Genomic DNA, 144,179 nt, shown 5'->3' with positions numbered 1-144,179 from the left:
TCCAAGTCAAGAGTAAACCAAAGTATAGTCTTCACTATGTATGCTCACAAACCAGTTGAGGAAACATACACACACACACACACACACACACACACACACACACACACATTGAATTCAGTCAAACAATCATTTTTTTTGAAAACTACAGCTGAAACCAACTGGCTTGGTTATTAAATTATCTTTTAAGGATATAAGCAATTATTTGACTAGATTAAAATGAGTTTGTTTTTATTAATAAATACTAGAAACAATCAATAAGACTAGAAAAAAGATCATAGTCCAATGCTTCGTTGTGGTGTGGATGATCCGCAGATTCTTGAAAGTTATAACAGTAAAGCCCAAGCTCTGGAAGTTTCTATCAAACTGGAAAGGCTTTAAAACACATATAGGCCCAGAGATGTCCAAGGCCCAGCCTTGCTAAGTGCAGAAATCAGTACCGGGTTGACCTCAGGGTGACAAATATACTACCACAGCTTTCATAGTTCATCTACTAATTTATAGAGATGTTTCAATGTGTATCATTGGAGGAAATCCCAAAGAAATGGAATTACAGGTCCCTAAAGGATTGAAATATTATCAGCAATAACATTCTTGTTAGATCTATTTGATGTTAAGTAATTCCTCCACAAAACTGAATGCAACTCTTCTATATCTTCTCTTTCTGTATGATTCTTAAGACTTAAGAACTCTGATGAATTCCACAACTTAACTATGACTTAATTTGACCAATAATGTATCATGTTTTTCAACTCTTGATGAAGAGGTGACATACTAGAGGTCTAGAATTAGAAATATTTTCAGACATGGCCAACGAGTGGATTCCTTTTACTTGTCCATGCTTATTAATTAGGAGGTTGGAGTTTTGGGGGGAGAACAGGAGAATTGGCAGAAGAAGAAGACTAATGACACTGATACAAAAGAAAAATAAAGAATGATAAGAGTATAGGTGAAGTATTTTTAATGCAGATAAGGAAGAGAAAGGAGTTCAGATGAAGCACAAAAAAAATCAGGACATCTTTAGAACTAAAACTAAAATATGTTCAATTTATTATACTTTTAAAAAACAACTTAATGGAGATTCATGATTTCACAATCTTTTTCTATTCTTATATATAGAATTCTCATTTTTGGGGTGTGTTCTCAAATTCAGAATAACAAAAAAGAAGGAAAAATTAAACCTTAAAGCACTATATACCTGAGAGCTATTTTTTATATTAGGAGAAGTTTTCAAATTGTAGCTCTCCCCTTTAGTGATAGGTATAGTAAAAGGGATCAATACTGTATTGGAGTCAGAAGATCAGGTTTCAAATCTTGACTCCAGCATTTACTTGCTTGTGTGATCTTAGGCAAATGATTCATCTTCTCTCAATCTCACTTTTCACATTTATAATTATAATAAATAACACTTTTACTACCTACCTCATAATGTGGATCAATTAAGTCATTTAGTTTAACAATGTACAATTCACTGTACTAGTCTCTGGGAGACAGATGAATGCTGAAAGGTTGGAAAGGATCTTAGAAATCATCTAAAGAATCTCTTTATTTACAGAAGAGAAATCAAAGTATAACCCCTTGAAATTCTAGGAATGTAGCACTAGTGGACACATCAGGATCAGTAGGAAACCTGGCACTATACCTAAAAAGTACTTAACCGTGCATACCCTCTGATCCAACAATTCTGCTACTAGGTCTATACCCCAAAGAGGTCAAAGAAAGAGGGAAAGGATGCATATGTACAAAAATATTTATGGCAGCTCTTTTGCAAGAAAGAATTAGAAACTGAGGGGACCCCCATCAATTGGGGAATGGCTAAACAAGTTATGTTATATAAATGTGATGGAATACTATTGTGCTATAAAAAGTGATGAAGAAGATGGTTTCATAAAAAATCTGGGAAGACTTTATGAACTGATACAAAGTGAAATGAGCAGAACCAGGAAAATAATTTATACAATAACATCAATAATGTAAAGATAAACAAGATTGAAAACTTAGTAACTAATCAACACAATGTTCCAAAGGACTTATGATGAACATGCTGTCTACCTCCAGGTGGAGGTGATGGACTGAGGATGAAGACTGAAAATTATTTTCTTCTCCTTTTGGGGGGACATGTCTAATACAGGTGTGGTGAGCCCTATGTGTAGTGAGACTTGGTTCCCTATATGTAGGATGAAGTATCATTGCGTGGTTCAAAGAGAGGCAGAATAAACATCTCTAGCCTTACCCCTCACCCCAGGAGACTATAATCCCTGCTAGGAGGGGAAGCATAAAATTGGGGCCAGAGGCCAAGGCTCTGCTCTCCTCAGAGGTGAGGGTAGCAGGGTAGAATTGTATCTGTCTCCTCCCTTAAATATTGTTAGTCTAGGGGGTATAATCAGGTTCAAGCTAACTTTTAATTGTTATTTTATTATTGGGAGAAAGAGAGCTCCAAGCTCTTTATCAAAGGCTTGACTCCTTTTCTCCCCCAAATACCATTTCCAGGATGAGCAAACATATCACTTAGCCAAGAAAACCCCGAATTTATCCAAATCAGTATCAAAACAGAAATCAAAGAATGTATATATAGGAAAATATGTGCCAGACAATATAGAGTGAAGAAGCTCTCCTACTGGGCTTAAGGTAACTCAATTCAACCAAGAAGGTGTGTCCTGGATGTCACCCAATAGGAAGTTCCTTGAAGTCCCTAGTATAGCAAGTTGAAGATAGGGACATGGTAGAGACTGCTGGCTTGTCTCATACATTCCCAGAGTCTGTTCCCTAAGCAACTTGAAGAGGGATTGGTCTCTTGATGTTCCCTCTCAAAACTAGAAGCCAGAAGTGTCCAAAGTGACTCGAAGCTTGAAGAGAACTCAAAGACTATCTGAAAAAGAACTCACAACACTGAAGAGCTCTCCTCTCTCTCATCAACTCTATCTCTCACACAGGCATATAGCATTGATCTCCACCAATCAAAAAGAATCCCATGCCAACAGGCTTGAGGATTGAGGGCTATACAGGAATTGACTTTATATGATTATACATATTTTCAATGGACTTTGTTTTTCCTTCCTTGGGGGGAGAGGTAAAGGAAGCAAGAGAATTCAGAACTAATGAGGCAGGGGGGAGGGAGAGGGAGACACACACACACACAGACACACACACACAGGGGGAGAGAGACAAAGAGTGAGAGAAAGAGAGAGAGAGAGAGAGAGAGAGAGAGAGAGAGAGAGGAGAGAGAACAAATGACTTAGTCACATAACTTCAAATGTCACTGCTAGTAAGTGCCAGAGATAGGATTTAAAACCAGATCTTCATGATTCAAAGGTCAGCATTCCATTCTATATACCACAACTACCTCTTTCCAAACAAAACAAAACAATCTTGTCAACAATTAACCAAAAAGACAATCATTGTAAATGAAATACTTTTGCCAAGGCAGAGGAACAAATGAGGTCCATAGGAAAGTTTCTTGTTAGTTCTAGGGAATGGCTTACAGTAAGTAGTACTTACACAAACCACCATTTCTCCCATCCCCATCTTCTTTTGGGTGATATCTCCGTTCTCACAGAGGAGGACATACCCAAAGGCCCTTGTAAAGACTTTCAGTCATTCCCTATCTTGAAGTGACAGGAGAAAGGAGAATTCATTCCACGGTGTTCCTTTCTCCTACTGTTTCATAGCCAGTAATGATCATTGCTTTCTCTCCTGGAGGCCAGCAAAGTGACAATTATAGTTTGATACTTTAGCTGCAATTCCCCAGAGCTAGGGTTCTACCAGGCCACTCAAGCCATCAGATACTTCCTCCAAGTACATGGAAAAGAGCTGAAAACCAGAGAGCTAGACAGGCAACTCCTCAAGCCATTGCCCACTAGCACCTTAGCAGAGATTCTTTGCAGTTGTCATACAAATCTTTTTATTGATAAATCTGATAATATCTCTCAGATTTCTGCTCAAAACTCTTAAATATTTCCCTATCCTTTATGGAGGGGGCAGCTAGGTGGTGCAGTGGATAAAGTGCTGGGCATGGAGTCAGAAAGACTCATCTTCCTGAGTTCAAATCTGGCCTCAGACACTCACTAGCTGTGTGATCCTGGGCAAGTCACTTAATCCTTTTTGACTCAGTTTCCTATCTACAAAATTATCTGGAAAAGGAAATGTTAAACCACTCCAGCATTTTTGCCAAGAAAACCCCAGATGGGGTCATAAAGAATCAGACACAACTCAACAACATAATCCTTTATGGAGTAAAGTTCAAAGTTCTCAACCTAGCATACAAGAACCTCTATTCTCTGGTACAATTTTATCTTTCCAACTTTATAACATGCTAATATTACATTTCTTTTCTCCACATACTCTGTAAACTAGGCTTCTTGATGTCCCATAAACACACTCTTTACTTTCCTATCTCTATCTCCATGCCTTACCTGCTTCCTCTTCCTGAAATCCTGCTTGTCAGCCTCTGAAGAGTTTGTTCTAAGAAAAGACAAAGGGAATTAGGTTGTGTCTACAGGTTTTAATTTCTCTCAAGCTGGTGACGCACATGCATTGCATAGGTTACAATCTAGAACTGAGTTTCTCTGAGGGAGCCAATCTAGAACTGGCTTGATTTGGGGGTTGCCCAATTTATATGCCTTTTCAACAGGGGCTGATATCAGCCTATTATTGTTTTACCTCCCAACAGAGGAAATACGTGTTCTATCAGACCATTCCCCAACCATATCAGACCACTCCACACAATGGAGCTTCCAAACCTTTGATTAAAAAATTAAGGTGGGGTGGAGCCAAGATGGCAGCTGGAGAGCAGGACTTGCTTAAGCTCTCCCCCAGGTCCCTCCAAACACCAGTAAAAATGTCTCTGAACAAATTCTAGAGCTGCAGAACCCACAAAATAGCAGAGGGAAGCAGGGCTCCAGCCCAGGAGAGCCTGGATGGTTGCTGGAAAGGGTCTATCGCATGGAGCTGGGAGTACAGCAGAGCACAGCTCAGCGTGGGCCATGCCAGGAACAACCAGACAGAGCCCAGTGGAATAGGCCCTAGAGCCCTGAATCAGTGAGCTGTGGCAGTTACCAGACTTCTCAACCCACAAACCCAAAGACAACAGAGAAGGTTAGCGGGTAGAACAGCTAGAATGGAGTGAAAGGAGTGAGTGGTCGGCCCCAGCCCCAAGGGCATGGAAGTGGTGCAGCTCTGGGGCTGCTTCCAGCTGCAGTTACTTCTGGCTCCAGGACCACCAGGTGGGAGGAATCAAGCAGCAAATCAGAGCGGGAGTGCAGAGCCTGCTTGGATCTGTATTGTAGTGCTGGTTGGCGGTTCTTGGAGAAGGAGCATTGTGTGGCAGAGCTTGCTGTAGAAGTAGCTCTAAAACAGCAGCACAAGGCCCCTAAAGCTTGGGACAAAGTACTCTCTACTCTACAAGCAGTCATACCCTGACAAAAAACTCAAGGGTCAAGTAGTTGGCTGGGAACATGGCCAGGCAGAGAAAATGGACCCAGATTCAGACTCAGACTTTGGAATCTTTCTTTGGTGAAAAAGAAGACCAAACATATAGCCAGAAGAAGTCAACAAAGTCAAAGAGCCTACACCAAAAGCCTCCAAGAAAAATAGGAATTGGTCTCAGGCCAAGCAGACTCACTAGCAGGATACTGCAATACTTTAGCCATGAGGTGATGAGGATCTATACCAGGGCAGTGTCAGAGACAGAGCAGAGAAGGGGAACTATAACAAGGTGAATTTACAGCTATTAGCAACTCATTGGATATGAAGTGTGAAAGAGAGTGAGGAGGAGTCTAGCATGACACCTAGGTTAGGAGCCTGGGGGTGGGGCGTAGGGGGGTGGGCATGGTGGTACTTTGGAAAGTACAATAACAACAACAACATTTGTATAGGGCTCTAAGGTTGACAAAGTGCTAAAGCACTTTTAGTAAAGTGTGTTATTTCATTTGATCTCATGTGTTCATAAACCCTAAAGCCCTATAGAAATGTAAGTTGTTATTATTACACAAAACCCCCTGGGGAGCAGCAATATGTTTGCAGCTCTAGAGACCAGTGAGAGGAAATCTTTTTTTCTTTCTCCTGCTGAGTTGTAGCAAACAGCCTTCCCTAACTATACTCACTACTAAATGCCGGTGGTTCTGTTAAGGCTTAGGGGTGCTGGGACCCCGAAATAACAACATGCGGATCTTGCCTCAAATGAACTTGACCCAAGTCTTCTTTCAGGGAAAGACAAGGTTTATTAGAACCCATGGTCAGGGTGGGCATGATTCTAAAAATCCACAACATCGCCAGACTGAATCTGAACATTGGCTATGTTGAGGTTTAGGGGTGCTGGGACCCTGAAACAGGGACGCGTGGAGTGTCCGTTTGACCTAGCCTTCTTTCAGTCAAAGAAAAACAAGGTTCATTAAAGATCCGCCACACTGTCCGGACTCTTAAGGAATCTGAATATTTGGGTCACTGATGCAAGCGGGCCAGATTGAGTCTGAGCCCTTTCATGGAAACAAATGGATCTGACATACAGAAAGACTGTGGGAGGGTCTAAGGGTCTAGGGAGGACCTTGATGGGAATGGGGTCTAGATACGATCAAGGGTGGGAAGTAGCCAGAGGCATCTGGAGATAACAGAGGAGGGCGGGTGGGCAGTGGGGGGCGGGGTGGAGGGGCTCGTAGACAAATGAGACCCAGATTCTTTTGGGGTAAGGGGCAAAGGTCTCGATTTGGGCCCATACCCCATCAGCTAGACTCTTAAGAATCTGAGCGCTTTAATGGAGGCGAGAGGGATCTTTTATACAGAAGACTGTGGGAACAGAAAAGGGGTCTACATGGAATCAAGAAGTAGTGGTCTAGGGTGGGGCCAAAGGCAGTTAATTAACTGGGAAAGGCCGATTGCCCCAGGTGAACACTGGGGACCTGGGCCATGTCGGAAAGTCCAGGGCTTTTCCTTTTTGGGGTCTAGATCCCAGAGACGTGGTCTTTTCCTTTTGGGTTTCAGATCCCATCCCTGTAAGTTCTCCGAGGGTATGACTCAAGTTCCCCTTTGTGTACCCACATTGTACGGAATTTACACCTGTGATTGCATGCAAAATATAAATTTCCCACCACTCCCAAATTGTGCCAAAGTTCATCACGTAAGGGATGAATCATAGGAAACATAATTTGTGAAACCTAAGGAGTCATACTTATGTGTAATGTAAGAGATAAACTGATTGTAGTACAGGGTGTCCCTGAAGTCTGGACACACAGGAAAACTGACAGCAATGTGGAGTTATTGTATCGAGCTCATGTGAATCTTGCAAAGGGCAACCTTTGTGATGCAACCTTTGCATCACAAGTGATAGGAATCACATTGAAGATGCTATTTGTTAATATTCCAATTAAATAAAATGTTGTCGAAAATTTCATTCATTTCATTTCTTGAAAATATGCATTTTTGCCTATGTGTCCAGACTTTTAGGAACACCCTGTAAACAGCAGTGGGGGATGTAGCCGAGGGGTTAAGAGCAGACGCTCTTTTGTTCTCTGAGAAGGCCTTTTTCCTGTATCAAAACCTGCCAGGCCAGGTGAAGCTCACTAAGGATGAGGCCCATTAACCCAGACTGTCTTAGGTAAAAGAACTCTTCTTATGAATGTCCTGGGTTAAATCTTCAACTAACATTTTTGTCAACTCTTTTAGGAATTGAGGAATTCCTTTCTCATGCTATGGAAATCATAAAATCTGAGTGATGCAGATATCTGAGAATAAGACTAAAAGTATTTGTGGCTTGTTATTTCTTTACTAAGTAAGTATAAAGAGAATGAGGATGAAAGGAGGGGAGGGAATTGAAATGTGGAAATGAGATGTGTAAGCAGGAATAGAGATCCCTGTCCCAGCCAATGGGACACAGAGGAGGAAAACGCAAATGGGATAGGAAATAGAAGGCTTTGTAATTGCCTGAAAGGGTGTGACTTTCCTACGTGTCACCCTTCTAAAGTGACATGAAATAAAATCTTTTTTTCTAAATTCACTAATGGCCAGGTGGAGTTCTTGTTAAGATTATTATTTCTCACAATCACAGCACAGAATAATACTGTGCTGTGAACAGCAGCAACAACAAAAAAGAATTGAGAATCACTGCCACTTACAAAGACAATGAGAAATAAGAGGCTACAGAAGAATTCTGAGGCCCAGAATGTCTATGTGACTTGCCTAAGTTCTGTGAAAAATAATTTTTAGTAATCATTATCTTGGAGATTCAAGACTTTTCCCAGCACCCTTCTTCCAAAGTTCAGTTTCTTTTTCGGAAGGACATTTCTGATAATGAGATTGCATTGAGTCTCCTTATCCTGGTCAACCCCCAACTCAAGCTCAGAAGCAATTTAACCTAAGGTAGGGAGGCCTGTTGTGTTCTTCTCTGGCTTAAGTGGAGATAGATTCTTACCAAGCTTTTTCTCCTTTTCTGCTTCCTAATCCAGAAACCGATCCGTGTGGGAAATCTTTCTTAAAGACTTACCCAGGCCAAAATCTAATCAGACAGTAAAAGAATGGCTAATGGTTGTATTCCTGCTCATCATGTTTAATTTGGCAGGGCTGGGGGAAATGTTGATTCTCCCTGTTGTCAAGATAGGTGATATGGAAATTGATGTCTCTTTGACCAAGATTTAGGTGTCCTAAGTCTCATACCCCAGGACCCTCATTTTAATATAGCCCACCTCCCAGTGTGTCAACCAGGGTTGATTGGCACCCCTTGGTATTACCTACTCTTCGAAGGGCGTATAAACTGTATGCCTCAACCCCCAAAGTGAGCTCTCAGCTGCAGACTGTTAGCTCCCAAGCAATGCATGACTGCCCTCTTTGAAGGAATAAAATATGGACTCTGACAACATAACTCTGTCTTTCTTAGACCAAACTCTTGGAGGTTGACAAGTCATACAACTGGAACAATTAAGGAATCCAATTCAACAAACTTTAATTAAACATTTACTATGTCTAAGATAAGACACTGTATTATATGGTGGTGTAGTAGCTAGAGAACACGTCTTGAAGCCTAGGATGAAGTCCAGTTTCTGGACAGTCATACTGGCTGTATGACCATGGACTAGTCACTGAACATTACAGAGAAGGAAAGAGAGAGAGAGAGACAGAGAGAGAGGACAGAGACACAGAGACACACGCAGAGAGAGAGAGAGAGAGAAGAGAAGGAGAAGGAATCATTATAGAAAAGTAGGACAACTTTGAAAATTACATGAAGAATTTATAATGAGGAAACTGAGGTCCAGAAATATTGTGACTTGCCAAAGTAACATAGGCAGTAAGTGGTGGACCTGGAATTTAAACCTAATTCTTCTGATTCTAGATTCTGTTCTCTTTCCCTTGCACCACCTTGCAGGCAGAGATGAATAACAGTATCTCAGATGTGGGGTTAGGATTTGGGATTCCTAAAAAGTGATAACTGTGAAGGCAGCTAGGAATAAGGGGTCTTCTAAAGAGGAAGCGAACATCTCTCTCTACCTAAGGTGCAGATTTCTTCTACTGCTAAGTTGTGCACCACTGACCTATTGCTGGTGTTTTAAAATCAAGCTGCTAGTCAACACACACTTTTGGATAAATAGAAGGGGAGAGCAGCTTCAATTTAAAAAATTAATAATAATGTGTCTTTCCATACCTCACCACTGTGGCTGGCAGAGTTATTTGGCAAAAGTTTTATTTAGAAAAAGATTTTTGTCTAAACTCCCAGGAGTCAAGTTTGAGAAATCCAAGATGGAAACTTTTAGTATTCAGCTTAATTTTACTTATAAAAGGGAACTGGGTAAATCCTTCTTTAACCAGAACCTTACTAACTGAAAGCAAGGCTAGTGTTTGCAAATATTCATCTGTTCCTTTCTATCTCCCTTTCTCTTTTGGTACTACTCCTCTTCCCCCTTTCAGCCTTACTCACTGCAAGCAACTAGTCACCTGTCTCTGGCCTCCAGCTGCCCACAACACTCCCCTGAAGAACCACACACTATTTTCAAAACTTTCTGGTTATGAGCCCCACATTTTCTGTAATTTGTTTGACTTGTGAGTGGATGACAATTCTATGTAATTATATGAGGACTAAATGTAGAGTCATTCCACAAACATGTATTATGCTCCTACTATGTACTAGGTACTGTGTTAGGCAATAGTTAGACTGTAAGTTTTTTGTATCCCCATTTATCTATGAAAGGGCTTGGGCATACAGTGTGTTGTTGTCCAGTCATGTCTGACTCTTTGCGACCCCATTTGGGGTTTTCTTGGCAAAGATACTGAAGTGGTTTGCCATTTCCTTCTGCAGCTCATTTTACAGATGAGGAAACCAAGGCAAACAGGGTTAAGTGACTTGCCCAGGGTCTCACAGTACACAATTGTCTATGATAATTAATAAGCATCTGAGGCCAGATTTGAACTCAGGAAGATGAGTCTTCCTGACTCCAGGCTTGGTACTCTATTGACTGCACCATTTAGCTTCCCTAGATAAGAAGTGGTGATGGCCTAAACCAGGGTAGTGTCAGGGTAAATGGAGAGAAGTAGATGTGAGAGATACTGTGGAAGTAGAATAAACAAAGAATTACAACTAACTGGATATTGTGGGTGAGAGAATAAAAGGCAAGGTTGACTCCAATTAATCCTGAATGATGGAAAGGATGGTATTGACCTCAGAAGAAAAAGGAAGTTTGGAAGAAGAGAGGGTTGGGAGTGGGGAGAGGGGAAATGATGTTAAATTCTATTTTGCATATGTTGAATTTGGAATGCCTGTGAAACATCTGCTTATAATACTCCATAAACAGTTGGGATGAAGCTCTGGAGAGAGATTAGTGTTGGATACATAAATCTGGAAATCATCTATGTAGAGATGATAGTTGATTCCAGAGCAGGGGGCCCAATGGATAGAGTACAGGGCCTGGAGTCAGGAAGACCTGATTTCAAATTCAGCCTCAAATACTTATTAGCTGGGTCTCTGGGCACTTAACCTCTGCTTGCCTCAGTTTCCCTAACTATACAGTGGAGATAGTAAGCACTCACCTCCCAAATTGTTATGAAGATCCAATGAGATAACACTTGTAAAGCACTTAGCACTGTGGCTCCTGGCACATAGTAGGCACTTAATAAATGCTTATTCCCTCCCTCCCCTGATGACATCACCAAGAAACGTAGAGCAAGAAAAGAAGTAGGTCCAGATTCAGAGCTCTGGGGGACTTTCATACACAGAGGACTGAGTATATATTGTAAAAATTTAAAATAGTCAACCTAGTAATATTTAATATAATGGCACACATAGTGTACATACATAATGACATGCATAAGGAGCCAGCCTTGGGTAGTGCAAAGGAAAGTAGGAAACCGTGGAGGGAATTCCGGCTCAGAGATTTAGTAGTAATGTGACCTTGGGCAAATTTGTGTTTCCTCATTTGTAAAAGGAGGGTGTTGGGCTAGATGGGGGTTCTTAGATCTCAGGGAGGTCCATGAATTTAGAAAGAAAAAGATTACATCTTTATTTTCACCAGCCTCTAATTGAAATTTAAAAATCTAGAAATAATAGTTGACATTTATCTAGCACTTTAGTGTCTGCCAGGCACTGGGCTAAGTGCTTTACAAGTATTACCTCACTGATCCCATTTCTATGTTCATTTGATACCGTTGATTTAATGGACGTAAAGAAGCATGTATATATTGCTATATCACAATTAAAAATATCTTGATAATTGAATTTCAATATTGTTGGTTTCCTTTGTAATCCTAACAAATTTTATATCATACATTGAAGAACATTGTTCTGAGGAGGGTTCCATAGGCTTCACCAGAATGCCAGCGGGGTCCATGACCTCCCCTTACCACCACCCCCCCAAAAAAAGGTCGATAAGGTCCCTTCCAGATCTCAAGCCTAAAAAAAATAAATAAATAAAAAACAAATAAAGCATTGGTTTTATATTACAAAAGTGCACCATTAGTACAGCTGACTTAAATGATTGTAATTAGCATTACTTTCTACATAGTCACTCCTTTCTGGTGTCATTCAGAATTAAAAAGAGAACAGTTGGGTGGTACAGGATATTGCTCTGATTTTCACTGAGATAGCAAAATCATGGAGATTCACAGGATCAAGAGTTACAAGGGACTTAGAGATACCTATCTAGTCTAGTCTGACCTTTTCACTTTACAGCAGGCCTGCCCAACATACAGCCGCTTGAGGCCCACCAAAGGATTTTGGGCAGCCTCGAAAAACGAAGAGGATGTGAAAGAAAGTAAAGATGTAAGGAGTGCTTTGTCCATGCCCGACTTAACCTTTCCACTAGTCACTGTTGCGTCCCTCATGTAACTTGGCCAGTTGTTTGCCACTGTACACTTTCTCCTATTTGTCACATGACCCAAAGCAACCAACCATTGTCAATCTGTCTCTATTCTGAGAGGAGAGAGTTGTATCTTTTTGTTGTGTTTTCAGTTGTTACTGGTGTTGAACAGGGACAAAGTGAGTGCAGACACAAATCAATGCAGCCGATGCCCGTTACGTGATAAGCCCTCTATGCGATGAGTGGCAGCAGTGTGAGGGCTTCTTCCCCTCCCTCGCTGCACAGCCGCCCTCCAAGTTACATGAGTATCTGGCGCTCTCTCTGAGGTCAGACACTCAGTTCAGTATTTCTTTGTATGTGAGTAGTTGCTGTGGAGATTTTTTAGTTTTAACATTAAAAGTTTTGGGGGTGACTTTGTAAAACGGACGATAAAAAGAAACAGAAGATCTAATCAGAACACAGAGTGTTTAATCTGGAATGGACAAGTAGATGTTTGTTTACTTACATGAGAGACAAAATATTGCCTTGTTTGCCGAGAAGTAATAACTGTTCTGAAGGAATACAATCCTTGTCGCCATTTCAAATCAAAACATCCTGACTTAAGCAAATTGGACACCAAAGAAAAACAAATGAAAATGTCCAAATTGTTGAAAAATCTCAGTGGAGACCAACGGCTTTTCAAGAAAATAAACTCAGAAAATGAGGCAGCTACTAAGGTTAGTTTTCAGATTTCTAAATAAATTGCTGCTGCTGGGAAGTTTTACTGAAGGTGACTTCATAAAGAAGTGTTTGCTGATTGAAGTTTCTGGATTTTGTCCTTCTTAGCAAAGTAATTTTTTTTAACATTAATGTTTTTTTTGATAAACAAAATCTTAAACAATGAGTAATTGATTGATATTAATTGAAATTTCTCTTTTTAAAATGTGGTTTATTTGCCAAATAGTTTAAACATTAATTATGCCTGTACTTGGAAAGTGAGCCACTAAAAACCTATCTGAAGCCTGAAGAAATTTAGCCTATTTTAATTTTGGTCCCTACCTACCGCCGAGCTGTGAAGGTCTGTTCTACGGATTAGGGAACTGAGGCAAGAGAGTGGAAGAGATTTGCTTATAACTCCTGGATCAGTAATCCTTGCCAATCCAGGCCTCTAAATTCCCTAGGGTGCAGGGGCCAGCTCTAGAGCTACAAATTTCTTACCTTTTGCCCCAGCTTGGGCAGACCTTATTGGAGAGCAAAGGACTATAACCTCTGCTATTCCCACTGAGCTCGTGTATATTTGTGAGAAGGTGCACCCCGCCTGGGAAGATGTTTTGCTATTGTTCTATCTACGTAATTTCAGTAAATGCCTTTACTTCGAGTTAATTGTTTTCCCTACCTTGGCTACTGAAAACTGACCATATGGGGGCGGGGGGCGGGTTGGCTATAGCGAATGACTTTCCTGATAAAGGAGAATCAGCATGACAGTGTGGGACTTTGCATCAGGCAGCCCAAGTTTGAACTTGGCATGAGACATGGAGTAGCTGTGCGATCTTAGGCAAATTATTTAACTTCTTTGAGTTTCTCTTTCCATGAAATGAGGGTATTAATAGCATCCACCTCACAGAGTTATTATGAGGATCAAATGAGGTAATGTGTGTAAAATGCTTTGCAAACATTAAAGGGCTATAAAAGGTCTATGGTTATAAAGACTAATTACTACTCCTCACTCCCAAACCTTTAACACTACCCAGGCTGTTCGCTTGTTAAGGCCAAATGAATCTGATGGGTAGAATTTGGGCAGAATAAGGTTGGTATTTGGGTAGTTAATTAAAGCTGACCTAGACTCAAGGAGAATGGCAGCCTGCCTACACCACTCTTTCTTAATCACCTTAGCTGGAACAACATCTGTAAATCTGGATGTACTCCAAGGCTCTGTCCTGGCTCTCTTCTCTATATACAAGGTGTCCCAAAAATCTTAGTTCCATTTAAGCCACTGCAGGTATGGCCTCATCATTAGGATCATCTCTATGCAAATGACTCCCAACTCTACTTTTTCAATTCTCATCTCTTTCCTGAGCTTTAGTCCTACCTACTAGACATTTCCCAATGGACTCCACAGGCATCTCATCTCAACATGTCCGAAAGAGAAGTCATCATCTTTCCCTCCAAAGCTACTCCTCTTCCAAAAATCCCTATTATGTCAAAAGCATTGCAGTCCTTCTGGTCTCCCAGATTTAAAATTCAGAATCATCTTCTTCTCACTTGGTTGCTAGATCTTGTTCTATTCTACCTCCACATCTCTTTCTTTTCTTTAGTCCCATAATGGCCACAACCACTGCCTTATTGATCGCCCTGTCTCATCTCTTCCCTTTACAATCCATTTATAATCCTTTACAATCCACAAGGATGCCAAAGGAATTTTCCTAAAGCACAAGCCAGACTAGTCAGTCCCCCCCCCCCTCTGCTTAGCAAATTCTGTGGTTCCCCATTACCTTTAGGATCAAATACAAACTCCTGTTTGGTATTTAAAATCCTTCACATACTGACTTCAATCTACATTTCCAGCCTGGCTTGTTTGTTACTTCCTGCACACACACTTCAGTTTAGCCAGACTGGCCTTCTGGATATTTCTCACAGGTGAGTCACATCTCTCATCTCTGTACTTTTTTCATAGCTATACCCCATGCCTGTAATGCACTCCCTCCTCCCCTCCAGCCCCCCAAAACCTTGGTTTCCTTCAAAACTCATCTCCAAAACCATCTTCTATCCAAGACCTCTCCTGATCTACTCAGCTGCTAATGCCTCCTCCACAAAATGAATTATGTTATTTTGTATACAGATTGTATATGCTTATTTTGGGTATACATATGTGCAGATGTAGTCTTCTATAGAAGGTCCCCCTGTATGAAAGCAGAGACTGCTTCTTTTTGTCAATACCTAGCACAATGTTTGGGGAGAGGAGACAGGCACTTAGTAAATGCTTGTCGGTTGTTTAATAAGTGCTTGTTGGTATTTAATAAGATCTTGTTGGTTGTTTAATAGACAGCATTTTGAAATAAAATTTGTCTTTTATATCTTCCTACCTCTCTTCTACCCCTCTTCCTCAAGGGTACCACCAACCTCCCAGTCATCCACACCAACAACCTCAGTGTCATCCTCAATTTCTCACTGTTATCCATCCTGCACATCCAATCTATGCTAAATCTTATTGTTTTTATGTTCACAAGATACCTTATATTTGTCCACTTCTCTGCATTCATATAGTCACTGCCCCAGTTGGGGACCTGATGGCTTCTCTCGTAGATGCTTTCCAATAGAGCTCCTTGCCTCAGTCTCTCCCCACTTCAAAGAATCCTCCATTTCAAATGCCAAAGTGATTTTTCCAAAGCATAAGTCTGATCATATTACCTCCCTACTCAATAAACACTAGTGGCTCCCTATTACCTCCAGGATCAAATATAGACTCCTCTGGTTGGCATTTAAGCTCATCATAACCTACACCCCTCCTACCTTTCCAAACTTCTTATACTTTACTCCTTTCCATGAACCCTATAACAGCTATACTGTCTGATTTCCACTCTGCCTCTCATCTCTGTATCTTTCAGTAAATGAGTATCATGACCATAGTTTCTACTCTTCTTTTTCCACTTTCCATTCTTTCTTTCTTCCTCTCCTTCTCCTGTCAAATGGAAGATACGCCTCAATTAGGGAAAATTGACTTTTACATATTAAAGCTTTCATGCTAGTCCAGTTATTTTAACTAGGTTTAACAAATCAGCTACCACCAGAATTCTAGGCAAAATTTCAAAGTTACCAAAACTTGCCTTTGCATCCTCCTTATCTATAGCCCTCTCTTGCTTATTCCTAAAATATCCACTGTCCTTGTTCTGTTTTCTGATTGTTCAAAGTATCCCATCTCATTTAAGTTTGGTTTTCTACTCTAAAATTTTTCCTTCTTCCTGGTCCCTGTCAAAATTTGCATTCTCTGAAAGCTTGACTCTCACAGTGAAGAAACTCACACTAAAGTATGAGTGAGGCTCAGTATTACAAGAGGTGAGGCATTTGCACTTTAAAAAGGAATTGGTTAACTCAAACTAATTTATAATTGGTTGAATTCATTGTAATTAAACAAACATTGATGAAGGTGTGCTAAGGAGAAGGCATTCTGCTAGGTTCTAGGGGAGATAGAAATGTAACCTGCCTTTAGCTACATCCAAAGGTGAATGAGAGACTTAGGGGAAAAAGATTGACTTACTGGATTTACATTACGCAAATTCCAACACTTGGCCTCCTCCATCTTTGGTAAAATGGGTTTTGGCTAGAGGAACCAGGAAGCCAAGTAAGCAGGAGGAGGAAGCCAATTTGCAAGCAACAGACCCAAGTATAGGCCATGAACAGCAGATGGCTTGGTCTAACTATCATGAGCAACTGAGATTAGTCTGGTGCTGTCCAGAAGATAGATTAGTGACACATTCTTTCCTAGCTTCCTCCCTCCTCTCCAGGGAAGAAGTGGAATGTCCCTGTGGACTATTTACTCACTTTAACTTCCTGGTTTCCTCTGGAAACTCCGGTCTTTGTTCTAAATGCACACTTTGGTTTCTAAGCTTTTAAGTCATAATAAAATATTGGCTAACATAAAACCCGGTGGCTCATGAATCTAGATGAGAGAGAGAGAGAGATAGAGAGAGAGAGAGAGAGAGAGAGAGAGAGAGAAGAGAGAAAGGCAACAGAAACAGAGGGAAAAGGAGAAAGAGAACAGAAAGAGCAGAGGGAGAAGGAAAGAGAGAGGGGAGGAAGGGAGACAGAGGGAGAGAGAAAAAGACAGAGAGAATGAGAGAGAGAGAGAATTTCTTATTTAAGAGAAATGAAAATTTTGTCCAGAAATGGCTAGGTCTTGTGGGGCAGAGCTATTAGGGCCAAGAGAGACTAGTATGAAACTGATACATGTCGGCAAAGAATCCAAAATCAGGATGCTCTTAGTTTATTTTTTTAAATGAGATAATAAAAACCCTTAGTCTGGGAGCAAGCCCAGGTAGACATTTTCATTTCCCTTGGAAGCAGCCATTTGGTTGCCAGGGCTTAAAAGAAAGTCATATCACTGTGAAGGGAGGGGGAATACATTGCTTGCAAAAGAACTACTTCTGAAGGGGAGTGAGTTGCTTCAAGGGAGGTGGAGAAATAAATTCTCAGGGCATACTGAGATCATCTGACTTAGGGGAGGTTTGACAGCTCAGCATGCCTTGCTCAAAAATAAAATCCCTAACCCTAAATCTTTAAAATTTAGAAAAAGGAGAGCAGGAATACACAAATAATTTAAAATAGGAGATGATTATAATAGGACTAAAAAGTATTCTGAGAGTAAAGAGGAGGGAGAGATCACTTTTTAAAGGAAGGGAATCAGGGATGGCTTCATGGAGGACGTGCTATTTAATTTGAGGGATGGGTATGATTTTACAAGTGGAGATAGGGTGATGGCATTGTAGGAATAAAGAACAATGTATGAAGATAGGTACACAGGTCATAAAGCAAGAGATGCACCTGAGGGAATGAACAACATATAGTCCAGTTGGACTAGGACATAAGGTTGGGGGAGGAGGGCCAGTAACACGATATAAGGCCAAATTTGCCGGGCCAGGGAGTTGTGTGTTTTAGTGGAAAGACCTAAAATCAGATAACCTAGGTTCAAATCTCACCTCTGATACTATCTCTGTAGCTTTAGGCAAGTTACTTAATCTCCATGAGTCTCAGTTTCTTCATCTGTAAAATGAAGGCGTTGAACCAGATGGCCTCTGAGGTCCCTTTCCATTCGAGATCTATGATCCTATGATCCTTAAGTGTCAGACTAAGCAAGAAGCTTGGACTTTATTCAACAAACAGAGGGGGGCCCCTGAGGGATCTTGAGTAAATAGCATTAACAACAATTTAAGCCATCCCATTAGGTAGATTAATCAGACATCTGAGTGCAGGATGGAGAGACTAGGGACAGGGAAATCAGTTAGGAAGCTATTGAATAGCCCAGAAAGAGGGAATAACAGTCTAAAGTAAGATAATGATATTGGAAATAGAAAAGATTGTGACAGAAAGGAGCTATTATAGAGGTATAATCAACAGGAGCAGAAACAGAGAAGTTAAGAAGGAAAGACGAGTCTGGTGTGAAAGTCACGACTCCAAAATATCTTTCAGACTTATTTCACATTACACTCTCTCAAAAGTCTTCTTTCCATTTCTGTCCTCCAAACCTTTGTGATCCCCATGCTTGGAATGTTCCCCTCTTCCCTTTAGGGATCTTGGAATCTCTAGCTCCCTTAAAGGATCAGCTTAAATGCCACCTACACAAAGCTTTCCTTATTTCCCTGGTCGTTATCTCTTCTTACCCCAAATTACTATGTTTACTTCATACGAATTTTTCTATTTTCTTATCTGTGCACAAAATATAATACAAAATGGAATGTAAGCTCTTTGAAGGCAGGAACCATTGCCATTTTTGGCTTTTTATTTCTTGAGCCTAAAAGAGTGCCTGGACTTGGGAGATATTTAATAAATGCTTGTTGAATTGAGTACAGTTATTCATTGGAAGAGGTTGTTAGTTAATTGACCCAGTTAGAACTGGAAATATCTTAGTGGTGCATCCATTCCAAGCCCCTCTTTTTAGAGATGAGGAAACCGAAGATCATGAGTTTAGTTTTGATAATAAGGAGGGCAATACCCTCTAGGGCCTCTTGACGTTCCTCCCACCCCCACATGTACACAATACAGACTTTATTTAACTTGCCAGGAAGTAAAATAGAGTATATAGAATCAGCTTTGCAGTTCTCACCTTTGCAAGAGGAACCCAAAGACCTCAATGTAAACAAAGACTCGCTAGATAGAAACAGGGTTTAAAATAAGAAGCTTATCTAGGCAGACAGCTAGGTGGTCCAGTGGATTGGGCACTGAAAGTCTAGAAACCTCGAGTTCAAATTCCATACAATCAAGTCACTTAAACTCTGTCTGAATTTTCATCAACCGTAAAATAAGGATGATTATATCACCTATTTCACAGAGTTATTAGAAGGACTGATATTAGTGAAACGCTATGTAAATATTAGCTATTACTATTTTTATCACAGGTTTAGAACTAGAAAGTACTTCAAAGGTGATTTGTTTGAGCCCTCTCAGTTCACAGCTGGGGAGACTAAGACCCGGGAAGGCTATAAGTGATTTGGCCAAGATCATTCATCTACTAAGTGTCAGAAGCTGAATTTGAACCCCAAACCCTTTATCCAATGGCATTGCTTTTTTCCACTGAACTATCCCATACCCTAATCAGCTATAGAATATGTCTAGGAGGGACAGGAAAGGATAATGTAATCAAAGTGAATTAGTTCCACACTTTGAGGGCCTCTGATCAGTTGAGGTGACCATAAACAGAAATGTATTATATATTATGTAAGTGATCATAATGACCAAATGACCATTATGACCATAAACAGAAATGTATGTATTATGTAAGTGGACAATCCCAGAGATGCAAACATCATTTCAGAGCAAGACTTATGTCCCATTCCAAGTCACTAACTGATCAAATAAACTAATTGATTAATAATAATAATCTCTTTCACCTAATAATCTTTCTTCCAAATTCCTAACGCACTCCTTTGACATATATTTGTTGTCTGATATTGATGAGAAACCTGTCATCTTCTCAACTAGACTGTAAACTCCTTGAAGGCGGAGACCATGTCTTCTACTTCTTTCTATATCTACAGACTAAAGCAAACAAACAAAAAAAACCAATTAAGGGCAATTAAATGAAAAAAGAAGTGTGGTATTGACTCTAAGTAGGGTAGGCTTTTTGTACTTATCTGCTATAGGCAACAACAGGTAAATTATATCTACCATATACTCCATGATTATCACCCACATTCTACTTCTGGGGTGCGCTTGTAACATTCAACATTCCTTTAGAACATGGGAAAAATTCCTCTCATAGCACTTGTCACTCCTCTGTTACTGGTTTTTGTTTTGTTTTGTTTTTTTTGGCCTACTACCAAGAGTTCAGTCAGCTAGCTCACCTGCATAGCCCTAACAAAGATATTGTACAAGGGTAGGTTGAATTGTGTTAACAAATGGGTAAACCACAGTGTTGGAAAGGAACAACTGGGTGTTGCCCTGCTCTCCTGGAAAATGATAAAACTTTTGTCTCCAGCCCTCAAGGGATCAGTGCCTTTCCTTGAAGCTGAAACCATGCAAAACTAGCTGAACCTCCAGAAAAAGGTGAATGGAATATTATTGTGCAGTAAGAGCATTTCAGTCCATTTTACTCACTGCTGCCAGAGTGATTCTCTTTAATCACAAATCTAACCATGTTTCTTCCCCTCAACCTACATTTCCAGCCTCACTCTCTTATACACACTCTAATCCAGCCAGTTTGGCTAAATTGCTGTTCCTCACATGACACTCTATTTTCTGTCTGTGCTCCTTTACGTTGGCTGTTTCCATACCAAGATTTCCCTCCCTCTTCATCTCTACTTAACAGAATCTCTCTGATTTTTAGACACAGCTCAAGCAACACCTTCTACAGAAGCTTTTCTGATCTCCTCAAATGTACGTGCCCCCTCAAAGTTCTTTGCATTTATTTGTTCTCTTTATATTTATTCTGTATATACTTATATTTGTATATAGATATATCCTTATTGTCCTCCTATTAGAACACCATCTTCTTGAGGATGGGGATTGTTTCATTTATTATATTTGTCTACCCAGCACCTAACAGAGTACCTGGCACATAATGGGTTTTGCTAAATGCTTGTTGATTGGGTGACTACTGTTCCCTTTCAGGGTTGCCATCAATTTTCATTTTATTCTTATTTTATTTTACCAGCAAAACAAAACAGGTTTAGGGAGAGTCACATAGTATAATTTATCCTAATTTCATACCTCCTCTGGAGAAATCTAGACCAGTACCCTCAAAGTCTTCCTTGTAACGGAAAGGAGGCACGCTCATAGAGACAAAATTGAAATCATTCTTAAAGAATAACAATCCTCTCAATAGTAATGATTAATATTTAATGCGAGTGTAGTCAGGTTGTTAGCTTGTAATGGAATGAGATACTGAAGGGGATTGTAGATTTTTTTAAAGTTATAGAAAGGCAGATTTAAGCTTAATATGAAAAAGAATTGCCTAAACATTAGAGCTAAAATGGAATTAGAGAACATTAGAGTCCAAAAATGGAATGGGAATTGGATACCTGTGGAGGTAATGAGTTCCTTTTCATGGGAGGTGTTTAAGCAGAGGAAAATTAGTTTTGTTGCTCATCCTTCATGCTGGAAGAGGACCAATGACATCAGGAGGGTGATGTCTTGACTTGCTCATACATTGGATTTAAATGAGGGAAGGCTGTGCAAAGTCATCAGCTCACTCTCTCTTCCAGTCACAGGATTCTAGTGGATGGCCCCAAGCAGAGGAAAATAACTATTTGTTGGATATGTTATAGAAAAAAATTCATGCATAATATAGGGAGTTGTCCTGGGCCAGTGTTTCCCAATGAAACTATATACTGCATGCTGGTAAAATATCTACATTTTCTTTTCCCTCTACAGTTTAAATGGAGCAAAAGCTCTTTAAAGCTCAGAGAGCTGGGACCTGGGGGAAGGAAAAAAAAGAATCCAAGGGACAGAAGAGTAGGGAAAAGGATGAAGAGGAAAATGAGCCAGGTTTTTAAGTTTTTTTTAGTTTATAGGTTGTAAGAAGTAAGAACTTTGGTAGAAAAAGTTTGTGGATTAATAAAAGCATAGATGGGTGGGAAATTGGCAAACATTGAACAAGATGGTCTCTGAGGCCCTTCCAATTCTAATATTCTTTGGTTCTATGATTGTATAAATTTCACACATGTGTTCGTTAAGGAATATATTATCATTCAACAATAATTTATTAATGCCTTATTATGTACAACAGCACTTTGCTAGGCATTGTGGACACAAAAATGGAAGACAATCCTCAAGTAATTTACATTCTTAAAAATAAATTTACTGATGTCCTTGTGTTATTATGTCACTCATTTCTGAATATACCTCCCCTTCTTCAGTAGAACTCTCCCTTGAAACAAAGATAAGCAGTTAAACAAAAACAGCTCATGAAGTGACACAGTCTTTAGACTGTGAATTCCTTGAGGGCAGGATGTCATTCTTTGTACTCTCGGCACTTAGCCCAATGCCTGACACATAGTTTTGTTGTTCAGTCTTTTCAGTCATGTCCAACATTTTGTGACCCCATTTGGAGTTTTCTTGGCAAAGATAACAAAGTGGTTTGCCATTTCCTTCTCCAGCTCATTTTACAGTTGAGGAAACTGAGGCAGATAAAGGTTAAGTGACTTGTCCAGGGTCCCACAGCTAGTGTCTGAGGCCAGATTTGAACACAGGTCTTTCCAGTCCAGTGCTCCATCCATTGTTCCACCTAGGTGCCCCAACACATAGAACATTCACAGAGAAGTGGGAGAACATTCCTAATATGTGGAAATATTTTGGCAGTAGGAACAAATAGAGTGTCATTTAGATCAGAAACATGAGGGAAATCTGATATAAGGCATGAAGGGGTTGACTTTTGCTCCAAGTCCGTGAAAAGTACTATATATATACTTTATCTTACCAGTAACACTGCCTTTTCTCTTAAAACCCTAGACATTTTGTTTGGTCTTCTCTTTTGGCTGTATGACAGCCTTGATTTTAGGAAAATTATTTCTCATGAATATTGAAAATTCAGACAAATATGAGAGGGAAAACAAAAGACTGAAGGGGAAAGTTGTGCTTCCTGGAGTAGGCTAGTCTGGATTTTTGGAGTGTGTAAATCTCCTCTGGCTATAAAGAACTCATTAATTTGTCACACTTTATACCTTTGTAGAATAGAAAATCACATTCCTCCCATTATTTATGGCTCATCAATAATACATTAGCTTCGTGCTAATAAAGCTAACAGTCTTCTGTTTGATTTATTTGGCACCTGAAGATAAAGTTAATTTAATCTGTTTAGCATTTGGCTGAAAGGTTTAAGCTCAAATCAGTCCCAGTTACAAACCCCACCTTGTACACTCCACCCCGATTCAATTCTGTTTAGCTCAGTATCACCCCCTCATTTTGCAAATTAGTAGATTGTGCCAAGGATGTGTCTCATCTAGATTTTGTATCTTCCTTAACACTTGGCAAAGTCCTATGCACACAGTAGATGCTTAACATATCCTTGTTAAATTGAATTAAATGAAGAAACAAAAGCCCAGAGACTCAACACTGTTCCTAGTTGGCAGAATAATCTAGGGCTCTGATTTCTGGTTTGATTATTTATCTACACAATGCTTGTTGGTTCCCTGGGTGTCCTGGGCCTCCTAAAACTGTGAAAGTGAATAAAATGAGATTATTGAAGTAATTTTTCTTTGGTTTGCTTTGAAAAAGAAAGCTGTACCATGGGTATGTAATACAGATTGGAATTGGGCAATATGACCCTATATCCTGGGTTTTCATTTCCTGTCTGGACAATTTATTCCCTAAAATATGCTTCACAGACACATTTTTATTTTTCACTGAATCTGCTAGGCTCTGCTCCCTTCCTTCAGACCTTCCTCTTTCTTCTGTCTCCCTTTCACTCCTGCCTTCCCTTTTTTCTCCTCCCACTTTTCCTTTCCATTTTCTCTCTCCTCTTTCCAAGGTCTTTATCCCTGTCTTATAGCTCTCTTTCCTTCCCCTTCAATACCACCCCTACCCCCATCCCGCCCCATCTCTTAAGGCACTGGACTTGAAGTTAGAAGACTTGAGCAAGTCATTCAGCCTCTGTGGGCCTCAGTTTCCTTATATGTAAAATGAAGGGGTTGAATAAACTAATTTCTATGGTCCTTTCCTGCTCTGACATTCCATGTTTGGATGAGTTCTTGTCCCTGTCCCTCTTCCTCCGCTGTCTCTTCTTTTTCTTCTTTTTTCCTCTTCTCTCTGCTTTTTTCTTTTTCTCTCCTTACCCTAAGAGGTAGGTAAGGAGTAGTTATCCCTATGAGTGACAACGGATGGAAACTGAGGTGCAGACAATGAGCTGATTTGCCTAAAAATAACAAGAGGAGGGACAGAGATATAGCTGGAAGTGGCTGCCCAGTTCTCCAGACTCCCTTTTCAGATATCAGTAGTTTTGGGGGGCATCCAACTGGGGAAAACGAAAAGGAGAAAGGAGGGTCTTCATAAGAGGCCACATACGCTGTAATGGGAAAAAAAAAAGGACTAGGTTCAAATCCCAGCTCTGTTACTTATTACCTCTGTGAAGTCACTTCGCTTCCGCGTGTCTCAGTTTCCTCTCCTGTACAATGAAAAGTTTCACACTAGATTGAGCTCCAAGATTTCTTCTGGCTCTAAATCTTACGCACTGTATCTCCTTCGAGACTTGGAAGGATATAGGCTGGGACAGCCTGTGCCTCCGACAGCTCCATTCCCCAGGGAGATTGATTGTCCCGCAGGAAAGGGCCCCATCACTTGGCCCCCGGCGCTCCCACCCTCCTAGGCTCTCGGCAGTCATTACTTGTTGATAGGTTGAGCTCGCTGCGGTGACTGGCCTCTGACGTCTCTTGGCGGCGTTCCTCATCAATGGGCCAGGAGTAACTGAACGGCGTATCCGCAGAGTCCCAGAGTCCCAGCGCTGTAGCTGGGAGCCTCCTGGGGCTGAGACAGGCGCAGCTGGTAGCCCAGGCATGCCGCCTAGCACGGAGTTGACCTCTCTCAGCCGGAGAACAAGGTGGGGAAAGTGAACTCATGTGAACAGCTGGGGGGTCAGGTAACAGCTGTCGGTGACCTCCTCCCGGGGATGAGACTGGATGTGTGTGAAAGTCTGTGGTCACCACCATGCAGACCTGCAGCCTGTGGGTGATTCTCTTCTCGTGGACTGCGCTGACCGTGAGTATCTTCATCTCTTTTCTCAAAGATGACACCCTCCCTCACCACTCCCAGACACACACCTTAACATAGGGCCTGTGGAGACTACGTCGTTAATCGACCCAAACTTCTATTAGGCAAATTTCGGCACTGAGGACTGGACGGGAAGCACCCGGCTGGTAAAGCTGGGAAACTGATTTGGGAAACTTTCGCACTCAGAGTAGTTTTGAATTTGAATGGAAAAAAAACAAAGCTTTCTAGAGCTTAGTGGTTTGAATCTAGTGCTATTTGACAGAAGGCTACAAGACTACGTTCCATGTCATGTCCCTATTTACTCCCTCCACCTCCATTTCTCCCTTTTTTCTTCCCTTTGTCCTTTCTTTCTCCCCATCTCTTTCCTTCTTCCTCTGCTTTACCCCCTCCTTCCTAATTCCCTTCCTTCTATTGTTATCTCTCCCTTTTTCCTGTTTCTCTTTTTCTCTCTCTCCCCTCCTCTTTGCTTCTCTCTTCCTCCCCTCATTTTCACTAAATCCTTCTGTCAGACCGACTTGCACCCTGATGAACGTTCAGGGCAACATTCAGCCTCCACAAATCTGGTCCAAGAAGCAGCCAGGAAGGACGAAAAAGCCCGGGTACAGTGGATGGATGTTTGTTTCTTTTTTCAGAGATGAGTTTGCCTGCTTTCCCGTGTGGATTTTGCCAGCCAAAGTGATTGATCAATGCCAATGAAGGCTAACCAATAGTTCTCCATTCACTGGCTCCCAGCTTGGAGACCTGTCCCTGCTCACTCTGGATAGTGCTGAAATCCAAATCATTTCCAGGACGAAGATTGCTTTCTATTCAGAAAAGTCCCTAAAGTAGAAGAATCCATGTCTTAGTAGCTTAGAACCCTGACACCCAGGAAAGTTTTTCTTGGTGTTTCACTGATAGTCCTCTTGCTGTAAATTATGACCTTGCCTAGTCTATGGATGAGTATGAGAGAACCCCCACAGGACCAACTCAATCAATAACTTCAATGTCAATTTCTATGCCAGGAAAGCTTTGGTTTGTTTTTTTTAAGCTGGCGTGTCTGTGACATTCTTGCAGAAGTTAGTCATGCAAAGCTGTCCTGGTTAATGTTTTCAGTTCACCTGCAGCCTTGATTAAGCTTACCGCCAAATGCACACTGTCTCTCATCCCCACCCTTCAATGAAAATGGAAGGAGGTCACCACAACATTTCTACACACACACACACACACACACACACACACTCAGAAGCACAAATAAACAAGCAAACAACAACAACCACAAAACAACCACCAATGACAAAATGCTACCATGGATGATTCGGAGTGATTCAAAACAGCAAAACCCAATTTGGAAATTAAAACTGAACAATGCTTTGTCCAAATTAGTGTGACATTTGGTAAGGAAGCATCTTTAATCTTGTGCTTCCACATCTCCTTCTTGACTTTTTGTAGCAGGCTTCCTATCATTGGAGAGCAGTTAGTTATCTCTAAGCAATCAGGTTTAGAAATTCAGGATTAGAGGGATTTATGAATGTGAAAAATTCAAAGAAATAAGGGAAAACATCTGAAGTGATAACACTGAAGAAAGCAGAACTAGATCCAGACACTACTGCTAGATAAACAAAGGCCATTTTAAACAGAAACAAAGCTCAGCTAAATTAAAAACACACACACACACAAACAAACATCAGATGACATGAGTAATAATTTAGAAAGTGGGCACCCTTCCTTTTTAACAAACATTAAATTATTAAGGTGTAGGTCTGTATTCTCTATTACGATTCCTCTTTGAGAATGTTTTGGGCAATTGTATGTTATGAGAGATGTTATTGAAAGCACATGGGGGATTGTATCAATAAAAAGGAACAACAATCAAACCTTTTCTTTCAATACAGAGGAGATGAATAAGATATGAGACTGAGGCACAATTTTAGTTTTATCTCAGAGTAGAAAAACAAATTTTCTGCATTATGTCAGGAATAACCTCCAGACCAAATTATAAGATGATGCCTTTTTCTTTATAGGAAATCAGAGCTGGAAAGGACATTCAAAATCATCTAAACACCCACCTACCAACATTTTGTATATGAAAAAACTGAGACCCAGGAAGCTGAAGTGCTCAGCCACTAATTGTGATCTTGGGCAAATGCCCAAATACTATTTAATTCCTTTGGACTTCTATTTTCATGTCTATAAAATGAGAGTGCTTACATCAAATTATCCCCAAGCATCCTTCTAGCCGGGATTAGCACCCAGATCTTCCACTCCCAGTCCAGTGCTTATTCCACTACGCCACATATTTTATTATAGCAGCTTATCGAATCCTGTGGGGGAAATTTATTGTTTTATTGTGATTTAACGCTTTCATGTGTATTAAATTATTTCCCCAACTGGGTTTCTGACACTGCAGGGAAAGTGCTTTATACTTATTTCCCACATTGCCTAGCATAGAGATCATACTTAATAAAGAATGGCTGAACTGAATGGAAAATTCCTTTGTTGTTTGCTGTTGAGTTGTTTCAGAGTCTCTGTGACCCCATTTGGGGTTTACTTAGCAAAGGTACTGGAGTAGTTTGTCATTTCCTTCTCCAGATCATTTTACAGATGAGGAACCTGAGGCAAACAGGGTTAAATGACTTGCCCAGGGTGGCACAGCTAGTATGTGTCTGAGACTGGATTTGAACTCAGGTCTTCTGACTCCAGGGCTCTCTATTGTCTGAACCACTTAGCTGCCCCAGAAAATTTCTTAGCCTTTGCCATTGTACAGTGGTTTAGGGAGTTCCTATATCCTACTATTTCCTTACTTTTTTTTCTTTCCTCTGTGGGGGAATAGGGCAGCTAGGTGGCATAGTAGATACAGCACTGGGCTTGGAATCAGGAAGACTCATCTTCATGAGTTCAAATCCAGCCTCAGACATTTACAAGCTGACCCTGGGCAAGTCACTTATCTGTGCTTGCCTCAGTCTGTTCATGATGAGCTGGAGAAGGAAATGGCAAACCACTCCAGCATCCCTGCCCCAAAATCCCCAAAATGGGGTCACAAAGAGTCTGAAATGATGGAACAAAACAAAATGGGGGAATATGGTTTTTTTTAAACCAAAGTGAATTCAAATAAGGAGAATTTTTAGAATACTTTGAGAATTGGGGATCCACGTGGAGTCATTGCTCACTTCCCTCCACCCCCAACAACAAACCAGGGCTGAAAATCCTTTCCAACAGGGCACCAGAGTCAAAGTTTCCTTGGTCAAACTCGATATCTGTTTTTCAGAAGAGACAGTTATAGTAATTCACTTCCCAAGGAAGAAGGGAAGGGCAAAATGAAGTAAGAATGTAATGTAGCTATCCAGGATGAGAATAGCTTAAAATGTCCTCCATATTTGGTTTGGGTAGGTATTGGACTAGAGGACTGTTAAGGTCCTATCCAATTCTAAAATTCTATAATTTTGTTATTTCCAAGCTGCTACTGTTCATCTGGTAAAAAAGATAATAAGAGTTGTTTGGGGTTTTTTTAGGGGTGGGAGTGGGAATAGCCAGTGCTTATCAAGTTATGAAGAAACACATAGAAGTAATTAATACAGGAAAACCACTTATAAACACTGATATAAAGACTAATTGCTGCCAATGGGTGGTTAAGTCCAAGAACCTTGGGAACAGCAGCAGCTTCCCTGCCCCACTCTCCCCTATAAGATCCCTGGCCTTGCTTCTAGTCTATTCCCTGCATTTGTCAACCAGGGAAAGAACCTTTGTAGCAACTGGATCTAGCTACTTCCACCAGATGTAGCAGCCAGAGACTCCCCGGCTACCACCACTACTAAAGATATGGAAAACAAAGTTCTCTCCAATCAAAATTCTTAGAATTGTCAAATGACTCAATGTCAGAAACCCAACATGGCTTTATTAATGGAAATGATACTAAAAAAGATGCATCACCAGATGCTTTACTGCTGCATCCCAAGGACCACGAAGCCTTTCTATATGATTTGAAACCTTCTATATGTGTTACCTCTCCTATTACAATAGAGTCTCTGGAGAGCAAGGACTAGCTCTGCTTTTCTGTTTGTGTGCCCAGAGTTTTGCACATAATAAATGTGCATCCTTCCTTCTTCCCTTCCTCCCTCACTCCCTTCCTTTCTTCCTCCCTTCCTTCCTTCTTTCCTTCCTTCTTCTCTTCCTCCTTCTCTACCTCTCTTCTTCCCTCCCTTCCTTTCTACATTCCTTCCTCCCTCCCTTCTTCCCCTCCTTTTTTCTTTTTTCCCTTCCTTCTTCCCTTCTTCCCATGTTTCCTCCTTTCCTTCTTCCCTCTCTTCCTTTTCTCCTTCCTCCCTTTCCCTTTTTCTTCTTTCCTTCCTCTCATCTTCTCTCTCCCCCTCCTCCTGTCCTCTTCTTCCTTCCTCCCTCCCTCCCTTCTTTTCTCCCTTCCTCCTTTTTTCTTTCTTTCATCTCTTCCTTCCTCTCTCCCTCCTTTCCTTCCTTCTCTCCCTGTTTCCTTCTTCCATCATAGGCCTAGCACCTGCTTCAAATTGGGTTTTGGTGGGCTTATCTTGTATGCATTCATTTGATATGTGACATGTCTTTGTAATAACAATCCTGTGTTTTTACAGGATCCTACTGTAATATCGATAATGTGATTTTGGGAGAACACGAAAGACTTTAGTGTTTGCTGTTTGGGGAACAAATAACAAAATAGCTCATGATAATTTAATTGTTGTAAGCTTTCCAGCACGTTTGCCTCACAACAACCCTGTGAAGCAGATATTAAAGAAACCAGCTTAGCTATTTTTATTTTTAAATTGTCTTTTTCCTACTTCTTGAAGCAAGCATGTATTTCAGTACTCTTGCTCTTCCCCACCCCACCCCCCTTTTCCCACAAAGTATATATTCCTGTGCCCTGGAAGATATTGTCCAGCTGTTAGAATCTGCCTACTCTAAGTGACACTGATGTAACCTTTAAGTTCATGTCCTTGTCCAAGTAACTGCTTATGTTTTAAAGCCAGATGCCTAGACACCATGGAAAAAATCTGGATCTAGTCGATATCCCGAGCTCTCTTCCGCATAATACATTCCCTTCCTGTTTGCAGGTGTACATAAGATGCTTTGATTCATTAAGTTTTTAAAAAATGCCTGGCATCAATGAATGAATAAGCAACTGTTTAGTTTTTACTAAGTACAAAAAGTGATGGTAATTAAAATAGAATATGAAGACAGTCTCTGCTCATAAGTAGCTCATATTCTAATGGTGGTGGTGCTGGTGGGGAACAACATAATGTTTGATTTGCAAGTCAAATGGAAAGATCCCATGGTTTTTAGGGTGCAGCAGCAAAGCAGATGGTAATGCATCTTTCCTAATGTAATTTCCACTGATAAAATCATATCAGGGTGGTTTTTTAAAAAAATACGTTGAACCACTTGATACTGCCAAAGCAAAAAACTTTCTTTTCAGGGTGTTGAGTAACTGTGGCCATGGCCACAGAAGCAGTTGACAGGTTGCATATCGTAACACCAATGCTGCTGCTGTGGCTGTACAAGGCCAATAACACCAGCACATAGGAAGGCTGCTAGCACAGGTTCTTTGATCTGCTTTTCTAAGGAAAGGCAACTTTAAGGGGTTTACAATCTCACTTTAATTAAACATCTATCTATCTATCTATCTATATATATATATATATGCATATATATATATATATATATATATAAAATTTCCTTAGTTCAGGGGAAAAAGTCAGCACCCTGAACTTCAGAGAAAACACAAACAGAAATTACAAGCAGAAATTATATAAACAGAGCAAATAACACAAATCAGCTGAAAGGGTTTCTAACTCTCTGTCTGTAGCAATACACAGATAGTTACCAGAGAGAGAGAAGTACCAACATCTGGGTTTTCAAAGCTGGAAGGCTCCTTAATGGCTACCCAGAGTCTCATCTGGCCAAATCATATGAACACTCTTCCAATGAGTGAACCCCCAAGCAAAATGCTAACCTCAGAGTATATATACACTTCTTCAAGGTCAGCCCACAGAGGACCTTTAGAGAAAGGGAGAGTGGTAACATGGTGTAAAAACAACCTGGCTACAATTATCATCTCATTTCATCCTCACAGCAACCCTGCGAGGAAGGTACTATGATCATCCTAATTTTACAGATGAGGAAAATGAGGCTGACAGGGGTAAAATGACTTACCCAGGATCATATAATAAGTGTCTGAGGTCAGGTTTGAAGTTATACCTTCCTACCTCTAGACCTAGAGCTCAAACCGGACAGCAAAACATGGATTCCGACTCTACCTCGGATACATATCATCTGTGTAACTGTGGCTGGGGCAGCTGGGTGGTGCAGTAGAAAGAGCACTAGGCTTGGAGTCAGAAAGATCTGAGTTCAAATGTAGCCTCAGACACTTATTAGCTGTGTGAACTTGAGCAAATTACTTAACCCTTATTTACCTCAGCTCCTCATCTGTAAAATGGGGATACACCGAAAAAGGAAATTGCAAACCACTCTAGTATCTTTGCCAAAAGAAAAATCTCCTGGACAAGTTCATGGGATCACCCAGAGTGGGACATGGCTGAATGATTGAACAACCACAAGTGTGACCCTGGGCAAGTCCCTTGGCCTCTCAGTGCTCTAAATTAGTGATGTCAAACTCAAATAGAAATAGGGGCCACCAGACCATACATAAGGATCCTTGTGGGCCCCATATTGACTTAGAAAAACCACATGATTATATATATTAAAAATATGTGTATGTATATATACATATATATATATATGTTTATTAACACATCAACACGTTAGATTCTGCTAGGAACCTATGATTTCAAGGCATTCCAGTGAAAGTGCCAATGCACATTGACTGAGAAAATTTCATCTGGGGGCCCTGTGTTAAAATTGTATCTTGTTCTGGTCCCCCTGACCACCGCTGCCCTTCTAGCCAGTACAGTAAGTAAGTTTATAAGTAGCTAGTATAAAAGGGTGATTGAAGGAAGTCAGATCACACAGGGCAACCTGGAAGTCACATACTAATTGTCCCAAAGATCAAAGGAGCATAATTTACCAATTGTATCATAAATTTACCAAAATTCACATCCCAGTAATATGTGTACTAAATTAGCAGAAGCCATCGAGGCATGGCTGGCAGGGCCTTCCGGCTCTGTCTTATGTAAATCCCAGACAAATTCCAGACCTTCACAGTGACGACCAGCAGATCACCAAATGGTATAGGTAATTTTGAGGTGTTGTGAGCATGTTAACTTGAAAGTTTTATTGACAATTTTGAAATGATTTGGATATGTTAATGAACTAACCGCAAGGTGGCACAGATAGGAGTTAGTTTATTCTCCCAAAAGACCCTGTAAAAATCAAGCTCCCACCTCTGAGCATTCTTCTATGTCCATCAGGTCCATGCTACACTAGTTGTCTCAACTCCAATCTAGGGTTACATGAGTGAGAGTCTCTGCCTCTCCCTCTCCCCCTCCTTATCCCCATGCCACCTGTGCCACCTTCCTTTGTCCCCCTTTTGCCACTTGTCTCTGTACCCTCTGTAACTTATTAAAGTGCAATTGCAGCCCCATTTCCCACTGCCGTCATGGGCTTTGCTGGCAAGTATCCAAAGAACCAGGCATGCCTGCCCCCATTTCATAAATTAATTATCAATTCAAGCTCCCTGAAATCATGGATTTGGTCCCTATATATATGCCTGTCTATCAATCAATATATCAATTTATCTTTAATTTTTCTTGCCTTTGAAAACTCTACTGCCTTTGTGTTCTGAGGGGGCTTTGTGGATTTTCATTTTATCCCTCTTTTTACAGTTTAACAACAGCATGCCTTTTCAAACAACCAATTGTCTATGATAATTAACAATCATAACAATAATAATAGCTATCATTTACATAGTACTTTAAGGTTTTTAAAGCACTTTCTCAGTTAATGTCCACAACAATCCCGAAAGGTAGGAAAACTGAGTCGGGGTGAGATCACATGACTTGCCCAAGGTCTTACAAATTTTGTCTGAGTCAGGAATTGAATACAGGTCTTTCTGACTCTAAGGCCAGTACTCTGTTCACTATGCCCTCAAGCTGCCTAAGGGTTTGATTTTAGTCTATGTGAAATCATAGAAAAGCTCTAGTTATTTCATGGGTTGTGCAAAAAAAAAAATTCCTCTACGCCTTTTCCCCATCCAAATTTATTTTAAATATCTGAAGACCTGCTCTCATACCTAATCATTGGATGGAGGTTACCTTGGCTTCTCACAGATTTTACCATTAGAATTCAAGGTTTGGCGGGCCCCATCAAGACAGTTTCTAGTACAAGGTTGGGGACAGTTGTATGTCTGTCATCCTGGGACCAACAGGGTTAAGTTTCTAGACGCTCATTAGCAGAAGACTGGCCACCAGATGATGCATTGATGAATACATCTTTTGGCCACTGAAGTTAATGTGGAACTAATCTGTTAAGTTTTGAGGAGAAGGAAAGAGATGGGATGGAAATTTTCATCCAGATTAGTGTAGAGTGTGCCTCTACCACTTAAATCAAGGTCATTTGTAGCAAGGAAACACTAAGTGGCTTAATTAGAAGAAATAAATATGACAAATAATATTACCAGGGAGGGGAGAGAGGAAGGGTCATTTTTACCAAACCAAACAAAGGTACCAAAATTACCCATATTTAAAACAATCACTGCTCTAGAAAATTCCTAGTTTCTAATATCATTTATTGGCATTTCCACAGGGATAGAGCCTCCAAGGACAAGATAATCAAAATTCCATTCTCTGCCCCAGTGGATGGTTCATTTCCTATTGTCATCTCACAGATGACCCTGCCAAAAAAAAAAAAAAAAAACAACAAATCAAGTGTTCTGGATCAGAACCATTTTCTCTTCCCCTTCCCCTCCCTATCACCTAATTTAAATGCTTGTTACCATACTTTAACAGTTTAAGATTATGTTCCACTGACCTTCACTCAAGCTCACCTGGAGAAGCACATAACCCACGGAAAAACCCATAATGATTAGATCCCATCAGTCTGATGATTACATGACAAACAAAAGGCTGGCTGTGACCAAGACCATAAGAACATCAAATTACTCTTCGAGGTCATACCTACAGCCCATCTAGTCCAAGTTCTTGTCTCACAAGGCATACTAGGAAATATTTTATTCTCTTCATTCCGTCACTAATTGTTAACTTACTTAATAATTAAATATGAGAAGTTAATAAGGGCATATTTCAAACATCTCTACTTTCACTAAATTGTTTCAGTGTTTGTGTATTTGGCTAAGTTCTAGAATCTTTTTTACCTTTTTAACTACTAAAACTTTATAGAACAAGTTCTACAAATTCATTTTATGTTGTACAAATTAGTATTATCTTTTAATTTGTCATAAAACCACCATGTTTTAAATGTCAAGGGAAGCCCCAACATTTTAGTATTTTAAGATCTGGTAAATCAAATCTGGTTCACTACTTTTCATGATTTTTCAGACTTCAACCATCTCCTTCCTAATCCTTCAACTTTAAAGAAACTTCCTTTTCGAAATAATTAATGAATTTAAATCTCAGTGATAAAGGAGATAAAATTCACTCAAAAAAAGAAAAGAAAGGGGCAGCTAGGTGGCGCAGTGAGTAGAGCACTGGCTCTGGAGTCAGGAGGACCTGAGTTCAAATCTGACCTCAGACACTTGACACTGTTACTGGCTGTGTTACCTTGGGCAAGTCACTTAACCTCAATTGCCCTGCTCTCCCCCTCCAAAAAAAAGAACAGAAAAGAAAAACAGCAATACCTTCCTGAGTAGATCAGTTCATTGAGAATTAATATAATGAATTTTTCAAAAATGCTTTGCTTAGAATCAGAAGAGATCTGAGTGTGAATTCTGCCTGTGATACTTAGTAGTTGGGTTACCTTTGGAAAGTAACTCCATTTGAGCCTCATTTGCTCATGTAAAATCGGAATAACAACTCCTCTAATACTCAATGGATTGCTGTGAGGTTCAAATGAGATAATGTATGTAAAGTGCTCTTAAACAGAAAGTGCTATATAAAAGCCAGCTGTTATTAGTGTAGATGGAGGAAATTATCTGGGGGTAGTGTGTAATAAGAGCAACTTCTAAGGAAAGGCATGTAAAAGTTAGCCAGTCATAGATTTAGAGCTAGAAGGAATTTAGAGTTATCTGATCATCTAGACAAAACTCCCAAAATATTTCTTAAACACTCATGTTCAGTCATAGATGAAGAACAACTGTAAGTGAAAATGAATCAATTGTTAAAACATACCAAGCTCTGTTTAGGTTGGCACTAAACTGAATTCTCAAATAGAGATCGTGATAGCATATTGCCCACATCTACTAAAGGATTTTACCTGGATTTTCATCAACTCAAGAAGTATTGCATTTGGCTATATTCTGAACATGGTACTAAGTACCATGAAAGCCAAAAAGAAGGTAAAGACAAAGTTCCTGCCCAGAAGGAATATAAAATTTTGTTGAGGAGGCAAAACTATGATGTATTACAATGCAAGATGATACATTATTGAATGCAGAGATGACGCTGCAGACAGTAGGTACTATGGGGAGTACAGAGAAGAAAAAGATCAGTGTGGTATGTGTAGGCAGAGAAGGCTTAAGGGAGAAGGTGAAGAAGAGGTAGAATCAACAGAAGGAGAAGGGCTCTCAAAAGCAGTAGTGCTGAGGACCATTCAAGGTCTATAAAGGGCCTTCACCAGTAAGACCAATATTGTAACAAAAATTCGCTGTAAGACTTAGCTACTTTGATCAATAAAATGATGTAAGACTCATGATGAATGGACTCATGATGAGAAAATGCTATCCACCTCCAGAAGAAGCCTCTGAGTGCATACTGAAGCATATTTTTGACTATTTTTTTTGTTTTTAATATATTTTATTTTATTAAATATTTCCCAATTACATATTTAGAAATTTTAACATTCATTTTTTAAAATTTCGAGTTCCAAATTCTCTCTCTCTCTCTCCTCCCTCCTTGAGAAGGCAAGCAATTTGGGGAGCAAAGCCAAGATAGCAGCTGGAAAGCAGGGACTTGCCTAGGGTTCTCCCCCAGGACCCTCCAAACACCGATAAAAAATGGCTCTGAACAAATTTTAGAACTTCAGAACCCATGAAATAGCAGAGGGAAGCAGGGTTCCAGCCCAGGACAGCCTGGATGGTCTCAGGGTAAGCTCTATCACGCACAGAGCTGGGAGCGGAGGGGAGCAGAGCCCAGCGTGGGCTGCGCCTGGACCAAGACCTGGGTGGAACAGGCCCTAGCGCCCTGAATCATTGAGCTGTGGCATTTACCAGACTTCTCAACCCACAAACACCAAAGACAACAGAAGGTTAGTTGGAAAAGCTGCAGGGGGTAGAGTAAAAGGAGTTCTTGGTTCAGCCACTATCCCTGGGGCAGCGGGGGTGGTGCAGCTACAGAACTACAGCTGCAGTTGCTTCCAGCCCCAGGCCCACCTGGTGGGAGGAATTAAGCAGGGGATTAGAGCAGGAGTGCAAAGCCTGCTTTGCCCTGCCTGGATCTGGGCCACAATCCTGGTTGATGGTTCTTGGGGGAGAAGGCACACTGGTGTGGCAGAACTTGCTGTATAGAAATAGCTCTGAAAACAACAGCTCATCCCCTCAAGCTTGGAACAAAGTACTCTCTACTCTACAAGCAGTAATACCCTGATGAAAAACTCAAGGGTCAAGTAGTTGGCTGGGAACATGGCCAGGCAGTGAAAACTCAGACTTTGGAATCTTTCTTTGGTGACAAAGAAGATTAAAACATACAGCCAGAAGAAGTCAACAAAGTCAAAGATCCTACATCAAAAGCCTCCAAGAAAAACATGAACTGGTCTCAGGCCATAGAAGAGTTCAAAAAGGATTTGGAAAAGCAAATTAGAGAAGTAGAACAAAAACTGGGAAGAGAAATGAGAATGATGTGAGAAAACCATGAAAAACAAGTCAATGACATGCTAAAGGAGACCCAAAAAAATACTGAAGAAAAATACTGAAGAAATACTGAAGAGAAGCCAAGCAATTTGATATCAATTATACATGTAAAGTAAAGCAAAGCATTTCATATTAGCCATGTTGCAAAAGAAAACACAACCCCCCAAAAAAACTAAAAAAATTTTTAAAGGGATGCTTTGATCTGCATTCAGACTATGTCAGTTCTTTCATCATAAGTCCTTTGGGATGGTCTTGAATGATTGTATTGCTGAGAAAGCAAAGTCACTCACACTTGATTATCATACAGTATTGACTGCTATTAATGTGTACAATGTTTCCCTGGTTCTGCTCACTTCATTTTGCATCAGTTCATATAAATCTTGCCAGGCTTTTCTGAAACCATCCCCTATATCATTTCTTATAGCACAGTAGTATTCTATTACAATCACATACCAAGATATTGACACTCGATGAAGGTAATAGATCTCTCACCTATCACATGGCCTACTCCCTCACAACCACTCCTACCACTACCACCATGGTAACCAAAGGCTGGGCAGGAATTCTTTTCCCTGAAACTACATATAAAAAAGAATCAGGCCTAAAGAAGAAGCATTAATGTTATTCTAGAGCCTACCCCTTAGGGGCATATGAGAAATACACCGATAGAGAAAAAGTCAGCGTGGATGGTCTTGGGAGATGGGGAATGTGGAGAATTAAGACTAAGAGTCAAAAAGCCCTAGGTTCAAATACATATACAAATACCCTTCCCCTCTTCCCTGCCCCCCCATTCCCAGTCTCTTGCAGAACTCCCTCCCAAAGCTTAATCTAGGTAGGATATATCCAATTTTCTCTCAGATTGTCCTGGAACAGGGGAAGTGGTTAAGTGTTTAAGTTCCCTAGAGCTTGTGTGCATACAGAGTAAACAAAGGAAGTTGAGATATCAACAAAACTGAAATGGAAAAGACTAAGTGCTAAAAGTTAGTATTGAGTGTCTGTAGAGATGGCGACCAAACAAGTACTTAATTGGAGTAGGTGCCACCGACCCACTTAAAAATAAGATTTTCTCTGGACAGGTCTTCTTACACCTTATTTTCCTCTGGGCACTCTGCCATCCCATGACAATGGACTCCATGCTGTTTATTGCACAAGACATTCCATCTTCTAATTCCTGAGCATTTTCACTGGCTTCCTTCATGTCCCACCTAAAATCCCACCTTCTTCAAGTAGCCTTTCTTGATCCCTGCTCATGTTAATGCCTTCCCTCTATTCATTGTCTTCAATTTATCCTATATCTAGGATGTCTTATTTGTACGTATTTCCATGTTGTCTCTCCCATTAGACTCTAAGCTCCTTGAGGGCAGGGGTTATTTTTTGTCTTTCTTTGTATCCTTGGTGTGCTTACCACAGGGGCTGACACATTTTTGCTTTTGTTGTTCTGTCATATCCCAACTCTTTGTGATTCCATTTGGGGTTTTCTTAGCAAAGATGCTGTAATGGTTTGCCATTTCCTTCTCTAGCTTATTTTATGAGGAAACTAAGGCAAAGTGACTTGCCCAGGGTCACACAACTAGTAAGTGTCTGAGGCCAGATTTGAATTCAGGTCTTCCTGACTCCAGGCCTGGTACTCTATTGACTGCCCTCTAGCTGCCCCCATACTAAGGCACATACTAAGCCCTTAATAATACCTGTTTTACAAACCTCAATTTGGATAATGGAATCCTTCCCAGGGTCGTTGACTACATAATGGGGAATAGTAAACTGTTTGTGTGATATAAAGGTAGTGATCAGTGTATTTGGCTTTGGAAATTACAGGTTGGTGCTCCCGCTCCTGTCTGTGATGTGCTCCGAGAGCTGTGGAGGGCCAAAGACCAATGCCTTGAGGAACTGAAAAAAGAAGAGAGGAACAACTCTGAAAATGAGCAGCCCATATCAGGTACAGGGCAAACCATTGTCACATTATTCTTTTGCATTTAGCTAATTCATTGGCTCCATGCAGATAGTTTACCCAAAAGGAGATCCTTCTGATCAAGTAATTTACCTTGTCGCCTTAAAGGTTGCATTGAATAACATATGCCAAATACTCTGTTCAGATAGCCTATGTAGAAGCAGCCTCGGTTTTTCTCACAATACAGTTTCTGTGAAAGTATTCCCATTAAGTTGATGATTTCACAAAAGAAAAAAGAGAAAGGCGATAGAGCTTCCACCTACCATACTTACTTCCCTGTCACACACCATTGCCATTCTAGTCAGAGTCTGGACAGAGATGCTTTTCTCTGAGGCTACATATAAAAAGAACCAGGTCTAAAAATAAAAGGTCTTAATGTCTTCCCCCACTAAAATGTATGTGAAATATATTGATAGAGAAAGAGTCAGCTTGGATAGTCATGGGGGACAGAGGTGGTATGGAGAATTGGATAGAGTTCTAGACTCATAGTCAGGAAGTTCCAGATTCAAATCTCACTTCTGATACTAGTTGTGTGATCGTGGGCAAGCCATTTAATTTCTCTGACCATCAGTTTCTTCATCTGTAAAGTGGGAGGAATAATTACCTCAGAGTGTTGTTGTGAGGCTCAAATAGAATCTATGTAAGGTACCTTATAAACTTGAAACTGCTAGTGTCTCCCACCCCTGTTACTTTATACTTATTATTTATTTATTTATGAATAGGTTGTTTCCCTTACAAAATGTAAGCTCTTCTAGTCCAGGTACTTTCTTATTTGTCTTTGCCTCCCTAGAACCTTTCACAGAGCCTAGTATGTAGTGGGTACTTAATAAATATCACAAATGTCAGCTACTGTTATTACTTCTACTAACAGTGATATATTGAAGTCTACCGATAATTCAAGGATAATCCTGCCTTTGATACTTACTAGCTGAGTGACAATGGGTAAGCCACTTCATCACTTTGAGTATCATTTTTCTCATCTGTAAAATGAAGCCAAGAATATCTGTCCCTACTTTATAAAGATGTCACAAAGCTCAAATGAGTTAATGTATATAAAGTGCTTTGGAAATTTTAAAGCACTTTAAAAGTGTTGGTTAGTATTAATTTGGAAGATCTGGCATGTGAGTTTGGGGAAGGGTACATCCTCTCACCGGGCAGGAAGAAGGTATGCAATGACTGCCATTCTAGCCCTATTCTGCTCACTACCAGACTCAGTTGCCACATCCTTAAAAGATTTCCAATTTTATGAAACCTGAGTCCCAGACCTTCCCAGAAAAAAAAAACCTGAGGGGACAGAGACAAAGATAAAAATTCAGTTGTTTTTCTTGCTCTTCAGATGTGACATGGCAAGAGAGCACTGTCTGAGGTGAGTGTCCACCGTCACCCAAAGCAGTTGGCAGCTTGAGTTTCCTTCTGTAGGTGCAGAATAAATTACTAAACTGCTCAGAACTAGGCCATTTGGAGAGGGGAGATGAGGGAATGAGGGATGCTATTGGGAAGGATTGAGGGTGGCCGGTTAATGTTTGAACTCCAGAAAAGTCACAGGAAGTCCTAATTGTGGAGCTGTCACTGAGCCCAGGCACACTTATCACGTATAAAAGATTAACTCCTCTCCTATTCCAGGTTGTTTAGTTTTGCCCAAGGCCTTTCTCGTTTGTTTTGTGTGTGTGTGTGTGTGTGTGTGTGTGTGTGTGTGTGTGAACTTCTCAGGGTCACCCTAATAATTACTTGGCTGGCTATGCTGGGCAATTTATAACTGTCCCAGAGCACACACAGCAAGCCCCCTCATTTCTTCTACCCCCTTCGGTGCAGGATGTCATAATTCAACCCAGTTCAAGTCAGCAGACGCCTTTTGTGTGCATAGTGATGCACTGTCCTAGGTGCTGGGAACACAAAAATAGAAGACCATGTAGTTCCTACCTTCCAGAATCTTATAGTAGCTAACACTGATATCCTAAAAAGCAGCTGGGTGGCCCCGTGGATAGAGTACTGTACTTGAAGTAAGGCAAGCCCACCTCAGACCCTCACTAGCTGTTTCATGGTGGGCAACTCACTTAAACTTGCTCAGGTTCAGTTTCCCCATCTGTAAAATGGGAATAGGAATAGCATCTACCTCCCAAAGCTGTTGTAATATGAGATAACACATGTAAAGCACTTTGCAAACCTTAAAGCACTATATAAAAGCTAGCTATTTATAGTAATATAATTATAATTATTATTGTTATTACTATTAGAGATCGCACACATTAACTCACTTGTGCCTCCCCAATAGCCTTGTGAAGAAGGTACAATATAGGGACTCTTATCCCTATTTTACAGATGAGGGAACTAAGGCTGAAGGAAGTTAAGACATTTGTTTCTGGTCACATGCTAAGTGTTGCTAAGGGATGGAGATAGGATTTGAACCCATGCCTCTCCTGATCCCAAGCCCAACAGTGTTAGCTTGCACCTAACAGGGGAGATGAGAAGCGTACAAAAACATACAAACACAAATTGGAGTACAATCAGCACACTGAAGAAGTCCAAACAGAGTGATATACAACATTGGAGCTGGGCTTTGAAAGAAGGGGAGGATTTTGTTGAAACAAGTTAAAGGTTAAAGGTTAGTTGTAGAGATTAGTTGGCCCCAGGCATTAGGGGATTAGCAAAAATAGAGGTATAGAGTCAGGAGAAGACAGGATGGGAAGGGGGAATGGAAAAATAATACTCTTTGACAAGAAAGTAAAGTCTGTAAAGGGCCATAGAATGAGATGAAGGACAGGTAAGTTGGAGACAGACTATGGAGACCCTTCAATGTCAGGCTAATGTCATGGTAGGCAATGGGGAGCCATCGAAGGTTTTTGATAATATGTGCAATGGAAGATGACTCCAGTATTTGTATGCTGGATGGAATGGGAAGAGGTAGAATGGAATCAGGGAGGCCAATCAGGAAGCTAAGATACTAATCCAAATCAGGCAGTCAACTAGCATTTATTAGGTACCTACTATGTGCCAAGAATTGTACTAAGTTCTGAGGATACAAAGAGAGGCAAAAAAGAAAGAAAATTTCTGCACTGAAGGAGCTCACAGTTTTTTTTTCCTTTTTTTTTTTGGAGGGGGGAATGCAGGGCCAATTGGGGTTAAGTGACTTGCCCAAGGTCACACAGCTAGTAAGAGTGTCAAGTGTCTGAGGTTGGATCTGAACTCGGGGGTCCTCCTGACTCCATGACTGGTGCTCTACTCACTGTGCCACCTAGCTGCCCCAGAGCTCACAGTTTAATGGAAGAGATATATACAGAGTAAATTGGAGGTAATCTCAGAAAAAAGCATGAGTATTATGGGGGACCAAGAAAGGCTTCTTGAAGAAGGTGGGTGTTTAAATGGGACTTGAAGAAAAATGAGGATGGAAAGCTTTCCAGGCATGGAGGACAGCCAACAAAAAAGCCTAGAGTTGGGCTTGGGCAATGGAGCATTCTATTAGAGGAAAAGCAAAGAGACCAGTGTCACTGGAGCGAAGAATGGGTGGAGACAAGTAAAATTTAAGACTGGAAAGGTAGGAAGGGGTATGGTTATGAAGACCTTTTAGTGCCAAATAGAGAATTTTATATTTGCTTCTGAAGAGTAATAGGGAGCCACTGGAATTTATTGAATGGGGGAGGAAGGGAAAGTATAATACGGTCAGGCTTGTATTTTTGGAAAATTAAAATGAGAAATAATGGGTGAGTGATTGACAAGGGAGTAGAGAGGAGATGGTACAATGGTAGAAATAGGTAGAAATTAGTAAATTATTGGACAGAGAAAGTGAAGAAAAGAAGGATTTTTTGAAGGTACTTGCAGTAGGGGTTACTGGGAAAATGATAGTATCATGAATGAAAATATGGAAGTCAGGAGGGAGTAAATTTCTTGGGGGAAAAGTAATTATTCTAGTTTTATAATTTAGAATTATATATACATAATTTCCATATATATTTTTTTAATTTTATTTATTTTATTTTTAATTTATGAAATAAAACAAGCATTTCCCTAACATAGTAGAATAAAAAAAGATGATTCCACATGAAACTGCAAATGTATTATGTGCAACTTGCTATTCCTTTTAAATATATAATAAAGTTATTATGTAAATTTGTTTTCTTCTTTTTTTTCTTCCTTTCCCCCACCCTAGAGATAGGTATTTTAAATTTTTTCCATATATATTTACACATGTATATATGTGTGGGTCTATACAAACACACATATGTGTATATATGTGTATACATACATATATACATACACATATACATACATATATATACACACATATGTCTATATATATCTGTCTCTTTCTCTATCTATATCTATATAGATAGATAAATAGATAGATAGATAGATATAGATAGGTAGAGATAGATAGATAGATAGATAGATAGATAGATAGATAGATAGATAGACAGATAGATATGGAGAGAGAGAATCCAGGTGGAGATATCTAGCAGGCGAGTGAAAATGCGAGACTGTGGTTCAGTTTGGCTGACAGGGTTACAGATGCAGATTTGGGAGTCATCAATATAGAGGGTCATCATACTGGGAAGATCAATAAGGGAGCTAGTATAAAGAGCAAAGAGAGGAAAAAGAAGCCAAAGAACAAAACCTTGGGAGACATCCCCGCTTATGTGTGTGAGGAAGGGGAGAGTCAGTAAAGGAGACTGGAGCAGGACAGTCAGAAGAGTAAGAGAAGAATCAGCAAAGTCAAACGTCACAAGAATGAAAGAGAGGAGCTTTAAACAGAAAAGACTGGTCAACAGCGTCCAATACATCAGAAAGTCCAAAGAGGATGATGAAGGAGTCCATGGTGAGAAAGTTGATGCAGTGACTCTAGAATACTTTTTTTTTTAAAGAATGTTGGCAATGAAAGGGAAGAAAAATATTGGATGATACCCTTGAGGAGGTAAAAAAGTCAAAGGGAAACTTTTTTTAAAGGATGGAATACCTTTGTAGGTAAAGTGGAAGAAACTAGAAGAGGGAAAAATCAAACACGCAGGAAGAGAAAGGAATGATGAATGGAACAAGGAGAAGACAGGAAGGGATAGGATCAAAGGCAGAGATGAATAAGTTAGTTTTGGCAAGAAAGAGGGCCAGCCTTATCCCTCTGAGACCTTGAGAAAGAGGAGAGAATGGGAAAAGACATTTATAGGGTTCAAAGTGTGGAAAAATGGAGTTAAGGGAGCTCATATCAGATGGCCTTCATCTTTTTAAAAAAGTGGGAGGATGAGAGCCTTCTGCACAGAGTAAGATGGTAGAGGTTATCTAGGCTTAGGGATTCACAGGACAGAAAGCCTAAGGAAGAAAAAGGAAAGAATTCCAGAGATGCTAAAGTAGCTGCTCATTAATTCAAGTTTTGGTAGGGAAGAAAACAAAGCCAGAAAAGGGATGACAGATGGGCTGGGAAAATATGGGATGATCAAGAGACTTGAGATCATAGTGAGGAGGAAGAGCAGGTTCTAGAGGAATGGGGAATTGGCAGAGGTAGGACAGGCAAACTACCTGCCTTTGGATTTCTTTTTGGAAGAGAATGTCTTCCCTTCCCTCTAATCTGGAGTTGTTTTTGCTGTGGAAGGGCAGGACTCTCTCAGAGATACAGCTAGAAACTGGCAAAATTGGGAATCTTTTCTTTATTGTGCTTTTATTGCAGCTCTTTCGAACCTTTTCATCTCTTCTCAAGCCTCCCCTAGCTCCCCCACCCCTATCTTTTCAGTTGATATACTCGCCCCATATTTTAGAAGGAAAAAAACAACTAGGCAATTTGCTGTGAGTTCCCTCTTTTTCCCTCCTCCTCACCTCATATCACTCAAATACCTTCTGCCACTATCTCCCTTCATCTCTGACTCATACGAAGAGGTGACCTTACTCCTTATCTTTGCCTGTACAAACTATCCCATTCTATCCTGTCTCCAATAACAGATCAGCCTTCTTTCTATCATCTCCACTCTATCACTTCAATTTCTTGTTGTCTACTGACTCCCTCCCTACTACCTACAAACATGCCCATATCTCCCACATCCTCAAAAAAAAAAAACTTAACTTGATCCTTCCACCCTCAATACCTCTTTATCGCTTCCTCTTTTTGTGGCTGAATGACTTGAGAAGCAGACTACAACGGTTGCCATCACTTACTTCATCTCCTCTCACTTTCTTAACCCCCTAAAATCCTGCTTCTATCATCATTCCATGGAAACTGCATTCTCCAAAATTACCAAAGATATCCTAATTGCCAAATCCAATGGTCTTTTCTCAGTCCTCATTCTTCTTGACCTGCCTGCAGCCTTTGACACTGTGGATCACCCTCTTTTCCTTGATAGTGGCTTCTCTCTAGGTTTTTGGAACACCACTCTCTTCCTGCTTCTCCTCCTATCTATCTGTACACTCCCCAGTCTCCTTCTCTGGATCTAGGTCATGCCCTCTAACTATAGATTTCTCATGGGGTCTGTCCTAGGCCGTCTTCTCTTCTTCCTTTACAATACCTCACTTGGTGATCTCATCAGCTCCTGTGGATTTAATTACCATCTGTCTGCTAATGATTCTTAGATCCATTTATTCTGTCCTAACCTCTCTGCTGACCTACAGTTTTGTATCTCCAACTGCCTTTCAGATATCCCTAACTGGATGTTTAATAGACATCTTACACTCAATATCTTTAAAACAGACCTCCCCCAAACACTCCCCTGCCTCTAATGTCCCCATTACTGTTGAGGGAAGAAAACTGACCCTCAGTGAGAATAAGTGACTTGACCTAGGTTAGGTTACTGATAAATAGCTGAGCCTGTACTTGAACCTTTGTCTTCAGCATCGTGTTAGCCCTTATGGGTAAGGCTGATGGACCTTGCTGGGCAGGACCTATCCTAGATTGTCTTTTCCCAGGAGAGGGAGGATGAGCCAAAGTAGCCCCACCCAGAGAATCTGCCTTTTGTGGCCAGGGTGGCTCCTGGGTATAAGACCTGCCAGGTCAGGTGAGGGTGTCTGATTTGTGGCAAACGAGGCAAGTAAACAGGTTGCCATGAAGCAAAGGAAGGATCCGAAGATCATAGATTTAGAGCTCTCCAGGGCCTTAGGGGCCATCTAGTACAATCCCTTTTATAGATGAGAAGACTGAGGCCCAAGAGGTTGAGGCTTGTTCAAGGTCACACAGGTTCTAAGTAAGAGAGCCAGGATTCAACCCTGAATCTTCTCACTCTAGGTCCTGAAGCCTGGGTCCCTCTGTGAGTTGTGGGAGAGCCTTGCTAGCTGCAACAACACCCTTGAGGTGGGGGGTGGGGAGCAGCACTCCTTCCTCAAGAGTGGAAGGACAGGGAATGTTGCTGTAGAGTTTTTGTTTTTGGTGGCCTGGCAGGAAGCTCACTATTCCCCCCAAGCAGGGGAGAAAAGAGTTAATGCTTACAAAGAGCTGGATGGCTGATAAGCAAGGTGTGGGGTGGGGGAAGATAAAGCAAACTGGAACCTTTCCCTCTGGGTGTCCATGGGAAGATAAGGCAGGCACTGCGCACCCTGGTAGAGATTAGGGCAGAGGGTGATTTATCATGTTGGTGTAACCTTCCAGGACGGCTCATGCTTCACCCTTTCCTGCTCCAGATGTCACTTAGGCTTGATATATTTCTCCACAAATATTCCAGGTCTTGCACCCAGTGATCCTTGATTTCATTTTATAAAATAACAAAGAAGACGGAAGTTGAATTTAGGGCCAAATTGGATAATAGGACACTCTATGGCCCTTCTCCTTCCTTTCATTACTCCTCACATTCAACAAGTTTGATTCGATTCAATCTAATTAGCAATTACAAAGCACCTAGTATGGCTAGAGCTTGGGATGAAAAGATGACTAATACTACTAATAATAATAAATGGCACTTATATAGAGCCTTAAGGCTTGCCAAATGATTCTCCTGTGTTATTTCATCTGATCCTCACAATAAAAACTGAAAAACATTCTCTGCCCTCAAGAAGGTCATATTCTATTGGAGGTAGAGGGGTGGGGCATAAGAATGTGGCATAAAATGTGCATAGATGAGTAAATACAAAGCATATACTAATTGTTGCTCTGGAGGAGGACCGATGACCTCAGAAGGGTGATGTCTTAACTTGCCTTTGAATTGGATTTAAGTGAGGCAGAGCTTTGAAAAGTCATCAGCCTCACTCCCTCCTCCAGAATCATCGAAGTTCAGGGGCAAGACATAGATAGGTCAAGGCAACTGATGATGACCAGATGCGATGGATGGCCTTTCTAAATTAAGGTCTTTCCCAGGCCTCAGTGTGTCTGAGGCAGTGCCCACTGATCTCAAGAAAGAATCATGGGCTCATAGATTTAGAGGTGGAAGGGATTTTGGAGGTCAACTACCCCATCCTTTTTATTTTATTGAGTTATTTTATTGATGAGATCAGTGAGGCCCAAAGAGGTTGACTAAGATCACACAGTCAGGAAGTTTAGGAATCAGGATGTGAATTCAGGGCTTTGACCCTAAAACTAGTACTCAACTGAGGGGATCAGGAACGGTTTCATGAAGGATGTGGTATCTGAGCCGAACCTGGAAGAAAGCTAGGGATTCTAAGGAGCAGAGATGAGGAGGGAATGCATTCCAGGCATGGGGGACACCTATGCAAAAGCGTGGAGACAAGATGTCTTATAGAGGAAACAACGAGGAGATTTTTAGAGGGAACTAGGTGGTACAATGGATAGAGTACTGGGCTCGGAGTCAGGAAGACTTGAATTCAAATTCAGCTTCAGACACTTATTAGTTGTGTGACCTTGGGTAAGTCTGCCTGCCTCAGTTTCCTCAACTGTAAAATGGAGATAATAACAGTCCCTATCTACCAGAGTTGTTATGTTGATCAAATGAGATAATATTTGTAAAATGCCTAGCACAAAATAGGCGCTTAATGAATGCTTATTGAGTCATTTTGCTCCTGGGTCATTTTGACTAGACCCTAGACTATGTGAAGGAGAATAACGTGCATGAAATGTGGGAAGGGAGATAGGTGCTAGATTGTGAAGAGTTTTAAATGCCAAGCAGGAATTTATATTTTATCCTAAAAACAAAATCAAACTGCCAGACTTTCCTGAGCAGGGAAACGGTATTATCAGACCTGTGATTTAGGAACATCGTTTTAGTAGCTGAGTGGAATATGGACTGCAAATAGGACAGAATGGAGAGAGAGACAGAGACGGAGACAGACAGATGGAGACAGAGACAAAGAGACAGAGAGGGAGACCAACAAAGAGGCTGCTTCATTAGTTCAGGCAAGAAACGATGAGGGCCTGAACTAGAGCAGCCCCTGTATGTATGCAGAGAAGGGACAGATTTGAGAGATGTCCTGGAGGTTAAAATCAACAAGACTTGGCAAATGATTGGATGGGACCTGTGTGTGTGTGTGTGTGTGTGTGTGTGTGTGTGTGTAGGAGAATTGTGACTGTAAGTAACTGGAAGGATGGTGGTACCACCAACAGAATTAGGAAAGGGACCACCAACTGAATTAGGTAGGAGAAGAAGGGCTAAGGGGAAAATAATGGTTTTGTTTTGAACATTGTGATGTAAGAAAAGTTTGAGAGACATAGTTTCTGAGTATTTCATAATTAGTTTTATTAGCTGTGGCTAGCAGATAATAAAATGATGGTCATTTGGCTTTTTCTCATAAACCAAAGACCCTCCCCATGCCCCCCCCCATCCAGAATATTGAATGCTTAAATAGATTTGAAAAGGGGAGTGTTCCTGACAGTGGAAATCAACTCCGATTGGTTAACAATCAATGAAGGGGTGGACGTATTAATGAGGAGGTGGTCAAAAAGTCTTCGGCTCCTTCTGATGGGAAGTGACCCAATCATGAGACTCAGCCACATCCAGAAATCTGGACAAAATCCGTATTTACCCAAACCACACTAGCTGATTTTCCTCTTCATAATCTGGGTCACCCTAAATTCTAATGGAAGACTGCAAGGACAAGGGCTTATTTCCTAAGGGCAAGATTTCACTTAGACTGGATTCTGTTTGTAAAGTTTTCTGGTTAGATGGGGTCCCACCCAAGATCAAAAAGCATGCACCTCAAGGATCTGGGCAATGCCTTTCAGAGACTAGCTGAATAGGAGCTTGTTTCTGCATGAGAAAAGAGAAAGGGAAAACCTTAATCTCAATTAGTAATTGGTTATTAATATAAAAGAAAAATAATCATTTCTCTTAACACGTTGAGCTTGAGATACCAATGGGACATCCAAGTGGATATGTCCTGTAGGACTGGAGTTTAGCATAGAAATAGGGACTGAATATGTAGATTTGGGAATCATCTGATTAGGGAATCTGGGAATCATCTGACAGTTGAATTTATGGGAGCTGCTCATCTGGTATATATAGAAAGAGAAGATGGCCCATGACAGAGTCCATGACTGTGGGGAGGGACATGGATGATGATCTGTCAAAGGAGACTGAGAAGGATTTATCAGATAGGTAGGAGGATAGTCAGGAGAGAGCAGTGTCACCAAAACCAAAGAAAGAGTATCCAGGAGGGGGTTAATAGTCTCAGAAGCAACCAAAAGGTCAAGAAGATTGATGAATAAGAAGACCCCATCCATCTCAAGTCTGCTTCCACACCATTTCCTACAATGCTTGCTCCACACTCTCATTGCTCTAGGCTTGGCCACTCAAACCTAGCAGGATGCAACTGGGAATCCTGCTACCTGGACGCTCTCTCCGTCCTCCTTATTTACTTCCCCTATTTCCTGGAAACTCCGTCGTCTGGTATCTTGTCCTCTCATAGCCGAGTGTTCTGTGCCTTCCAAGAGATCAACTGTGCTGATGAGATAAAAAGAGAAATGTCTCCCAAACCCAGCCTTTTCCCCTAGAAGTAAACTTTGTTAACACTTTCGTGTGAACTTCTGGGGACAATACTCCTGCCTTTGTTGTTTTTACCACTATCTGACAAGGAGCTCTCTCCCAGGCAGTGATTGATTATCTGCCATTAAACTAGGAGCTCCATGAGGATAAGAACTGTGTTTTCTCCATCCAATTGAAGACGGCACAGTGACTGGAGTGCTGGGCTTGGAGTCAGGAAGACCTGAATTCAAACACAGCTGCAGATACTTATTAGCTGTGTGACCCTGGGCAAGTCACTTCACCCTGTTTGCCTCAGTTTCCTCATTTATAAAATAGTCTGGAGAAGGAAATGGGCAACCACTCCAGTGTCTTTGCCAAGAAAATCCCAAATAGGATCATGAAGAGTCAGACTCTACTGAAACCACTGAACAACAACAACAAAGGTCTAGAGGAAAACTCCTTCCTATCCCCAAACACACCTGTCTCTGGCAAAGCTCCGCCTACAAGGCCTGTTGTTACCTGCTTAATTAAATTCCTTTTCTTCTCTGCCCTGCACCCCCCATCAGAGGCAGGTCAAGATCTGTCACCAGTGTGGGGGTTTCTACCTGCAGTCTGTGAAGTTAAAAAAAATTAATAATATACACATATAAAAATGTATATATTAATATAAATGTAAAATAGTTGTATATAATAGTGTCATATGTAAATATTTATATATAATATGAATATATTATGTAATTATTAATATGTTATAAGGTATCTGCTACCTCTTGTTGTTCAGTTGTGTCCGATTCTTTGTGATCCCATTTCGGGTTTTCTTGGCAAAGATACTGGAGTGGTTTGCCATTTCTTTCTCCAGTTCATTTTACAGATGAAGACACTGGGGCAAAGCAGGTTAAGGGACTTGCCCACGGTCACACCACTAGTAAGTGTCTGAGGCCCCAGATTTGAACTCAGGAAGATGAGTCTTCCTGACTCCAGGTCTGGCACTCTACCCACTACCACCTAGCTGCCAAATGGGGATTTGCTGCCTATATGTCAACATAATTGGTTTTCTTTGTCATCCTGTGTATTTTCTTTTACGAACTTAAAAATAGTATTCTCAGAAGGGGTGTATTGCTTCAGTAGACTAACAAAGAGGTTTGTGAAATAAAGAAGGTTAAGAACCCCTAGTCTAGGAAGAGGAAGTAATTAAAGGAGGGAAATCTGGCTGGAAATCTTTTTAGAGCAGAGTCATAGATTCACCAGTGGGATGGGGAATAGGGAGAAGGGAAGGGGGAGAATGCAGAATCTGAACTCAGTTTACCTGTTTGTGGGAGAACTAATGGCAGCCTAAGAAGTATAGACACATTCTCTCAGACCAATCAAGTCATTGGGCTGACCTAGGAGTGAAGCGTATATCTTCTGAGGGTCCATGGGTATATCTTCTGAGGGTCAATCTGCTGGGCTGTGATCCCTGAGAGGGGACCACAGTTATGTCTTTCCCAATTGAAAAAGGATTGATATTGAAGCCCCTCCTCCTCTCCAGCCCACAAGCCTCAGGCTAGTCTCACTATCTGAATTAGGTGACCAGCTCTGTGATGTAGCTTAAGAAACACAGTGTAGGGCACTGGAAAGAAGGCAGGATTTAGTCAAAGATCCTGGGTTCGAATTCTGACTTTGTCATTACTACTCGTGTGATCTTCAGCAATCACTTCATCTCTCTGGGCCTGTGTTTCCTGACCTGTAAAACTACAGAAGGGCTAATGATAGTAAGTAGTGATGACCAAAAAAAAAAGTGGAAAAGAGCATGATTGAAGCATTTAAACATGCACAGGTGAGAATGAAGTTCAAAGGAGACAAATAGGACAACTTTGAAAAGGATGTGTTGAATTTATTATGAACTTTGAAAAATGCATGTAATAGAAACATACAGTTATATATACAACATATTTATGTTTTATACACATAAATGCATAAAATGCATGTAAATGTTCATCTTCGTTGAGGTCAAAATAACAAAATAAAAAAAAACCATGGAGGAGTTGGATTAAATTCCTTCCGAGGACTAAATTTATGATCCCAAGATTCATCTTCCCTTTTCTCCCAACAGAAAGCAAAACATGACTCCTTTGACCTATCATTAGTACTTGGAATTCCACCAGTAAATAAATATTCATTTCTTTGAGTCTTGAAGGCTTTTTATTCTTCCAGAATACCTTTTAAAGTGAAAATGCCCCTAAGAGATATTTGGGTTTTCAAAGGAAATGCTTCAGTAAGTCTTACCAAGTTAAAAGGTGTGCAGTGTGGCCACTGTGAGGACCAGCCTAGCCTCTAAATCTGAAGAGGTTTTTTGACAGCAGGTTGACAAGTAAGTGGAGCATCTTTTTAGCTGTAAGGCCTGGCAACTCAGTAAGATGGGGAGAGGCTGCCACCTGCAGGTAGAATAAGGACCCACAGGGACTCATGGAATCCACACAGAAGGATCCCAGATAGAAATATTGAAGTAAAAGGGGGAGAGTGGGGAGTTGTCTTTAGTGGCTAAGACCTATAGAATTAGTTTAGGTACCTCAAAATCACAGAGTAAGAGAAGGAGAGACAAGGGTCTAAGGGAGGTAGGAGGGTGTTAAAGACAACTTTCCTTGGAAACCTATTTGTTGTTGCTCAGTTGTATCTAACTCTTCATGACCCTTTTGGGGTTTCCTTGGCAAAGATACTGAAGTGGCTTGACATTTCCTTTTCCAGTTTGTTTTCCAGATTAGGAAACTGAGACAAACAGGGTTAAGTGACTTGCTCAGGGTCACACAGCTATTAAGTGTCTGAAGTCAGATTTGAACTCAGGAAGATGAGTCTTCCTGACTCTAGGCCTGGCGCCATATCTACTGCACAACCTAGCTGCCCAAAGAAACCCATTAGATTCAGGGACTGTCAGAGCTAAAAGGAAGATGAAGTCATAGGTCCACTCCTTTCTTTTTCTTTTGTTACCAAATTGGTAATTTCATTGGAATAGGGAATTCCTCATGAAACCACCAAAGAAGATGGGTATTTCCTTTGCAGCTCACTCAATCAGAGACTTGCCTAGGGCACTGAGAGGTTAGTAACTTGCTCAGAATCATAGAGGGAGAAAAAAGAAAAGAAAAAAAGGAAAGGAATAAAGCTAAGAAAAAAAGAAAGAAAGGGAAAGGAAAGAAGCTTTTATTAAGCACTTACTATGTGCCAATTCTGTGCTAAGCTCTGAGGATACAAATAAAAAAGCAAAAGTAGTCTTTCCCCTCAAGGAGCTTAGATTCTAATAGATAGAAACAACATTCGTGGGGGCGGGGGGTGATGGCACACTTTGGTCCCGAACGTAACAGGGGTAGTGACTGGTGCTATATTTAATGGTAGTTCCACAACTGGAACCACAGAACTGGAGGGGATACACTGGTGGCAAGATTGTTGACAAGTAGAGGTCCAAGATGTGGGAATTGGGTCTATGCAATTGGGTCACCAATCAGGACAGCTTGGCCCCAGGGTACAAGTTCTAGAGAAGAAAGGGAGAAAACCTCCAGGGTATGATCTCTGGTCCTGGTGAGTAGGCATCTGGCATGGCTGTCAAGATAAAGGTCATGGAAAATACCAGAGACCAGACTTGAACCCAAGTCTTTTCCATCCCAAGGCCGGCTATCCTTCCACTATGCTAGGCTTCCTCTTTGACTCTTTTTATAGATTAAAAAAATGAGGCTTGGAGAAGTCATAGAACTTGCTCAAATTTGTAAGAGCCAAGACTCTCTTTGGCCCTTCCACAACTTGAATGAAGGCCATTCTAAACAGCCATGCTGTGGACATCCCAGATAATGTTGACATTTTTCTTAAGGGTTGGACAGTTATTGTGAAGGGCCCCAGAGGAATCCTCTAAAGGGATTTCAACCATATCACTACTGAGCTCAGTATCCTTGGAAAGAAGAAAAAAAAAGGCTCTGGATGGACAAGTGGTAGGAAAATTGAAAAGAACTTGAGACCATATGCATAATTTGTGGTTATGTCCAAAACATGATTAAAGGTGTTACTCTGGGGTTTATGCTCACTTTTTCATCAATGTTGTTATTCACGAGAACTCACTTGTCAAAATCAGAAATTTCTTGGGGGAAAAGTATTTCTGAAGAGTGTGCATAGGTTAAATGTTACTTATGCTGTTTCTCAAGCCCAAAAACTTGAGTTAATTCTTGAAGGAAATAATATTGAACTTGTGTCAAACTCAGCTGCCCTGATCCAATGGGCTGCCACAGTAAAAAAAACAAACAAACAAACAAAAACAAAAAAAAACGCTATCAGAAAATTTTTGGATGTCATCTATGTTTCTGAGAAAGGCACAGTGCAACAAGCTGATGCATAAAGTTGGAAATGATGCCAAGGTGTCCTGAGGAGTCAGCACTTATTCAGATGTCAAAATAAATAAATAATATAAATAAATAAAATAAAATAAAATAAAATATATTTTTAGAAAAAAGCGTGGACTGTGTACATCCTTTTCAGGCTGAAAATGTCCATGGGACAGCCATAATTCAATTCCCACGAAACTTGTCAGTAGTTGCAACTAGAACCTAGGTCTCTTGACTCCCCAGTTCAGGGTCCTTTTTGCTAACCATTATTTCATATCTTGAAAGGATGCAACAGTGATTTTGTTGGCAGCAAGTGACTTCATATTTTCAAGTCTGGATGACTCTGTGACTAATACACAAAGCATATCCATGATTATTTATCTACAAAGTGTCCCTCTTCTGCTTCTCACCCCACTGCTTCCACAACAACCTAGCAGTATGTCAGTAATCTTGTTTGGAGCCTGGCCCAATGGCAAAGCAGTCTGGGATTCTGCTTGGCTGCTGGAGGATGTTGTCTCATAGTTGGGTGGCCTCAGCCCCTGAACTCCAGCATTATAATAATCATACTCAAACTCTATGCAGGTTACACAGGGTCTTCTCATTTTCTCATGAGCAGGAGTATTTCTTTCTTAGTTTTCTTTCAAGGTCCAGAAATGTCTGAGAAACCCAGCCCAGGATCTATTCCAGGCTGAAATGTAAGCTGATTATAAATAAAACTTCCTACTGACACGCAAAGCCCTATGTTTAAGGGAAGAGGAAATGGAGGTTGGTATTATCATTCGGTGATCTCAGACATGGGAGCAATTCCATCCCCAAACAAGTCTCCCTATAAATGGGGATTATCTCAAAGCAAAGAGATACTGTTGCAAACAGCCCCTGAGCCAGCTGAAGAAATTGACTTAGACCTTGGTCATCTTGCCAGGGACAAAATAGCTTTAAGGGAGAATAGTTCAGACCAACAAAAGAGCGTTCATCATCTTTCATCCTCTGTAGGGTATATATAAATGATGACCACAGTCACACCGTGTGTGTGTGTGTGTGTGTGTGTGTGTGTGTATGAGGGAATTGGGACAAGTGGGGGAGTGTGCAAAAGAAATAGAGGATGTGATCTCTGGCCTTAAGGAATTCATAGGAAAGAAGCATCAATATAGTAAAAGAAAAATGATAGGCTAGTAATGAAGAGACGTTGGTTTTTGTACTAGCTCTGCTACTGACTCACTGTGTCATCTTAAAACTTAGTCAACAATTCACTTGGTGGCCCAGCGGATAGTTCTAATGAGTAGGACTAACATTTCCTTGATCTGAACATTCTATTTCTGTCTCCACAGTCTCTGGTCACATTTGCCTTTTCTTTTTCCCTAGCGATTACATCATACTATAATTTCCCATTGGGCTTGTATGTAAGCTCCCAAAGTTGTTTTCACGTGAAATTCCATCATGCTGAATCCTTCTCTTTCTGTAGGTTAGCAAGTCAGTAACAGTCATTTATTAAATGTCTGCTGTTCGCTAAGGAACAGCACCATGCTATGTAGTGGGGATATAAAGATGGAAAAACAACACAGTATATGCTGTCAAGGAGCCATCAACCTAGTTGATACCCTCAACCCTCTCCTGGACTATTGCAATAGCTCCCTACTTCCCTCTCCAATTTACCCTCCATAGAACTTTGTTGTTCAGTCATTTTCCAGTTGTGTCTGACTCTTCATGACTGCATGGGGTTTTCTTGGCAAAGTTACTGGAGTAGTTTGCCATTTTTTTCTCCAGTTCATTTTACAGATGAGGAAACTAAGGCAAACAGGATTAAGTGACTCCAGTCTATTCTCCATATAACTGCCAGATTGATATTCTAAAGCAGGGCTATCCCACTTTAGGTATTCCTAGGGGTACATTAAAACAAAATAATTATTTGAGGGCCACACCCAGAATAAAAAATACAGTACACTAATAGAAAGTGGGGGAACGCAATCAATATGACAGGCAAAAGCACGAAGAGTGAAAGCAAACACAAAACAACAAAGCAACAACACAACAGTATAAAGGTAAGTGCATACTGGCTAGCCTGCATCGTACAGAGGGAATGCATCCCACAGATCGATTGAAAATTCCATGAGATATGTTCCGTCTATAATACTGCTTCAAAACACCAAAGAAAATTAACATCAACCAGATTATTTATTAGTGATGGAATTAAAAAATCTAATATGCATTCCACGCAAATTATTATTTTATTTTTTCGCTCGTGAAAATTAAAAGCCACAGGCAGGCTGCATAAAATCACACTGTGGGCAGCACGAAGCCCATGGGCTGGATTTTGGACAGCCCTATTCTAAAGCACAGATCTGACTGTCATTTCACCACTCAGGAAGCTTCAGTGAGTCTCTCTTACCTATAGAATAAAATACAGATTCCTTTGACATTTAAAGCCCTTCACAATCTGGATCCAGCCTGTCTTTTCAGTCTTAATTCACACACTTGAAATTCCAGTTAAACTGACTACTTGTCATTCTCTTTACATGAAATTCCATCTCCCCAGGGGATGGAGCCAAGATGGTGACTGGAAAGCAGGGACTTGCATGAGCTCCCCCCCAGGTCCCACCAAACACCTATAAAAATAGCTCTGAACAAATTCTAGAGCTGCAGAACCCACAAAATAGCGGAAGGAAGCAGGGATCCAGCCCAGGAAAGCCTAGATGGTCGCTGGGTAAGATATGTTGCACACAGAGCTGGGAGGGAAGCAGAGCACAGCCCAGTGTGAGCTGCACCAGGACCAACCAGACCGAGAGCCAGGCAGAACAGGCAGTAGGGCCCTGAATCATTGAGCTGTGGCAGTTACCAGACTTCTCAACTCACAAACACCAAAGACGACAGAGAAGGTTAGTGGGTAGAACAGCTAGAATGGAGTGGTGGTGGGCCCCAGCCCCGAGGGCACGGAAGTGGTACAGCTCTGGGGCTGCATCCAGCTGCAGTTATTTCCAGTCTCAGGCCCACCAGGTGGGAGGAATCAAGCAGCAGATCAGAGTGGGAGTGCAGAGCCTACTTGGATCTGAGTTGTGGTCCAGGTTGGTGGTTCTTGGGGGAGGAGGAGCGCTGGTGTAGCAGAGCTTGCTGTGTAGAAGTAGCTCTGAAAACAGCAGTGCTTGGACCCTAAAGCTTGGGACAAAGTACTCTCTACTCTACAAGCAGTCATACCTTTATAAAAAGCTCAGGGATCAAGTAGTTGGCTGGGAACATGGCCAGGCAGTGAAAACGGACCCAGATTCAGACTCAGACTTTGGAATCTTTTTTTTGGTGACAAAGAAGACCAAAACATACAGCCAGAAGAAGTCAACAAAGTCAAAGAGCCTACATCAAAAGCCTCCAAGAAAAATAGGAACTGGTCTCAGGCCATGGAAGAGCTCAAAAAGGATTTGGAAAAGCAAGTTAGAGAAGTAGAGGAAAAATTGGGAAGAGAAATGAGAAGGATGCAAGAAAACCATGAAAAACAAGTCAATGACTTGCTAAAAGAGACCCAGAAAAATACTGAAGAAAATAACACCTTAAAAATAGACTAACTCAAATGGCACAAGAGCTCCAAAAAGCCAATGAGGAGAAGAATGCTTTGAGAGGCAGAATTAGCCAAATGGAAAAGGAGGTCCAAAAGACCACTGAAGAAAATACTACCTTAAAAATTAGATTGGAGCAAGTGGAAGCTAAAACAGAACCAAAGGAATGAGAAAATGGAAGACAATGTGAAATATCTCATTGGAAAAACCACTGACCTGGAAAATAGATCCAGGAAAGGGAATTTTAAAATTATTGGACTACCTGAAAGCCATGATGAAAAAAGAGCCTAGATATCATCTTTCAAGATATTATCAAGGAGAACTGCCCTGATATTCTAGAACCAGAGGGTAAAATAGAAATTGAAAGAATCCACCGATTGCCTCCTGAAAAAGATCCCAAAAAGAAAACTCCTAGGAATATTGTCATCAAATTCTGGAGCTCCCAGATGAAGGAGAAAATCCTGCAAGCAGCCAGAAAGAAACAATTCGAGTATTGTGGAAACACAATCAGGATAACACTTCAACATTAAGGGATCGAAGGTCTTGGAATATGATATTCCAGAGGTCAGTGGAGCTAGGATTAAAACCAAGAATCACCTACCCAGCAAAACTGAGTATAATGCTCCAAGGCAAAATATGGATTTTCAATAAAACAGAGGACTTTCAAACTTTCTCAGTGAAAAGACCAGAGCTAAATAGAAAATTTGACTTTCAGATACAAGAATCAAGAGAAGCATGAAAAGGTAAACAAGAAAGAGAAATCAAAGGGACTTGCTAAAGTTGAACTGTTTTGTTTACATTCCTACATGGAAAGATGAAGTGTGTAATTTGTGAGACCTCAGTATTAGGGTAGCTGAAAGGAATATACATATATATGTGTGTGTGTGTGTGTGTATATATGTATATGTATATGTATGTACATATATATGACAGAGGGCACAAGGTGAGTTGAATATAAAGGGATGATATCTAAAAAAATAAAATCCAATTAAGGGATGAGAGAGGAATAAATTGAGAAAGGGAGAAAGGGAGAGATAGAATGGGGTAAATTATCTCACACAAAAGAGGCAAGAAAAAGCAGTTCTGTTGGAAGGGAAGAGGGGGCAGGTGAGGGCAAATGAGTGAATCTTGTTCTCATCGGATTTGACTTGAGGAGGGAATACCATACTCTCTCAACTGGGTATATTACCCCACATGAAAGTAGGGGGAAGGGGATAAAAAAGGAGGACAATAGAAGGGAGGGCAGATAGGGGGAAGAAGTAATCAAAAGCAAACACTTTTGAAAAGGGACAGGATCAAGGGAGAAAACTGAATAAAGGGTGACAGGCTAGGAGGGAGGGAAATAAAGTCTTTCACAACATGACTATTTATGGGAGTGTTTTGCGTAATGATACATGTGTGGCCTGTGTTGAATTGCTTGCCTTCTTAGGGAGAGTGGGTGGGGAAGGAGGAGGGGAGAGAATTTGGAACTCAAAGTTTTAAAAGCAGATGCTCAAAAAAAAAAAGGTTGTTTTTGCATGCAATGGGAAAATAAGATATACAGGCAATGGGGCATAGAAATCTATCTTGCCCTACAAGAAAGAAAGGGGAAAAGGGATAGGGGGGAGGGGAAGGGGGGCGATAGAAGAGAGGGCTGACTGGGGAATGGGGCAATCAGAATATATGCCATCTTGGAGTAGGGGGAGGGTAGAAATGCAGAGAACATTTGTAACTCAAAATCTTGTGGAAATCAATGCTGAAAACTAAAAAATATCAAATAAAGAAAATGATCACCAAAAAAAAAAAAAGGAAAGAAATTTCGTCTCCCATTTACTTGCCGTTTTATGGCTGTGATTTTCTTTAAAAAAATTTTTTTTAATTGATAGCTTTTTGTTATATCACTGCTCCAATCAATAAACCACAGTGACTTCTTATCAACTCCAGGGTAAAATGCAAAACATTCCTTTTGGCATTCATAATCTGTTCCCCACTCCTGGCTTTCTGGCCTTATTACGCCTTACAGCCCTTCATATACTAATTTATACTTCCAGCAACAGTGGCCTCCTTGCTGTTCCCCAAACAAGACACTCCATCTCTCAGGTCCAGGCATTGGCACTGTTCCTTCATGCTGAGAAGACTCTCCCTCTTCACCACCACCTCCTGGCGTCCCTGGCTTCCTTCAAGTCCCACTTAAAATCCTGCCTTCTACAGGAATCCTTTTCCCATCCCTATTCATTCTGCCTTCCTTCTGTTAAGTACTTTTTATTGATCCTGTATACATCTTGTTTGTATATGGTGATTTGCATGTTGTCTTCCCTATAAGATTGTGAACTCCTTGAGGGCAGGGACTATCTTATACCTTCCTTTGTATCCTCAGAGTTTAGCACAGTGATTGACTGACCGACCGACTGACCGACCAACTGACCTTTATTTCCCCTCCAAGAGAGAAATCCCTTATAATGAAGAATTGAAGAGAAGAAAAAATCAGCTCAGCAAAATCAACAAACATATAGAAAAAAAGACTGACATTATATGTAGTATTCCATATCCATAGTCCCCCACCTTTGCAAAGAAGCAGGGAGAAATGCCTTCTTATGTCTCCTCTTTGGGGCCAAGCTTGTTCATTATGATTTCATATCCATTGCCTTGTCTTTTAATGGGCTATTCCACATGCCTAGAATGCTCATCCTCCTCACATTTCCCTCTTAGAATCCCCGGCTCCCTTCAAAGTCCAGTTCTCATGCCATCTCCTACAAGAAGCCTTTCCTGACTGCCCCAGTTGTTGCTTTTCTTCCACCACGAAAATGTGCACATATTTATTTATGTATCCTCCAGTGGAATGTAAGGGATTATGTCATTTTTGCATCTCTAGTACCTATCACAACGGCTTCCATGGAGTAGGCAGGGAAGTAAATACTTTTTTAATTGAATTACAGTATAGTAAGGGAGATGAAATTTGCACACAAATAATAATAGAGCTAATGATTAAATTTGAGCTATTCTCAGCAATACAATGATCCAAGACAATTCTGTAGGACATATTATGAAAGGTGCTGTCCATCTCTAGAGAAAGAATTGGTAGAGCTGAATGCAGTTCAAAGATACTTTTTCTTTATTTTTCTTGGGTTTTTCGGTCTGTGTTTTCTTTCACAGAATAACTTACACGGAAATGTGTTTTGCATTACTACACTTGTATAACCTATGACAAATTGTTTGCCTTCTCAATGGGGGTGGAGAGGAGGGGAATAAGGAGAGAGAGAATTTGGAACTCAAAATAAAAAAAAAACTAAAATTGTTTTTGCATGTGATTGGGGAAAAAGTAAAGAATTAAATAAGATTTTAAAAAGTAAAATATTAAAAACATTTTGTAGGAGAGGATAAACACATAGTAGGCCATTAGAGGTTTGGAGAAGTGGAGTAGGATGGAAGGGGAGAATCAGGAGAGGTTTTGAGAGGCTGCATCTTGAAGAAGCAGAAGAAGTCCAGGTAATTGTGATAACCCAGGTGAGAGGCAGTCAACCGTACTAGGGGCAGTACAAATAGAAAAGAGGGGAGATGTTATAGAGGCATCATTGAATGCAGAGGATTAGGGTGGGGGAAAAATCAAGGATTTTATCAGAGATTTTGCAGAGGGGATACTTGTTCAGGTATGGGTTGGACTAGATGGCCTTTGAGGTCCCTTCCAGCTTTGACATTCTGTAACTCCATGGTTTCAAAGCCTAGATGATGGATCAATGTCAGTACAAGCAACAAAAATTGGGAAGCTGAGAAAAGAAGCAGGTTTTGGAAGGAAGATGGACGCAGTTTTGGAAATGGAGAGATGGAAGTGTCATTGAACTATCCATGTTGAACTGTTCAGCAGGCAGCTGGAGATAAAGGACCGGATCTCTATTTTGGAAATCAAAATGCATTGCATCACATTACATTATGTTACATCGTATCTTCAGTTTTGTAATTTGTGTTTGAATCTTGGCTCTGCTGCTCTCTTGCTGTACCTTGGGAAAGGAAGTCACTTTATTTCTTTGGTCCCATAAAATAAAGCATCTAGACTGGATGATCTCTCAAGGTGTCCACCTGCTCTAACATTGGATGATTCTGAATCACAAATTCCTACCCTGAGCAGGCTAACTTGCTAATATACATGACTATTAGCAATTCACTTAACCACTCAGAGCCTCAGTGACCTCATCCGGAAATAGGGATCACAATAATTGTACTACATAGTTCAATGGGTTATAAGGAAAGCACTCACCAACCTTAAATGTTACAGAAATGCCAACTTTTTATTCCTGAGATGATAGAATGCATGTAAACCTGAAGATGCCTAACAACATTTTTGTTGTTGTTGCTTTTTGTTTTTTTAAAAAAGAAAATCACGAAACAGAGCAAATTAGTGGAATAAACTCTCTGGTCCTTTTGTGAGGCTAAGACTACTCCCACTAGCCTACCCTACAACCACAGAAGGGGAGCTTGGAGATTTCCCAGGATATCCACTTGGCCACCCACAATCTCTTGCATGACCATGCTTGAGACAGATAATGCATGTTTTTTAGATGACTAGTTAAGGTCTCAGGGGACAGTTTATGATTGTAGATCAGAGTTTTTATTTTTTTCCTGTGTGGTACTAACTGGCATGTACAAGAATAGAAACTGTCTCCTTGGCCTTCCTGGCACCATGCTGTGTTCAAAGAGATAACTGGCACAGAAACAAATGACCAGGGCAAACAGAGTATCAGGACTGAAAGGAGAAAGAATAGAGGAGTAAATAGACGTGGGTGGGAGCAATGAAGCAACCCCATCTGGAGGAGAAACCCCCAACTCTTTGCCTTTCTCACACTAAACCTACTCTTTGCCTGTATCAAAAAGTGACCTTTTAGGACCTTGCTCCTATACTCACTCTTTTTTTCTTTTTTAAAGTAAATTTGTATTCATGTCGTTTGTTTTTGTCACCTCTGTTTTCCAATATGGACCTCCCCACCCCTTCTCAGAATAACTACTCTGACGATAGACTTCCCTGGCTTCCTTTAAATCTTATCTAAAATCTTCCCTCTTACAGGAAGCCTTCCCTCAAGCCTTCTTACTTCTAGTGTCTTCCTTCTGTTAATTATTTCCTACTTATCCTATATATATAGCTTGCTTTGCATATATATTTTTTAATGTTGTTTTCTGCATTAGATTGTAAGCTTCTTGAGGGCAGTGACTGTTTTTTGCCTCTTTTTGAATGCCCAGCTCTTAGTCCAATGTCTGGCACATAGGAGGCATTTAATAAATGTTTATCGAATTGAATCAAATGACATCCCTTAAAATGAAGAATAAAAAGGTGGAGGAGGGTGGAGGGGAGTTCAGTTAAACCAGGCCTGCACAACCTTCCACCCACCAAAGGATTTCAGGCAGCCCAGAAAAAAATGTAGAGGAAAACATCCTCTACATCTTTTGTGGGCCATCCAAAATCCTTTGGCATGCCAGCAGGCCTAAGTGGCCATGGGCTGCAGGTTGTGCAGGCCTGAGTGAAACCAACCAATACATCAAAATAATCTAATATTATATGCAGTGTTCCACACTCATAGTCACTCATCTTGGCAAAGAAGGGAGGGAGGAGTTTCTTCCTATCTCTTTCTTGAGGTCAAGTTTGGGTCTGTGTTTTCGTTGCTTTTCTTTCCATTTAAATTGTTGTAATCATTATAATTTTCGTGAGTCCACTTGCTTCACTTTACATCAGTTCATATGCTTTTCCATTTTTTCTTTATTCATCATGTTCGTAATTTCTTACAGCGCAGTAACATTCTATTATATTAATATACCACAATTTTTTCCATTTCCCAGATAATGGACCTCTAGTTTATTTCCAGTTCTTTGCTACTAGAAATTACTGCTGTAAGTAGCAAATAAGAACAGCTGACATTTGCATAGTGTTTTAAGGTTTTGCAAAGCACTTTATACTAATTCATTAACTCATTTGATCCTCACAACTCTGTAAGGTAGGTGCTATTATCATCCCCATTTTGCAGGTGATTTTATTCACTTTCTTTGCATAATTCCAAGTTGCTTCCCAGAATGGTTGGACCAATCCATAGTCACACCAACATTGCATTAGTGTGCCCACCTTTCCACAACCACCATTGACTGTTCCCATCCTTTGTCACTTTTTCCAACTTGTTGAAAGTGGCGTAGTAATTCAGAGTTGTTTCAATTTGCATATTTTTTTTTATTTTTAGCGATCTGGAGCGTTCTTCTGTATTGCTAATAGTTTGCAATTCTTCTTTTGACAATTGTTCATAATATTTGACCTTTGAAGAATGGCTCTTGCTATTATATATTCTAGTTACTTTATATCCTGACTATCAGACCCTTGTCAGAGATATTTTATACAAAGATTTTCCCTCATCATCTCTTCTTCATGCATTCTTTAAATATTTCATTTATATTATTTTTATATCCTCAGTTTCTGAATGTATCATTCCCGCTTCCCCTATGGATTGTACCACTATTTGTAATGAAAAATGAAAAAAAGGAGAGAAGCATTTCATCAAAACTAAATGCAATATTCTACCATTATTCCCCGTGTCTACAAAGAAAGCAGCCAGGTGCATTTTCTTAACTCTTCTCCAAGGTGATGGTGGGCATTCTAATTTGACATTGTGGAAATAAATTTTATAAATCACTTTCTGGTTTTTCTTAGTTCATTTTGCATCGGTTCATGTTTAGTCTTCCCATCTTTTTAGATCTCTCCCTCAACATTGGGTCCATCTCACTTGCCTACAAACAAGTTTTGCTATTCAGTTGTTTTTTGTCATGCCTGACCCCCATTTGGGGTTTTCTTAGCAAAAGTACTGGAATGGTTTGCCATTTCCTTCTCCAGCTCATTTTACAGATGAAGAAACTGAGGCCAACAGGATTGAGTGACTTGCCCAGGGTCACACAGTTAGTAAGTGTCTGAGGCCACATTTGAACTCAGGAAGAGGAGTCTTCCTGACTCTAGGCCCAGTGCTCTATCCATCGGGCCACTTAGCTGCCCCACAAACATGCTTAGATCTTTCCAATTCTGAAAAAGACTTCCTTTATCTTTTCATCCCATCCAGTAACCATTCCCCCCCTCTCCTCCTATTCACTACTAAGCTTCTTGAAAATATTGTCTCTATCCAGTTTCTCTATTTCCTCAATACCCATTTTTTCCTAAACTCATTATAATAGCGCTTTTCAGTACTCTATTTAATTATGCTAAGGTGAGCAATGGTCCTTAATTGCTAAGTCCAATGACATTTTCTAGGCCTTAACTTCTTCAGCCTCTCTGCAGATTTTGACATTTAACTATACCTAGTGAATATTCTCTTCTCCCTAGGCTTCAGAGACATAACACCTGTCCGGTTCCTCTCCTACTTCTAAGTCCTTTTTCGGCTTTTCCTGACCTCGACTCCTTTTTGTCTTGACTACATATACCCAACTCTTTGACATTCTCATTCACTCCAACCACTTTAACTATAATTTTGCCACCGATGACTCCAAAATTTATATCTTAAGTGTTGACCTCTTTTCTGAGCTCCTAATCTGTGTCTTCAATGACTACAGGACATCCCTAGGTGAATTTTCCACTGTCACTTAAAATTCAACATGTCCAAAACCCAGTTGGTTGTCTTTCTCCCTCAATCCTTTCCTACTTCTGACTTTAATATTTCTCTCTATGGTACCTCTAGTTACCTGGACTCTCATACTTAATACTCTTGAGATATCAAAAAATTATTTCTTCCCCCTCACCTTGCATATGTAGTCAGTTACCGTAGGATTATAGAACTAAATCTGAAGGGGAGCTCAGAGGCTGTCTAGTCCAGGCTCTCAATTTTACAGATGAGAAAATTGAGGCCCAGTGAGGCTAAGTGAATTGCCTAATGTAATGTAGCTAGTGAGCATCAGAAGTGGGATTTGAACTCAGGTCTTCAGACTCCAGAGCTAAGGCTTTTCCCACTGTACCAAGCTATTAATCTCTCTTCTGTATACCTCTTACATGTATCTCCTTTCCTATAATTCCATTGCCACAACTCCAGTAGAGGCCTTTACTACCACTTAGAAGAATCATAGTGATAGCCTTTGTGTAGATCTTCTCAACTCAGCTCTCTCCTTTTCCCATTCTGTGCTTCTTTCATACCCCTCTTACATAAAGAACTGGTTATATTAGTCCTCCACTCAAAAAACTTTATGGGTTCCTTATTACTTTCCATGTAAAGTTCTTATATAAAACTAAAAGTCATCAAAGGACATTTATTTTAAAATATTCCATAATTCATACTTATCAATAGCTTAGACTAGTTATGAATGAATGAAAAAATATTTGTAAAGTGCTTACTATGAGCAAAACCCTGTGCTAACCATTAGAGATACTGTTTCAACAATCTGGCTAGCAGCTGTTGTGGGGATGTAAGACCGACACAACCCCAACAATAAGCATGCCGCAAAAGCACAGGTTCTTTTGATCTGCTTAACTAAGGAAAGCTACGTGAAGGGGTTTGACAAGCTTACTTTAATTCAGCATACAAATATCATTCACTTGGTTGAGGGAAAAAAGCCAGCACACTGAACTTCAGAACAAATACAAACAAAGTACAAACATCAACAGACAGACCTTGTCTGATTCAAATCCCAATACATAGTTACCAGAGTTTAACAAAGTCTCAGCATCTGGGTTTATGAGCTGGAGGGCTCCTAGCTACAGCTACCCGGAGTCTCCCCATCAACACCATTGAGAAGGAGAGCCCTGCGCAAATAGCTCTGTCCTCTCTTCTTATAGGGCTTCCGCCGTCATCAAACGTCATCTGAATGACCAGAACTTAGGCTGCTCTGATTGGCTCTTGAGTTAGCCCCTCCCCTTAGGACCCTGGGAGGTTCACATCCACATAGATTAGGTTAACACCTAATAGGGGTTAGAGCCTGGGGCTTAGCACTTAGTAAGACTCAAGAGCATGGCTCTGGAGTTAGCACCTCCCCTTAGCCAGCCCCACCTTGGGCCCCACCCCAGTCACCAAACCACACCCACATAGGTTCCACACCTAACAGGGGTTAGAGCCTGGGGCTTAACACTTAGTAAGACTCAATGAAATATACTGAATTACTCAAAGGAGACAAAGGCCAACTATTCAAGGGCACTTGGTTGAACTAAGTGCTAAGGAGCCCATTTTGCTTACCAACACAGATACATAAACAAAAATAAGACAGACCCTGCTCTCAAGACACTCACTGTCTAATGGGGGACACAACACAGAGGAGGTTTCAGCTGCAAGTAGATGGAATGGTCTCCTGGAGCTTAGGGTGTAGTGTAGTGGCAAAGCAGGTAGTTATGCATCTTTTTAAATGTCATTTTTACTAATAAAATCATATCACTTTCTGATATCCAACCATTTGACAGTGCCAAGGACTTTGGCAGTAAACCTTTTATTTTTTTTAAAGCAACTGTGGAAGAAGTTGTAAGACTGCATATTCATAAGGGTCACTTCTGTGGATGATGGCTGAAGGGAGGGAGAGGGCTGGGCTGATAGTAGGACCAGAGGTCGGTGGTGGAGAGAGGGGCAGAGGAAATGGTATTGCCATTTCTAGGACCCTTGTCCATATCTGCCAGTGGTGGTATTGGTGGGGAGGTAGGTAGATGACTTAACTATAGTGATCATTCACTTCAGTGATAGTTGAAGCTGCTGGGCTGGAAGCAGAACCAGAGGCTTTGGGTGCACTGTTATTCCCAAGGCTCTTGGATTCAGGGTCCAGAGCTAGTTCTACTTGGGTCTGAGGGGAGGCAGTAGTAATGGTTTGACTTGTGCGGTACCCATTGCCTCCTGTCTCCCTCAGGGCTCCTTACTGTTTCAGGAAGGCTGACTTGCCTTACCTGTAGGTGGCAATTGGCCAGTAGTTGGTGGGAATGACTGGCCCCTTTTTCACAGGAGTTACTTCCCCAGATTCTGGCTTCAGGGACAACATCAGCTATTTCAAGTTTCCTTCTCAGATCACAAGGATGCAGGGTTTTTTTTTTCCCCTCTGTGTTCTAGCGGTCATTTCTGAGATAGTCAAAAATACAATGTGAACATGTAGAGATTATTATTTACTCAAAATTTATTTTTTGAGCACCTACAAAGTGATCAGCCCTGGGCTGGTGGGGATTACAAGGGAAGGAGAATAGACATTATACTCTGCTTAGTACAGTGCCTAACACTTACTCTCAGATGCTAGTTTAGCCAGAGGAATCAGGGGCCATTTCTTCTCATCACCGGCCACCCTCATCCAGTTGACCAGCTCAGACCAGCCCCTTGACTCCTTCCTGTCAACAGTAGCCAGATCCCTTGAAAGACCCCCCAGAAGTGATGGAGCCATCTCACTAAATCAGATGACTCACGGGCTCATAGATTTAGCTAGAAGGTCATCTAGTCCAAGCCTCTCCTTTTGCAGATGAGGGCACATACTCAAGCACAAGGTTAGAGTGGGACTGACTAGACACTTCAGAGATGGAGTTCTTCAAGGTACTTGGTCTGACCCAAGCTCCCTGGGCTGGAACAGGCTCAGTGGCGTTCATTAGCATCAGAAGGTCACTGGTTCTGGTTTACATAACATCAACCTCCCTGAATCTGGGCAAGTTCAGTGACTGATCCGTAGGAATGGTCCCAGTTGTGCCAAAAGGGAGGTTATTTACAACCTTGCCATGTCTGCAGGCAGCTATCAGCTGTTAAGACTCCAAACTAAGAAGACATTTTGAAGGGAGAGATGAAAAGTTTTGCTGATAGATTGGACGTAGGGAAGGAAGGAAAGAGAGGAGTCAAAGATGACTTATGCCTGGCTAACTAGGAAAATGGTAGCGCCATTGATGGGAAATTAAAATATGCAGATAAACCCTACAGCTAAAAACAATGCTGGCACTTCCTGAGACCCAGCCTGGCCCACCACCAAGAACTTGGAGGACTGAAAATAGAAGCTGTAAGGATCTGGCCTGAATTTAGAATTATCAGCAAGACTTTCAGTAGAATGAATGCTGGACATATTATATTCAGAGGACCTGGATTCAAATCCTCCTATCCTGCTTACTTACCTGTATGATCTTAGGCCAGTGTTTGACACTCCTATGTCTCCATTTCCTCAAATATAAACTTGGAGGAAGAGGGGCTAGATAACCTCTAAGGTCCCTTCCCACTCTGAATCTACAGCCCTATGACTCTTAACAATTATGGACTCTGGAACAGACTAGTAAACTTGGAAACACAAAGGAATGGTATCCCAAATCTATATTGGCCAAATCTCCATGCCCAGGACTCACTTGGGCCTAGAGGTAGACAAAGTACTCTAAGAGACAATATGCAGTGGAGTATTAAAAATAACATGCCCTGAGAATATCACACAGTTGCACTAGAATAAGTCTCTTCTGATGCAATGTTAGAAATTACATCATCCTAGTATCTCAGAGCATTAAAATTCATTTTGCTCTCCCTTGCACCTTTCAGATTAAATCTGTAGTCTGGTTTGTTATGTTTAAAGTGGGAAAATAAGTGCTTCACTAAAATATTTCATTAAAATTTTAACTGTAAGCATACTTCAGCTAGCACTATTAATCATAAAAATGCCTCCAGCCAGTTTGTATGCATGCCATTTTGTAAAGGAGAATGTAGCAAAGGGGCAAAGCTGCTTTCAACAATGTCAGGTTTTTTTTTTTAATATCTTGTACAAAGGGCTATAAATGCTTCTTGCTACTTGCATGGGGTCGATAACTTATTTTCATGGAGTGTCACATCATTACACTACTTGGACTGAAGTATATATGTTACAGATCCCCTAAAATTACCCTTGCATATTTTGATGTGTGTGAAATAAATACAATTGTTAGTGAAAGTTATTTACTAAAATGGAAAAAAGCAATATTACTGCATCATAGCACTATAGTTAATAAATATTGTAACTCGTTTGCCTATATTCACCTTCTGCATGCATCTGTCCATAAAGCTAAATTTTCTTTTTTTTAAGTTTTTATTTAGTATTTTATTTTCCCCCAGTTACATCTAAAAGCAATTTTTAACATTTGTTTTTAAAACTTTTGAGTTCTAAATTCTCTTCCTTCTTTCCCCCTCTCCCCCCATTGAGAAGGCAAACAATTCCATATAGGCTATACATGTGTAATCATGCAAAACATATTCATAATAGTCATCTTGTGACAGAAAACTGACCATTAAAATAAAGTAAAAATAAAATATGTTTCAGTCTGTATTCAGGCACCAACATTCCTTTCTCTGGGGATGGATAGCATTTTTCACCAGAAGTCCTTCAGAGTTGTCTTGGGTCGTTGTATTGCCGAGAATAGCTAAGTCAATCATCTTACAATATTGCTGTTACTTTGTACACAGTACATTTCACTCTGCATCAGCTCATGCAAGTCTTTCCAGGTTTTTCTGAGAGCATCCTGCTTCTCATTTCTTATACTACAATAGAATCCCATCATAATCACATACCACAACTTGTTCAGCCATTCCCCAACTGATGGGCATCCCCTCAATTTCTAATTCTTTACCCCTAGAAAAGAGCTGCTCTAAATATTTTTGTACATATAGGTCCTTTTCCTTTTTTTTTAATCTCTTTTGGGAAACAGACTAGTAGTGGTATTGCTAGGTCCAAGGTTATGCACGGTTTTATAGCCCTTTGGGCATAGTTCCAAATTGCTCTGCAGAATGGTTGAATCAGTTCACAACTCTGCCAACCGTACAATAATGTCTCATTTTTCCCACATCCCCTCCAACATTAAAGCTAAATTTTTATGAGTGTATCTTTATTGTGTTGTAAATCCTTAATCAACCTGTCTTGTTGGGTTGCATAAGATTTTCACTTTTAACTCAATATCTGACATCAATCTTGTGATTGTTATGTAATCGGCAAGGTTCCTGAAAGACATGCTGCTTTTTAAATTTAATACAGCGCACACAGAGGTGAAATGTATCTCGTTAAAAACAACAACAAAGTAGGCACTTGAGCAGCTAGGTGGCGCTGTGAATAGAGTGCCGCACTTGGAGTCAGGAAGACTCATCTCCATGAGTTCAAATCTGGTGGTCTCAGACACTCACTAGCTGTGTGAACCTGAGCAAATCACTTAACGCTGGTTGCCTCAGTTTCCTCATTTGTTACGTGAGCTGGAGAAAGAAATGGCAAACCACTCCAGTATGCTTGCCAAGAAAACTCCAAATGGGGTTACAAAGAGTCGGACGTGCCTGAAACGACTCAAAAACAACAGGCCCTTAAGAAATGCTTGTTTCTTTCCTTCCTTCCTTCAGCGCCATCCCTGGCCTGTGCTCTAATGACTTGTTAGGAGATGCACCAATCTAGAAATTCTGTCTAATCCCCTGACATCCTGAGAATTCACAGAAATTACTCCATCTTTAAATGTTCAAGTATGGATGGACAAAAAAATAAAGTTCGCCCTTCACTTTGGTTGCAATCATCCTCTTATCTCTTAAATTCCTCCACAAAAACCAGGGAGCTGGTATCTTCCCTTCTGTAGAATCATGACTGTCTACGACTGAAGAGCTGGCTACAACAAGCAATCCCTGCTGGGAAGGGAAGAGGAAAAATTTTGTTTCTCCCCGTTTGTTTGTTTATATTTTGCATCTTCTCCCTTTTTATTGCACATTGATGCATCCAGCACAGGATGGGGCACATAATACATATCTACCAAATATATATTACTCTGTTGTCATCCAAAATACCATCCGTGAGAAATGTTGATCAACAACTCACTTCATGCATACAGAATCTTAAACAGCATTGGGTGGAATTTGTTCAGCAAAGTTGAACCTAGCTGCACTTGGACACTTTTTAAATTTTTTTTTTATTTATTTTTAGTTTACAACACTCAGTTTCACAAGTTCTTGAGTTCCAAAATTTTCACCCCTCCCTTTCCTCTTCCCTCCCCACTCCCAAAATGGCAGGTAATCCGATATAGGTTCTACATAAACCTTCGCATTAAACTTATTTTCACAATAGTCATGTTGTAAAGGAGAATTATGACCAATGGAATGAACCATGAGAAAGAAGAAACAAATCCAAAAAAAAGAAAAAAAAATAATAAAAATTTTAAAAAGAGAGTAAACAGTTCACCTCAATCTACATTCAGACTCTGGAATCCTTTTTTTGTTTTGTTTTTTGTCAGGGGAATTGGGGTTAAGTGACTTCCCCAAGGTCACACAGCTAGTACATGTGTCAAGTGTCTGAGGCCAGATTTGAACTCAGGTCCTCCTGACTCCAGGGCCGGTGCTCTACTCACTGTGCCACCTACCTGCCCTAGAATCTGTAATTCTTTCTCTGGATGTGGATAGCTTTTTCCATCATGAATCTTTTTTCTCCCCGTTTATTTTAATTATGCCCTTTCGTGGAAAGAATTTGATTTATAAGTCAGGAGATCTGGGATCTGGGGCCAGCTCTGTTAACTTACCGTATGATCTTAAGCAAGTCACTTATTTCTGATCTTTAGATTCCCCATATGGAAAATACAAGGGCTGGACTAATCACGGGCCAGCAGACCCCACAAAATTGTCCTGCTGACCAAAACTACCACTACCATTTTTTGTACTGCCTCTGAGATAAGAATGGTTTTTACATTTTAAAATGAAATTTTATTGTAATTTAAAATGCAAGAACTATTCTTAGCTTACCAGTTGGTACCAAAACAGGTGACAGGCTGGGCCCTCAGGCCTTAGTTTGCTAACCCCCAGGACTAGATTTTTTTTTCTAAAGCCTTTTTGTGGTTGTTGTTTAATTTTTCAGTTGTATCTAACTCTTATTGATCCCTTTGGGGCTTTTCTTAGCAAAGATACTGGAGTGGTTTGCCATTTTCTTCTTGAGCTCATTTTACAGATAAGGAAACTGAGATAAGCAGGGTTAAGTGACTTGCCCAGGGTGGCACAGTTAGTAAGTTTCTGTGGCTGAATTCGAACTCAGGTCTTTCCGACTCCAGGCCCAATGCTCTGTAGACTGTGACACCTACCTGCCCCTCTAAAGCCTTTTCCAAATCCTAAATGAATGATCCCAAGCTATTAGCAGATGTCTTCTGTTGTTCTTACTGTTTGTTCTCTTCCAGGCTGCCCAGCACTATGGGACAACATGATTTGCTGGCCCTCCTCTTCCACTGGACAGACAGTGAAGGCTGAATGCCCGAAATTCCTCCAAATGGTCACTGGCAAAAATGGTAACTACAGAACTCATTCCTAACTAGGTGACTTCTCTGGGACTGGGAGGGTAAGTATCAGGGTTGTCAGGAAGGAAGCACTTTGAACCTATCCCTAGCAGATAAACTTCCCCAACCTGGATCCCAGGCCCTGATTTGGTATACTTATTCCAGCTAAGGTTCTAACAACTTCTCTTCAGTCTTTTCCTCCTCACCCCACCCCCCACCTCCACCCTCTTCCCCTTAGCGTATTTACATTTGACCTGGGCCTTCTCAATTACCCAGAGGAGAGATGGAAAAAGGTGAGGAAGATCTCTAAAGACTGACAGATACAACTTAAACTCTGTGTTAAAAGCCTAGACCTTAGTAAAGACAGTTGTTTACATTTGGTTTCTATGCAAACTGCCTTCTCCACCCAAGACCACCTGTTGCAACAATCCAGCTAGCAGCTGCTGTGGCGGTGAAAGACCAACACAAGCCCAACAACAAGAATGCTGCCAGCACAGATTCTTTGATCTGCTTTACTAAGGAAAGGAAAGTTAAGGGGTTAACAATCTTACTTTAATCCAACATATACATACATCATTCACTTACTTCAGGGGGGAAAAGCAAGGTAATCTCTTCAACCAATCAGGGAAATAAAACATATCATTCAGTATCGTCCCCAAAATACTTGTTTACAACTTAATTGTATAACAACTAATATTACGCCACATCTTTCTAGTATCCCCTCTCCTCCCCTCCCCTCCCTTCTCCTCCCTTTCCTCAGGTACACTTGACATCAGTGGAGTACCAAATGCTAAAATATGACTTATTAGCCTGATGCTTAAAGTCACTTCTTTGTTGTTCAGTTGTGTCCCACTCTTTGAGACCTTTCAAAGCTCTGTCCATACCTTGGCAAAGGTACTGGAGTGGTTTGCCATTTCCTTCTCCAATGGCAAACAGAGGTTAAGTGACTTGCCCAAAGTCACACAACTAGGAAGTGTCTGAGGCGGCATTTGAACTCAAGTCTTTTTGATTCCAAGCCCAGTACCCTATCCACTGTGCCGCCTAGCTGCCTGAGGTCACTTCTGCATCCAATATTTTATGGTTCTATTGGAGTAGTTATAATGGAAGGCATACTGAATTTGGAGTCAGAGGGCCTGGGTTCAAATCCCAGCTCTTCTGCTTGCATATCATGTAATCTCTCTGGGCCTCAGAACCTCATTTTTTTTTATCTATAAAATAGGGGGAAGGGAAAATTGACTAGATAATCTGTCCTTTCCAGATCTAATCCTAATTCTCAAAGCATAAGTAAGGGCAATCTCAACAGGAAGTTTGTTTTCTAAGAATCCTGAGGCAGGTAGCTTAGGATAGAGCACTGGGCTTGGAGTCAGGAAGATGTGAGTTCAGATCTGACTTCAGATACTGTATGAATTTGAGCAAGTCACTGAAACTCTGTTTGCCTCAGTTTCCTCAACACTAATGAGGGTAGTAATAGCACCTATCTTCCAAGGCTGTTGTGAGAATCAAATAAGAAAGTATTTGTAAAGTAGCACAATACCTGGTCCATAGTAGGTACTAAATCAATTCTCTCTGCCATTTCCCTCGATGGCAAATAATTCCAGGATTTGGGGCTACACAGTCTTCCTCATTGTTCTGCTAAGTTTGCTACTCTGCTTTTTTTTTTTGGTCCTATTACTAGGATCAAGGTTCCCACAATCCCTTATATATTTCTCCCAGTCTTAGATGGATGAATACAGAATCTATTCTTGCCTCTTCTTCTGTATTGGTCTCTTCTACCTTACTATTTCTATTGTCTCTAGGCTGTTGAGGTAGGAGGAAGGAAAGAAGGAGAATAAAGGAGGAGTGGTCCAGTGGAAGGAGCCTGAGGTGGAGAGTTTGGAAGCCCTCAAACCTGGGTCCTACTTGTTGCCTTTACCATGAACTCTAACCTTGTGATCTTAGGAAGCATGGCTTCCAGTTCAGTGTCTATTATTCCTTATCACGAGGGTCAAATGATTTAACTGAAATGACAGTCCTTTGCAGAGTAAAGAAGTTCTCTACACATATAAGACATTATAAAGATAACAAGAGCAGTGCTACAGCTCTGCACATCTGGAATCATTGAGCTGGGAGGGACATTAGAGAAGGCATTGCTAAGGATGATGAAGTCCTGGAAAACTGATGACCTTATGGGCAAAGAAAGTATTTTCATCTTTGATGAAGGTAAAGGTTTCATTAGTAAACTCACTGAGAGTAAGGGTTTCATCTAGTAAAGGTTTCATCAGTAAAAGATGAATTTGTAAAGTAAACAGCTGGTTGAGAAGCTGCTGTCTGACGCTAGGGTTGAGATTTTCAGACCATGGCTTAATATAAGAAAGAAGGGTTCTTAGTCAAGGATAGAGTTTGTCTTATAAGAACAAAACCTTACCACATCAAACAAGTGCAACAGTCATTTTACCAAAGAGGTTAGCCTCAAGAGTTAGAAGTTAAGAAAAGATGGTATCTGTGGACTATGGTTTAAGATACAGGAATGATGACTCAATCAAGGTTGAAAGATAACCAATGATGGTTGGTAAAAATATGTGAATCTGATAAAAAAAAACAATAACTTTAAATTGAATATGAAAAAGGAGGAAGAATGCTCTCAACATCTATCCACCAAACCAAATACTACAGAGAGTAGCAACTATGCCATAGGAAGGAGTGGAGAGGACCCGTAGTGATTTATTTATTTGTTTTTATTTAGAATTTTATTTTTCCCCAAGTATATGTAAAAACAAATTTTAAAATTCTTTTTAAAAATTTTGAGTTCCAAATTCTCTTTCTCCCTTCCTTCCCCTCCCCTTCATCCTTTGGGAAGGCAAGCAATTTGAAATGGGTAATACATGTGTAGCCATGCAAATCGTATTTCCATATTATTTGTGTTGTGAAAGGAAACACAGCCAAAAGAAAACCCCAAGAAAAATAAAGTAAGTTTGAAAAAAAAAAGTATGCTTTGATCTACATTTAGACTCCATCAGTTCTTTCTCTGGGGATGGATAGCATTTTTCATCATAAGTCCTTCAGCGTTGTCTTGGATCATTGTACTGCTGAGAATAGCTAGTCATTCACAGTTGATCATCACAAAATTTTGCTGTTACTGTGTACAATGTTCTCCTGGTTCTGCTCAATTTACTTTGCATCAGTTCACATAAGTCTTTCCAGGTTTTTCTGAGAGCATCTGACCAGTAGTAATTGAGGAGAAGAGCAGTAAAATGAACTATCTAAAGAGATAGATATGAATACAGAGGACACTGATGAACCAACTTAAAACTTTAAAACACATGTACAGAAGCAAGGACGGATAACTAGGATTGAGTAAAAAAGTGTAAAATGATCCTCTAAAACTAGGAATCAGAGTTTTGGAGTTCAAAATGAGCTGAGCTTAGTCATAAATGTAAAAGATAATAAACAGCACTGTTGCAACTATGTTGGGGGGAGGGTGCATGGAAAGGAAGATCTAAGAAAGGAGAAACTCAGTATGGATGAGATGATGATAATGGGTGGAGATAAGGCACAAATACTCAACTGTGATTTTGCTTCTATTTTCTCCTCCAAAGAAAGTGTCAACCAGATAGAACAAGCCTCTAACCTGTGGAGGCTGGAGCTAGACACAGCAGGCTACAGGCAAGCGAGTCAGGAATCAAACAGTAGTTTAATTTCAAAGTAAGGGAAATGTCTTGCAAGCAAGGATACATGTGCAAGAGACCCACTCCTAGTCGTGGGGACCCAAGGCAGCATGGGGAGATCTCAATACTTAGGGCTACACAGTGAGCTGTACCCCTGACAATTAGGGGTAACAGCAACAACATGACAAGTTTGACTCATAGAAGGGCTTCATGACCAGAACAAGGATACATCAGGTTCTTGTCAGAGCTCAGGGAATACCTGGTGCTGGTCAAAGCAATACAATAATTATATGAAACAATTCTGGGATTTTGCTGTGGCTGAGACCACCCAGAGAGTGCAAAGGATTGTTGTTATGCCAAGCTCAGGGCACAGCCTGCTTGCTAGGCCTTAGATCTGGAATACAGGGTATCTCCTAATATCTTAACAAAAGCAATCTTGAGACAGGAAAGAATCAGCCAGTCAGTTAACAAATATGTGCCAGGTGCTGGAAATCCATAATAGATTCAGGAAATACAAATATAAAAATGGTACTATCCCTGCCATCCAGGAACTAACATGATTTGCTAATATAAACAAGCAAATATAGGATATATACAAAATAAATATTGAGTGACTGAGAGGAGAGGTGTCACCAATGACCAGAGGAATCAAGACAGATTTACCAATAGCTAACTGCTGGGCCTAAGTGAGGGGATTTTTTTGCCAGTAAGGGATCTTTTCACTCTGGGGTCACACAGGTACCATGTACAGTCCTGGGAGACCCTGGCCTCTAAAGAGAGGGCTCAGGCTATAACCCAGAATCATGAGGAAAAAATTTCAAGCTTATGTTTGGCTCATGTCTAAGATCTTTCCAATAGGGAATTTAAAGGAACTTAATATATAAAGTAGTTTAGGTAGAAGATGGCTATTAATTTCCTCTACACAAAAGAAGTGCTTAAAACACAAGAGACTTAAATAAAACATGAAACAGCAGCCCACAAATCCTATTACACTCTCCCAGGAGATCATTTTTTAAAACATTGAAACATGAAACTATTTACTGGACTGCTGAAAAGCCATTCTGCCTTCACTTCAGATCTGCATTGTCCAAACAACTCCCTCAAGGTCTATGACTTCCTGCAAGCCTTGCTATGATTTGGGGTCATCCTCATCTCCAAGAAGAGTGTAGGTTCAAAAAGAAAGCCTCCTGTTGACCGTGTATGCCATCTGGTGCCTCCTGAGCTCAAGATATTGTTTCAAAGGCTGGAGTCTCAGGTACCTCCTGAACTTAGGACATTGTCTTGAAGGTTGGAAACATGTATCTCGGGATCCCTATTGGATTATCTCTGATCAGAGAATAAGATATAAGGCAAAAAAAAAGGCAGCCAGGAACTTGGGATCCAGTCTCAGTTTCATCTAACCAGCAAATGTAGTCCATGCTATACCATATGTACAAAGCTGCCGCTGCTGCCAAGGTGGAGAGGTGGCACCCTTCTTCCCAGCTCTGAGCAGTCCCAGAGAGACCTTGAAGAGCTTTACATAGAAGAGGTTCTTTGTGACCACAGAAGGCACAGTACCTGGCATTTAACAGGCACTTAATGAATGCTTGTTCCCCCTTTCCCTTAATAAGATAAGCTGAAGAGAGGAAGATTTCAGCTCGATATAATTAATTATTAATAAGTTCAGCCCTCCCTCACTTAAATCGAAGTCACCTGCAAGGCATGTCATCATTTCCCTGATGTCATGGTCCTCCTTGAGAGTGAAAAACAAACACAACACAATTAATAAGTAGTAGTATTTATATAGCATTTTGAGGTTTGCAAGGTCCTTTATGTATGTTATCTCAAGGGTTCCTCACAACACCCCTAGGAGGTAGCTGCCATTGTCACCCCTGTTTTACAGATGAGGAAACAGGCAAACAGAGGTTAAGTGAGTTCTCCAGGTTCACACAGCTAACAAGTGGGGCAGGATTTGGGCCCGGCTGTTCCTGACTCCAAGTCCCATGTCCCATGCTCTGTCCTCCTAGCTGTGTAGGCCTAAGGAGATACTTATACACAACGAGAGCTATCTCACAGGGAAATGAGTTGTTTCTTCTCGGTGTCTTCCCATCCCTGGAGGTCTTCAAAGTAAATGACTAGTTGTTGGCGGTGTGGAGAAAATAGAAGAGATGCTCTCTAAGATCCCTTCCAGCTTCAGTCAGATTCCTGCTCCTTCAATCCAGGAGCAGGAAACCAGGACTCAGAGAGGGGGACTGATCTGCTCAGATTTATATAGAGTTTGGGGCCAAGCTAGAATTGAACCCAGATTTCTACCAACATTCTGTCTACCCATCTGCCCACTTCCCTTCTGGCCTTCCTCGCCCAAACTTTCTATAATCTCATCCCCTGGAAATTCTTCTGGCCCACACATTCTCTCATCTCTTAGAGGGCTGAGCCTGAGGTGTTCTGTAACCAATAGACACTTTAAACATATTATATTAAAACAAGTTTGATGAATTGGAAGAGATGCCATTTATCAAGCGGGACAAACAAATCATCTCCCTGGGACTCACCCTATGGATATGGATAGGTAAAGGAGACAGCTGTGCAGGCAGAGAAGCACCTGGCAGGGAGCCCCTGGTCAAAATTATTCCTTCCCTCTGGAGTCCCTACCTGAAATCTCCTCTTTGGAGATATGTTCCTTTGGCTTATGAAAACCTTTTGCTCTCCAGGGGTCCTTTAGGAAATCCAAATACTGTTGGGAAGGAGGAATGTGTCATACTCTAAGTTTACCCAAGTTTATTATAAATCTTAGTGAGATTAAAGGGCAGTGAGGGGGAAGAACGAGGAAAGAGAAGGGGTCTTCCAGGAGGTGGAGAGGGTCCTGAGAGGGGACGAGGGAGAATTGGAAAGACAAACTTCATCTTCTTTGCAATTTTGCCAAGAGCCCATCCTACCTTAAACCCACATCCTGTTTATTGAAACTGGGTCATTTCAGTCTCATGACTTGCTCATTAGAAGGAGCTTCTCATTAGAAGAAAGAACTGGGTTTCTGGCCCACATCACAAGTCCAGTCAATCTTCCTGAATCCTGCCAGGTCAAAGCAGGAAACTGTGTTGGACAATCGTCGGGTCGGAAGAATTGATCCCCAGACTGAAAAAAATCCTCTTTTGATCCACTGGCTGATTTCCTTTAGCCTCCAGGCACACAAGCAGATGATTATATAAATGTACTTGCTCTAACTCTTTTCCATCACTGCCTCCTAATTTTGGCCTCTGTTTTTTTCAGTCTTTTATCCTATCATCAAAAAGACTAGTGGAAATGTGTGGATCTCCCAGACCTTTTCTAACACTGCCTCCAGAACTCTTTGCCCCCAAAGCTTATTTTCCCACTCATCTTGGAACTACTAGTGCCATTCAGTAGTCCAAATTTTGTTCTGGTGCCTTGTCAGGGATAGAGTCCCAGACTCTGCCATGCCCAGAGCAAGGCAAAAACTCCTGAGAGCAGTCTGAGCCAGATTAAAATGTAATCGGGAAATGTGTAACAAAACAAACAAAAATATAACAAAACCTAAAAAATGTTAATTTAGGGTTTTCTAAATTAATATGTGGCCTGCAGGGATCTATTTCTATTTGAGGTTCTCACCACTGGCCTAGAGCATCTCCCTACAACAGTAGCAGCCCCAGATCACCTCTCCAAGAGAGAGGAGCCCAGACCATAGAAGCAGGGATACCCTGGCATCTGCCTAAGCCAGAAGTCAGATGGGGCTGAAAGTGCCATGGAAAACATCACGTGGCACCCCTAAGCCCTCAGTGCAGAGTAGATACAAGACAACTGATGGCAATCTATTTGGCCCTAGGTCCCAGAAACACTTCTTTCCAGCCTCCTAGAGGCCAACCAAGGAAGGAGCTTCTGTTTTCTGGCAACAGAAGCAACAATTGATATGACAAGAGATAAAAGACCCTTTGGGCAGCAAGTAGGAATCCAAAGGGGAGCCAAGTAGGGTTTCGATCCAGATGGTTTCCTTATCAGATTGTGTCACGGTCTCCAAACTTCTTTCCTGCCAAGCCCCCTTGGGGGTGGAAATCCAGTTGAAGGGTTAGTATAGTAACATCATAGGCCCATTAGAGAGCATGAGCAATTCTGGTGGGGTAAGATTTGTAAGACGATTATGTTTCTTTTTTTCTATTTAACTTTAAATTTCTTAAGCAACCATTTCCATATGCACAACAAAACACAAAAAAAATTATGTAGGAAACTAAAAATCTCCATTTCAAACCACATGTGTTTTCTTTCTCTTCCTTCCTTTCTTCCTTCCTTCTTTCCTTCCTTCCTTCCTTTTCTTTCTTTTTCTTTCTTTCTTTCTTCTTTCTTTTCTTTCTTTCTCCTCTCTCTTTCATACACATATGCACAAATACACATTCACAAATGTTTCATATGTTTCTTTCAAAACTGTCCAGCTTGCTTGTGCTTTCTTTTGAACATTTTCTCTGGTTTTTTCTGCCTATTTAAAAAATGTTGGCGTTTGTTGGTATCACTATTGCTAGTCCCCCTCCCCAGTGAAAACAGAGGGGGAAAAAAATCTCCTCACAAATAAGTCTAGTCAAGCAAAATGAATCCACACCCTGGCCATGTCTAAAAATATGTGTCTCTCTCTGCACCTTAAATCCATCAGCTCTCTGTCAGGAGGTATGTACATGTATAACGTGCTTCATCCTAAGTCATCCAGAGACATCAAAGGAGTTGGTCACTGCATTGATCAAAGTTCTTGACTCTTTCAAAGTTGTTTTTCCTTACAAAGTTGTTTTCCTTGTATAATTTTTCTCCCAGTTATGCTCCCTTCACTCTGTACTAATTCATACTTGCTAAGATTCTCTGAAAGCATCTCTTATCTAGGGGTTGGGAACCTGCAGCCTCAAGGCCACATGTGGTCCTTTAGGTCCTCAAGTGCAGCCCTTTGACTGAATGCAAACTTCATTGAACAAATCCCCATAATAAAAAGATTTGTTCTGTAAAACTTGGACTCAGTCAAAAGGCTATACCCAAGGACCTAGGAGGCCGCAGGTTCCCCACCCCTGCTTATCATTTTTTGTGGCATCCATAACATAATAATTAACTTTGTAATATTCCATTTCACTTCTATACCATAATTTGTTCAACCATTCCCCCACCTTATAGACTTTATTTTTCTTCAGTTTCTATTTATTTTATTTTTAACTTATGGAATAAAACAAGCATTTCCATAACAGTACAATAAAAAAAGATGATTGCATATGAAACTGCAAATCTACTATGTACAATTTGCTATTCTTTTCAAATATCCTACAAAATTATCTTGCAACTTTATTTTTTTCCCTTTTTTTCTTTTCTCCCCCCTCTCACCCTAGAGATGGCTTCCATTAGACACAAATAGGTGTGTGTGTGTGTGTGTGTGTGTGTGTGTGTGTACATGTATGTAAAATTATTCCATACATACTTCCATTTGTCAGTTCTTTCTCTGGATGAAGATACACTCTTCATTTGTTCTTTATAGTTAATCTGGATATTTATAATAGGCAAAATAATTTGTTCACTCAAAGTCATTCTTTTTTATTTTTGGAGGGGGAGAGGCAGGGCAATTGGGGTTAAGTGACTTCCCCAAGGTCACACAGCTAGTAGGTGTCAATGTCTAAGGCCACATTTGAACTCAGGTCCCCCTGACTCCAGGGCCAGTATTCTATCCACTGCATCACCTAGCTGCCTCCCCATTCTTAAAACAATATTGCTGTTACTGTATACAATGTTCTCTTGGTTCTGCTCATTTCACTCTTCGTTATTTTGTGCAAATCTTTCCATGTTTTTCTAAGATCATTGAGCTCACACTTTCTTATAGCACAGCAGTATTCCATCATAATCACATACCACAACTTGTTCAGCCATTTCCCAACTGATGGACATCCCTGCAATTTCCAGTTCTTTGCCACCACAAAGAGAGTGACTATCAACATTTTAAAACGTACAGGTTCTTTTCCTTTTTCCTTTATCATCTTTGGAAATAGACCAACTAGTGGTATTTCTGGGTTAAAGGATATAGGTAGTTTAATAACTCTTTGGGCATAATCCCACAGTGCTCTCTGAAATAGTTGGATCAGTTCACAATTCCACCAGTGATGAACTGTTGAACCTACCAATGCACCCACCATTTTTTCCTTCTATCATTTTAGCCAATCTGGTTGGTGTAAATTGGTATCTCAAGGTTGTTTTAATCTACATTTATTTAATCAATAATGATTTAGAACATTTTCCATGCCTGTTCATATCCTTTGACCATTTATCAATTAGGAAATAACTTGTATTCTTATAGATTTGACAAAGTTCTTTATATATTTTAGATATGAGGCCTTTATCTGATAAACTGTCTATAAATTTTTCCCCCAATTTTCTGCTTTCCTTCTGATCTTTGTTACATTTGTTTTACTTGTACAAAAACCTTCAGAGACTTTAGTTCTTTTGTTCTCTTTTAATTCCCTCCTTCAGGATCTGTAAGTATGTTCTTCTTATGACGATTCCCTCCTTAATATTATCCCCTCCCTATGCGCCCTCCCATTCCCTATTGTTTCTCTGTTGAATTTGATGTATTTCTACTCCAAATTATTTTTCCCCACTTAATAGTATTTTATTTTTTTCATTTACATGTAAAGATAGTTTCCAATGATAGAAGCAAAGTGCACCAGTGCTCACCGTAAGATGATTGTTTAAGGGGAAACCCAGGAGTTGCAACTCCTAACTTCCCACCCCCATGGGGTATTTTGTACCTGCAGGTTCTGTATTTCGAAACTGTACTCAAGATGGCTGGTCTGAAACCTTCCTCAGAACGGATACTGCCTGTGGGTATGATGTGAATGACACCACCAATGATGAGCGGGTAAGTGAGGCACCATGGACTTAGGATCTGCTGTACAGCATAAGGCCAGTAATGGGACTCTCAGGGCTGGGGACAGGCAGAGCAGGAGGATGGAGCTAACAGTGGGATAGAAATCAGAATCCCTGGATCCCAGTTCCACGTCCTCCACTAACTAGTTGTGGGTAAGTTCCTTGAGGGGAGGAATTGTTTTATTTTTGTCTTTGTATCTCACAGTTCCTGGAACTGTGAGCTATCTCTCTATATAATTAAATACATGTTGGTTAACTAATTGATTGACTCACTTAACTACTCTGGCTTCAATTTCCCCACATGTAAAGATGAGAATAACAATATTAAACTTACCTATCTCTCATCCTAGGGTTATTCTCAGGACTAGATAACATAATAGATGTAAAAGTAACTGTTGAAAACAAGACATAGCTCATAAGTGAGGAAAGGAATATGTCCATGCAAGGATCTTCTCAGAGGCCTACCACAATCATAGAAGACTATATGAGTATAGTGTGGGATGTTTCTGGGAGGTTTTTTTCTTTTTTTCCTTCCTTCCTTCCTTCCTTTCTTCCTTCCTGCCTGCCTTCTTCTCTCCTTCCTTCCCTCCCCCATACTCCACTTCTCTTTCTTTCTCTCTCTTTCTCATTCTATCTCTCTCTGTTTCTCTGTCTCTGTCTCTCTCTTTACCACCATTTGGTGGCAAAGGATTAGGCTAATGAGTATAAGCTAAGGTCTACCTTCCCCATTGAGAGAAATCAGGAAGGCATCTTTAGACTAGAGATATTTGAGGGTTAGCTGGCAGATAGACTTCTAGTCCAATACAACTTTTGGAGACTGGTAAGGAGATCACTACCTTAAGTGGTCTTTGACCTTTCCTGCCCCTACTCCTAGCCAGGCTGCTAGTGGTATTGGTATAACTCTTCTCTGGGAAGAAGTTTCAAAGAATACTATGAGGAAACAGGAAGAGAAAAATAGCATGATTCACTGTTTCCCTTCAAAATTTCTTGGACTTTGAGATTTCCCCTGAAGAAGCAGCATTGATGTACTTTAGGGAGGTTTCACAGATCCTGGTAATGCTCATCTTGGGACTCAATGAGATCATGCTCTTAAAATCCTGGATGACTGCACCCATCTATCTGCATGGGAGTGGTGGCAGCAGAGTCAGTCCTAATATTTATCTCAGAGTCTTAGTGGAAACCAACATCGGGAATGCAGACATTGACAAACAACTCTTTTGGGGTTTATTTGTGGCAACTCCTTCTACACCCACCCCAGTTCCCACAGATTGTCAGTGGCTTTAGAAGAGCCACCAGACCAGAGACTCATAGCCTTGGTCACCTAAAAGACTAGTAGTTGGATCATGGGAGTCATGGGACTCATGGGAGGTGATTGCCTTTGATGAACTTGGTGCCATTTGTCACTTGCTACTTCTTGGTCCCCAGTGCTTTCTTTTCCAAGAAAGTTGTTCTTGTTCTCACTACAATCTGAGATCATGTGATCAATACTTACTGCTTCATAAAGGAAACACTGGTAGGGGCTCAAAACTGTTGGTTCTAAGTGGCTGCTTACCCTAGCATGAATCTAGAGCAGCTTTCAGGGGGCTCACAGTTGAGGGGTTCCAAGGGCTACCTAATTGGGGGCTTTTCTATTTAGGAGAGGTACCCTTGCATTCCTAGGACCCAGGGAAGATTCTCCTTTCTTACTTAAATTCTTTCCTAGGCTGTAATTGGACAGCAGGATTTTCCAGTTTAACTTCAACAGATCAACTAGTCGATTTAATTATTGATACCATTGGTATCAAAGTTTCACTAAACAAAGCATCAAAGTTTCACTAAAATTTGCTTATTTATTGGTGGTGTGGCATTGTAAAAATGCTGTTTATTCATATTTAAATTTTTGCCTGGGTAAGTGTTCACATTCGTTAGAGAACTGGCACTCTATGGTAGAGATTGATTCTCATCTAAGACTGATGGTTTTGGGGGTCCCACCCAGTGGAGATAATGAAGATGGTATTAGAAATGCTTTACATGGCACTGTGTGTCCTTTTGATGGTTATGAAATTACAGCCTATACAAATCTGATGAGGATGTTGATTGTATTGTGTTAGTCATTAGAAACAGTGCTACATCGCAGCAACCTCTCATTTGGTGGGTGTTAATGAAGTTGTTCAGACACTAGTTATTAAACCTACTGCTGCCTAGGATCATGGGAAAGTTCAGATCCTTCCTTGTTAAAGAAAATATTACTGGAGATGAGACAAGAGGCCTGCTTCCAAGCATACCCTCATCCTCAGTACTCAATGATGGAGGAGCCACCTCATCCTCAGCAGCTTAATCCTGCAAGGGAGATATCATAGAAAGGTCTTTTTCCGTTCAACATTTTATCAGTGACTTAGATGAAGAGGTAGAAGGAGTGCTTACCAAATGTACAGTTGATATACCTTGGAGAAATTTTTTTTTTTTTCAGATGGGCTAAAACCACCAATGGCAGCTAGGTGGTGCAGTGGATAGAACCCTGGGTTTGGAATTGGAAAGACTCATCTTCTTGAGTTCAAATCTGGCCTCAGATGCTTATTAGCTGCATGACCCTAGGCAAGTCACTTAACCCTGTTTGCCTCAGTTTCCTCATTTGTAAAATTACTGGAAAAGGAAATTTCAAACCACTCCAGTATCTTTGCCAAGAAAACTCCAAAATGGAGTCATGAAGAGTCAGACATGACTGAAATGACTGAACAATAAACAATAGACTGGACTTCTTTGTGGAGCCATGCACTCCCCATCACTGGAAATATTCAAGCTGAGGATGGATCCCATCTGTCAGAGATATTGTAGTGGGCCGGGGTGGGGGGGGGGGGAGGGAAGCGCTGATTATGTGAGAGACTAGATGCGTTGCCTTCTCAAGGCCCTTCTAAGAATTCTGTGGTTCTGTTACTTGGAGTCTAGGAAGGGCAAAGAGTGGTTAGGGAGGGCTGGGCTGGAACAGCAAGACGTCCTGGAAAAGACGAGTTTTGAAAGAGTAGAATGAGTATGCATTGGAAAAACACGCAGGAAGGGGTTGTTTCATGTAATAGGAATGGGGCTCACTTCTGTGTGTTTCTCCTTTCAGCATTCCTCCTTTTTGAAGCTGAAAGTCGTGTACACTGTGGGCTACAGCACCTCCTTGGTGATGCTCCTGATTGCTCTGGGCATTCTCATTGCCTTCCGGTGAGGAGAAGCTGCCAGTCTTCAATTTCTGGCAGCCTTCAGTGGGCAGTGACCTTGGGCTGATTAAAAAAAATACCTTTCTTGGTGCCTTTTTCCTTTCATATCACAGATATATCCCAATATCCCTCCTACTATTACCACATAGAACCCTCCTTTGTCACAAAGGAAAGCAAGATCTGTTGATATAGTGGAACAGAGTTCTGGGTTTAGGGTCAGAGGACATGGCAAATCCTGGCTCTACTGCTTACTATTTTTGTGACCTTAGCAAAATCACTTAACCTTCCCTGGCCTCAGTTTCCCCATTTGTAAAATGAGGGGGTTGGGCTAGATGATTTCTAAGGTCCTTTCTAAAACTATGAAAAACAACCAAAACATTGATTTCATTCAACAGAGGTAATTCCTCCACCTCTCTATTGAGAGGAGGGAAGTATGTCTCATCACCTATCCTATGCAATCACTGTTAATTATTACCCTTAATCTGAGTTTAGTTACCTTCGTGTTAGTTTTCATTTCTATTAGTATAATTTCTGTTTACATTGTTTTCCTGGTTCCGCTTACCTCACACCGTCTCCTCATGTTGCACTGAATTCCTCAAAGATTGTTTCTTATGGCTCAGTAGTACTCCATTACATTTGCTTTAATTTGTTCAGACATTCCCTGACTGATGAGTACTCACCTTAGTTCCGAGTTTTTTGCTGCTACAAAAAGTGCTGCTGTAAATATTTTGGTATCAGATCTTTCTGTCTTTTTTCCCCTTTTTTATTAGTTAATTTATTTATTTTTAGTTTTCAACATTTGCTTCCATAAGTTTTAAATTTTCTCCCCCTCCCTCCCTCTCCAAGATAGCCTGTAATCTGACATTGGCTCTACATATACATTGCTATTAAACGTATTTTCATATTAGTCATGTCAGACCTTTCTGTCTTGAACATTAGCGATACATGCTCCCCTCAACAGGATTGCCAAATCAAAGGATAAGAATGGTTTATAACTTTCCTCATGTAATTCTAAATTGTTTTCTGGAGTGGGTGGGCTCATTCTTGGCTCCATCAACAACGCATTAGTGTGTCTCTCTTGTGAAGCTGATTTAAGAGGTTGGGGGAGAAGAAGAGAAGAGGGAGGAGACAGAGAAAGAAAGAGAGAGAGAGAGAGAGAGAGAGAGAGAGAGAGAGAGAGAGAGAGAGAGAGAGAGACTGGTTGGGCTGCACAGTTGTCTCTTAATTGCCCATATGGACCTTTGTGGGATATCTTTAACAAATGTTTAATTACAAATTGGTTTCTCCCTGCCATTCAAATCCCTTCCAGCCATCAACTCACTTGAATGTTGAAGGAAGCTAACTTAAATCAGGAAAGAAAATCTGCTTTATCTTTAACAATTATTTGATGGCCTCTGTCTAAATCTGAATAGAATTTTCCTTCTGTTTTATATTAGTCATATTATGGCTGCCCTCTTCCCCTCCTTATTTTGTAATGGTAATCAGCAAATGGAAGAATCAGAATAAATTGATTTTGGTTGTGAGAGATCTCTAGAGCTCAGAAGGCCTTTCTTTTAAGGAACATTCAGCGAGAGGACCCCCCCCCACCCTCACCCTTGATCAATCTAGGAAATGGTTCCTTTCTTCAGTTACCTTGCAAGCCTCTTTTCTATAGTCTGGCTAGACTGGGGGTTGAATGGAGATCTTGGGATTTCTGAAGGGCCTCAGAGTCATATATAGTCACATACTTCATCATATCAATTCCTAGGAACACCACCTTTCTCCTTGAGGTTCTCTTTCCTTCTTATTTCTTCCCTGTCTCCAGATTCAGACCAGAGGGATTTGGTGTCAGAACCTTAGCCTTGGGAAACAGGATACTTGGGTTTTAGCTCCAGCTCCAAGTGATTCATTGTGTGACCTTGAAAGGTCATTTGCTCTCCTTGGGCCGCAGTTTTACCACCTGTCAAATTGGGAAAATAATCTCTGTCCCTTCCCAACTAGGCAGAAGATAAGGGATGTCAGAGCACTTTAGCCTTTTAAGGAAGAGAAATGATATATAAATCAGGAGTTATAGCACTGTTGGAATAAGCCAGGCTTTGCTAGATGAATCTTACTAGCACCTTTTTTATGGGAGCAGCATGGAGATAGAGGAAAGAGCACAGTACTGGGAGTTGGGTGTCTTTGGTTCTTCTACTAAGTAGCTCCTCGATCTTAGACAAGTCATTTACCCTTTTTGGGTCTCATTTTCCTCCTCTGTCAAATGAGAAGGTTGGACTTGGTAGCCTCTATGTTTCCTTCTAGCTCTAAGAGATGATTTCCTCTATCACAGGAAACTCCACTGTACCCGGAACTACATCCACATGCACCTGTTTGTATCCTTCATCCTGAGGGCCTTGTCCAACCTCATCAAAGATGTGGTGCTGTTCTCCTCCAATGATGTTGCCCACTGTGATGACCATACGGTAACCCAATGGAACTCTGGTTTATGTATGAAGGAAGGGCTGAACTGTTTTCACAATGATGGCCCCTGAAAGGGACAGATGCCTACATCAATGGTGTCAAACTCAGATAGAAATGGGGGCTACTAAGCCACATGTAAGGATCCCTGAAGGCCGTGCATTGACTTAGAAAACTACATATTAGTATTATCTATGTTTTATTGTATTTTTACTTATTTTGTTAAATATTTTCTGGTAATATTTTAATCTAGTTTGGGCTGCACTCAGGAGTGTTGAATGTGGCCTAAGAATGGTATGTTTGACACTTCTGGCCTACAAGACGAAAATATGGAATAGAAGCAAACATAATTTCATCAGCTGCTAATCCCTCTTCCTCAGATCAACCCTTGTCTTTCTGGACCCTAATTTTTTTTTTTTTTTGAAATCTTACTGTATCAAAATGGCTATGTTGCCATATTCCCAAATTCTGTATTTTACTATTCAAATCTACTTACTAAGGAATATTCTGCTTCCTTCCTCACTAAACCAAGCAGTTGCCTGGGGCACGTGGAATAACTATTAGTCCTCTGTCTTTCAAATCTACTGACCCAAGTTCAAGTCCATGAGACCCAATCCTCCTTTCTTTCCATTTCGTGGCAGATTTTCTTGGTTTTTTGCTTATTTTCCTTTATAAAATGAGATAATATCTATGAAGCACTTTGCAAACTTTTAAGTGGTACTTAAATATAAATAATGATTACAATCTTTATTATTCTCAGATTTACAAGGACAAATCTAGAGGTTTTAACCCCAATACAGACATTCCAAAGTTTATTATTAACATAATTTTCTGAGAAAAGATGAAAGAAAATACTGATCTGCCTCAAGGTTTTTGTTTGTTTTTGAGAAATTGTTCAAAACACACCCATGCTCCCGCCCCTCACTCTTTTCCCCACCAACATCTGCCACATAGTTTATTGTATAAAGCACCTAACAGATACAGGAATCTGCACTGATCTCTATTTTTCTCACATATTGTCGTCCTTTTCATGTGTGCTTGTCCTGAGGCTTCTATGAGACTAGAAGCTCCTTGGGGACAAGAATTGGCCTCTCTTATCAGCTGGAGACTCCCTTAGGGTCAAGACTGTATTGTCCCTGCCAGTTAGACAGTTCCCTGAACAAAAGCCCCTCAGAACAGCAGAGGAAAAAGAACTGAACTGGTCTGTGTTCCAGACCTAGCCCTGCCCTTACCTGTAAAACGGTCGGAGGTGGGGAACCTGCAGCCTTGAGGCCACATGTGGCCTTCTAGGTCCTTGGGTGTGACCTTTTGACTGAGTCCAAGTTTTACAGAACAAATCCTTTTATTAAGGGAATTTGTACTGTGAAGTTTGGATTCAGTTAAAGGGCCGCACTTGAGGACCTAGAGGGCCACATGTCACCTTGAGGCATCACTTTCCCTCCTCAGGGGAACCTTGAATTTTCCTGTTATCTGCAAAGTGACTAAGTTGGAGTTGATCATCTCTAACCAGATCAATATTTCCTTTAATCTCTCTCAGATTTCCCTTCTAGATCTCTCATTCTATGCTTCTTTATCTCCCTCTGTAGCTAATGGGCTCCTACATACAGTTCTTAGTCTGACAGTGAGGTTATTGGGTTTATTGGAGTCTTGAATTTTGTTTCTGAGGGAAGTCTGCACTCCAGAATTCTTTTCTACCCTGGTCTTTCCAACAATGGGAATTTGACAAAAGAGTAGATACAGTACAGAAGAGAGCCAGCCTCCATCTCGAGCTGCGCCCCAGACCATTCCCATCCACCCCATCTCTGTACCAGCCTCTCCTCCATGACTTCCTTCACTTGGCAGTGGCTCAGCTTCCTTTTTTATCTCCTCAGGTTGGCTGTAAAACCCTCATGGTCTTCTTCCAGTATTGCATCTTGACCAACTACAGCTGGCTGCTAGTAGAAGGCCTCTATCTGCATACTCTTCTGGTCATCTCCTTCTTCTCAGAAAAGAAGGTTCTCCAATACTTTATCATCTTCGGATGGGGTATGTTTGCCTACAACAATAAAATGTTAGCTAGGAGGTTGAATGAAAACAGCACTGGACTAGAACTCAGGAGATCCTGGTTCCAGTCTCAGCTCTGCCACTAACTACCAATGTGACCTTGGAAGTCAATTAATGTCTGTGAGCCTCAGTTTCCCTATCTGTAATAGGAGGGGATCTCAAAGGCCTAAACTAGCTCAGAGATTCTCTAATTCTTTCTCCTGACATTCAAAGCCAGTTCCAACTGACCTCCTCAACCATGTTTTTACTGTTCTTCCATGTAAAATTCTCATCTGAATTCTAATGAAATTATAAATTCAGTGAATGTTTATTAACATCTGTGTGCAAAATACTTTACTAGATCTAGGAAAGACACAAAGCTTAGCTAGGACATGGTCACTTCCTTCATGGAATTATACTCTAGGAGGGAAATAGACGCACTCACAAATAACTACAATACAAAATAATGCATGATAAATGAATAAGGGAGGGACAAAGTGCTCTATGAGGTTTGCTGTAGGGATGGTCATTACTGACTTGGAAGGGTCAGGGGAGGCTTCTTGGAAGAGGTGGCATTTGAATTGAACTTTAAAGGAGAATCCCAGGAGGAATTCAACATCCAAAGCGTGGAGGAAGCATTCCAAGAAGTATGAAATCATGCAAACAAAGATTTACAGGCAGAAAAATGTGAGACGTGTATGAGGATGGCAAGGAATCTGGTTTGTTTGGAGTGTGGAGTATGGGGAGGAACAATATAATGATATAATCAGGTAACCAACAAGCATTTAGGTGCCTACTATGTGCCAGGCACTATGCCTAGCATTGGGGATACAAAGAAAAGCATGAGACAGTCTCTGTCCTCAGGGAGCTCAAAGTCTTATTGGGAGAGACAGCACGCAAAAAATTGAGGCCCTACTTTCCTCACATTGTTGTTAGAGGAGCATATGAAATTATTGGCAGCTAGGTGGTGCAGTGGATAGAGTGCTAGGCCTGGAGGTAGGTGCACTCATTTTCCTGAGTTAAATCTGACCTCAGGCACTTACTAGCTGTGTGACCCTGGGCAAGTCACTTAACCTAGTTTGACTCAGTTTCCTCATCTGTAAAATGAGCTGAAGAAGGAAATGGCAAACCTCTAGTATCTTTGCCAAGAAAACCCCAAATGGGGTCACAGGGTCAGACATGACTGAACAACAATAAAATTATGTGCATGAAATACAAATATACTTCAAAAACTATAAAGTGCCATGCTAATCCAAGGGATGAATATTGGTGTGATAAATTCAATCCAATTAAATAAACAGTTATTAAGCACCTATTATGTGCCAGGCACTGTGGTAAACCCTGAGGGTACAAATAAGGAATAAAAAAAGACAGTCCCTGCCCTCAAGAAGCAAATGATCTAATGAGGGAAGACAAAATATAATAGGAAGCTAAAAAGGGGGTGAGGTAGAGAAGTTTACCTGCTTGGGCAAGGTGGAGAAGTAAATCAGGGAAGTCCCAAAGCAGCACAGCCAATGACCTCATCACTCATAGTTATTAGTTCTGATATTCAGTTGTTTTTTATGCATGAAGAAGAAGTTGTGCCAAACCATGCAGTTATCTCTCCCTAAATCCTTGGATTCCTATTCAGAATAGCTCTCCAGGACTGGTGGTGGGAATCTATGAGGGTAAGAGGAGGGATATGGAGAGCATAATTCAACTGCGACCACAGAAAAGCAGCCTGTTGCAGTGGGAAGAGCCAGCTCTGGAGTCAGAGGCCTTTGATTTAAATGCCATCTTTGAGGCTTATTACTGTGGTGAACTGGGGCCAGTTATATCCTTCCTGGCCTCAGTTTCCTCATTTTAAAAAGAAGAGGTTGGACTACATGGCCTCTGATCCCTTCCCACTCAGGATCTATGAGCCATCCAAAGTTGTGTGGTCCCTATGGGGGTAAAACCCCAGGGAGTTAGTTTTGTATAGTGGAAAGAAGGCTGGATTTGGATTCCAAAGATCTGGGTTTAAATCCTGGCTTTGCTATTTACTCCCTGTGTGACCTTGGGAAAGTCACCTAACAGGGCTAACCTCAGTTTTACTTTGTTATAAAGTGAGGGCATTACACTAAATAGGGCCTAAGATTTTTTACATCTTCATGTTCCATTTATTTATAAATCTTATATATTATAAAAATTGTAAATTATAATATCACACACACACACATATACATATACATATGAGTAATTTTGACCTTGATAGTGCCAAGCTCTGACTCAGCTTAGCTCCCTACACTGTTTAACACTCTTCTCCTAGTAGAGAAATTCTCATTGTCCAAGGGGCCCCAAACCTCTCCCTTTATCAAACATCTATCAACCAACCAATAAGCATTTATTAAGTACTTGCTATATGCAGGCACCAGAGATCCCCCTAGGACTGACCCACATTCTAAAAGAACTAACTCCTGGCCCTAGGCAGGCTATAATGGGAGGGTAGATCCCTCAAACCCTCTAGTCGAGCTGCTAGGACAGCCCAATAATTTATGGATTAGTTTGCTTTGAGGTCACCAGAAGATGTAAGGGGTTTACTATGGAGATACAAAGTCATAGATGCACATGGGGGATCTGATGGATCTGTTCACTGTAGGTACGGTATGTGGAGAAATGAATTTTTTTGTTGTTGTTAAACTCCCAGGTTCCCCAGCAGTTTTTGTTATACCTTGGGCAATCACTCGGCGCTTTCTGGAAAACAACGGGTAAGCTATCAGCCATGTTCGAGAAAAGACTTAAAGGGGTCATGCTTGCTGCAACTCACTGCTTTGGCATTCAGAAAGGAGGCTTTACGGATGCTTCCAAGGAGAGCCATATTTCTCAAATTGGGGCGGAGGGATGAGGGAGGAGGATGTTAGGAAATAGAAGGACTCCAATATGTCCTCGGAAACCTGAGCTGTGAGACTCCAAATACTTGTTTGGAAGTGGTGACAGAATTCTATGAATGGGCTGGGCCACCTTCCTTCCATTTCTGGGCTCTCTTCTCATTCTCCCTTCTTAGCTTATCTTTAAAATACCAGGCTGCAATACCAGAGGGAAACCAGGGCTGCAGAACTTCAAATAGTCATTCAGTGGTTTTCTTTTCTTAATCCTATTTTATTTTTCAATGAACAAACATTTATTTTCTCTTTCTCCCACCCACTGGAAGAAGGAAAAAGAAAAACCTCTTGGAGCAAATATTTTGCTTGACTCTGGTTTTAATAAACTAAAGGCTGGTTTTCTCCATCTCCTACTGAGTCCTCTCTCTGTACCCCTCCCTCCCCATCTAGGCTTTTAAGATTCTTGTGATGCCATGAGGGAGATCACAGTTGGCACAGTTATTTGTTAGTGGCAGTGACTGAATGACCAACCTTGGACCCTTTTGGGGATGTCAGAGGGGTGGCGGGGGTGGAGGAGTGGTAATGTGAGGCAATCTGGGAAGGTGGCAAGTGAAAGGGAGATGGCAATGAAGGGGGCTGTATGATTAGAAAGCTTGAGAACACCTGCTGTGGAGAAATCTTGACTCTGTCCCCATCACTGAAATGCAGTCAGCCATGAACGGTTTCTCTGGGCCCCATAAAGGGCTGTGGCTGAGCCAGGTTCTTGGGGCCTGACGGAATCTTCCCTGGTTCAAGGAGCAGGGGAAAGTTATAGCCCACACTTTCCTGCACCAGCTGAGGTCGGGTGGGCCAAGGTCAAGGCCCCTGACATAGCTTTTGTTTTGTTTTGTTTTTCACTTATTTTTAAGTTTATTGACTAAAATAAGTATAGTATAATAACACAGTATAATCATAAAAAAGATGGTTGTGTATCTTATTGGATCCTCACAATAACCCCGTGAGGTAGGTGAAATTACTATCCCCATTTATAGATAAGGAAAGAGAAGCTGAGAAAAATTAAATGATTGCTTGTAAGTGTCAGAGATGAGACTTGAACCCAGATCTTCCTGAGTCCAAATCCAGTGTTTAATCCCCTCAGCTCTGCTCCCTGCCTTTCAAACCTAACTTCTAGTTTCTGCAGCGGGAAAGTTCCCAGTGCCCACAAGAACGAGCCTGAGTGGCTCAATGTTTGGGGCACTGCCAGGCTGATCCTACATCTTCCAGCTCAGACAGCTTCACAAAGCCTCGGGGCCACAGAAATGTTCCACATTTGGTATGGAGGAGCAATTTGGGGAAAACAGCATGGTGTAAAGGAAAGACCGATGAACTTGCAGCTAGGCAGCACAGTGGCTAGAACATTGGGCCTGGAGTCAGGAAGACCCAAGTTTAAATTTAGCCTCAGATACTTACCAGCTGGGTGATCCTGAACAAAATACTTAACTGCTGTCTGCCTCAGTTTCCCCTACTGCAAAGTGGGCATATAATAGTACCTACCTCAGGGTTGTTGTGAAAATCAAATGAGATAATATTTGTAAAGTGCTTAGCAGAGAGCCTGGCACACAGTAGGAGCTTAACAAATACTTCCTTCTTTCCTTCCTGTCCCAGGAACTAAGTTTGAATCCTGGCCCTAGTTACTATGGCTAATCATTCAACTTCCCCAGGTCTCAGTTCCCCTCAGTTGTACAATGATGCTTTCTAATCCATATCCAGATGCCTTCCAATTCCAGATCTATGATTCTATGAGACCTGTTCTTTCCTCATCTGTCTTACCCTGACAATGAACACAACAATAATCTACACCAGCCTTAACTGTGTGCTTCCTTTAGGTGCTGGGACATTAATACCAAGCCATCCATCTGGTGGATCATTCGGGGACCTATAAGTGTCTCCATCCTGGTGAGTTGCCTTCCTCCCTGGAGATTGACTTGGGGATGAGATGGCCTAGGCAGGATACTGGGGTAAATCTACCAGGTTGCCTAGGCTGACTAAAGTAGGGTCCAGTGTTTAATGGACTGATATGTGGAAGAAGGACTATTCTTACTTGGGATGGTTCTAAGTCTAGGCAAGACACATACTGAATGTTGTGGAGCTTATTAGGATCAGGGAACCTAAAGGAACAAAGGGAGAGTTTGAATTGGGGGCCAGGTAGAGGTATAACAGGATTAGCCTTCATAATAGTGTTACCTTCAGTGCTTGACACCACATCTTAAGAGGGTCATTGATGGCCTGGAGTCTATCCAGAGGAAGGACACCAGGAATAGTGAGGGGTCTGATGTTTAGCCTGAAACAGAGAAGACTTAGGGTCACAATACTCATCATTAGACATTTGAAGGGTTTTCATATGGAAGAAGGATTAGATATAATCTTTGTAGGTCCTGGAGACAGAATACATTCTGCTAAATGTGCTTCGTGAGTATTTAGAAATGGCCAGCCTGCCATTTACTTTTGATTTTGAGAGGAGCATTGATGATTGGGTTTTCATGTGTTTCTTTGTTGGAAATGACTTCCCGTGCAAAGACACATGGCGGGAACTTGATCCAGGAAGAAACAATTCCCTCTAAAAACCCATGAAAGGGGCCCCTCCAGCATCAAAAGGACCCAGTGAAAAACCTTGGCCAGGCTGACTCATGGGAGAATTGAGATTAAAGAGGTCAGTGAACATCTTCGGGAAGCCAGGACTAGTTCCATCTGGTTTTCTCATGGAAGAACTGGGTTATCTTTTAAAAGATAGCTTGTAATTTTGTAACTTTCCCTTCTCTTTTCCTCTACAATTACAAGCAAGAAATCCCCTTAGAAAACCTGCAAGAGGATTGTGTGTTTATTCCAGTGATGGATAAATATTTGTTAAGCCCTTTGCAAACCTTAGAATGCTCTATAAATGGTAGTTCATATTATCCTTAAGATGGTAGGGCAGGGTAGGTATGGGTAGGACAAGAGAAAGACTGCTGGGCCTGGAGTCAGAGGCCTGCCCTGCTGAATTCTGCTTCTTTACTTAAATCTTTTTAGCCTTTAAAGCCCGGCGAGGTGGAAAGAGCACCGGACCTAAGGTCAGAAGACCCCCTTCTGAGTCCTAATCCTAATTAGCTCTAATACTAGCTGTGGGATGACCTTTTAGTTGTATGGACCTACATAAGCCTTAGTTTTCTCATCTATAAAATGGAGATAATGTTTATAATAATAATAATAATAATAATGACGGTTCCTATTCATATATCACTATGTACTGTACATACAATATCTGATGTGGTCTTCTCACAACAGCACTGGAAGGTGAATGCTCCTAGTGGCTCCATTTTACAGATGAGGAAAATTGAGGCACTGAAAGGTTAAGTGATTTGCCTAGGTCACAGAAGTTAGAATTGCCTGAGGGAGAAGTTGAACTTGGATCTCCCTGACTCTAGACCCTGGCGCTCTGTCTCCTGAGTCACATTGATTCTCCTGTGCCTGTTTCACAGTGTTCTTATAATAGAGTGCCTTGCAGACCTTCAATGTACTCAGCTGTTGTCATTCGCTCATTTCAGCTGTGCCCCACTCTTCGTGACCCCATTTGGGGTTTTCTTCGCAGAGATACTGGAGTGATTTGCCATTTCCTTCTCCAGCTCATTTTACAGATGAGGAAACTGAGGCAAACCGGGTTAAGTGACTTGCCCAGGGTCACACAGCTAGTAAGAGTCTGAAGTCAGATTTGAACTCAGGTCCTCCTGACTCCAGTCCTGGTGCTCTATCCACTGCAACATCTCGTTGCCCCATACTATATCATCTCCATATTTAGAGGCAACTAAGTGGAACAGTGGATAGAGAGCTCTGGGCCTGGACTCAGGAAGACCTGAGTTCAAATTCAGCCTCAGACACCTCCCTAGTTGTGTGACGCTGGGCAAGAGGCCTAATCACTGTTTGCTTCACCTTCCTCAGCTGTAAAATGGGACAGTAATAGTAGAACCTACCTCCCAGAGTTGTTGTGAGGATCAGTTGAGATAATAATTGTGAAAGTGCCTGGTACATAGTAGACACTATGAGAGCCGGGCCTGAAGTCAAGGAGACCTGCATGGAAATCCCTCCTCAGACAAGCTGTGTGACCTTGGGTAAGTCACTTAACCTCTATCTGCCTTACCTTCTTCTATTGTAAAACAGAGACAATAATAGTGCCTCCTTCACAGGATTATTGTGAGAATGATACGAGTTAATATTTGTAAAGTGCTTAGCACAGTGCCTGGCACATGGTGCCTAAGAAATGCTTGTTTCTTTCCTTCTTGTATAAATGTTAGCAACTCCTGCTTTACAGGGTGTCCCAAAAGTCTTAGTGCAGTTCTAAACTTTAATAAGTTACTACAGATGTTTAAATAGGTTAAGGGTTAAGTGTTTAAAGCTATCTTGACATAGCCTAGACTTTGATAGCTTAAAGCTGCACTAACACTTTTGGAACACCCTGCATTTTATTGGCACTTGCTGATAATGCGTGGTAAGGTATGGAATCATTAGGCCTACCGTGAAGCAGGGAGGCAGGACTCTGGGACAGATGGGCCTGGGCCGCTGACCAGTTCCCCAGCCATTCTGCCATCTCTCACGCTCCAGTGAAGGACACTCAGGAGCTCCCCTCATAGGATTATTCCCACCCATTGCTTCCCCCAGATGCCTCTCATTCAGCTATTCCAGTAGAAAGAGGGCACAGGCTTCCAGCATTTCACACCATAGATTTAGCTCTGGTGTTAGAGTTTAGAGATGAACCTTAGCATTCATCCCATCCAACCACTCATTTTGATGAGGAAATTAAGTCCCAGCAGGGCCAAGCACGTTGTCCAAGGCAGCATAAATCGTAAGCGACAAAGCGAGGATTTGAACGCAGATCTCCTTGACTCCAAATCCAGCATTTTTTCTACCGTTTCACCCATCCCTAACACGCCCTGCTGTCTCAAGAATAAACACACAATTTTCTTTATGGTTTTCTTGCTGGTAACTGTAGAAGAAAAGACAGGAAAGTTTTACAAATTGTAAAAACTTAGGCGATATAGTGGGATAGAGTGGTAGACTTATAGATGGGAAGACCTGAATTTAAGTCCTGCCTCAGATACTCTGTGCAACGTACTTAAAAAAAAAGTTGTGCCTCAGTTTCCACATCTGTAAAATGAAGGAGTTGGACTTGATGGCCTCTAAATTTTCCTCTAGCTCTAAATCTATGATCTTTTGACTTGCCTGTAGTGATTCAGCAGGTACATAAATAACAGTCAGGATTTCAATTCAGGTCTTTATGAAACTCAGCCTACTACATACTCGTCTACTCCATACTACATTGCCTTTGCAGAGGTAAGAAACGGAGACTAGCCATACGAGAGGTGGTGGAGGACCAACATCTGAGTGTCCTCACTGACCTTTGCCACTTTTCTTCCTTTGCTTTTATAGGTTAACTTCATCCTTTTTGTGAATATTCTAAGGATTCTAATGAAAAAGCTCAAAACCCCAGAAATGAGAGGAAATGATATGAGCCATTACAAGTAAGCAGAACCCTTGTGGTCAAAGATTTAGTGCTAATTGATGGGCATCTGCTCTGATCTCAGTTCTGTGCTCGGTGCTTGTGGGGGGATAAGAGAGAAATAAAGGTCATCATCCCAGCCCTCCAAAAGCTTATAGTCTAAAAGAAAAGCTTAAGACTGTTTTATTGTTACTACCACCACTATTTCACACATACACACACACATTGTCACTCACACTCACATAGAACACACACACTCACACTCTCACGCATACATTCAAACAGGCCATCTGGAGTAGGTGGGATTGATCTGGGTCTTGAAGGGATCAGACTAGACTTCATATCTTATTCTCATGTCCTTCAATGTCCATCTACAGGCGGCTGGCCAAGTCCACCCTTCTGCTCATCCCCCTATTTGGTATCCACTATATCATCTTTGCTCTTTACCCTGAAGATACCATGGAGATAAAGCTGTTTTTTGAGTTGGCACTGGGCTCATTTCAGGTAATTTTCAGAGAATGTGAACCTTAAGCTTCAAGAGAAAGACCTATTTCCCTTTAGAACAAGGGTTCTTGTGTGCGTGCGTGTGTGCGTGTGTGTGTGTGTGTGTGTGTGTGTATGTGTGTGTGTGTGATGGACCTTTTTGGCAATCTAGTGTACCCTTTCTTAAATGTACAAAGTGAAATCCATACAAAGGAAACCAATTATATTGAAAAATAGTTATCAAAATACATTATTTTTTAAAAGAAACCAAGTTCAAAGACCCCCAGCTTAAGAACCCCAGTTTTAGAGGAAAGATAACAGCACAGTGACAGGCAAGAATTCCTAGGACGTGGCTTGGTTTGGTGGCTAGCGCACTAGGTAGGGCACTGAGCCACAAGCAATAAGAGCTGGGACTGAATCTTGGATGCACTGTGTGACCGTGGGCAACTTATCCGTCTCCCTTCCTACCTATAAAGTAAGGACAAAGAATCCCCTCCTACTTCAGGGAGATGTTGCAAGGATCAAAAGATAATGTATGTAAAATTCCTTCTATTGACGGAGCACACTTATTTTTCACATACTTCATAATATCCTGTAACTGAGTCCTACAGAACAGGCATGAACTGGGTACTCTTCACGTCTGCTGGAACAGAACCAGTGCATGGGACAAGAAATAGAATGATAGGGGTTGGTGCTAACATACTTGGCAGATAATCTAGAATTCTGGAGAGTTTTATTAATGTCAGAATCATAATGCTGAAATCTGGCTTTTGACATTTTCTAGTTCCTGGTGGGAAGTAATCATGGCAGAGTGGAAAGACTGCTAGATGTGTAGTCACAGTACATGAGTTCAAATTGTGACTTTGCTATTCACTACCTAAATGATTTTGAGCCTCAGTTTCTTCATCTATGAAACAAGGTGTGGACCAGAAAACCTTATGAACTCTTCCAGCTCTAGAGCTAAGATTCTATGATCCTTTGAGGTAGAAGGATAGATTTCTTCCTGATCGGCATTCTTTATATCACTCAAACAGAAGTAGGCCAAAAGCACCTACCCAAAGTCCTAACTAGCATTCTTGGCGCCCAGAGCAAGTAGTATAAAATATAACCTTAAATCAACTTTTCATTAGAAGTTCAGTATTGAGAGTGAGGGAGAGACCATGAGATACATCCCCATAGGGATGGGGTGTAGGGAAAACAGAGACCTTAGGACAAGATGAGATCAATGTTGGGAAACTGCTTACCAGGGGTACAGCTACCTAGGGAGCAGGTTAGCAGTAGAAAAGAAGAACCACTATTTTTTTCCCCTTTAAAAAATTTTATTTTTTTTCCAATTTGATATAAAAACAATTTTTTCATCATTTATCTATTATGATCAGACCTAGCATTGTTTTACTTTAATAATATTTTATTTTTCCCAATTATGTATCAAAACTATTTTTAACATTCATTTTGAAAAATTCTCAGTTCCAAATTCTCTCCTTCCTTCTCCCCCCTCCTAAGACAGTAAGCAATTCAATATATTATACATGTACAATCATGAAAGCATTTCCATATTAGTCATATTATAAAAGAAGACACAAACCAAAAACAAAAAAAAGGCCAAGAAAAAATAAAGTAAGTGAAAAATAGTATGCTTCAATCTGCTGTCAGACTCCATCAGTTCTTTCTCTGGAGGTGGATAGCATTTTTCATCAAAAGGACCACCATTTTAAACTTACTGGTCTTTCACTAGGTGTAAAACTCTGTAGTTTCTAGATGCTGGAGTATAAGCACTGTCAGTGCCCCCCAAATAAGAGAGCTTAGGTGACTGTGCTTCCATGATTCCCCATTATAGGAGTCATGGAATTCCTTGAGAATTTTGTATCATGAAAAGAAAAAATTTACATTGCCCAGTACTTTTTAATGTTCCAAAGTACCTCTATTCAAAGTGCTACATCTGTTGTCCCATGGGATCCTTGTAATATCCCTGGGAGAAGCAGATAGGGCAGGTGGCATTAACTTCATTGGCCACTGAGAAAGAAGAGGCCAGGAGAGAGCTGGAAGATGGGCCCGGAGTCGTACAGCTATAGCTAGTCAGTGGCAAGAAGCAGGACTAGACCCTAGGTTTCTAAACTTCCAACTCAGGGTTTTTTCTACCACATTTCCTTGTCGATTGAGACTTCCTGTTTTCCTGAAGTAGTGGTTTGTGGTTAGTCCTTCTGAAGGCCCAAGTTGAGTCCACTCAGCTACTTTTCATGTGTGTGACTCGTCAGAGGCAAAACAAAAAAATACTTTCTGAATTTTTCATAATACTTCTTTTTTTTTACTGACAACTCACATGAAAAGAAATGAGCTTTCAAATTTGCTTATATAAGGTCAGTTCTTTCTGAGGATAATGACTGTACAACTAGGAAAAAACTAACTAAGCATGCCGCTTTTTCACTGGCCCTGGCTTCCCCTCCTCTCCTGGCCAGGATGAGCCGCTGTTGGAGGGATAGGGGATTGAAGGAGTAGGCACATCTAGTCTTAAATGTATTTGAACTAGGGAGTAACCATCATTAAGGGCTATTTAAGGGTCACCAGCAAGACTTTTTGTCCCAAATATCTTCTTCACTGTTGACCGGTTGCTGATGTTCAAATTTCTACTGAACAGTCATTTCTTTGGTCTTAGCTTCATCTCTTGTTAAAATACAAATTCTAATGTCATTGGGTAATTTAAAACAATTATTTTAATGCCTTAGTGTTAATAAATTTATAAAATTTTTTCTTCCTTTGTGATAGATGAGAGTTGGTTTTATGGAGAAAAGGGGGGAGGCGAGGGAGGACAGAATGAAGAGAGAGATACAAAACATAGTACCCTGCCCAACAATAATAAACATTCATTAAGTGCCTACTGTTGCAGAGAGAACTGTGCCAGAGACAGGAAGATATAATGTTTCAAAATGTAGGATCCCTACCCCTATGAAGCTTGCAGTCTAATAGGCAGATTACACCAATACTGATAATTATAAAGCACACAATTCCATGATAAATGCATTAAACAGATATAAAACAATATGCTATGCAAATCTCAGAGGAAAGTTTGTTAAAACCATGGAAAATTGGGGAAAGTTTTTGAGACAAGGTGGTATTTGGGTTGGACTTTGAAGTCTGGGTAGGAATTCAACAGGTAAAGGGAAAAGAGAACATTCTAAGCATAGAGAACAAGATGAGTAAAAGTATGGAGGTGGGAGAATACAGTGTGTTTTCAGGTATAGGGGAGAGTTCGGTTTTACTGGAGCATATAGTGGGTACAATGGAATAATATGAAACAAATTTGGAAAGATAAACTGGTGCCAGATTATGAGGGGCCTTGAATGCTAGTCAAAGAGATTTGAGCTTTACTCAGGAGGTAATAGGGATCTACTATTTTTTTTTTAAATAAAGGAAATACAGTCTCATTTGTTGGCCTTTGTTATCTGTTTAGATAAGTCAGCGTACTCGTAAATAAACTTCGTGTGAGGGATCTTCCAAAATGCCTGTTGGCCAGCAGATAAATGTGTCTAAATACTGTGCCTACATGTATTCCTTTTGTTGTATCTGTTCCTGAATGCAATATTGTAGTCTTCATAAAAGTCGACATTTTTCAGAGATTGTTGGTAATGTTTGGGTGTTGGCAGATTTTGGTGACTCATGCTTGTTGAAACTGTTGAGAGCTGTAAATTGGCTGTCTCAAGACTATAGCCCTAACTGGGAAGTGCTGAGTAGAGTATTTACGTGTCCAAGAAAGGCTATAATGGTTAACGGGAAAATGGGCAGCCGGGGAGCAATAAGAGGGCACTGTGCACCTGCTGTTAAAGGGCCAGAATCCCCCAAACTGGAAATGGAGGCTCTAGGGGAAAGCTCTGCCACAGGCTGGCCCTGGGGATCGCAACACAGAGTCAACCCACAGCACGGAGTTTACACTCACTGTTTGGGGTGTGTTTGACTTCTGTACTCTACAGTGGCTGGTCATTGAGGGAAGATACTGTAGAGAGGACTAAATACAATAGAAGAGACTGAATAAGTGTTCTTCAGCTCTTACAGTCTCAGTAGATAAAAAGACCACTTATAAGGGACTAATTAATATTGAAAAAGAAGATGGAAGTGTTGACACAAATGAGGAAGGAGTGGACATTGTGGGATGTGATAAATCATTGGAAGGCTTTGTAGAGAAAGTTGAGTTTGGAGTGAGGAATTGAAGGAGAAGACAGGGCATGCATTAATGAAGAAGAGAGGCATGGGGAGACATTTTGTATTTCAGGTGTTTGGGGAGGTGGATGTAAAAATGCACTGAGTAGGGAGTAGCACTGAGTTCTAATAGTTTTGTAAAATTATAGTAATTTAAATTATATCTGATTCATTGGCTCATTTGAACCTCATAATAACCCTAATTTCCACATATTGTTATCCCCATTCTTAAAAAGAAGAAACTGAGACTCTAAAAAGTTAAGTGACTTACCCGGGGTCCTACAGCTAGTAGGTATTGGAGGCAGGATTTGAACCCAGATCTTCCAAGTATGGCACTCCATGCATGACACTGACCATGTTGTCTCTCAAAGAAATTTGAGGCACCAGATGTTTTGGTGCCTCATGTCCTGTGGATGGAAATGGAAGGTTAGAGGACATAGCAGATCATGGGATCTTAGATCTAGAGCTGCCATGGACCAAAGGGTCCATCTAGTCCAACCCCTTCATTTTACAAATGAGGAAACTGAGGCCTGGGGAGGTTGAGTGACTGGCCTGAATCACCTAGGTAGTGAGCATCAGAGCTAGAACTTAGACCCAGGTCCTTTGCAGAACCAGTTTTCTTTCCACTATACTTTGATGCTTGCCATGGAGAAATCTGCCTTTCCTGCCCTGAGACACACTTGTCAGGGAGTTCTAGATTGGGCCAGTTAGGTTGCTTTTCTACACTCTAACACTGTGGTTCTTTCCCTTGGCAGGGCTTGGTGGTGGCCATCCTTTATTGCTTCCTCAATGGGGAGGTAGGTATTCATAGAATACTTTAGAAAAGTCAAAGATTTTTAGTACAAGGAAGAAAAGGTACCTTAGAGGAATGTCTGGAATGGGTTTATGCCAGAGGGCAGGAGACCTTGGGACAAACCCAGAGGAAAAGGGACCTGGAGCCTGACCAGTTTCAGGGCAAATGCCAGCCTGGTTCTAGTCTTTCAGTAGCACATAGTTTATAGCTGCCTTGACTTCTTTTGGATGCCTCTGGTTATGTCCTTTGGCTCCTACCGAAGATGATATTTAAGAACCCAGGAAGAAAGGAAGCATGAGAAGAAAATATCAGATTCCCTTAAATTCCCAGAGGCATTAGAGGGGTTGGGTGTGTTGGGTAACCCCCTCCCTCTGTGCTGACTCCCCTATTCCAGGACATACCACATTCTTCAGAGTAGGTTCTGAAACTTCTCCTCCTCTCCCCATGTACTGATTGTAGAATCAGTAATCAACAGTTTCTCCCATCCGGTCACTGATCCCCTGGAATAGAGGGATGGTCAGGAGAGTATACCAATAAGTCACCAATTATTTGTTAATTTCTTGCTGTATCCCCCACTCTGTGTTGGGTGCTGCATGGGAGACAAAATAGTAGAGACAGAAAACAGTGTTATAAATTATGTTACACAGGTGTTTCTTTTATTGTATTTGGGGTTCATTTATATGATATTACTGTGAAATGATATTAGGGCAACTTTATCTGGGCTTTTGCCTGTGAAAGATGTGGTCCTTGCTTTCACTGAGCTGTTTAGTTGGACAGAGAGAAAGTGAAAAAATCAATATTTTCTATTTTCCTCTTCAAAGTGGTCAATTTTTTTTAAACATTTTTTTTTTTATTTTTGGAGTGGGGAAGGCAGGGCAATTGGGGTTAAGTGACTTGCCCAAGGCCACACAGCTAGTTAATGTGTCAAGTGTCTGAGGCCGCATTTGAACTCAGGGCCTCCTGACTCCAGGGCCGGTACTCTACTCACTGTACCACCTAGCTGCCCCCAAAGTGGTCAATTTTTAATGTTGCAGGGAGGGGTGCATTGGAGCCAGGGACTGGTGAGAGTTGATTGTTAAATTATTTTCAGTGTAAGCATTTACACCTAAAAATCAGCAAACACTGCAAATCAGTATTTAATTTTGGTGATCATCTAAACTAAAGAAAGTGATAGAGAAAATGTTAATAATGCCCATTAAACTTTAAAGTGTGTCATGTGTGCATTTTTTTTCTCCTAAAAAGCTGGTTGTTCAACATTTACCAGCATACCCTTCGGCTCAAGGAGGCTGAATTCTTATTCCAACAGTAAGTTGGAATGTTGTAAGATGGTTCAGGAACTTCTTTGGGATGACCTTCAGAGTTCATTTATAATCCACAAAAGATAGGATCTAATTACTTCATAGTCCTACTCTGTTTTTCGAACAAAACTGCATTCCTTAGCTCACTTTATTCATTAGGCTTTTGTTCTGAGCCTTTTCCAAAAAATTTTTGGAAATTTCCAAAAAGTCAAGTTTTCCTTAAAGGGGAAAGATATGTCACCACCATGGAGGACAGTCAAAAGAAAGTGTACTCCAAAGATGACTGGTTTGATGGGAGCAACATTTATTTGTAAGTGGGAGTTCTGGTGAGTTTATTTAGAGAAAAAAAAATCCATCTCTCATAAGATAACATAGCATTTCGTTCTAAGACAATATGGGGTTTAGTCTTAAATGGCTGACACAGACTAGACATGCCAAAGGAGTACAGAATAGAGAGAGATCACTGTGGGCTAGAACAGTTTGGGAAGGTTTCCTGGGGGAGGTAGAATTGGAGCTGGACCATGAAAGAATAGCAATCAATCAACAAACATGTATTAAGCACTGCTATTTGCTAAGCACTATTCTAAGTCTTGGGGCTGGGGTGAATAGCCAGGAAGGAATGGAAGAGGGCATCAGGCTTGTGGCAACAGTAGGAGTAAAGGGGGAGAGCTGAAAATGAGTATGAAATATATTTGTGGATCATGTTGGTTAGAAGATGCTCTTCTTGTCTCTGGGGGCAGGTGCAACTGGAGATCCAGAGAAAGTGGCGGCAGCGGCACTTGAATAATTGGTTTTGGACACGTCCATCGCTGAGTTCCTCCTTCAGCAGTGGAGCCAGTGGCCTCACCCACCTGACTAAAACCAGCTCATTGGAGCAGGGCAGAGGAACTGCCTGGAGAGCCAGTGTCATCTGAGGGACCGGGGGCTAGGAAGATGGGGATGGATTGGTGGGGGGAATGGAAGCATCAACAAGCATTAGATTGCTCTGGAAAGGTGCAAGGGTCAGTAGGCGTCAATAGAGATAGGTTTCTCTGAGAGGTCACCACACTCTAAGAAGCCATCAAGATGGCAGAATACCTTCCATAGTGACAGTGACAATTTCCATGTTCCCAGCCTGGGTACACTTCCTTTTGCTTTTTCCTTTCTTTAAGAGTGCCACTTCCTGATCTCACTTGATTACCTCTTTCCCTCAGTTCTTAGTTAGGTTTCTCTGAGATAGAAGAGGAATCTCCGAAGCAAAGAAATTAGAATTGTCTTGAGCATGTGCGGAGGAAGATGGCTGGGATGGAGGAGAGACTTGAAGACATGTCATAGGAAGAATGATGGAAGGATCTGGGTATTTTCGGGAAAATAATTGTTTTCAAATATTTGAAGGGCTGTCCCATGGAAGAGAGAGTATATCTGACCAATGTGTGTGGGTCCATAGGCAGAACTAAAACCAACTGGTGGAAGTTACAAATATACAAATTTTGGCTCATTGTAAGAGCTTTTTGGCACAGATAGCTGTCCAGTAACAGAATTGGCTGCCTAGTGACAGCTAGATGACCACTAGACAGAGATTACAGTAGTGAAAATTCATGTACTCAGAATCAAGTTGGACTGAATGACCTCTGAGACTCCTTCCCCTCTGGATTCTGTGATTTTGTCTGGAGGCAAGGGGAGAGTAAGTTCAGTGGGGATAGTTGGGACACTATCCCTTGGTCCCAGTTGGGATATTGTATATTTGGAAAGGAGAAACTGAAAACCAGCAGGCTGTTACAACGAGGGCTCTATTTAGTGCTCCACAACTGAAGGGGAAGAGAAGAAAAGGATGTGTTAATAAATCTTGAAAGTGGTAGTGATTCATTCTTCATAGGAAAAAAAGACATTTTAGGATACTTGGAGGAAGGAATTGGGAATTCCAGGTTTCTTCTTACTCTCTGAGGAATTTGAACACAATGGAAAGGCCAGTTCACTTTTACAGACCTCTTTATCTTTCTCCCCCTCTATACACATAGCAGAAGGGTTAGAAAAACCTTTTGAATCATGTGATTCTTCTCCCTATCCATTCTCAGCCCTTGCAAAATAGTGAAAAGAGGTGAACTTAGTCTTTAGCTCTCTTCTGTCTCCTCCCTCTCCTATACTTTTTTCAATGTCCCATGCTACCTTCCTGAGCCACCTACTGTTCTCATGGTCACCCCACCTCCACACTGTAATTTACATGTTTTGTATTCTGTACCTCACTCTCTCTGGGCTGTCCAAGGTGATGACTAATGTAGTAAATCTAATAAAAGACAGGTACTGAAGTGGAAAGAGAACTGGACTTTGATTCAAAGGACATAGGTTCAAATCCTTGCTCTGCTACTTATTATAAGTATGTATGACCTTAAAAAGGTCACTTAACTTCTCCGGTACTCAGTTTTCTCATATACAAAATGTGGAAATTGGACCAGAATGGTTTCTAAGCTTTTTTCCAGCTCTATATCCTATGATCCAAATATTATCCCACCTCCCTTTCTCTGCCGCATGCTTAAGGAAGAAGGTGAGAAGAGATTCCTCTCTCCTTCCTTTACCCCCAGGTTTATGTGTATGATTTTTGTGAGGCCAAGGGAGGAGAGAATGTATAGAAGGATGATGTGGGCAGTGGCTTGAATGTTATAGAAGACAAAGGCTGGAAAGAGGCCATCAGATTTGATGATTCAGAGATTATTAGTTATTACAAAGAGGTGTTTCACTGTATTTATACTCACATAAATATAAAAATGTATTCATTTTCATAGGAGGGAGACAACATACCTACCTTTCTTGTCTAAGCTTAGAGGAGTGGCTTTAATGGATGGGGATTTTAGGCTAGGTATAAAAGGAGAGTGGTTTTAAGACTGGTGAGAGAGATTTGGGAGCAAGAAGGGCTTATTATTTCTTAAAACATACAATATGAATGTAAATAGATGCAACCCATTGCCCAGAAGCTTAATTCTGGTCTTGCAGTTTGCAGGACTCAGTCCCAGGGGATGGAGGGGAGGATGCTTCCCACAAATCATTCTTTGGCTCATGCCCCCATCCAGTTTCCCCTGAGAATGTCAGAATTTGGTTCATTGTTTCCACCCTACCTAGGGTCATCCCAGAACATTAGAATATAGGCATGTCTTTGTCTTTACTGAAAAAGGTAGAAGTACCTCTCAGTTCTCATATAATGAAGCATCAATTACAGGACACTTTATTTCACCCAACACAGAAATGAGGGCAAGGAATAGGTTTGCTCCTCCATGTCATGGCTCTGTCTCTTGATGCTCCTTGACTTTGGGTCTTTTTTGGAGCAGGAACTCTTTATCCTCTTCTCCAGGAATACTGATTTAGGAACTCATTACTCTCCCAATGCCTCTTTCTGCTGCCATCTCTGAGGGCCATTTGGTTTCCATTCCAGGAGCCCCTTTGCAGCTGCCATTTGAATATGAGGTTCCTTGAGGGTTTGGGGGAATTGCTTGGCCACGTGGGCTCCCCATCTACCTACTCTGCATCTAAGTTCTCAAAATCAATATTTGTTCCCTAGAACTCTCATAATTGGAAGAAGACCTTAGAGATTATGTACTCTCCTAATACATAATTGTAGAATGTTCTCATAGGCATGATTAGAGATGGCAAGACTCAAAAAACAACAAAACTAAAATTTCAAGATAAAGGAAAAAGGGCAACATTACAGAGAGAAAGAGAGAGAGACAAACAGACCCAGGAAAAAATGCTTGATGCTGCTCAAGTCATTTTCTTCCTCCAGATTTGCAGCCCATAGGCATATTGGATGTGACCCCCAGAGATATAACCGCTTGCCCCAAATTGAAGCTCTAGGTTTGTACATGGACCAGCTTCAATCTTGGCAGGGACAGGGGTTCTTACACACATGTACTGGAAGGATCCAAGTTCACTTTGCGTTACTCCTCTTTTCTCTGTGTCTCTCAGCTATGGTACCTGTCCATTTCTCCAGATCTATTTCTATTGCCTTTTAGAGCCCATATCCAAGAGTATAGCTCTGACTCACATGAGTCATGGCTCAGTTCTCCTCAATGTAGTATAAATGGATCAATAAGTCCTGAGGGCCATGAGTACTCTTTACACCCCGTCGAGGAAATAGCATTCAAGTCCCAAATTTCATGTCAGTGTTTATGTGTTAGTGTGTTTCAGAGAGAGACATCTTCAACCAAGTCCTCATTCTTCATCGTGTCAACCTTGACCAAAGCATTCCTGGTCACGTTGTCTCCACAGGCATCTCATATTAGCCCAGAAGCTCTAATCTGTGTTTCTCTCCTTCCTTCTTAGAGACTATATTCTGATTGCACTGTAGCCCATAAAAGTGAAACAAGAACTCTCAGTTAATCTTCCTGTCACCCTGTCAAAGCCCTACTCAGCAAGTTTTTTATTAACAGGAGGGAAAAGTTCATCTCCCTACAAGGCCCAATGACATGAGAAGTAGAACCAGAATTTGAATACAGGTCCCTTTGACTCAGTCCAGTACTCTTTGCTTCAGTACATGTGAATTGTTAGACATTGTGGTCTTTTATAGGGTTCTACAACCTAAACAATACTGCTGACTAGTAACATTTTCTAAATTCTCTACTGAGAATAGCTCAGCTCTTCTGGTCTCTTCATGGGATATCTCTCAAGTTCAAGGTTAGGGATTGAAAGGAGGTGAGGAGAAGCGTAGAAGTGTACACTTTGGGAAAGTAGGACTGTTTGGGAAGGGCACTAATATGACTGGCAGGTTGGGGCCTGGATTCTAATTTTAGCCAACACGAATTTGCTGTGTGACTTTGGACAAATTGCTTCAACAATCTGGGTTTCAATTTCATTGGTCAAATTGGGAAAGTATCTTCTTTCCCTCCGAGAGGGGTTGTAAGGATCAGAGAGCATTTTATTTTAAAAAATAAAAGTACTATAACGAATATAAGGTGAGCTTCATTCTGTTATGGTTTGAGACAAGTAGAGTTCCCTGCTGAGACTTTAAACCTTTACTCTGCCTATTGCCACCATTACGTGGGAAGGGAAAGAAGGGAGTTAGTTGATGCCAATAGCCCAACGTCCTTCCTCAACTCGAGGTGGCCTTATTGGCATACACATTTAGAACACGTATAATCTGAATTACTTTATTGAACATTATTTAGTCACTGAAGGCTGACTCTTCATTTAAACAACAAACACCACTCCACAAAGAAACCCACTGAGGCTTAACATTGGAAAAGGTGCACACATTTGTCTTTTGCAATTAGGATATAGATAGAAAATGTCTGAGTACAAATAAGTATGCCTTGCATTTAGAACATAGATAGAAAATAACTGAGTACAATGAATAGTCTCTCTTGCTGGAGAGAGGCTAAATAAAGGGGGGTAAAAGTCCCTCTGCTGATGCAGCTGGGCTTCCCACAGTGTCCACAGAAGAGCAAGATTCAAAGTCTCCTTGAGGCCCGGGAGAAACAATGAGCTCCCAAGCCACTCAGCCTCAGTGCCAGGGGTAAGGCCAAGGTTAGCCTAAATGACTAGGGTTTTTTAGGTTTCTCTGGGGCCAGTCACAGATTTCATCACAGGGAAAGAGGCTTTTGATTTAGTGTCAACAGAGTTCTTGGAAATTCGGGGACAGTTTGGTTATTCCTAGCCTCTTCTTTCCATTCCATCCCACCCTGCACTGTCATCATTCCTCAATTAGAATTTTAGTATTTACTGTTACACCTTTCTGGATCATCTGTAAGAATTTAGTTCCACATCCCAGTTTCCTCCTGCAGCTTTACCCTAATGCTGTACTTTGTCATTCAGAATGTCACTAATCCCAAATCATTAGCTGACGGTTAGAAAAACTGCCCATTGGTCCCTAATCCTTGTAAAGCCCTACTCAATTTCTCAAAGGTCCTTATCTAGGAAGAATCTGACTTTGGGGGAATGGTATTTACAATTACAATCTGGTTGTAGCTAATTTCTGTTTGTCTCTCCCATAATGCTATAAGGTTATTGACAGTTACTATCCCTTGGTCCCTGGAGCCTTCCCCCAGAAAAATTCTCTTTTTCTATGCTCAGAGGCATGCTATCCTTTAAAATGCAGCAATATATTTATTTACAAGTACTTAAAATAGACCAGAGCATGGACACCTTTCCCAGACTGTTCCCCATTTCCCCAAGGGTCTTCCAAATAAATGTTAAAACAAAGTAATTACTGTCTTGGTAGGTAAAAAACTTAGCCCAGGATAGAGATGGCCACCACCTCCAAGAGATATATGTACAGAGTGGCCCTAACAAGGGTAGTGACTAGAATGGAGCATCCAGAGAACCCAGTAGGTAGAACACTGCTCAACTGTGTCAAGCTAGGTCACTGGGTAGGGGCTTGCAAAAGGAGAAAGATGTTTGAACAAAAGTCTGAGCAGAAGTGAAGAGGCTGAGATTAACCTGTACAGACCAGACAGGCAGGAGGGGAGGGAAGACCTGAGAGGTAGAGTTACAGAAATGTAAAGAATGTCAACAGATAGGAATGGAAATAATGGACTGAAGGAAACCCTCCACCCCAGACTGGCCCAGGAAAACCTAGAAGGGAGACAGTGCACAGCTAAAGAATGCAGATAAATTCCAGCTGGCAAAGAGGGTGATCTCTGCTTCCCTACCTAAAAGGAAACTCTCCTCCTCAGAAACACACATAGAGAAACTTAATGATGGATATTAATCATTATCCAAGGTCTAACACCTAAGCAATTGGCACAGTCCAGCGGGTCAAGGTATGCGTACTAATTAAGACTTCTTGCTTTTAAACAAGTTGTGTTCTGGGAATGGAAAACATTGAATTAATTTACTCTTCCACTTAAACTGTCAGTGGTGCTGCTTAAGCAAGCAAGCATGAATACAGCCACTCTCTCTCTCTCTCACACACACACACATACACACACACACACACCCATGAATGTGTCCCTGATGTTACAAGTCAGTAAAAGCCAACTCAGTGAGTAGAAACAACAATGAAACAAACACATTGTTGAGCTTGGACCAGAAAAGGGAAATCATCTGGCCAGTAGGTAGAGAGCAATAACCCTACACCTGAGCTCTTCTCTCCCAGAGGTATCTACATTGCCAGAGGCCCCACTGGGTCCTACTATGTAGTGACTGAAGGACCCCACCCCCAGATTCAGTGATCCAATTAAACCAGATCACATGAAGTTTTTATTGAGCTTTTAATTCGTTCAAGCGATTCTAAAGACATCTTGAGACTCAGATCAGCCACACACCTCAGAAGACTGTCAGATGGGTAACCCTCCCTATAGAGATCCCATGGTTTTTCTACTATTGGGGCAGATGAACAATAAAGATTTTAAAATTCTTCAATAAAAAAATCTAATAAATTTCTAAGAAATCTTATGAAATGTATAAAGGAATGAAATTTCCTCAAGCTCTTTCTCCTTTCAACAATAAAATGGTTGCTTAACCTTAGCAAATTTACTCCAGTTTGAATGGAAATGGTGATTCTCAGGAAAGTACTTATCTTTTTAAAGAGTGGAGTTTTATCTTATAAATGGGAATGGGTCAGGAGAGTGGGCAAGAATACTGAAAATTTAAGCAAAGAACTTTTACTTCCATTTTTCTGAATATTTCAGGACAAAACTTGATTTTAGGTCTGAATTATGGGGAGGAAAAAAGGGAGAGGGATAGGAAAGGAGATGGAGAAGGATAAGAGGGGAGGAGATAGAACAGGGGGAAGGAGAAGATAGGGTATAGTTGCAACCAAACCAGATTAAGCAGCAGCAGTCCTTAGAAACTCCTCCGGTCTATGTTGTCCTCTTTTAATAGGACAAAGCCAACTGGAGAAAGCTTTTTGAGGTCAGGGATGAATCCTTGAAAGGCTGAGCTGAGGGGGGAGGAATTCTTCAAGAATAATCTAAGCTTAAGTTATTTTTTTAGCAACTCAGTGGATATGTTAATACACTGTTAATACAGAAAAATTTAAGTGTGAATTTCCCATTAGGAACCCCACATGGATTCAACACTATTTAAATGCTGTTGAGGATAGGCAGAGAAAGTTACCTTAAAATTCTTTAATTAAAAAAAAATACATTTGATAAAGGAATCAGTTTCCTTGGGTTCCCCACCTCTTGCATCTAGATGGACTCTCCCTCCTTTGTAATCTGCTATTGAGCTGTCACCCAGGGTTTCCGTGACTGCATACCCCACAGGTCATGGCCAACATACCACCTTTCAAAGGGCATTTTCTACCCTAGAAACAAAGCTTTGGAATACTGTCAACAGCTCCTTATTTGACCACTTGAAGATCCTTCTCTTAAAGTGTTCCCACAGCCCCAGTCTATTTGACTTAAATGTCACTTCTCCTCTGCAAAATTACTGGCATCTGAGCCTTTTCTCCAACCTTTTTTCTTAAGACCTCTGGATGGATGAATGAGAACAAGATGTTTTGTTTTTTAAAATAATAAAAAAAACTCCATAAAGAAATGGTACATGACTTTAAAGAAATCAGTGACTTTACAGAGTCTGTTTCTCTCAGGCCTCAAGTAGAAGCTCATTTTCAGGAAGGACCGAGATCTCTCTTTCTAAAAATCCTTTGGTCCATTCCACTTGTGTGTGATGCTGTTGATGTGAAGGCCACTGATTCCATTTAGGAAGAAGAGGAAGGAAGAGGTGAATTCACACCAGAACATCAATGTGAAACCTGTGAAGGTGACCTGGTCCTTGAAGAGGATCACAAAACCGAAGAGCCCCATAGAAGACAAGCTAAAAGAGATTAGGATGAGGATAGAGCCCATGGCCCATTTCCGCCGGGAGTGGGCATCTTCACACACCTGGGATACCATCAGGAGCTCTAGGCCAAAGATAGCCACCACCACAGCCAGAGCCTCCATACTTCGGGCCAGGACCATACCCACTGCCAGTCCATCCACGGGGGCAAGGCGCAAGTCTGTGAAGCAATTCAGCTCGCTATTATTGGTGAAGGTGCAGAAGTGCCACAGGCCAAATAGCTGATTCTTCACCAGGAGCCAGTGGCCATCGCATATAGAGATGGAAGACAGGACCACAGCAAAGGCAGCACACAGAATGATCAGGGTTCGGATGCATGATTCAAAGAAGGACTTGGTTGGCCTCTTCTGAGCCAGTAGCTTCTGAGCCTGGAAGATACCAAACCACATGAAATTAGAGGTTCTATAGTCTAGCATCAATGTCCATCTTGAGCCAGAGTTAATGTAGACACAGCGCCCTGAAACCTTAAAGCACTCTGCTAGCTATTACTGTTGTTGTTGCTATTAAGTCCATATATAAAGACTTCTATCTACTCAAGCTACTGTCTCCCAAACGTGCCCTGTGCTTTCCTGGCTCCAGATCTTTGCTCCTGTCATCCCTTCTCCCTAGAACGCCCTTTTTGCCTCTCTAGGACATATTCTTATCTAATGAGGTCTAATGGAAAGAGAGCTGGATGGAGAATCAGACCCTAGTCTATTACCAGAACTGCTACTACTATGTTTGGTCACCTTGGACAAGTCACTCATAGGACAGTAGGATTCATAGTACAGTATTGGAAAAGATTGTGACGATCACCTAGCCCAATCTCCTTATTTTGCAGCTGAGAAAAACTTAAGCCTAGAGAGAATGTGCCCAAAATCACACAGGTGGTCAGAAGTAGAGGTAGGCGGTGTTTGGACTTGGATCTTCTGACTTCATATCTGTACAAGGCTACCTCTTCTGGACCTGAGTTTCAACTGTAAAATGGTTCAAGAGTGATCTGAGCGGAAAGTTTAAAAAAAACCCAACCCAGCATTGTTGGCTTCCTGATAAAACCTGATAAGAGGGAACTGGCAGCAAGGATGACTACCTGGAAAAAATGGTGCTGACAGTAAACCTGGTAGGATGGCTGTGGAGATTAGGCTTCCCAGTATACAAGAATCACTCCTACCTTCCCTTTCCACTTATTCACTCTCAGAGTTTCATTTAAATAAATGCTTTTGCTTTCAAAGCACAAGGACGCCTATGATTGCACTTTAAACTCATTCTAATTTTGTGAAGTAGGCTGGGTAGGTATCATCATAGCCAGCATCATCTGGAGAAACTGAGTCACAGAGGGACTGTCCCATGCCTGAAACCCAATTGCTATGGAGGTAGCTATGAATTGATATACCCCTCTGTCTCTGGTCAGGAAGAGCACAAGGTGGAAGTCACTGCTCAACTGCCAACTACATCAGCTATGTAACCTTGGGCAATTCACTTAAGTTGTGTTAAGTTCCCTAATAGGTAGAATGGGGATAGTATCTGTACTATTTCATGAGTATGACCAGGTTTTGAAAAACTATAAATGCATTTTTGACAACCCCCAAAAAAGCACTGAACATGAAGTTATTATCATGATGAGATGAAGCTGATGATCTCTTTCAGCTCTAAATCCTAAGATTCTTCCATTAGATTGTAAGCTCCATGAAGGCAGGGATAGTCTTTTGCCTCTATTTGTATATCCAGCACTTAGCACAGTGCCTGTCATACAGTGGGTGCTTAACCAATGCTGATTGATGTGATTGATCCCCAACTCCATTGCAGCCATGGACTGAGAAACCTTTCACCCTTAAAGACAGCTCCATCAGCAAAACAGGTACACACTGCTCCACCTGACCTAGGTAGAGAAAGGACTTTAGTCTTCAGGGCTACCCAGTATCAGAAAGAGATATTCAGTGGTGGAAGTGTTTTGTTTGTTTTTAAAGAATCATGGAATTCTCAAGTTAGCAGGGAAATCAAAACGTTAATGATCTATCTTATCCCCTTGCCTCTAAGCTAGGCTGCATTCGAACCCCTTCACCTACATCCACGCGAAAAGGATCCTCAAATTTCTAATTTTTCTCTCTCTCTTTGAAATTTTCCCAAGGTCCCTTATGACTCTAATATTCTGTGGTTCTACTATAACAGCTAAAATGAGGAAATGGGAATTACTTTTACCTTTCCATGTTAGTTTCTTTGAGCTCTCGACCCTAGTAATGGTAACTTGGTGGAATTGCTAGAACTTGCCGAGATCTGATTTTCTTTTAAAGAGGTAACAGTTACATGGCAGCAAGGAAGGAAGTTGGCTAGAAAAGCAAATCTGTGTATTGCCTTCTAAACATAATGGCAGAGCAAATCTCCTGATCTTTGAGAAACACATTTTTTGGAACTGCAATTAAGGCTGCAAGAGAGAAGGAAAACTGCTCACAGAGCATGATCATTTCCCCACTGCCCCAACGCAGCTATCCCAATCCCCATTGCCGGCACTAGATCTTGTGTTTTCTGATGTTATCCTTTTTCTACAGTAGTTATTCCATAATCTCTTACAACTCCCCCCAAAAAAATCCTTAAGGGGTTTGATTTGACAGACCTATTAGATTAGAAATTGTTTTACAAATCAGGTAGATTATTCACATCTCCCAAAGATTCGAATACTTTACCATTTTCAAAACACTTGCATTATCTTGTTTGCTCCATAGAAATATTATGAAATAGGCAGGACAGCTAATAATTGTTCTCATTTTATACATGAAGGAACTAAGGTTCTGGGAGTTTGAAAAGCTGAGGGTCATTCAGCTAGTTAAATAGTGAACTAGAATCCAGGTTTTTTTCCTTCTCAATTAGAGAAGGTAGCATCTGGCTTTGCCACTTTGGAGAGGTAGATAAGGGTGGGACTGAGGAGGTGGGGATACCTGGATATAACAACAGGGAAGGGAAGCTTACTGTCTCCAAGCTCAGGGCTCTTGCCAGCAATTCCTGATACATTCTTATTTTACCAATGGATCGTTCTGCATCCGAGCCTCGGATACTTTTAACAAATTGGTTGAATGAACCAATTGACCAAAGTGGGAGAGGCAACTATGTTTGACTGTGGGAAGGCAAAGTAGGAGGGGTTAAGAAAAGCATGATTAAAAAAATAAAAACAAAACACCCAACTTTGGATTAGGAGCCCCCAGCAGTTAGATAATATTCTGAAATGTAGAGAAAGAAACTCGGAAAAGATCTGGGGAGAGGGCAAGCAAACAGCAGTAGAGTTTGTTAGGTTTTTTTTTTTTTTTAAGTCATTTGGAAAAAACTTTTCAGGGAATCCTACCACAGCTGTCTCACTGTAGGGAAGCGTCAAGTCAGCCTCGGAGTATACGTACGAAATTCGACGCAGGTTTTCCAACTTGATCTCCCTTTGGTTCTACTCTAACCCATCCCATTTTACGCTTCCTTTTTCTGGGGAAATCCTCTCAATGGATAGGGCTACCCCTAGAACCGGGAGCCAGAGTTCCGATGGAATCTGCGGAGAGGGCAGGCAGAGAACAGAAGAGACAAGTGTCCATCTCCCAAACCTGCAGCTCCGAGTTTTCTTTCGCACCTCTCCAGCCCCAATGCTGCGCCAGGAACAGAAATTAACTCAGAATGGGAACCAAAGACTGACACTCGGGCGTAGATACCACAAGCCGGGGCAGTCCCGGGCTGTCTCCTGCTGAAGCCTGCAGAGAAAGTCACCCCTAGGCCAACTTGGGGACCGGGACAAGCCAAATTCATCTCCAACAGGGTGGCGGCAGGGAAGGAGAGGACGCCTCTCTGCCCAGCCTCCGGGATCCCGGAGAGTACAGGAGACGCAAGCTGGAGCTCGGGTGGGCACGGAGACCCCCCCAGCTTCTCAGTAGATGACATCCATGGCCCTGGCCAAAGTTTCTCGCGGCATCTCCCTCCTCAGGGTTCCCTCCCGTATACCTGAATCGCGATGGCCGTCATGCCGCCTGCAAGAGAGCGAACCCAGCTGATGGACGAAACAGGCTCGAGCCCTCAGCACTGGCCAAAGTGCCTGCAGCAGCTGGCTGGCTAGTTGCAACCGCACGTCGGGTGAGAAGGGGGCGGAGCCAAGACTCGGGAGCCAAGGGCAAGGGGGAGGGGAGGGTGGTTAAAAACAGAGCAATTAACCCAGGCTGGTTGCACCGCCCCGCCCCAGGCTACCCTAGGCTGCTCGCCTTACGCTGAGTCAGCTTGTGCGGTCCAGAGGAGTCCCAAGAGATGTTGGGGGAGGGCGCACTAAAAGACGATGGGTTTTGGGGAAGTGCATCCACAAGCTAAGAATGGGGGAGCTGGAACTGCGAGGGGGACCGCCAGGGAGCCGGGGGAGAAGGCTCCGGGGAGAGTGAGGCTGGGTTCTCGCACCTGAGGTTCTGGTATCACGTACTTGCTAATGTGTCACCTTGAACTAGGTCTCGGGTTTCACTTGTGGCCTGGTCTCCCTGACAGGATTGTAAATTCCTCGAGGGCAGGCAGGCGGGTAGCGGAAAAAGCTACAGAGACCAAAAACTCGACAGTGACCTTGGGCAAGTAATTTAACTTTTCCCTGTTTCAGTTTTCCCTTTCTTGAAAGGGGGTGTGTAGTTGGAGGTGGGGTAGGTGGAGCAGAGAAAAATAACCTTTTCTCTCCTTCACGAGTTTGTAGTGGGGATAAAATAGAGTAGATATGAGAGTGCTTTTTTAACAGGTCAGCCCAATTCCACCTATTTAAGCAGTTACTGTGCGGTAGGTGCTGGGATACAAAGATAGAATAGAATCTCTGCGATCCAGGGTCCAATTCCAAAATACAAGTACACAAATAACTGTTAGAAGAGAAGGAGGAAGAGCAAATGAGGTGTCCAGACGAAGTACTATGAGGAATTTGAGATGAGAGGTCATTTTCATCCTTGGCCTAGGGGCAGGGGTCAGAGATAGCCTGTGAGTTGGGACTGGAATAAATGGAGACATATCAACAGATAAATATAGGAAGGTAGAGGAAGGAGACCATTCCAAGCATTTGAGACAGGAGAGTGGAGGACAAAAAGGAGGGACAGAGGCTGGTCCTGTCTGGCTCCAAAGGGGAAACATAAAGAGAAGTGCCTTAATATAAGGTTAAGCGTTTATCTTAGGAGCCCTAGGATTCAACTGTGGGGATTTGATAAGGCAATGGGGATTCACCTTGAGGCTTTTAATGTAAAAGTGACAAGATCGGAGTGGTGCTTTGATTACTCAGTCTAAGTATTGAATAGGGGGTAGACTGCCAGACTGATTAGGGGTCTGAATAGGTTGGCTGCAGTCCGCATGCAGACCAGAGGTGCAGGTTGCCAGAGATATGGCAGGGGTAGAAAGGACTTTGTTATGTTTGAGTGAGGAAGTGGGGGGAACCATTGAAGATTCCAAGCAAGTTTTGAGACTCAGTGGGAAGGTAGGTGAGCTCTTGGCTCATCTTAGCCAGCCATGCCTGGACACCACCTCTCACCTTTCTCTTCTTTCTATTCCTCCTTAATGGGTTGTTATTGAATAGTTAGACTTCTTTTGACCCCATCCGGGGTTTTCTTTGCAAAGATACTGGAGTTGATGGGGTTATGGAACCTCGACCCCTTTTTAGGGAAAAGACCGTGTCTCTAGAAACAACCCAATTCCTGGAATTTCCAGTATATTCCAGCAGCCCATATCACTAGCCCACCACAGACTATTTGCATATACCTAATCCCACCTAGATCACCTAATTAGCCTACTTGATGTCCTTTCACTGTAGCACCTGGCCCATACCAGACTACTTACCATTCCTTAATCTTATCCAGATCCTTTCACTGTACCTTTTTGTACATAAGCATAGGAGCCCTGCCCTCTTCTACTGGCATTACAATAAAATTTGTCCCCAGACTGGAAGGTTTGAGTGAGTGAATTCATTCCAGGCGGACTGGATCCCAGTAATTCCAAACCTTGTCATTGTGGTTTGCCATTTCCTTCTTCGGTTTATTTTACAGATGAGGAAACAGGCAGAGTTGAGTGACTTGCCCAGGGTCACACAGCTAGGCCATGAAGATGAGTCTTCCAGATTTCAAGCCCCGTGCTCTAACCACTCCGACACCTAACTGCCTCCTTAGCAGATTATCTTCCCCCATTAGAATTTACATTCCTCCATTACTCCTTGAGGGCAGGGACTGTCTTTCTTGCTGGTATTTGCAACCCAGCAATTAGTGCCATGCAAGGACTAAATTCTCTGTGCATCTCTGTCTTTGCGTGTCTGTGACTCTCTTTGTGTGTCCATTGGTGTGTGGCTGTCTGTCTGTCCTCTGTCTCTCTTCCCATATTCTCCCTTCCCCCTCACCCCCAGTTAGATGGGATGTGGATGCCACCATTCTCCACACCCTCTTTATCTCAGGAGATTTAATCAACTGTACCACACTATAGCACTTAGATCATATTTTAGCCTAGGGGCAATATAATAGCCCCTGGTACCCTTCTCTGCTGCTTTATGAAGTTTGTATTAAATGAAAAAGTCATACAATCACGATCAGGTACATACACACAAGAGCCTCCAGTTAGGAAAATTCCTAACATTTAGGTAGTCTTGGCTCTCTGCCTTAATTTAATTTATGTTTATCTCAAGCTAACCCCTGGTCTCTTTATGATTCAAGCAAAATTCAGGTTTACCAGTCTGGGTAGAGAAGTGAACCGAGTGTGTTGCTTGTTGACTTATTTGTTGACAGACAGGCATAGGGAGGGGAAATTGGGGAAAGCACAGACCTTCTCTTAGAACCTCCCTCTGTCCTTGAATAATCGGTACAAGGGCAGCTTCAGCCTGAATCTTATGCTCTGTGATGCCTGTAAGGCCAATGGCCCTCTTAGATCTCTCCCTTTTTTGCCCAAACAGACTTCTTTTACCCCCCCTTCCTCTTTCCTCTGCTGCCCCTTGGCTGCTTATTATTTCCAACTCAGCTCTTGAAGTCTCCCACTCATTCCATTTATTGTCTCTCCGTCTCTCATTGGGGGAAAAAAAAAACCAAAAAACTCCATCTTATAGTCCCTACTTCCTTAGCTTTCTTTGGGAGCTAGAAAGAAATTCCACTCCCAGAGCCTTTGGTGACTAACCCCCCCCCTCCCCAATAGGTCCAAGTCTAACCAGAATGACTTTTACATATCTATTTTATCTATCTTTTCTGGGCCAATGTGCTTCTGTGACCCCAGGGTACCCTGGGGGAGGGGTGGCAACACTCACTCCGGGTTTTTCTGGGGGTATCATTAGCCGGGCTTCTTGACTCCCCACACTCACTTCTTGGTGAAGTAAAAACATTTCCGTTCTCTGCCTATATTGCTGCTGGAGAGGATGCAACCATCGATAGGAGGACTGGGGACTTTTCTTGTGGGTGTCATTCACTCTGGTGGTATGGTAGAAAGAGGCACTGGATCTGGAATAAATTCTGGTTCTAATACCAGTTCTGTGTCTCTAAGCCAGCCACTTCATTCAGGCCTCTCCCCACTCCATACCTCCTGAGGTTCTTGTGAGGGAAGTGCCTGGTAAACCTTAAAGCTGCATATGTTAACTGCTGCCCTGGGGAACATAATGTCTACTCTGTGTAGGCTATGGTTTGTGAATCTTAGGAAAAAATGTTAAAAAGTCTGAATAGTAGGTTCCTTTATTCAACAAGCATTTCTCAAATCCCTACTATGTGGTAGGCATATGCTAGGTTTATGCACTGGGATTTCAAAGATGAAAAAACAGTCCATGTCCTCAAGGGGCTTATATCTAGTGGGGCTGAACATTCCTTATTTTCTAAACCCCAGTGTCGGGGCCAGAATTCACATGGTAGTAGAGGAGAAATCATGATTTCTTCAAAGAGCTTCCATTCTGATGGAGAAGGACACCATCACTTTTCTTGGGACCTCTAGCTCTAATGGAAGAGGCATTTTCAAATCAGTTCATCATTTATCACAGACCAGATACCAACAAGTATTTATGGGGCACCTGCTGTGATGACTGTATTAGGTGCTATGAGGAATATAGATAAAGCATGACAGCCCCAGCCCCATAGGGATCTATAATATGAGAGGGCCTGGCCCTGGGATGGGTTATAGTTTTGTGGGGGAAAGTCTCAGGCGGCTTAGGATAAATGGGACACAAAACATACATAGACTCTAGAGGCCAGGAGACTGTGGCACACCAATCCACCAAGTACCGGAGGTATGGGAGGGATATCACGGGAATCTACAGATTGCTGAGAAGGGCTATTCTCGACCACCTTGGTGCCTGGGTGAATAACTCAGCCAACTGGTACCTTGCTCTACTGACCTCCTCCCTGTCTTACCTTACTTATGTCTTTTGAGTAGAAGCAGCTGTACCAGCCCCAATACCTGTCTCTTCCAGGGCCAGATCCATGGAGCCAATCATGGAGTTTCCTTTTCTCCATCTAGCTCCACCTTCCTCTCCCCCATCCCCCCTTCCTGATTTCTTGACAATTTCATTTCCCCTTCGGTCTTCTTTTCTCTTGCCATCAGAAACTCTTACTCTCTCTCTACCTGTATCTTCCTGCCGTAGAGTCTGACCTCCCTTGCTTGGGGTGATGAGGGTTTGGGGTGAGAGGTGTTCGACACCCCAAAGTACCGACACACCGGGTCCTGCCGAAAGAATTCGACTCAGGCTTTCTCACCCAAGGGAAAAGATAAAGTTTATTAAGAGTTAGCCACACAGGCCTGCCCCCAAGACATCCCACCCCTTGCGACGCCTGTAAGGAAAGCGGGCCAGATCAATCTGAGCTAGATTAGATCTGACCCCTTCATGGAGGCAAGATGGAGATTATATACACAAAGGTTGTGGGAGGGATTGAGGGGTGGTCTGGGGTGACCAGAGGAGGGGTCTAGGGAGGGACTTAAGGAGGAGTCTAAGGAGGAACTTGAAGGGACTGGGATGAGGTCAGACTCCAGGGTGGGGGAAAATAGCTGAAGGCTATATGGAAATGACAGACCATAAAGGGCTGGGGTAACAGAGCTAGGGTATAGATATTTTGATCAGGATTAAGGATGGGAAACAGGATTAAGGGTGGGAAACAGCTGGACAATAGAGGACTGGGCAAGGTAGGCATTTGGGCTTAATGGTTATAGCCTCAGGCCAAGGCCAGGTCGAGGGGGAAGATTCAAGGGGTTCCCAGAGACTGTGCCCTCATCAGGGGGATTGCCAAGAGGCACTTGCTTATTATACTTCTTCTGGACACAGTTTTCCCTCTCCTAACCCCTGGCTTTTCTTTCTCATTTTTTCCCTTAGCCACTGGGGTCACAAGGTGACATTTCTGCTGTGAGTTGCAAAAATGACCTGAGTGAACGAGCCAGATTCTGCCAGTTTGGGTTAGCTTCTGATAACTCAGCTGAGGGTGTGGCCATGGTTCAGGTTTTGAGGAAGTCTTAATGAGGAGTGGTGGAAAAGAGAATCAATGTGCTCTCCAAAATTTTATTCAAAAAGCCAAATTCTGTAAACTGAATTCTATTTTTCCTGTTGAGTCTTTTTTTAATACAATGTTTGCTTTTCATTGTTTGTTGGCTATGCAAGTAAATTTAACACAAGTTTTTGCACATATCTATCAACCAACATTTATTTATTAAGCACCTACTACGTCAAACACCAAGCTAGTTCCTGGGGAATAGAGTCAGAATGAAATTCCCTGTTCCCTAGGAGTTAAATTCTAATGGAAATAACCAGTATATCCAGGGTAAGTACAAGATTGTAAGAAATGGGAGGAGGAGTTTTGTTTCCACAGAACTAAAGGTGTGCTTCCCTGCCCTCCCCCACCCCAGCTTTAGCAGAGACCAGGCCTCAAGGTCGGTCAGGTGAAAGGTCAGAGGCTTGTACGCATGTGCATACTTTTTGAGAAGGCAATCTGGGGAATTAGAGAGGCCAAACCCACTTGAACCTGTTCAAGCTTATCTAGGGTCTGGTCTTGGTCAAGAATCCAGGCCTACTGATTTGCATCATTTGCATATGTTAAAGAGGGAAAGTAGGGGAAGTAAAAGAATATAGTTTAATCCTAAACTAGGTCAAGGAAAATCTAGTTAACTTCACTTTTGCTTCTGTATCCTTATTATCCTATTTATATAAACTGTATAACCTAGTAAAATTATGTAAAAAACAAAGATTGTAAACTAACCATGACTCTAACAGGAGTGGAGGGAATGGTTACCCCTGCTCCTGCTGCTGTGTCAGTGTGAGTGTTCCTGCGAGCTCTACACCTGCTCTCTTGGGGAGCATAATAAAATGCCTTCCTCTGCCCACTCTAATCCTGAGTTCTTTGGGTGTGAATGGGCAAATCACATGGATTTTCGTAAGGTCAAGTGGAGGGAAGCAACAGGCAGCAGAAGTTCGCCAGGCTTACTTCTGGATCTTGTCTTGGGGTGTCCTGTGATCCCTACTGTGATGTTAAGAGAGCTACCACTCTGGATTCCCTTGGGGAACCCTGTGGTCTGCCCAGCCTTTTTAAGGGGACATCCCATGGGACTTCTGGCCCTGTCTCGGGAGCCTTGTGATCTTACTGCCATCCTAAGGGGTCAGACCCTAAGTGATCACTTAGGGTCTGACCCCTAGGAGGCCCTGTGATCCCCACAGATTAAGGGATGGCTACCACTTGGTCTTCCCCTGGGAGCCCTGTGGTCTGTACAGCCTTCCCTAGGGATTATCACAGGGTTCTTCTTCAGGACTTTGGCCCTGCCTAGGAAGTCCAGTGATCCCCAAAACCACGTTTCTCACAAGATTGTTAGGGAGCTGAGGACAATAGCAGTTGGGAGGAATCAGGAAAATCCTTATACTTCAGCTGCTTCTTGAAGGAAAAGGATTCAGTGAGGAAAAGATGATGAATTCCAGGCATAGGGAATGAAAGGCACAGAGTGGGAAGGTGAAGGGAAGACAAGCTTGGCAAGTCAAAGAGTGCTCCAGGGTAAGTGATATAAATGAAGCTTGAAAGATAGGTCTGGGCCAGTTGTAAAGAGATTTAGAATGAAAACGTGACTATATTTATTATCTACATTAGATTTAGCCCTAGAGGCAACAGAGAGCCCCTGGAGTTTAGTGAGTAGGGACCTGATATGGTCAGATTAAGGAAAATCATTTTGGCTGCAGTGTGGAGGATGGACTGGAGTGGGGAGGGATTTGAAGCAGAGAGAGCAATTCAAAGTCACTAGGCCAGGCAGGAAGTGTTGAGAACCAGAACTAGGGTGGGGTTGGTGTGAATAGAGATAAAGTGATAGGTATTTGAGATGTGGTGGTAGAAGCTGCAAGATTAGTCAACTGATTGAATGTGTTTGGGGAGGGAGAGTGAAAAATCAAAGATTACACGGGGTTTATGAGCCTAGGTGACTTGTGGTGCCTTTGATAGAAACTGGAAAGTTTGGAAGAGAATTTGTTTTTTCAGGGAAGATAACAGAGTTCTGTTTTGGATGGGCTGAGCTTGAGATGTCTCCTTCACTTGTTTCCTAGGCCCTCCTCTCTGTATAAGCTATGCTCTTCATTTCATCACTTCAGACAGCTTCCCCCATTATTAAATCCTTCACTCCGGTTTCAGCTGAAGAGGTGGCCCTTCACCTTGCCAAGGCCAATCCTTCTACATGCCCTCGCTTTCTTTCCAGCAGACTGCCCCCCGCTGGCATCCTTGTCCTCTTTCTTTTCAGTCCCTACTCACTGGTTCCTCTGCTGCCTACAAACACACCCATATCTCCACCAACCAAGCCCATCATCCTTGCTAGCTGTCATCTTTTCCCCTTCTCAACCAAACTCCTTTAAAAAGCTGTCTGCACACTCAGGTCTTCTACTTCCTCTTTTCTCACTCTTTTTCTAAACTCTCTGAAATCTGGCTTCCAAACTCATCATTAAACTAAAACTATTCTCTCCAAAATGACCAATAATCTCAAATGCCAAGTCTGATGGCCTTTTCTTAGTCCTAATCCTTCATGATCTCACCTGCGTTTGACACTTGATCAGGCCCTCCTCTTTTTACTTTTTTTGGCATTGCTTTCTCTTGGTTCTCCTTCCTGTCAGAGCATTTCTCAGACTCCTTTGCTGGATCTTCATGCTTGTCAAACCCACTCACTGTAGGTGTCCCCCAAGGTTCTGTCCTGCACCACCTTCTCTTTTTTACCTATACTATCTCACTTGGTGTTTTCATTTGCTCCTGTGGATTCTATTTATTTACCCTCATCCATTTATTTATTTATAGCCAATAAGCATTTGTTTTTTAAATGTCAATATTTTATTTTCCCTAATTACATATAAAAACAATTTTAACTTTCTTCTTTTTTTAAAACAATTTTGAATTTCAATTTTTTCCTATGCTCCCTCCCAAAGCCCCTCATTGAAAAGCAAGCAATTTGATATAATTTATATGTGCAGTCATGAAAAACATTTCTAATATTAGTCATATTTTGAAAGAAAACAAAGAACCCCAAGAAAAATAAAGTAAAAAAAAACAGTATACTTTGATCTGCATTCAGATTCTATCGGTTCTTTCTCTGGAGGTGGATAGCATTTTTCATCATAGGTCCTTCAGAATTGTCTTGGATCATGGTATGGCTGGGAATAGATAAGTCACTCATAGTTGATCATCATACAATATTGCTGTTACAGTGTACTCTGTCTTCCTGGTTCTGTTCACTTCACTTTGCATCAGTTCATGTAAGTCATTTTTTCTGAGAGCATCCTGCTCATCATTTCTTATAGCACAATAGTCTTCTGTCACTATCATATACCACAACTTGTTCAGCCATTCCCCAAATGATGAACATCTTCACAATTTCCAATTCTTTGCCACTATAAAAAGAGCTGCTATAGACATTTTTTTAATGTATAGGTCCTTTTCCTATTTTTTTTAAAATCTCTTTGGGATATAGATGTAGGTAGTATTGCTGGACCAAAGAATATGCACAGTTTTATAGGGCATTATTCAATTGCTCTCCAGAATGCTTGGAACAGTCTATCACTCCAACAATGCATTAGTGTCCCAATTTTCCCACATCCCCTCCAACATTTGTCATTTTCCTTTTCTGTCATATTAGCCAATTTGATAGGTATAACGTGGTACCTCAGAGTTGTTTTAATTTGCACTTCTCAAATCAATAGTGGTTTAGAGAATTTTTTCATATGACTATAGATAGCTTTGATTTCTTAATCTGAAAACTGCCTGTTCATATCCTTTGACCATTTATCAATTGGGGAATGACTCATATTATTATATATTTGACTCAATATTTGAGAGATGAGGCCTTTATCAGAGAAAACTGCTATAAAAAAATTTCCCCCAGTTTTCTGCTTTCCTTTTAGTCTTGGCTGCATTGGTTTTGTTTGTGCAAAACCTTTTTAATTTAATGTTATCCACCGTACAATAGATTCTATTTATTAATCCCTATGAAGGTGATTCCCAAGATCTATATATTTGGCTTTTGTTTCCCGAGTTCTAGTCTGTCGTCAACTTTTTTTTTTGGAGGCAATTGGGGTTAAGTGACTTGCCCAGGGTCACACAGCTAGTATCTGAGGCTGGATTTGAACTCAGATCCTTCTGACTCCAGGACCAGTGCTCTATCTATTTTACCTCCTAGCTGTCCCTACCAACTGCCTTTTATGCATTTTGTACTGGATATCTCATAGACATCTCAAATCCAACATGTCCAAAACAGAACTGATTCTCTTTCCTCAAAATCCTTTCTTCCTTCCAATTATCCAAACTAGTGACCTAATAAGTTCCTTTCTAAAACTATTTCAGATTCCAGGGTTTGTTCTAATCAACAACATATCACTAGAATCAAATATTGAGTCTTTTTTTTTTGCATTTAAAATTCTTCATAGAGGGCAGCTAGGTGGAGCAGTGGATAGAGCGCTGGCCCTGGAGTCAGAAGGACCCGAGTTCAAATCTAGCCTTGGACACTTATAAATTGTGAGAAGCTGAGCAAGTCACCTAACCCTATGTGCTTCCAAAAAAAATAAACTAAAATAAAACTCTTTATAACCTGGCCCTTCCTACCTTTCTTATACTTAACTACCTTCAGTGATCTAGCCCTACTGCACTTCTTGCTGATCCTCAGAGGTAATCCTCCAACTCTGTCTTTATCTGTTCCCTACCCCTGGAATGATCAACTCTCTCACCTTCACTTTGGTTTTCTTGGCTTCCTTCAGATTTCAGCTCAGATCCCACCTTCTGCAGAAGGCTTCTTTTGATCTTCCAACTCCTCCTCCATTTCTCTCTGAGATTATCCATCACCTACCATGCACATACCCAGTTATTTACACGTTGTCTCCACCATTAGAATGTGGGCCCCCTGAAGGCAGGGACCAGTTTTTCCTTTCTTGTGTTTGCAGCACTGAGCGCAGAGCCTAATACATAGGCATCATGTAATGAATGCTTTTCAGTTGTCTCATGCCTCTGGTTTCCTATGTCCATTAGGTGATTAGGGGGGAAGCAAGCGTTTATTAAGCACCTACTATGTGCCAGGCACTGTGCTGAGCTCTTTACAAACATTATCTCATCTGATCCTCACAACTTCTCTGTAAAGTAAGTGCTGTTTTTGTCTCCATTTTAAATTCAAGTAAACTGAAGCAGACAGGGATTCGGTGATTCTGACTGAAGTTGAAGGGAGGGCCTGGGACTAGATATAGAGATCTGTGAATCATCTGATTGAAATGATAATTAGAACCCTGGGAAGCTGATGAAGTGACCGCTATGGTAGAGAGAGAAGGGGAAATGGCAGAGAACAAAGCCTTGGGGAATACCCAATAAAGGGTATGCACTTAATAAATGTGTTGAATTGAACTTGTTGGGACTCAATAGGAATGGGTCAATATAGTGCAAGCAGGGGTAGGGTGAGGGAGAGGGAGAGGGCACTACTCCACTCTCGTCCTACCACTCTATACTTTAGGCATCCATTAGTCCATCCATCTATTCATCTATGCCCACCACCCTTAATCACCTTATGCACGTGTACTCACACAGAATACCAGTGTATACATTATGATTAATAGTACATTTATCTCTTCCACATTGCAGGGGTTTGGGGCGTGGCACCTCTGCAATCTGGAAAATCTGTGTGGAATTTTTTTGGCCCTCCCTTCATACCAGAGAAGTCTGAATTATTATGCTATTAAAAGATAAAATATATTGATATTATACAATACCATACATTTATTTTGTGTATTTCTGAGTTTCTAAACCTTTTTGGTGTACTCTGTGGCTTCCAAAAATTCCCAATTATTTATGCCAACCCACAATATATGGAAACCATGATGGGGAAAGTCATGATGTAGAAGGAATAGCTGCATATTAATGCCATTGCACTATTATTATTAAACTATCAGTTTAATAAACATTCTTTAGCTAGCTTGAGGTTCTGTACATCTTAGAGTAGATAAATAGGTGTATTATATGCATAAGTATGTTGGAGTCCCCTCAAAGGGGCTCATGAGCTGATTCTTAAATTTTTAATTGGAGCATTTATGCCTTAGAAATTGGCACACACTACAAGTCAGGGCTTGATTTATTGTTTTGTTGATTGTCTCGACTTAAGTGATGGAGAAAATGTTCATGATGTAGATTAAACTTAAAATTGTGTCCTTCATAAATTTTCTTTTTGGGGAGCTGGTTGTTAAACATATGTTGTTCAGCCATTTCTATTGTGTCTGATTCTTTGTGACCCACTTTGGAGTTTTCTTGACAAAGATACTGCAGTGGTTTGCCATTTCCTTCTCCAGATCATTTTACAGATGAGGAAACTGAGGCAATCTGAGTTCAGTGACATGCCCAGGTCATACAGCTAGTATCTGAGGCCAGATTCAAACTCAGGGAAATCTTCAGGCCTGGCACTCTATCCACTGCGCCACCTAATGCTGCGATGTGCGTGTATGTGTGTGTGTACGTATATACACACACGTGTATATACATATACATGTGTGTATACATATGTGTGTTTATTTGTCTATGTATGAGTTCATATGCACATGTGTGCATACACACATGATTATATGTGCGTGCATGATAATAAATGTGGACTATTGCAAAGGTCTCCAAATTAAGGGCTGGGGTAGGTGCGTCATCAACTAGTTTAAAAAGTGGGAAGACAGGTTCCATCCCACTCTCACTGTGAGAGGCAGTGGTGGGGCTTGTAGTCAACACGTCCACACCCATGCTTATCTCCCAATAGTTCCTGCATGTACAAGTTCTCAACCTCTTCTCTGCTAAGCCAGGTGCTGGCTCCTCAGGGCTGTCATAACCCAAACTATTCGCTACCCACAGCTGCTGTGCATATGCCATTAGCAAAATTCCACCTCTAATTCCTGCTTCCACATCAGATTAGGAAGTGGGCATTGGGCTTAGGGTAAGTTACAGGTGAATAAGAGTCCTGCCTCGCCTGTTTAATTGTGTGTGGAACAAAGTGAGTCACATGGGATAAGCAGGATTTGTTGTGACCTGGAACAAAGATGTCATTACAACATCCTTCTCCCCAAACCCATTCCTTTCCCAATCTTCTCTGTTACTGGAGAAGCTGTCACCAGTCTTCTAGTCACTTGGGTTTCTTAAGTCTTGGTGCCATCTTTGATTCTTCACTTTCTCTTTCCAGTCGTTGTCAAATCTTACCAGTTCTGCTTCCATATCTCTTATGGGTTTCCTTCACTCTACTCAAAAAGCCAGCACCATAGTCTGATTTTTGTTTATTTTGCAAGGGATACGTGCATATACAAATATACATATACACATACACACAAATACATATACATAGTCACACAAATATATATGTATATGTGTATCTCTCGATATATGCATACGTGTATATGTGTATATATACATACATATACATATGTGTATTTATATGTGTGTATACATACACACATACATACATACATATATATGTATATATAGGTATGTGTGTATGTATGTGTATGTGTGTGTGTGTATATATATACACATACATACATACATACATACATACATACATACATACATACATACATACATACTTTGAAGATCTAATAAGAATAGAAGGCAAATATTTCTCCCTAACTCATGGGCCACATTCTCTCCTTTACCACCTTGATCCCTGGGAGAGTGGGCTCAGATTTAATGCAGCTTCATATAGCATTCCAAGTTCACTTACAAATATAGCATGGATGAATCTGTATTTCTGATACTACTGGGTCCAGCAAGTTACTTGGGTCTTTGTTCCTCACTGTTAGGCTTGCAGCAAATCAATGCATGGACTCCAATTCCCAGACTTCTGGTGACTCACTCCCTTTCAATCTCACAAGGTCATAGACATTCCCAATTTCCTTCATCTAAAATAGGAAAGATCAAATGCAAAGAGGCAAAGAATAGAGGTTTGTATTCATGGCAACTTGCCAGCCTTGGGTGGGGAAGACTCAAGGCCTCTCCTTATCCAGAGGCTTACAGCCTCTTTCTCTCCTCAGGCACCACTAGGAAGGAAAAGAGACTGTAATTTATATGTATTTTATTTATATGTATATGTGTTGTAACATATGTATATACATATATATATATTAGTATATCCATGTGTAGATGTGTGTATATATGTATATGCATCATAATTTATATGTAATTTAAATATGCACGTTCTAGGGGTGAATACTCAAAAATTATTTAATGATAAGAGTTCATGGTTTTAAAAGTTTGGAGATCACCAGCCCAGTGGATAGAAATTAGGAAGACCTGTGTTCAGGTACAACCTCTGCCTTGTATTGGCAAATTACTGTGCCCCTCAGTGCCCTGGGCAACTCTGTAAGATTATAAATTGCAGACAACCTGACAATCTGCATTGGTGGAACAAGTCCTTCCTTTAACTGGGAGTTTGCTATAGTAATGAAATCATGAGTTCATACCCCTTTTTTCCCTCCCTCAGCATTATGTGTATATATAAAAATATAAAATGTATATACTACACACATTTGTGTCTACATAAATATGTGTGTATTTGTGTGTATACACACAAACATTGTGGACAGAAGGAATGAGGGGTATGAACTTATAATTTCACTGCTGTAGGGAACTTCCAGTTAAAAGACTCTTTCTACCAATGCAGATTGGCAGGTTCTCTGCGATGTGTATACACACACACACACACACACACGTGTGTGTGTGTATGTTTGTGTTTGTATACATATACATATAATATACTGTATGTATATATAAATATATATGCAAATATATCATATACACATACTTATGTATCTCACAAATACCCCCCCCACAGTAGCTATATACACATGTAGGTATCTGTGTGTGTATATATCATACAACATATGTCTATGTATGTACATGCACATACATACATGTGTGTATTTAGAAAAAAATTAGACTTGTCATTTCATTGGTGTTAGGAGCTTCAGATGAGAAACTTTCATTATCAATGCAGGGTGGAATTTTGACTTGCCCAAGGTCATATGACTAATATGTGTCAGAAGTATAGGTCTTCCTCACTTAGCATGATCCCATGCTGTTATGTTTATTATCCTCTACTAAGATCTTACTCAGATATCTTCTGGTAAGACTAGGAGATCAGCTCTGGAGTTCTCCAAAGTTACAGTAATGGTGTACAAGGGTGGCAGGGAAGAAGAAAGAAATAAGCATTTATTAAGCATCTACTATGTGGTAGTACTAAGTGCTTTACAAATGTTTTCTCATTTAATCTTCACAACAACCCTGGGAGGTAGTTGCTACCATTATCCCCATTTTATAGTTGAGGAATTTGATGACTTGCCCAGGGACACACACCTAGTGAGTATCTGAGGTCACATATGAACTCAGATCTTCCTCCAAGCCCAGTACTATATCCACTGTGCCACCAGCTGCCTCTATCTCTGTCAGGTTTTATCAAACTGGGCAGGCTTCTGGTATAGCCTAGTGATAGATTACATGTCAGCCTGGAAACAAATCCAGTATAACCAAATTCAGACAGACTCAGGATCAGATTGGCTTTAGGATGTTGAATTTTTCTGCCACGTTATCCCTTAAAGACCTTCTTACTGTCAAAAAGGTTTGCAGAGAAGCAGCATGGGCAAATAAATGAAAAGCTGGCCTTGGAGACAGGAGCACCTGGCATTGAGTCCTGCCTCTGACACATGCCGGCTTTGTGACCTAGGACAAGTCACTTAACCTTTTTGATGCTCTAGGAAGCTCCCTAAGACTAAGGTTTGCTGATCAGTATTAGTGGGAGGGGTTGGTTTCCTAATCAGTACATTCCCTATTACAATCATATTACAAGTCCAATAAAAAAAAAATCAGAGTTGTAATCTGTATTTATGGAGAGAGTACTCACCAAGGATGAAATCATTGAAATATATATGTAAATCACACAAATTAATACATACATATATATTTGTTGGATCTCTCTGTCTCTGTCTATGTCTGTTTGTCATCTATCCATCCATTAATCATCTGTCCATTTATTTATCTTAGGCTGCCAGGTGGTGAAGTACAGGGTGTTCCTAAAGTCTGGACACATAGGCAAAAATGCATATTTTCAAGAAATGAAATGAATGAAATTTTCAACCACATCTTATTTAATTGGAATATTAACAAATAACATCTTCAATATGATTTCCATCATTTGTGATGCAAAGGTTGATGTGCTTTGCAAGATTCACGTGAACTCGATGCAATAACTCCACATTGCTGTCAATTTTAGCACATTCACTCTTTATGCCTTCCATCAAGTGTGTCATAGCTGTGGTTTTCATTGAGTACACCTTCTCCTTTAGCATACCCCAGAAGAAGAAGTCAAGGGGGCTAAAGTCTGTTCATATTCCAAATATTTCAAAAGTTGCATTTTCCTATGTGTCCAGACTTTAGGGACACCCTGTAGCTAGAGAGCCCTGAGCTCAAATCCAATCTCAGATGCTAGCTGTGTGACACTGGGCAAGTCACTTAATCTCGGTCTGCCTCGATGTCCTTAATTGTAAAATGGGAGAAATAATAGCACCCACCTCCTAGAGTTGTTGTGAGGATCAAATGAGATAGTAATTGTAAAAAGCTTACACACCTGTGATTTTATTAATGGAGGGATTTCCTGATGAGAAACTTGCCGTATCAACTTAGAGCAGAACCAGTGAATGGGAAGATCTTACCTGTCCATTTCAGTGGGCTTTGGGGGTGGGGCTCTCAGGGTCCTGGGGGGAGTGGCTAGGATTAGAGCCAATGGAAGCCTGTGGTGGGAGGAGCTTGCTGAATGGTTGGAGCAGAGCTAAGAGGCAGTTGCTGAGAGCATTTAAAAGCTGAAGGAGAGAGGAAGCAGTCAGCTAGCTGGAGCACAGCTTGGAGATTGTGGCAGAAGCAGCAGAAGCCGCGGTGACTGCGGCAGGCGCTACAAAAAGCAGGACTGACCCTCGTGGAGACCCGAGAGTGCTGAGCAGGGGCTTGAGGCCAGTGGGTGGTCTTCTTGCTGGAGGGCCCTGGCTTTGGAGGGAAGCACCAATATGGCTTGGCTTGCTGCCATAATGTTTTTCTGTGGCCTCTTGGTCACTATTGAGAGATGGGCGTACTGGTTTTGGAAGGTTCTTGCCAGGATGTGGAATTGTGGACACCGGTTTGTGGGTCTGCTACTTTTGAGTTTCAATAAATGCTTTAACTCCACTGCCTTCTGCTTAGAGAATTCCTTATATTCTGTGATTCTGGACGATTCAGGTATGTTCATGGTTATCTTTGAAGTCATGAATTCTGCCTTACTGATATAATAACCGAGAGTATTAGACATTTGCCATGGGGCACGAAGATGAGGTTAAGTGACTTGGCCAGGGTCATATAACCAGTATTTGGTTGGGGCAGGACCTGGACCGAGGTCTTCCTGACTCTAAGGCCAGCCCTTTGGCCAATATATGGTATTTGCTTATTTATATACATATATAGATGTATGCATTTAAAATATCACATGTATGTATTTTACACAACACTCTCACAGTACCTATACATATGTGTATAAACACACATATACATATTTGTACATGTATAGGTGTATAATACATGTATATGTTGTATTCATGTATTGTACATAAATACATTGTATGTGGCTATGTAGCATTTGGCACACAAAAGGTATTTAATGAGCAGAACCAGGAGAACATTGTGCATACTAACAACAATATTGTAAGAATTATCAACTATGAAAGACGTAGCTATTCTGATCAATCCAATGATCCAATTCAGCTTGGAAGAACTCAAAATGAAAAATGCTTTCCACCACCAGAGAGAAAATTGATGATTTCTGAGTGCAGATTGAAGTATAATTTTTTCACCTTTATTCTTCTTGGTTTTTTTTTTGGGGGGGGGGGCGCACAATATAGCTAATATGGAAATGTTTCCCATGTGTAATTGATATCACATTGTTTGCTTTCTTAATGGGTGGAGGAGGGACTAGAGAGATGGAGAGAATTTGGAACTCAAAATTTTTTTTAAATGAATGTTAAAAAAAGGATAAATTTATTTAAAAAAATAAAAGGCATTTGATAAATGTTGATTGATTGATCCTCCCATTCTTTTATCTCTATTCACAAGAACTCTACCCCTCTGGTTTTCCATTCTAGCCCTACCTGCCCCTTATGCTGTGCCCTCTTGTACTCCTATTTCATATATAACAGATTTCCCTTAATTTTTCCTCTATAGAGCCACTCTCTATAGCAATGGTTGAACTTTCTGTCATGCCTTGAATGTACTTGTCAACTTGAATTCAAGAGAAAACAGTCAATATAGCAAAATTGAGGTCTTTAATTGAGGCAAATGAGTTGCAGCTTGGGATGCCGCACAGCAAGTGCTGGGGTACCCAAGGAGGGGGCTAGGAAGAGATTTTATAGGGTACTAAGGCAGGGGGAATGGCCAAGCTGCAGGTGGGAGAGGTTAGGGATGTCTCAAACTTTTGCATAACAACTGAAAGTTCATAGAGAAAGCTTGGGAATCTCTGGAGAGGAGAGTTTGGGAGATTTACAAAATAATCAGAGGCTAGCAGTGACTTTGTCAGGCAATTCATTGACTTGGGAACCAAGACTAGGTCAGCTTCAGTCAGCTGATTCTGACATCCTGGCCCTAGAAAGGAGTCAGAATGGTCCTTGCTTCCCATGGCCACAGGTAGATTCCTCTTGGAAGCAATCAGCAACCTCTTCTATCTAGAGATTCACTCTTCATATTTGTAATAGGGTATAAGGACTAGTCCTTCCATATGTAACAAGTTAAGTGATATGGAACCTTCATGTTTTGCCAAGGTTCTTTCCTAATGTGCATGGAGCCACCCAAAGAACAAACATATGGGCATATTCTGAGGGGAAAGAAACACCTCTCAGATGCTTTTGGGGAGAAGCACCACGAGTGAAACCTCCATCCCTGAGACTGCTACTTGACTCCCTAACATATTAATTCTTTTGAACCCGTTTCAAAGGCAGTTAAGTGATATGTTGTATTATTTCTTCATAAACTACAAAAATTGCAGCATCTCTCTCAATTACTTAGCTCTGAGCCACCATCCCAAATAAGAAACCAGTTGAAGAGACTTATTTTCCCATAACCTTTGTCTCCTCTTTAATTATTAAATCCCAGGCTCATGGGTTCATGCAAACATCAATGTGGGTGGCCATGCAGGTATACCTTGTTTTATTGCACTCTGCTTCATTGCATTTTTTTTAAAATCGAAGGTTTGTGGCAGCCCTGCATCAGGCAAGTTTTGTTGGTGCCATTTTCCAACAGCATGTGTTCACATGTCTCTGCGTCACATTCTGGTGAACCCTTGCAATATTTCAAACTTTTTCATTATTATTATTATTATTGCTATCTCCCATGGTGATCTGTGATCAGTAATCTTTGATATTACTATTGTAATTGGTTTGGGCTGCCACAAACTGTGCCCGTATAAGATGGCCCACTTAATCGATAAATGTTGTATGTGGTCTGACTGCTCCACTGACCCGCTATTCTCTGTCTCTGTAGGCCTCCCTACTCTCTGAAACACAGTAATGTTGAAATTAGGCCTGCTATGATCTCTAAGAGTTCAAGTGAAAGGAAGAGTCAATTAATGTGGCAAACTTCATTGTTGTCTTATTGTAAGAAATTGCCACAACCACCCCAACCTTCAGCAACCACCACCCTGATCAGTCAGCAGGCATCAACATCGGGGCACCAGGAAGAAGATTATGACTCACTGAAAGTTCAGGTGATGGTTCACAATAAAGTATTTTAAAAATTAGGAATACATACTGTTTTTTTTTTACATAATACTATTGCACATTCAATAGACTACAACATAGTGCAAATATAATTTTTATATGCCCTGGGAAACCAAAAAAAAATCATGTGACTTGCTTTATTGTGATATTCGTTTTATTGTGGTAGTCTGGAACTGAACCGGCAATGTCTCAGAGGTATGCCTGTAATTTATTACTAGTGACAGATAATGCAAGGATAAGAATGTTTCAACAGTGTATAAACTCTAAGAAAAGTGAGTCAGTCACCTTCAACCCCTGATCAACATAGGTACCACAAGGCAACAATTCAGCTGTCTAGGGATGGCAGTCAGTCTTTCAAGATATCTATACATGATGTCTTCTTCACAAAATAAAAGTTATACTCAGTTCTTTCACGTTGGCTCATCAGATTCTCTCAAAGACAATCCCTCAGACTCAGACTCTCACAAGATTAAACTCTTTCAGTCTTTCTATTGACTTCTCAAAGATTACAATTTACTCTCCATAGAATGAAGTTAACCTTGAGTCTCAAATGAAACAAGCGAGTTAACTCTTCCTTAGAATGACAGTTTAACTGTTACGTCTCAAAATTCTGTTCTTTAACCTTAAAGGTACAATGACAATATAGATATTCTCTGTGAAAATGGGTTTTTAAGTCAGGTTTTATTTTATCGCCTTCTAAATCCTAATAACAGTTATCCACTGGTCCTACCCAAATCATTCTCCCTCCTTTCTCAAGTTCAGTAACTTGCTTATAGACTACTTCTCTACCTCAAATCCTGCCCTTACCCTAGACTAGAGGATATAACCATATCTTTTGAAATCTCCTCAAACATCCTAACCTTTCAACTCCTCCATTTTCTCAACTCTGTGACCTCCTTATCCACCCCATTTGAATGATGAAAAACTCAGAGTCCCTTAGATCATAATCTCATGATTTCATCTTTCTCTATGCATTATTCCTCCAACTCTATTCTTCATCCTCACTGAGCCCTCAAATCACTCCATCTCTCAATATTGTCCCAAGTTCTCTGCTCTAATCTCACATTCTTCCCTTCTTCTACTCTCCAATCCTTTGCCCCTGACATGTTGACACTCATACCTGGCCAAAACCTAAACCTGGATTACCCCCACTATCTACCTCCTCTTCTCCTATCCCCTTGCTGCTGAATGGAGCTGAAGCTGTAACCAAGCCGTCTGGGTCCACTATAATTTTATATTTTCTAATCTCTGCTATCCCTATATATCACAGAAAGACAATTCTTTTACTCATCCCCAGTTAATTCTCTACCCCACTTCCCAAAGAGCCTGTTTGTTCCAAATTTTTTCTCCTTAGGCCTCACACGCTATCCCTACCTTTTCCCTCATAGCTAAGGACACCCTGGGGTGTCCAGGGAGAAGTAGCACATCTGGTGTGGAAGCTTGCCGAGCCTTTTTCAGGGCTGTTCATCCACCTTTGGTGTCCACCTTCACCCAGTTCTGACCTGTGGCTCCAACAAGCTGTAGCATGTGCAGCAGCCATACCCCAGTAACCCAGGTTGAGGATAACCAACAGACCTCAAACCTGTTAGGCAGATTCTACCCCAAGCATATGAAGACTGCCACTGGTGGAATGGGTGGATGAAAACAATTTGTTCTAACAGTCATGAATGTGGCTGAAGCAGGTGCTGTGGCATGCTTAGAGGCTGGTCAGGCATCAAAGACGCAAGGTCATCCACTGCATCCTGGACCCATCTTGACTTTTGTCTTGCCAGTGGACTCCAATCACTCCAGAGAGAGTAAGCCTTATGATTTTGTGAAATTGTCTCACTTCAATCCAATTCATGTGCAAGTCATACTATCACCCATGAGACCATTCACCACAAACTCCTTATCCTTCCCCTTCTCCACATCTCAAAGCCCCTTGAATCATCTCTTTTTCTCTCCTTTTCTCTAGTCTCTGATGAAGAGACCATTCTCCTTACCAATATCAACCTCTCTGCCTGTACCTTTGATCCCATCCCTTCCCATTTGCTCCGTTAGATTGTTCCCCCAATCAGTTTCCCTCTACACCCTAGTGTCTATATACTAGTTCCTTTCCTTCTGCCAACCAAGTCCATCTCCTCACATTCTGAAAAAATCCTCACTAGATTCTATTCCCTCAAGCTAATGTCCTGGATTACAACTAAAGTCCTAGGAAAAAAACTGTTTGCACTCATTGTCTCCAGTTCTCTTTTCTTTCACTTATCAACCCTTTATGGTCTTATTTTAAAACTTATTATTCAACTGAATATTCTCTCTCCAAAATTATCAACAATTTCTCTTGCCCAATTTGATGCCCTTCTCAATCCTTAATCTTGTTGACCGATTTGTCACATTAAACCTTATTAACCACTTTTCCCTCCTGGATACTCTATACATTCTGGATTTTTCTTATACTGTTTTCATTTCTCCTATTGTACCTGACTGATTCCTTCTCAGTCACCTTGTCTAGTTCACCATCCGTATCACATTCCCTAATTGTGGGTATACCCTAAAGCAAGACTGTCCAAATTAAGGCCCGTGGGCTGCATACAGCCTGCAGTGAGATTTTATGTAGTCCGCCTGTGGGTTTTAATTTTCATGAGTGAAAAAATAAAATAATAATTTGCATGGAATGCGTATTAGATTTTTTAATTCCATCACTAATAAATAATCTTGTTGATGTTAATTTTCTTTGGTGTTTTTAAGCAGTATTACAGAAGGGACATATCACATGGAATTTTCAGTCTATCTGTGGGATGCGTTCCATCTGTACCATGCAGACTAATCAGTATGCACATACCTTTATACTGTTGTGTTGTTGCTTTGTTGTTTTGTGTTTGCTTTTGCACTTCTTGCCTTTGCCTATTGTATTGATCCAGTTCCCCCACTTTCTGTTAGTGTAGTATATTTTTTTTCTGGGTGTGGCCCTCGAATGATTATTTTATTTTAATGGAGCCCTAAGATAACCTAAGGTTGGACAGCCCTGCTGTAAAGCTTTCTCCTGGGTCCTCTTCTAGTTTCATTCTATAGTTTCTCATTTGGTGACCGCAACAATCGCCATAAATTTAATTATTTTCTCTATATAGGTGACTCCCAAATGTTTCTCTCTCCCCACATACATATACATATATATATACACATACATATACACACACACACATATCCCTACTCTCTCTCCTGAACTCCTGAAGCACATCTCTAGCTATTTATTGTGAATTTCAAACTGTGCCTCATAGGCATCTCAAACTTCGATGTCTCACAAGCATCTCAAACCTGATAGGTCCAAAACTGAACTCATTATCTCTTGCCACTCCCCCAGCCCCCTTTAAACTTCCCTATTTTTTTCCGAATACCACCAACCTTGACTTTTCATCCTCTTTCACTATCATTTGCCAGATCCTGACATTTCTACCTCCTGAACACATCTCCTGCATCTATTCCCTTCTCTCTACTCACATAGTTTAGGCCTTCATCACTGCTCCCCTCACAGCTGCCAGAGTGATTTTCCTGGAGTTCATGTCAGTCCTCTATTCAAAATCAAATGTCTCTGCCTTCAAGATCAAATATGAATTCCTCTCATCCCAACCTACCCTTCCAACCATATTGTACATATATTATTCTTCTTTCTCCACTTTATAATCCAGCCAAAGTGACCTTCTTGCTGTTCTTCATATATGACACTCTATCTCTGTTTATTGGTGCCTTTGGGCAGTCTGTCCTCCATACCAGGAATATATTCTCTCCTCACAGCTGATTTTTAGAATCTTTAGTTTCTTTCAAGGCTCAAGCAACAAATGTGCATGATGCCTTCCTGCCAGTGCCTGTCTTCTCTATCCCTTCCTCTTTCAGCTCTAAGCTCCTACTTGGTAGGGACCAGGCACAATGCCTGGCACATAGTAGACAGTGAATAAATGCTTGTTGATTAGTTGATCTATTAGAACTCAAAATAACATTTCCTGTAGAAATAGTTATAATTGGTATTTTCGTTCCCAAGCCAACTCACAAGTGTTTCTTTAACCTATAATGTTATAGAGTTCTAAATAGTGATGCATCCTGGAAGTAGTGGGCCCTGTAGTAGAGCAAGAAAAAGGAGAGAATTCTCCTTTCTTTTTCCTGGGCTTTGAGCTGATTCTTGGCAAAATTTTGAAAGAAAATTTGTATTTGGTACCCTTCCACTTCCTTCACTCTTTACCCACATTTGAATGCCCTTTCTATGGGCCCCCAGGTGCCCACTGATCTGGTTCTGCCCCCTCCCTAACCTGCCCTCTTGTTCAAAAATTTTCCCATTTCATAATTTCCTACCTCCCAACTTTAGAGTGTCCTACCTTGTTTCCCTCCTATATTGGATTTAAAGTCTTTGTTTTCCCAGAGCAGCTGATATCAGTTAGATATTAAGAGGAGAGAAGACTGATTGAATGTATTCTCACTAAGGTGAGAGGCCTCCTTAAATCTGAATTTTCAGATAAATGAAGAAATTTGCTCCATGATTTAGCAACAGTGAAAATATACGTGCTTGAATAACTTCTTTATTTCAGGCATACTGATAGCGTAGAGGTATTTGCATTTTTAAAAGAGGAAGCATGTTAATCCAAATGAGCCTTTAAGGCTGAGTGATGAAATGAAGGGGGTGGGGTGGGGGTGGGAGGGAGAACTGGGACTATTTTGTGCAGGGTGGCTGTTGCAAAGACAGGTCGGGTCTATCTAAGAATCTGCCTCTTTGGTCAGCATAAAGCTGTTTCTGCTTTTCTCAGTCCTTTCCCCTTTTCCATCTCAGAACCAATAGGTTTTGTAGACAATCTGATTGTTCCCCATGTGTGCCATCCATCCCTCCATCTCCCGTTGTACCAACAATGGGGGGTTTGGTCATTAGTGTTTATTAGTAGGGAGGAGGTTGGCTCTCTGAGTGTAAGAATTCTTTGTGAATTGTAGACTTAGTATATATGTTAACTAATTCCTCATTAATCTGGAATTCATTTATCTGACCACCTCAGCTCCTTAAAACACAGTTGGGAACTAAAAAAGACTCTTAAGGGTGTCTCTTTATTATGTAGTCTACCATACTTGATGTATATAGTGATTATAATATTCAATCATAAAGGTTAAAATATGCCTAGTAGTCTGTGTGAAATGGGGAAGAGAGGTTTCTCTGAAAATGACTTAAAAATAAAGGAAAATTAATTGCCATCAGATCATAAAATCTAGAGCTGGAGGGGACTTCAAAGATTATTTTGTCCAATTCCCTCATTTTATGAATTAGGAAACAGAAGCCTAGTGAGGTAGAGCAATATGCCCAGAGTGACACAAATGTTTTTCTGTATGCGCATACACATAGATGTACTGCATATACCTTCCTGCACCTTCCAACTAAGGTGTCTCTCTTCCCAGGCTGAACTAATTAAAAATACTCTCCTTATATTTCTCATGTCACTTTGCTTTCACAGAATCATAGATTTAGAGCTGGAAGGTACCTTAAGGGACCATCATGCCCGTCCCCTTTATTATATAGATGAAGAACTAAGGCCAAGAAAGTTTAAGTGTCTTGTCCAGGGCTGGATAGCTAGTAAATGTCTGATGCAGGATCTTAACCCAGTTTCTTTATCTCCAAACCCAGTGTTCTTTGTACTTTTGGTTGAGCTGGCAGCAAGGAAGGAGCTATCTTTTTGCCTTTTATGTGAATATTCTGATATCAGTATTATTCCCTTATCAGAGGACTTGGTCAAAGTTACTGTGGCAGCCATATATCCACCAATTACTGGATCTCTCACCTTATTTACTGCTCTTGGTTACTGTCTCCAGGAGCTAGAACCAAACATCACCTATGTATCAGCTTCCAGCCAAAGAAGTCAGGCTGCTGGTTTGGCAGTGCTTAAGGTGAAGAAGATAAGGAAGTAGAATAATCAATAAATCAATTCCTCCCCACCTCCGCATTAGGAGGATAAGGAAGTAGGATGGCTTGGGTATTATTTTTATTAAAGAGATAAAGCAATGTGAATTTAAAAAAAATTCAGACTGTCAACAACCATATGAAAAAATGCTCCAACTAATAAGATGAATGTATTTTAAACTGAGATTTCATTTAAACTCATCAAATTCA

General features: G+C 41.2%; 2 protein-coding genes across 2 annotated transcripts; one reads left to right on the top strand and one right to left on the bottom strand.

Annotated features, from left to right (window-relative positions):
- Positions 1 to 24,874: 24,874 nt before the first annotated feature.
- Positions 24,875 to 111,027, top strand: SCTR (secretin receptor). The gene is made up of 13 exons (XM_036746288.1): positions 24,875 to 25,145; positions 38,890 to 39,010; positions 72,774 to 72,881; positions 83,272 to 83,375; positions 86,472 to 86,569; positions 88,874 to 89,006; positions 90,873 to 91,026; positions 93,689 to 93,749; positions 95,729 to 95,798; positions 99,300 to 99,391; positions 99,747 to 99,873; positions 104,799 to 104,840; positions 106,875 to 111,027. Exons 1-13 carry the CDS (start codon positions 25,095 to 25,097, stop codon positions 107,046 to 107,048), a joined length of 1,335 nt encoding a protein of 444 aa, XP_036602183.1. The 5' UTR covers positions 24,875 to 25,094; the 3' UTR covers positions 107,049 to 111,027.
- A 2,598-nt stretch (positions 111,028 to 113,625) lies between these two features.
- Positions 113,626 to 118,851, bottom strand: TMEM37 (transmembrane protein 37). Its single transcript, XM_036742972.1, has 2 exons — positions 118,831 to 118,851; positions 113,626 to 115,250 (listed from the first exon to the last, which is right to left on the bottom strand). The coding sequence occupies exons 1-2, from the start codon at positions 118,849 to 118,851 to the stop codon at positions 114,678 to 114,680; spliced, it is 594 nt and encodes a 197-aa protein (XP_036598867.1). The 3' UTR covers positions 113,626 to 114,677.
- Between the last annotated feature and the right edge of the window lie 25,328 nt (positions 118,852 to 144,179).

The sequence above is a fragment of the Trichosurus vulpecula genome, chromosome 2, assembly GCF_011100635.1.
Source record: "Trichosurus vulpecula isolate mTriVul1 chromosome 2, mTriVul1.pri, whole genome shotgun sequence".
In the NCBI taxonomy this organism is placed as follows: Eukaryota; Metazoa; Chordata; class Mammalia; order Diprotodontia; family Phalangeridae; genus Trichosurus; species Trichosurus vulpecula.
This window is presented reverse-complemented; position numbering and strand designations above follow the sequence as displayed.

What these genes read in the sequence shown, in the direction of transcription:
- SCTR (XM_036746288.1), top strand. Translation starts at nt 25,095, where the DNA reads ATGCAGACCTGCAGCCTGTGGGTGATTCTCTTCTCGTGGACTGCGCTG. An exon ending in CTTTATCATCTTCGGATGGG is followed by an intron (nt 91,027 to 93,688) that starts GTATGTTTGCCT and finishes TTAAACTCCCAG; the next exon opens with GTTCCCCAGCAGTTTTTGTT. An exon ending in ATTGCTTCCTCAATGGGGAG is followed by an intron (nt 104,841 to 106,874) that starts GTAGGTATTCAT and finishes CTCTGGGGGCAG; the next exon opens with GTGCAACTGGAGATCCAGAG.
- TMEM37 (XM_036742972.1), bottom strand. Translation starts at nt 118,851, where the DNA reads ATGACGGCCATCGCGATTCAG. An exon ending in TGACGGCCATCGCGATTCAG is followed by an intron (nt 115,251 to 118,830) that starts GTATACGGGAGG and finishes GGTATCTTCCAG; the next exon opens with GCTCAGAAGCTACTGGCTCA.